Source organism: Xiphophorus maculatus, chromosome 4, assembly GCF_002775205.1.
Source record: "Xiphophorus maculatus strain JP 163 A chromosome 4, X_maculatus-5.0-male, whole genome shotgun sequence".
In the NCBI taxonomy this organism is placed as follows: domain Eukaryota; kingdom Metazoa; phylum Chordata; class Actinopteri; order Cyprinodontiformes; family Poeciliidae; genus Xiphophorus; species Xiphophorus maculatus.
In genome coordinates, this window is record NC_036446.1 from 13,421,759 (window position 1) to 13,524,952 (window position 103,194).

The window sequence follows — 103,194 nt, forward strand, 5'->3', positions numbered from 1 at the left end:
AGCCAGCATCAATAAAGACCTTAGTTTGAGTCGAGGATTTGTTTAGGACATCACAGACCACCCACTGTATCCTATGGCTCAGAGCAGACTCAAAGATTTTAGGGTTCAACACTTAACTTTTGTGTTTCAAGCCTCTCATGGTTGTTACAAAATGTCAAAATGACTTTTTCAGGTACTCCGCTTGTGCTGCTCAACAATCAAGTGATCTTCCGAAACAGTTTTGCAATTTGAAGCTCTTCTTGCAGCCTGGTGATGATGCAAAAACATAAAATTCTGCTGGTAGATAGTTACAAAAGTCATGTAACTACTTTTTTTTTTTTTTTTTTTACAATAGGCTATGAGTAGATTTTAAAAAAATAATTTAAGTTGTCGGTAATCAAAGCGGGTTGGTAAGAATTGACTCGTGTGCAGTAATGAGCATCCCCTGACAGACGGGTATATTTTGTCACCTAAACCCAAAACTACAAAGACGCAAAATGAGCAGAACCTGAGTCCAGCTCCTGAGGTTTGAGCATCAGTTTCCACCATTTGGACGAACTTCTGCGTAGTTCTTAACCAACTGGGAAATCCTTACGACTTTAATGTCAGGCGATACTTTATCATAGTCAGACCACAGGTATTCTGGAGACAGCACCTTGGCCGGTTTGTTGGTCAACAGGTACCTGCAATGAAGAAGGACAGACAAATATGCAGTGTAAGTATTTTTCTGTTTAGATATTTTGGTTTTAGATAAGTTTAGCTTTAGTTTGTGTCATATTGCACCTGTTGAGATGACTCTCCTCCTGCCAAACAGCTTCGATCTTGTTTTTGGCATCCTCCTCTGACATTTCGTAACAGTACCTGGTAAAAGAGCAGAAATCAAAATACAAATCAAAAAGTTTAACACTTCCAGCAAACAAAAAAAACAAGACATTTAAGCTTACATCAAAACAATAAAAAACATTGTTAATACAGAAATGTAAAATGTCAAAGGTTGCTATGTTCAAAAGGTACTTTTAATCTGAATAATAAGACTCGCTCTAGTTATTAATAAAACTGTTCATTTTGTGTCGCTGGCATAAATAATAATTGTTTTCACACAATGAACCAGTTTTGAGCTTACTTTTTGTCAAGCCTATACTATAAACATATTTCCAGAATAAATGTGAGAGAATACCAAATTTATGAATGAAGATTACAAGAAATGTTTTTGTGTCATTTTTCAGAAGTATCTATACACTGTAAAACATTTAAGCCACATTTAGTTGTGTCAACTACCTTCTACTGTTTAGGTCAAATAAATTTAGCAAGTTTCTGATTTTGAACCTAAATGTGTGAATTTGTGAAAGATAAACTTACAGTAGTAGGTTGTGTTAACTTTTTATTAAGAGCTGAATAAACTAGAGATTTTAGGTTAACACTTAAAAAACTGAAAAAAGAAGAAGAAAGGAGTAGGAACTATTTCCCAGAATGCTTTGCGGCATTTTTTGGCAACCTGAGATGGAAATGCGTTACGTTGATCTGACTCTTGTGTTTTATTAAGGCAAATGTTGATTTTAAAGCTTGAGGATAATGTCCTGTTCACACCAAATGTTTTTAGCAGAATTCATTCTGATGTTTAATAAAATTCATTATCAGCAATTTTGCTCAGGCAATTTGGAACAAGAATTTAAATTATTTATATATTAACTTGATAAGGTGAGTGAAAATAATAGAGAAATGTGTGCTCTAACTAGGTGAGGGCAGTTTCTTTTCTTGCATATTGTAAAATAACAATTTGGTTTAAATTTCAGCATTAAGTTAAATCTCACAATTCAAGATGAATAAACTTAAAAACAATGTTTAGACAACTTGTCTCTTGATGTTAAATCAACTTAATGAACTTTAATTTCTGAGTCAAAACCAAAACAACTTTCTTCTTGACTTCAATTGTCAAAGCAGAAGTTAAAGCACCCTCAAATGTTTTACAGTGTTAGATTTAGGTACGTTATTTTTATTTTATTTCTGAAATTATCTAGTTTATCCAGCGTTTAGATGTGTAGGCATTTTTATGAAGGTACAGTTTACATGAGTTTGTTGTTATGAGCCATAAGTACTCCATGAATTGGTTAATATTTCAATCAGCCTTTCACAATAAAGCATAAACATGCTTTGCATTGGCTGTCAGAGCTGCAGTGTGTTTACATACCCTGCATATCCTGGTTCAAGTCCTGATTACTCCAGATAAAGTTTTCTTGATCTAAGTCAAGTCTCAAGTCTCAGCAGCTAAAAACCTGTCAACACCTCTGCCTGGATAGACATGATTTTAAAGGCGAAGGTTTTTTGTCGTAAAGATTTTGTAGTTTGATTACTTGACTAGCTTGTACATCTCCTCCAGGTATCCAGCCCACACCGCTGCAGTGTAGTAGTAGTCTCCTTCCCCAGCAGGAATATAGGCTTTTGACTGAGGTCGACGCTCATAAGGAAATGCGTCCCTTGGCGTCGTCTGTGTGGACAAAACAGGTCAACATGAGAGGCTTTGAATAATATATGTGATGAACTGAAAATGACTGGTAAAAGCAGTATATATGGCACAAAGAGACTGAATATCTCTCATCTTAATTTACATCCCTTGGAGCTAATATTATGTGAGGCTACCTTGTAGTAGCCCCGGTGAAGTACAGCTGAAAGACGACTGAGGGACTCGGCTCCAAACCGGTTATGGAAGACGCTGTCTATGTCCATCATGAACAGATAATCTGCCTCTTTACGGATCTGAAAGTAGATGTAATGGAGGTGTTAATAAAACATTATAATGCTAGAGCACTTAGTAACGGATGATGTTTGGAAAGCTGGCATTTATTTCTAGAATGTGAAGTAGCAATTTGAAAACTCAAATTGTCTGAAACATTAAGTTCAAACATCGCCACAGTCAATTTGAAATGGCTGCCGGAGGTTTGGGAGGAACCTGAATTATTTAGCTTGGAGGATTTAGTTTGTTTCGGTGGGGAAATTTCACACCTTCTTTAGGTTTAGTACTTTCATTCTGTCCTCTCAGAAAGGAACCAAACCACCAGGACAGTGTTATGTGGTTAGAACAGGTGTTTGGTTGGGACTCGGCCCAGCATGAGCAGCAGATGAGGCAGTGAAACGTAAAACAAACGCACCGCAGAGAGGAAAGTAAATTATGCTACTGAGCAAAGAATTAAAAACCTTACATTCAAATTATATGTATAAAGATTTTCACTCCCTTTCATCTAATCATTTTTCTGTGTTTAGTTTCTTGGACAGTTTTTTGTTTTTCACATTGTGTGAAGTACATCAGAGGCTGGATGAATTTTAAATGCTGCTTAAATGAAAGTGCTTTAAGCAAAGCCAACATGAGTGAAGCTTTTGCTGTTAGTGACTCTTAAGATGTTTTCCCCTTCGGGTGCAAAAAGCAAAAATTTCCTCCTTTTGACATCACAAAATAAATAGTGATATCAAACATGCAAGATACAGTATTTGCTTACATGCAAAACATGTAAGCAAATGTTTTGCTCACATCTATTTAGCATTGTGGCGTAGTCAGGGAGATATATATAATTATATATATAGTTCTAACTATTTTGATCTACGGAGTCATATTCAAAAGATTATAATATTATTCAAACAGTCCTTTATTTCAGCAACTCCGTCGCCAACTGAAACGCATCACAGATTATTTACTGGGATCTTTAAAAAGCCTGACCTGACGATTCTGTTTTGACTGATATTCTTTTACTTTTGTCTGACAAGTTGATAATTACAGAGAGAAAGTTATTAAGTCGGCCTATTGTTGACTGCAGACGTGTCAGCTCTCGCTCACCGCAGAGCAAAAGTAAACAGTGGCTGATTCTCAGACATTTAAGAACATTGATAAAACTGGTGAATAAGATCTTCCAAAATTAAGTAACTCACGGCTGGTTTATCCTTTCTCACTCCTAATTATTTACACAGAAACTGTTTGAAAGCTTTTATTTCTGCTAATTATGATGCTTTTTCACTTATATGAACAACAACAACAACAACAAAAACAACTGAAATGTGGGCTTAATGAAAAGTTTCTTTACCTGCTTAAAATCTGATAAATGAGCCTCATCAGAATGCATATTTTGAGTTATTGAATGTGAATGTATATGCAGGAAGGACTGATTGCAGGATAGGAATTTGACTGTGTATTGAAAAAAACGGAATAGTTATCATTAAGTACTTGACAGAAGGAAAACTAAAATTTATGAGGTGTCCTTGGATATTGGAACACCATGTATTCGCCAGACTTTGCCTAATATTTACTCCACTTTTTACAATAAATCTGTCCATCCATTTAGCTTCCATGGCTTCATTAAAAAAACAACTAGCTTTCTTTCTTGGACAATTCTTTGTGTTTCACTTTTTACCTGCTTTTCAATGGTGATGGTCGCCCATTTCATCCTTCCCAGCACAACATCCTGCCAGCGGTTTGCACTTGGGACGGACACAACTGTAACCTTCCTGTTTTTACCCAGAGGAACCTGAAAAATCAAACAAAAAAAACCCCAATTAATTGCAAACAACAACACCAAAACATTCAAACTGGGGTCAACCAATGGAACAAACTGAGTATGGAACTAAAACAATGCCCAAACATCAACCAGTTTAAAAATTAATACAAAGAAGCTTAGCTGTAAGCCATGTTATTATTTGCAAACGTTATTGCTAATATTAGTATTATCTGTACATTTTCTTGTCTCATGAGAGTTAGTTTGTAATCATCTTTTCTGTGTAATATAATTTATTGTTGGCTCTTTAGAATATTATCAATATTATGGCTTTAATTACCAATTTTCGATAATTATTGAGTCAGTAGGTAATATATTTAATTAAATTGAGATGAGGGGTAGGATTAAGTAAGTGTTCACTTCAAACAGAAAAGTGTAGTAAACAAATCATTTTGTTCTTGGGTATGTATGCACGTTTTTCTGTTTTTTAAAATCGGTTTGAAATAAATAAATATAAATATAAATACAAAAGCAGCATTGGTCGAATGATAAACACCTACAAAGCTGATTAAATATCTAATATCAAACATAAGTTTTGATATACTTGTTTTTTTAGAGCAGTGTTGTCGTGGCACATGGGTTTCTCCATATTGAAAGGCTGAAATGCTGCAACAGCACTTAAAAAAAGGAAACAAAACAAGCATAAAACATACAAAACAAAAAACAAACGATGATACTTTTGTTCCACTTTAACTATAGACGGTTTTTAATATGATTTTTTTTTTAATTGAACTCTCAAGTCCTGCAGCTCAGTTTGACAAAAAGGATCTGGGCCTGCCTCCCACGTTCTTCATTTTGTACCTCCTTCAACCACAAATGTATAATTTAAATCAACAAACTCAGTGTTAATGTAAGCATTGTATCAATAAATAGTCCGGTTTGTTAGTCGACCTTTTGTTTTTTTGTATTTTTAGCTTGTGCTCAGTGTGTTTCATCATTAGTAAGTCTTGAGTGAGGGGGTTCCTCTTGTGACTTCACTTTACTTCCTGTTCAAAAGTCAGGAAGTTGCAGGTTCTGGTCAACCAGAAACTTACTTTCAGTTCTCTGACTATTTTTATGCACTCACCTGTGTCGTTTCTTGTTGGTATCATTATTTATTAATCTGAGTTAACTGTCTGTTAATGGTTTATTTTGTAAGCTTCTGGATCTGTCTACACAATGCCTACTTCTCTTGTTGATTGATTTGCTTTCTACACTTATGAAGCGTGCATCATTACAATAATTAATTTCATGAATCCATTATGACTGCTGATTCCCCCTGCCAAATAAAACAGTCTCTCAGAAAATGTCAGCATTTCATAAACCCAGTTCTTATCCTGCAGAAAATCTAAAGAAGAGTAAAACATAAAACCTCATTACTAAAGAATCTAGCTGTTCAAGAAGTACGTTCACCAACTTGAAGTGGTGAATAAGCCACAAGTCTAAATTTCACAGTTTAGAGTTTCACAGGGCGTGAGCTGCAGCTGGAGTCAGAACATAGAGGTGAACGGATGTGTCCACAACATGAGCTACAACTGTAACATCCGACATTTTGTTTAACTGAAATGCACCTGCAGCGCAGTACTGCCTGAGAAAACAGTCTGCTAAGGAGCTAGTGCACTAGTTTTAATAAAAAAAATTTAAAAACTATTGCTACTACTGATTTTAAAAATAAAACTAGGCCTGACTAGGAGACAGCCGCAGCACAAATCAACTCTTGCCAAAGGCTAGATAGGTTTTGATATCAGTCAAGCCCTCAACTCTTAGCCTTGTGCTACTAAAATGTTAGCAGAGTTACTTCAATAAGTACTCACAACTACGTCACCCTGCATGCAGGGTTACGGTGAGTCTTTTTGAGATCTGGCTTTCGGCGCAAAGCTGTTCTTTAGAGTTTCACAGGGTGTGAGCTGCACACACCCTGTGCATCTCACATTGCTTCTCTGAACTGAAAAGCAGTTCAGAAAAAATGCTTTTCAAATTAAAGATAAAGATTTTTATCCAGTTTTGTAAATTGTATTAAAAAAAACAATATTATCTATAAAGTTCCGAATTTTAGACCTGAGTAATAGGTATGAGTCTCTTTTCTTAATTATGTCAATTCAGTGCAAAAATAAAATGGGAACCCTCAGGTTAAGCTGCTCTGAGAAAAACGGCATCATCTACCACCATAAGATAGATAAGATTAGATTTATTGTCATTGTCATCAACAGATTACAACGAGATTGAGATTTGCTCGACTCGAGTTAAGATGCAGGTTATGTGTATATACGTAATATACAAAGATAAAGAAACGAATAGTACAAAATGAGAAATAAATAGACATCAGAAGATGGTTGCAGCGCCTGGAGGTGTCGCAACAGAGTTTACATTTATAACAAAGTGGTGTCAAGAGCAGAAGTTCTTATGCCTTTGAATTTAGTGCCATGATTGCCATCGGGTAAAAACTGTTTTTTAGGTGATTTGTCCTGTCCATAAAGGAGTCCAGTGATTTATTTCAGTTTAAACACAATCCTCTACATTTAAATACATTTTATTAACACTGGATTTATTTTACTGGTTCAGTGTATTTGCCTTGAATATTTAACTTAATTTTCCAGCTTTTTTCCCCCCACACAGCATCTGACAAAGACCTTAAATCTATCTTCTCTGCCTATTTGTGTCACTCCCTCTTTCTTTGATCTTTGAGTTCCTGGCACAAATACCAGATGAAATCTGATCACCGCTTTAAACGTTTGTTCTCCGTTTCATCTGTTTTCCTTGAAAGACCAAGGTTATTTCCAGCTTTGTTTGAATTCTTTAACAAGAAAAACCAGTCTGCTGAATTTTTCCTTTACCTTTGATTGTATGGTTCTGTAACCCTATCTGGGTGAGATGACACCTTAGACTCTGGGTTGTATTTTCTTTAATGGTGGTTGTCAGAAGGAAACTTGAGGCAGGAATCGGACCCACACGGCAGTTGAGATCGTGGTTCAGACCGTTTATTTGGACCAACTGACAGCGCAGCCGCTTCGAAATTCACAGCAAATACTGCGTGTCAACATAAGTCTCATTAACGCAGTTATTTTTTTGTTTTTGTTTACAGATACAGCATATATTTAAAAAGAAGTAAAAGACAAAACGATACAAAACCAACTACTTGGACATTAAAAGTAACATTTGGCTACATTGAGGAGCTGCGTGACGGTTGTTCTGCCAGCGCACCATAACAGACGCCAAGTACGGTGTTCTTCAGTGGACACACTTTACCAACCTCCACAACTCAAAGAACAAATGTAACATTTTGGTGACATCCGCTGACATATTTAAGCCACTGCCCTACAGTTCCATAAAAACATCATGGAAGCACTTCAGGCCTTTTTTTTATTGTACTGCTTTATCTTACTATAAGGTGCTTTTTCTACTTAATATGGCTACCAAACTAAAATAGCTTGCACTGAGATATGCACTTCTAACTTGCTTTATGAATAAAATTAAGAAGGTTTCCATGGACCTTACCACAGGGGCCGCTTTTCATTGCCTGATGCCCACTCTACGTGGTCACGTGCGTGGCCGTCTCACAAACACACCTTCCCGTTAGCTTAGTACAGCATAATGGCAGAACTGATACAACTTCTACATCTTGAAGCCTGTCTGCTACACAGTCTTACATTAGCTAAACAGATCAATATGCAATGTGTCTGTATCTGACATACACTAAAGATTTTATTTTAGCAGAAAAGGCTTTGGACTAAACTGTTACTCGTGTTAGCCACGTTAGCACCAAGTACAGCTAGTCAATCAACCATCGCTGTGTTCAGGGAAGCGCTGATTAATAATAGAGAAATAAATATCAAGCCTGGAAACTTGATATCGTAACGGACTGAATGTTATGTTTTTAAGGTAATCTTTGCTCGTCTTGTGGGGCAGGCGGTTGCCACGGTAACAGGTGTGCTTAAACTACAAAGAGAGAGAGAGAGTAAAAAGGTAGGACTGGTTTTGAGTTGATCACCTGTTCGGGTTATTTTACCTTTGTTTCCCTTTGCTGTGGCGCATTACAGCCGCTGTAGTTTCTAAACGTTGGACTAATTACCTTGTTCATTTGTGAGTTTACGTCATTCACAACAAACATCAAATAGAACAAATATATTTCATAAAATTTTAACAAACAAATGGCTTCTATCGCGATAATTATGTGAAATTAAATTAATTATATCCCAACTTCAGAAGATTTGCCTTTACCTTTACAGAGCTCTTTGGTTCCTCCTATTAGGCTGTAGCTTCTCATATTGAGGTCAAAGTTCAGATCTACCATAACTGACTGACACCTGCTGGCCTCAGGTTTGCAACCAGCTTGTGACTGAGAAACCAGTAACCTGCTCCCAGTGACAGAGTCTCACTGAGGAAGAAACTGCATTAGGTTTTCTATCACTTTAATATTTCTGCTATAACTGATGTATATTCGCATATAAAATAAGTCAATAGAGTTTAATTTACAATTTTTATGTCTTCGTGTCATGAGGTAGATCTCAGCCGGCTGGTGAGAGAAAAAGTAGATCTTGGTCTCAAAAAGTTTGGGTACCCCTGATGTAGAGGGTGTGTGGATCTGAGCGAAAGGATTTTGCTGTGACGCACAATGTTTAAGGCATCGCAAACACCTTGATCTCATCCAAAAAGGATGACATGAACTTGTTAGTTCCTCTGTTCATTGTTGTAGCTGATATATTGTGAAACTCCGGTAGAAATGATGCACTAATGGAGTCGTGTTTACATAGAAACAACATGCCGGGAGGCTTTGCTTGTGAGACTTGGAGTCATGTGGGTCAGTTGCGGGCGGAGCTTGGTAAGGTATATTACTGTAAACCATGCCACCAGATATGTTTTTGTTTAATTTCTCAGGAAGGAGCAATTATAACAAGAAGTTACAGTTGTGTCATAATCTATCCTGTTTATTTTTGTGAATCTGTTGCGTCAAATACCTACATGGAAATTATCTTGTATTTTTAATCTCAACACATTCATTTTCTGCATTCAAACTTTAAGTACAGAATCTTAATTTTGTTGCAACACATTTTTTGCTGAGAAAAACCCCTCTTTTATTTAATAAATCTGAGATGTTATATATAGCAAGTCACAGTTCCTGGATGTACAGTAAATGACTCATAATTAGTAGGATTTTTCTAATTTTTTCATGGTCTAGAATTTTCCATGCCAACATATTAAATGGCAAGTTTTATTTCTTCAAGCAATTTTCTTGTTATTAGATGATAACAATAGTCCTCAAATCCTTAAGACAGAGTCTAGCTAGGTGGTTTTTATGGGGTTTTTTGTTTTTAAAGAAACAGTTGTAAAAATTGAACATGCAAATTGGTAACATACAGATTGGAACACTCTAACTTGCATGAAGAAAAGATTGAGAAATGCCAGATTTATGCATTTTATAAGTGTTAGGCAAAAATATAACCAAACTAGAATAATATTTCTTTTTAGAAAAACAATATTGAAAGCAAAACAATTAATTCCTTTGTCAGAGTTCAAGGGGGGCATCTTCCTATTAGAACAAAAATTTCAGATTTCAGAAACGGAAATTTCTTTCCTGGAATTTTTTTTAGCATTCAGGTGATTTTCAGGTATTGTCACGCAGGATTTGGCTTGCAGCTCTTCCTGTTGCCAAACTATCCATTTTCTTGGAACAGATTTTGCTTGTGAAAATGAGCCTAAGGTATTATTTCAGCATTTAGTGAGTAGTGACTGCGTTTTCGTTCTTGGTAATTCAGAGACAAATATCATCAGCAGTTTCATTAGCAAACTACACAGGACGTGGCAAAGGTTTTTATGACTCTTGAACTTTCTAATCCAAAACATGAACCAACACAATCTAGCATATATAATATTTTAGACAACTTTTTTTTTCATAGCTGCTGTCTCTTCCTTTTCTGAACCTGTATCCATCCCCATGGCCTCTCTTTTGTTTTTTAGCAATATCGTTTTTACAAACAGTAATCTGAGGAGAGCCAAGTCTGCACAAAGAGTCACGACATGAAAACATATTCACCACGTCTCAATTTTAAAATGTCTACTTTGTTGCAATTTTATGTTTCAGATAATCAAAGAATCTCTAAAATTAGACAAAGAGAGCATAAATAATTATAAAAAAGCTGTTTTGGTTCTTTTAAAAAATTCAACCAGCATTGGTTCAAAGAAGAATTCAACTTTTAAAAGTGGAGTAAAATAAATTGATTATATTTTCTGTAGTCAGTAAAAGTTTTTTGAAAAAAGAAATTTGGCTGATCAAATCTGTATTTAAAGAGGTATTAAAGTGCTTTTCACAATCACAGTGTTGCAGGGCTAAGAACAAAAATACAAGCAACTCACCTTGGGGACTTCATTTTCTCTGTCTGTGTGAACGTAGTAAGTGACACTGAAGCCAACAAGGAAATACTTTTCTCCTGTCTCAATAAATTTCTGTAGAAAACGAGTGTATCTGGGTGGTGAAAGCAAACAACAAAGGCCTTCAATTAGTGAGGAAAAAAACAAGCAATACAGAAAAGAAACAGCAACCTAGTAAAGCGTCTTTTCCCACAACATATTCTGTTTACATACTTGCCAACAGCAAAAACCACCACAGCTATTCTTGGGTCCATTTTCTTATAGATGCCATCAATAAGCACAGGATCAAAGGTCCCTTCCCAGACGAGAGGAGCGTTCCAGTTTGTTACGGCATTTACATCTGTCCGTCTTGGGAACAAAGGGAAATGCATTTATAAACAAAAATGATCACAGGACAGTTCCACATTGGAGCAAATTCTGAGTCACGGTGATCTAAAAGGCTTAAAAAGCTTAAAAAGCCTTTCAACTTATCTTCCTTTTGTGGTTTCTAATGACTGATGAAGAGTTTAATGCTAATAAGCTTCAGAAAGTAGCATCACATAGTTGTTCTGTCCATTATTCTTCTAAAACATGTGGGTTGTCATCCTTATACTGTTTTTTAACCCGAAACTACTCAACAGGTATTAGAAAAAAACACCAACTGCATTGCTTTTTAGTTATGTATACATACACTGCATAATCCACAGCTACAGTAGGTATAAAGAGACGAAGTTAAGTCATTTTTCAACTCTTTTCATCTTTAATGCAACATGTATTCTGCAGTATTTAAGAAAGTAGTAAAAGTAGTAAAAAAATCTCTATTGTTTTTGTGTTTTATTAGTTTAATTGTACAAATGTCACAATTAAAGGTAGAAATGTTTTGAAACAATGTTTCATAGCTTCATGTTTTACCACCTCAAAAAAGATCAAATTTTAATCATGGTACATACATTTTTTATTTCCACTGTATAATAAGTTGTCCAGAATATATTTAATATTAAAAAATTGTGGTGACTTCAAGAAACGTTTCAATTTACTGATCTAATGAACCTAAATGCTCATATTTTTGTTCCTGTACTTACTTAAAGAACATTAGAGCAATACAAATGCATAATAAAAACAAACAAAACCCTCTTTCAACTGCAAGATTTTACGTACTGAGCCAGAAAAATGATCTGAGGCAAGAACAAAGTTGCACAGTAGAATCAAATATGTTGTGATGGCTTACCCAGTCAGCGTGCTTGGCTGAGCATATTTTAGTCTGGAGAAGAAAAAGAGAAATCAGCTTCAACATTTTATTTTGAAGGACAGAAGTTGTACATGCAGGACATTTTATAAATCATAAAAGATGAACTTAGAGAGTAAATCTTTACTATTTATTCAATTATAAGTAATTTAAGGTCAGGTAATTGTCAGCTTTCTTAAAATGCCACATTCCCTAAAACTGCTAAATGAGACGCCTGGTGTTTTTAGATTTCTATGGTTTTTTTTTGTTCATTACAGTGGAGAAATATAATGTTGCATTTATTTGTTATTATGTTTCTTTAGCCAGTACACTTTTAATTTATAATTAGACTTCAAAATTTGCTAGAAAATTGTGTGGGCATGTAAAGAAAATTTATTTTTGAATTGTTTGATTGTAGTTAAACAAAAGTTTATTATAAAAACAAAGCATAATACATTTTTGAACAATTTTGCCATAGACTGTCTTTTAAAGTAATGAATAAATTCTATTTATTAAAATATAAACACCTTTTAATTACCCTTACATTTTATATAAATGACCAGTAATAATTTTGACAACCTAGTGTCACTACAAACTACTTTAAAGTGACCGGGCAGAAACACTTTTGTTCCTATAATTTTTAAATTAAACATGGCTACAACTCTGTGCTAAAACACTACAGGGTTACTAAAAGGTTGCTAAACTTAAACCTGTCAATTTAAAAAAGAAATCACTGCTCAAATATAACTAGATGAGACAAAATATGATAAGTGAACTCCACTGACTAAAACTCTTGATAAGATGTCAGTAAAACCAGTGAACACAGGAAAACGGATTCAGCCAACATTTATTTCACAGAGGGTTAAGTCACTGAAAGATGGCTTATAAGATGTTTGTAATTGTTCTGCTGGTTCAAAGGTCTCACATCCTTCCTTTGTAAAGTTTATTTTGACATCTTACATGTTAATTTAGGACAACTCAACCAGAGCACTTCAGACTGGGAGCATTTCCTCCTCCTCCAGGATCCCAGGCTTTGCTGGAATCATTGGATCATAAACTTGATAAAATTCCTGGCCACATACCAAGGATTGCTCTCACTCCAGGAAGCTCACTTGCCTTGTGTTATTCCTTTAAGAACACTGCTTTCTATTTGACTAGCTGAAGGGGACAAGATCTAATGTTTGAAGCTGAAAAAATAAACTAATAACGCAATTAGAGATAGCAAAGTTCTCAGAAAGAACCTCAGTTGCATTCAATATCTGGTGTGATCTTACCACAATAGGGTCTCTCTTAAAAACATTATCTCCACAGGAAGAAGCCATGATACAGGGAGACATAACACCTAACATTATGTTGCAGATCTGCTAACTGTTGAACAAACTCAATTAAGCTAAAAAAACATGTCAAAATATGTTATCAAAAGTGCTGCTGGTGCAGATTTCCACAGGCTGAATATTACTTATTCACCCAGTGTGTTTTTATTCTTCATTTCTGCATCTTAAACTGTGAACTGACTTCCAGAAACTACAATTATGACCCACATTATCAAGTGGGGGGTTAGTTTAGTTGTTTTTCCATCTGCGTCTGGGCAGCTGTTCTGAGAACAAAGAAACAAAGGTTTTATCTCGGCGGATATGTTTTCTAAGAGGAAAGAGGCTTTCATATCAGAGGCATTGTTCCTGTCCATGCAGTTCTGCAGCTTCTACCAGTTTTGGATCTGACTGTTCTGGTGAATTACAGACCTATCTCCAAACTGCCTTTTATTTCAAAAATTCTTGAGAAGGTTATCTATAATCAGCTAATGGCTTGTCTTAATGAACATAATATATTAGAGGTTTTTCAGTCTGGTTTTAAACCTTTTCACAGCACAGAGTCAGCTCTTTTAAAAGTTTTTAATGATATACGTTTAGCAACTGGTTCTGGTGACTGTTGTTTTGGTGCTGTTGGATTTATCAGCTGCTTTTGATACAGTTGATCATGGCATTTTACTTTCCCGTTTGGAACAGTGGGTGGGCATCAGTCACATAGCTCTGGATTGGTTTAAATCTTATTTGGCCAAGCGTACTTTCTGTGTCTGTCTTGATGCCCAGAGGTCCCCCTCTGCTCCACTGTCGTGTGGTGTCCCACAGGGCTCAGTTCTAAACCCACTTCTTTTCTTGTTGTACCTCCTTCCTCTATTTTTTTTTTTTTAAATATGGGATTGCTTTTCATTGTTATGCAGATGACACAGATATATTTACCACTAAAGAACACAGACTCCACCTCTCTTCGGTCTCTATTTTTATGTCTGGAAGATTTGAAGGCCTGGGTGGCCCTAAATTTCTTGAAACTTAATGAAGATAAGACAGAGGTAGTGATTTTTTGGCAGATCCACTGTAGATTCCCTAACCAATCTTGGCTCTTTGGCCCAGTATGTCAAACCGGTTATTACAAATTTAGGAGTTAATCCCAGCATTAAGAGGGATGCTGGTTTTAAGCTGGAAGCACACAGAGCCGTTGTAAAATCCAGCTTTTTCCACTTAAGGCAGCTAGCCAAAGTAAAACCTATTCTCTCCAGACAGCACTTCGAAACAGTGATCCATGCATTTGTGACCACACGGCTGGATTACTGTAATGCACTTTATATAGGAGTCAATGATTTATATATTTCCCAGCTTCAGAGGGTACAAAATGCTGCTGCACGTCTTTTAACAGGTACACGAAAATGTTACCATATTTCCCCTATTTCAGCTTCCTTACACTGGTTGCCAGTACATTTTAGGATTCATTTTAAAATCCTTTTATTTGTTTTTAAAGCTCTTAATGGCCGTGCCCCTCCCTGTCTGTCTGAGATGTTACATTCTTACACACCTAGGTCAGCTGATCAGCGGCTTCTGAAGGTACCAAAGACAAAGTGCAGCTCAGAGGGAACCGGGCTTTTCTGTGGCAGCTCCCAAGGTATGGAATGATCTTCCTTTGGGCATAAGACAGGCCTCTTCACTTGTTGTTTTTAAGTCCCTTCTTAAGACCCATCTTTTTTCTGTGGCTTTTCTCACAATCTGAGAGGTTTCACCTTGTTTTATTGTGTCTTATATTAATATGTATTTTATATTCGATCTTTTCTATTTTATAATTGCGTTGTATTTTTTGATTGTGCATAGCACTTTGATCCTGTCGGTATATAAAGTGCTTCATAAGTAAAGTTGGTATGGTATGGTATGTCCACACAATAAAATCGAATACCTACAAAAATTCAAATTAAGCTCTCAGTCTTGATGATATGCACTAAATCAAATTTATTTTTACATTTTGGTATGTTGTGTCTTCCAGATTATATTTTGTTGGATAAATTGTATTTTTAGTAATTATCAAATATTCGTTGTATCATGTAGCCTTGTAGTAACATTTAGATAAAGTTTAAATATATGCTTTTTCTCTTTTTCCTCTATTCTAAGTAATGTCTCTGTGTGTTGAATAATTATGATTCCTTCCTGTGACTTCCTTGAAGATGCCATCAGCAAAGCCTGGGAGATAGCGGAGACAACAGAGTTTATTGCCCAGCAATAAACTCTGCTTTCCTGTGTGATATACAACTTGTTTTACTCAACGTCGGCCTGTGTCTGGTACCCGACTGAAGCAAGAAGGATTTAGATTGTAGATAACATATGTCTAAATAGTAAAGGTCATTAGCGCTGCAGCCATGTGATAAATTGTTTTGTCCCTCCCTTTTAGAAGCTGCAAGCGCCCAGTGTAAGAGGGTCCCCTAAAAAAGCAATAAAATAGAGGGAGCGGGAGATATGTTTCCAGAGTAGTTTGGAGATTTGTAACTGGAAACATCTCTCTGTCTGCTCTCCTCGCGAGTATAAAAGAATCTAACTCTCTTTGTCTTTCTTGTGTTTGTTTAAATTGTCTCTAATAGGTATTTAGACCTGACATTATTTTGGTCCTTCGATTGCCGGTCGCCAATACACCGGAGGGATTCCGGCGGGTCTGGTCGACTCCAGTGCAAGACCGTGCGCACGGCAAGTTTCCTAGTGGAAGCTTATGAGGTCCTGTTCAAGGGCTGGCTCTCGACCTGCCTGCTGGGATCTGACGGTTGACGGTGCTCCAGCGAAAGACAACGGGGGTGAGTGGATTCTTGTTTAAAAGTGTGGCGAATGACTGAGGGTCATTGCGCGAATTAGAAAACCCTGTAAATTCTAGACTCTAACAGGTAAAAATAGGACACTGAATCCGTGAAGGGCGTCCGAAGTCCTTACGTAAAAATTTCGTGGAAAAGGCGCACGGAGCCTAGTATAAACCTGCTGTAAAATTTCGTGGATTAGGAAATGTCAAATTAAAATAATAAAAATTTAATCAACAATAAAATTCTTTCAATCAGGCACTAAAATTGTAATTGGAACGGATGGCGGAGTCCGGTGAAGCAGGCGCTTAAATTCCGCAACAAAACGTGTGCTTGTGTGTGTGCTTGGAGATATAAATACCACTTGGTGTTTTATCTCATATAAAGCAGTAGGGTTGTAACCAGCAAACCTGTCTTGGATGCAGAGGTAAGAACCTCCCACTCGAACGAGTTGAAGCGGGGGTTACCACTACAGGTATTTTTAATTGCTGGCCTACTGGAAAGATCTCCAGTTATTAGGATTCCCTAGGAGTCGAAAAACTGGACCAAATTTTATAAAAACGCAGATTTTTTATAAAAAAAAAAAAAAAAAATGGGGAAGAGTATCAGTAAAACTAAGCCGACAGCCAGTTTAAAATCAAATGACTGGAAATATGTTGAAGATCGGGATCCGCATAAAATAAAACATTTAGATAAATGGATAACAAACTATAACTTTGACGGCCGTCTAAACTCACAAAAACTAACAGTACTGCAAGATAAAATAAAACAAAAAGCAAATTCAAACCAAAAGAAAATGCGTAAAGAAGGCTATGAGGATGTAAAATTTTGGTTAGAATTAGCACAAAACAGAGAAGCGGGGGAAAAGAGATCAAAAAACCTGCTGTTTTATAGACGGGAGGATGATGAGACGGGGCCTAGAGGTGTGAAAAGGCAGGCAGCGGAGCAGCACGCAGCAGGAGGGGGAGGGGAAGTAGCTGAAGTTAACAGATATCAAAATAACAAAACAGAAGGGGAGAAACAAATAGTACAAAATACAAAACTATACCCCGACTTGCCTTCACCACCACAATATGAAGAGAAAGGTAGTGAGGGACCTATCACTAGATCACAAAAAGTAAACTTTAAATGGTCTAAGAATTGGGGGGAAGCTTTAGTGCAGGGAGCTACAGCTCCCACTGAGCCTAATCGCCCTCCTCCTTGTTGCCCTTCAGAAGAGCCAAATAATCAGCCACACACAACTGGCCTTTATCCTATGATTCAAGTAGCAAATCCGAATGCAGGAGAAGATGGAGCAGCGCCCACGATTCTAGTATATAGAACGTGGACCCTGGAGGATATAAAAAAGGCGCTAGAAGGGATCACACCTCTTAAAGAGGATGTGAACCGCTTTGTTGAGGACATGAATAACATACGTGAATCTTATCATTTAAATGGAAATGAGGTTCAACAGGCTTGGATGACTGCTCTAGGCAGTGACTGGCATCATGTTCGAGGAGACTGGACCCCATTGTTAGCAGGGAACCCTCCTCAAGTTCTTGCACACAATAGTAATGAATTAACAAACAGAGTTAATGCTTTAGCAGCAAGGACAGTTCAAAGATATCAACGCAGAGCAAACTACACTGAGATAAGTAGAGTCAAACAGAAGGAGGAAGAATCGTTTGATGAATATAGCCTGAGAATGACAAAAGTATTTAAAACACACAGTGGGTTAGTGGAAAATAATGATGAAAATGGTCCATATAAGCAACAGCTAAAAAATGCATTACATGCAGGGTCAAAAGATGCGATTAGAGCGTGGGTAGCTAAACATTACATAGGATTGGGCACTGGTACTTTAGACGAATACATTAACCATGCTATACACGCAGAAAAGGTCTCAAAAGAAAAGAAAAAGGTTTCAGGAGCCTTTTTCCAAGATGAGGAGCAAATATTTTATCAAGAAAGGAGAGGCAGAGGAAGCTTCAGGGGTAGAAGTCAAAACCCCAGAGGACAGAGAGGGAGAATGGGAAGAGCAAACTACAGACAAAATAATTACAGACAAAATAATTTCAAACAAAATGATTTAGGATGTTGGTGTTGTGGGAAGGAAGGACACATAGCCAGACATTGCCCAGAAAAATACATAGATCAGTCAGCATGACTAGAATCAGAAAGTTTAAAGAGTGAAGAAGTCCAATTAAATCTACAGGATTTATTATCTATGGATAGTGTAAGACCAGAAATAACTCTTTTCATAAATGGTAAACCTGTAGTTTTCCTTTGTGACACTGGTGCATGTAGAACAACGTGCAGAGAAAACATTACTGGGGTAAAGATTAGTGGGGAAACTGTCGTCGTGAGGTCAGCTGGGGGAAAATTAACGCAAGTCAATGAATCAGAGCCAGTCTGGCTTAGAGATCCACAGGGACAAGCTTGCCAGTTGTCCATTTTGTTGCTCCCAGAATGCCCAGTAAACTTATTAGGCAGAGATGGCCTTATACAGCTAGGTTTAGCTTTGATTCCAACCACTGATGGGCACATAGCAGTTAAAAGGCAGTCAGAAATGAAAAAGGGAGATTTCTTTGTTGTTAAGGGCAATGGAAATCCACACTATTGTTATACACTAGAAGTGCCCTGTAGACCCCCACATAACTTTGCTCAGGCACTCCTGACAGAGGGAGATAAAGCCATCTCTGCCCTACAGGATCAAATGCCTCCTGACAATTTACACATAACTCTTTGGTTCAGGAATACGGCTGGGCCTGACAAGATTTATGAAGACAGGCTCAACAAGGTCACTCCAGCTAAAATTACAGTGACCTATCTGTATACAGATACAAAACACACAGCCGTTGCAGCTGTTGCTCTTCCTGATGATTTAAAATCTTTAGACAGAACGCAGACCTCCCCGCATGTCTCTCTGTTTAAACAAAGAAATGAGCAGTGGAATCAATTAGGTAATCTTGTTGAGGAAGGAGAAGCAGCTACCGATTGGGTAACTACTTCCTCAAACATAGAAACTAGTGCTTCCACTGGGTTAACTAGAAAAGCATTGTTCTGGACAACATGGGTGCAAAAGGGACAACATTTGTACTCCAAACAAAACTGACAAATGTTTCTTACAGAAGAAGAGGAAGTCCTTTTAAAAGACGTTCCTGATAAATTATGGTCAAAGGGGCCCACAGATGTGGGTCTTGTCAAGGAAGCTTTGCCAGTACAAATTAGACCCAAAACAGAGTTTAGACCAAAAGTTAAGCAATATCCTTTAAAAGCAGATGCACAGGAGGGTATAAAGCCAGTAATTAAAGATCTTATTGAGGCAGGAGTCATAGTGCAGTGTGAAAATTCTCCATGTAACACTCCTATTTTTCCTGTTAAAAAACAACCACCTTCTGTTGGATGGCGCATGGTTCAAGATTTACAAGCAGTAAACAATGCCGTCATTCAAAGGGCGCCGTGTGTACCTGATCCATATACATTGTTAAACTCTCTTAGATCAGATGCAAAAATATTTACTGTTGTAGATATCAGTAATGCCTTCTTCTCAATACCAGTTGATAAGGAGAGTCAATTTTGGTTTGCATTTACTTTTGAAGGGAACAGGTACACATATACCAGGTTGCCCCAGGGCTACTGTGAGAGCCCTACAATTTATTCTCAAGTGATGAGTGCCAGTATGTCAACATTTCAACCTCCAGGAGGGAGCCAAGTCTTGTTGTATGTAGATGATGTTTTATTAGCATCTCCAAACATGGAAATCTGTAAACAAGACACTTTAGCACTTCTAAAACATCTAGCTGAGGAAGGTCATAAGGTCAATAAAAATAAACTCCAACTGTGTAAAGAACAAGTAAAATATTTGGGTCATAATTTAAGTGCAGGAGGGCGGACCATAATGGAGGATAGAAAAATAACGATTCTCCAAGCACCTAAACCACAAACAAAAAAACAGATGATGTCTTTTCTAGGATTAACTAACTATTGTCGAAACTGGGTGCCTAACTATGCAGAAATTGTGGCCCCTTTAAGCAAATTAATGTATGAAAAAGATCTGAAAATGTCTTCCTCTTTGGAATGGACAGAGGCAGCAGAGACAGCACTAAGTGAAATAAAGCAGGCCCTAGTGTCAAGTGCTGCGCTCGCCTTACCAGACTATAAAAAACATTTTTTCCAGATGGTGGATTGCAAAGGTCAGTATATGACCTCGGTGCTAGTTCAGCAACATGGTGATAAAATGAGACCAATAGCATATTTTTCTTCCAAACTTGATAGTGTGGCGTGCGCCCAGCCTCCCTGTGTGAGAGCAGTGATTGCTGCTTCTATGGCAGTAGAAGTTAGTGCTCCTATAGTACTGTTTCATCCGTTAACATTAAGAGTACCACATGCAGTTTCAGCACTATTATTACAAACAAATATGATTTTTTTATCGCCTGCGAGGCATCTCTCTTGTATGAGTACATTATTATCACAACCTAATCTAACTATTGAAAGATGCACAATTTTAAATCCTGCAACTTTGTTACCTCTTCCAGATGATGGTACAAAGCATGATTGTCAGGAAATGGCAGAACAAAATGCAAAGAGTAGAAATGATTTAAAAGATCTACCATTAGGTCACGGTGAAATACTTTTTGTTGATGGTTCCTCAAAGAAAAATGTACAAGGGATAACTCAAACTGGTTATGCAGTAGTGACTGAAAAACTAGTGTTAAAAGCTGAAAAACTTCCCTCGCATTATTCAGCTCAGGCTGCAGAATTGATAGCGCTAACTACCGCTTGTAAACTAATGAAAGATAAGGAAGTGACGGTTTACACCGATAGTCAATATGCGTTTGCAACAGTACACACGTTTGCACAATACTGGAAAAATAGGGGTATGATAACTTCTACAGGAAAACCAGTAACTCATGCAGACTTATTAAAAGATTTGCTACAAGCTGTGCAGCTACCAAAACAACTAGCAATCTGTAAATGTGCTGCACACACCACAGGGAAAGATAAAGTGTCTCTAGGGAACGCCTTTGCTGATGAGATGGCAAAAAAAGCAGCGGAGGGGCAAATAAAGGTCTTACATATGGAAGAAAAATCAAACATATGACAAAAGATCCTAAAAGACATGCAACATTTAAGTCCTGACAAAGAAAAAGATCTTTGGATTAAAAATGGAGCAAAAATAGAAGATCAAATCTATAAGTGACCTGCAAATAAGCCTATCTTGCCAAAAAACTTGTATAGGTGGGCTGCAATATTGAGCCATGGCGTTTCGCATGTCTCAACTGGAGGGATGATAGGGCAGGTGCATCAATATTACAAAACTTATGGATTTATTTCTTTTTCAAAAACTTTTTGTAGAGCTTGTTTAATTTGTGCGAAACACAACTCTCAGGGAAATTTAAGACCGCGCAGAGGACGATTTCCTAATCCGCAATATCCATTTCAAACAATACATATGGATTTCATAGAATTAAATAAAAGTGAAGGGAAAAAGTACTGTTTAGTAATAATTGATGCTTTCTCTAAATGGATTGAACTCTTTCCCACGAAAAATCCAGATGCTTTAACAGTAGCAAAAGCACTTTGTAAAGATATCATTCCTAGATATGGGATTCCTGAAAAAATATATAGTGATAATGGAACTCATTTTGTAAACCAAATTATAAAAAAAATAGGAACCATGTTTCACATGGATTTAAAAAATCACTGTGCTTATCACCCTCAGAGTGCCGGATTGATTGAAAGGATGAATTCGACAATTAAAACTAGACTAAAAAAGTGCATTGAAGAAACTGGTAGGCCCTGGACGCAGTGTTTAGATTTGGTAAAATTATACATTAACATTACAAGCACATCAGGGCTTACACCGTTTGAAACTCTATTTGGAAGACCGTATAGACTGCCACAGTTTAAAAATCAATGGGAAATAGACGATGAAGCTAATTTAGCTGATTATATGAGAGCCATGTTAGAAAAACAAAAAGAAAAACAAACTGAAGATCACTCTTCTGTGTCTCAGCAGGAAAATCTCTTAGTGGAACCAGGAGATTGGGTGCTCATAAAAAGCATTAAGAAGAAGCACTGGTACTCTCCGAAGTGGGAAGGGCCGTACCAAGTTTTGTTGACAACGCCTACAGCTGTGAAAATAGCAGAGAGATCAACTTGGGTACATTTAGTACATTGCAAAAAGGTCATTTCATTTTAAAAAGTAGCTAAAAGAAGACAAGCTTGAGACGCTCACTGACCTGCAGCGGAAAAGCCCAGGTAAACAGGGGGCTAAACTGAATAGAGGTTTGGTCGTTTGAAACTGGTGAAGATTGTCCACAACCCTGCAGTGTTTTTAGGAGCTGAACAAGTTTGCAATCTTAGCAAAATGACAAATAAATGTATTGTTTTTGTTTTTATTGTTTTTGGTTTTTTGTTGTGTTTTCATGTGGAGAAACTTTATGCAAGAAAGAACTCTTGTAGCACTACTCATGGAATGAGAGTAGGGATTCAAGTGTGTATTCCACCTCGTTCTAATACTATTGTTTCAGTCTCCTGGGCAGGTTTAACATCAGCAAAAAAGAACAAAGGGATAAATTACAGGGACAATACTTGGTATATGACAAATGATATCTCTAATACCGGTTGGAAAACTTTAGTAGCTGACGAGGGTAATAGATGGACAAAGACTTGGGGTACTACAACTTATGCACAATATCACAAAAAACTACTGACTATTTCACGCACAGATGAAGGAGTACAGATAGTTATAAACACGATTAAACATCCTTTAATTCCTCCTAGTTTTCAAGAAAAAGCAGATACAACATGTTGGGGATTTTATTTATGGGCTCACACATCAGGGGCTGATCCAAAATTTTTAATAATCTTTTGTGAAGAATCTAAGGAAGAAGGGGGAAGTGATACTTCTCCATGGACAATAGGGGTAAAAGTGAAAGAGGTAAAAACTGTTGATGACTGGTTCAGGGTTGCCACAGGTGTGTCAGGTAATAATAATAACTGGTTGTTAATGGTAGAACAAGCTGCAAAAATGACTAAAAAAGATTGTGTAGTCTGTATGGAACCACGGCCTCTACTTCGTGTGACTCCAGCGATAATCACAAAACAATGTTTGTTAGAAGTAATGACTAAAACAAATCTAAAAGGCACCTGTGTGATTTATGATGCAATATTTCCCCTCGCTGCAGCAGATGAAAAGAAACCTTTATTTTCTAAGAAAATAGCTCCAGCTAACTTCACATGTGTAAATATAACGGGAACTGGGAAAAGAATAGGGAATCTTACTAAAACTATGTGTACTACTGTAATTACTGTAAACGATGACTTTAACCCTATTTCTCGTGCAGATGTCTGGTGGTGGTGCGGTGATGACAGACTCTTTGATAGATTACCTCGAAAAGTAACAGGTTTTTGTGCATTAATTTCTCTGTTATTACCTGTATCTGTATATCCTACATCTGTTGAAGATTTAATGCTCTCTTTGTCTAGTGTTTTATTTCAGAAGAGGCAACACTTACAGAAACGTGAAGTGACATGGAAAAATACAGATATTGATCCGACATACATCGATGCCATCGGAGTCCCTCGTGGAGTGCCTGATGAATATAAATTAGTTGATCAGGTCGGGGCTGGTTTTGAATCTACAATTTGTTGGTGGTGCACGATTAACAAAAACGTAGACAGAATAAATTACATCCATTACAATGTGCAAAGACTGGGAAATTGGACACAGGCTGGTTTCGAGGCAGTGCATGAACAGCTGGCTGCTACTTCACTGATGGCTTTCCAGAACCGTATAGCTCTTGACATGTTGCTGGCTGAGAAAGGAGGGGTGTGCATGATTTTTGGAGAAAAATGTTGCACATTTTTACCAAACAATACAGCAGCTGATGGAAGCTTAACGAAGGCCATTACAGGGCTTCGAACCCTTAACGGCAAAATGAAGGAACACTCTGGAGTGGATACTTCCATGTGGGATGCATGGATGGATGCCTTTGGGAAGTATAGAAACCTTGTGTCCTCTGTCTTAGTATCAATTGCAGTTTTTGCTGCTATTTTGACTTTGTGTGGATGTTGTTTTGTTCCGTGCCTGCGTTCTTTGTTTAACCGTCTCATTACCACAGCGATTTCACCCATGGAGGACCAGATGGCACAGATGTATCCTTTATTAGAGAAAAAATCTGATGTTGACAAAGAATACTCTGATGATGACTCTTCTGACAGGTATCCAGATCCTGACTTTTGGACTGGGTATAACCCCTGAGTGTAAAAATGTTTGCTTTCCAAAAAATGAACTCCCAGCTGAAAATCATTTGAAGTGGCTGCTCTTGGAGGGATAAGAGATGTGGAACAAATTTTTGATAAATAGGGGGAAACTGTTGGATAAATTGTATTTTTAGTAATTATCAAATATTCGTTGTATCATGTAGCCTTGTAGTAACATTTAGATAAAGTTTAAATATATGCTTTTTCTCTTTTTCCTCTATTCTAAGTAATGTCTCTGTGTGTTGAATAATTATGATTCCTTCCTGTGACTTCCTTGAAGATGCCATCAGCAAAGCCTGGGAGATAGCGGAGACAACAGAGTTTATTGCCCAGCAATAAACTCTGCTTTCCTGTGTGATATACAACTTGTTTTACTCAACGTCGGCCTGTGTCTGGTACCCGACTGAAGCAAGAAGGATTTAGATTGTAGATAACATATGTCTAAATAGTAAAGGTCATTAGCGCTGCAGCCATGTGATAAATTGTTTTGTCCCTCCCTTTTAGAAGCTGCAAGCGCCCAGTGTAAGAGGGTCCCCTAAAAAAGCAATAAAATAGAGGGAGCGGGAGATATGTTTCCAGAGTAGTTTGGAGATTTGTAACTGGAAACATCTCTCTGTCTGCTCTCCTCGCGAGTATAAAAGAATCTAACTCTCTTTGTCTTTCTTGTGTTTGTTTAAATTGTCTCTAATAGGTATTTAGACCTGACATATTTTATATCACATTAAGATCAATGTTAGTTGTTTTGTTTTAGTAACTTTGAATAATAACAAAGTCACCATTCACCTTTTGAACTTCACATGATTTGTTTTGTCCATGTGTGCTTTGTTTTTATACAGTATAATTCTTAATTATACGCATATGATCAAAAATGTTACTGAAATCATTTTAAAAACAGATTTAATAACAGCAACATTTGTAAATATCTGACAGTGAAATCAAAATCCCTAACATAAGCTGAGGTCCAGTCCAGGAGTTCATATGTAGAGTAGATGAGAAAAGTACAATACTTTTTTCCCCACTCAAAAAAAGAGAGAGAAAAAGAGGAAAAACAGGGAATAAAATTACATTTGGTCTGGATGCAAACATGGACAGATGATTATTTAATGTTTGAAAGAGAAAACATATACCAATGACTCTTTAGAAAATAATTATTTAGGCAGAAGATTAATTTTAGCTTACAATTAACAAAGGTTTTCTTTTTTTTTTTTTTTTTTTTACATTTTTACATGTTACATCTTATTTAAAATGCTCCTATACTATACAAGAATGAGTAGATATACTGTATATAATAGATTGGTGGGTGCTTAATATGGTGTTTAAAGCTCTAGCACATTTTTTAGCCATAATAAACCATAATAGTGTTGAACAACAATGTACAACAAAAAATGACTTCTTACCCTGATTCCATTATCCATGATTCGTACACCTTCGTGCTGCCTTTCTCGCACTGCCCATCCTTGTCCTTGTTATTTATCTCATCAGACTTATTTTCCAATTCAAATAAGTCCTTCTCAGAGGAAACACACGGCTTGCAAAAGCTTTAAAGGAAAACGAAAGCACATTTTCAAATTACGTGGCAAAATGAATTGGATGAAAGAGATACAAAATGGTCATGAGATTTGTTGAACAGTCAGGCATTGACAGACTCAGTGGAAATCTCTAACAGTGTTTAATTATATTTTTAAAAAGTGTAATGCTAGCTAATGTTTTTAGTACTCACTTGATAGATGAAAAGCTTTCTCTGAAGTAGCCATATGCCAATCTGTGAAGACATAATGAAACCAATATCATATTATTTTTTATAATCAACAAGTTGTTTCTTCAGACATTTATTGGTGCTTTAGGTTCTGTTAGGCTGCTCTTGGCAGTTGGTGGTTACCATAGCAACCGGTAACTGACAGCTCCTCCCCCCTTCTTCTGTTGCTATTTGTACCTGTGGTACGTATCAGGATCAGCTCTGTGTTTTCGTCACAAATATTATTTTTTTACATATATTTTAGACTAATTTAATAATACACAGTGTTTCAAGAGGAATTTTCCCATGTTTTGTATATGTTTTTAATTGTTTTCATTATTAATATTGTCCATTTTAGCTATGTTTAATTTTACAAACATTAACTGCTGCTAACTGCTCATTGGGAGATATTGCTCTGTAGTTTGTTTAAGGTTATTTATTGTATTTTATTTAATGTGTAGAGGCAGAAGCTGCTGGACTGATGTTAACCACCAACTTGATTTCCTCTTTTGTTAATGTAAATACACTAAACCTGAATGTTTCTGTTGTGAAGTCGACCTACTGAACCTGAGACAGACAGAAGGGCTACACATCCATATATCCATACAAAATGGATAGTAATAAAGGATTTTCATAACACAATTCCTGAGTTTATTTTTTAAAATCCAGTCAAGTAGTTTTTAGAAACTCAATGAATTTATGCCTGAATTGTGGTTCTCCTATAATGAGGAAGATTTTTTATATTTTTTAATACTTACATCCCTATGAATGTAAAACTTTTAAAACTCACAGGGAGTTTGGACAGCTGGCTCTTGCTCATTATTAGAACAAGAGTGTGACTACAAGAAAAGTTATCACATTTATATTACGTTAAGTCGAAGTTTATTTTTATAACCCCTCCAGAGGGACTTTTGTGGGCTCTAATGTCCCTTATATGACAGGAAACGGGGAAGGAAGACATGCAGCAAATATCGTCGGGTCCGGGAGTTGAACCCGCGACGAGGACTCAAGGCCTCCAAACATGGCTTGTGCTAACCCCTACACCACCACGGCACGCCCGAGTCAAAGTTTATTTTTATAGCACATTTCAGTAACAAGGTTAAAAGTGCTTTACATGATAAAATCATAACACAATAAACAAAGAACGTGGGAAAATAAAGTGAAGTGAAGAAAAGAGAAGTGAGATTTGAGAAGTTGATACAACAACAACAACAGATCCTTAAAGTATCATGGTGCTAAGCCATTCAGAAATGTATAAACTAGCAACAGTTTAAAGTATATTCTCTAAGCTACAGGGAGCCAATGTAAGGAAATTTATTATTAAACATTTTGGAGTAAAAGTGGTTTATATTTTGATCTTTATAGACATTAATGGTTAACTTGTAAATATTGTGCAATTTACATACAGATCATTTTACTGTTTCACTAACTATTCCTACTCATTGCTATTTTGTCCATTCCACCTTCTATTTTCTACCTGCAAAACAAACCAATGTACTGAAACTGGCATATAATTTGTTCATCCTAGAAAACCAAACAACTTTGCTTGTTTTACACTGTTTTTAGGTCGTCCACAGGACTGCATTTCTTTTTTTTTTACCCCTCCAGGGGGTCTTTTGTGGGCTCTAGTGTCCCTTATATGACAGTGGGCTGACAGGAAACAGGGAAGGAGAGGGGGGAAGACATGCGGGTCCGGGAGTCAAACCCGCGACGGCCGCGTCGAGGACTGAAGGCCTCCAAATACGGGTCACGCTAACCGCTACGCCACCACGGCACGCCCAGGACTGAATTTCTTATCTTAAAATCATCACTATGCCACTCAAATATGCAAATCCAGAGGAAAGAACCAGGGCTCAGCCTGTCAGGATTGGGTTTTCTCTGTGTTGATGTGAGTTTTTCTGTGTGTTTTATTTTGGGTTTCTGTGTCTTGAGTCTCCGTGTTGTCTTGTCTACCCCTTGATTGTTCCCAGGTGTGTCTCGTTCCGTGATTACCCTCTGTGTATTTAATGCCACCTGTGTTTCTGTGTCTTTGTCGGGTCCTTGTTGTACCTGTCTTGTCAAGCTGTCTATTCGACCAGTTGCTACCAGGTCTGAGCGTTAAGTGCCGGCTTATCTTCGCTGCCTGGATTTTGGATTTCATAATAGAATTTTACCATTAAATCATCTTCAATCTGGGTCTTCTGCGTCAGCCTCACCACCCCACAACTGCACCTTATGACACAGCCATGCTCTCTATTATCCCACTATCCATTCCCTCCACGCTTGAAACAACATTTCTGCAAACATTCTTCTGATTCCCAGAATGCCCAAAGTTTAAACCCACTGGATTTATGATTAGCCTTTTATAGAGGCCCACCCAGAGTCCTGACTTTGAGTCAAACATCTGCCATGCTGTTTTTAAAGCCAGAGGAAGCTACTGTGAGGAACACAGAATATCAGCAAGAAAAACCAGAGTACATAAATACAGTAAACTGTCTTTTCTCAAAAGGGATTTTTTGCTATAAGAATTATTTTGGGTGTAAAGCATATCAGTGAAGCTAAGACTGTTCTTTGTAAAAATGCCATCTTGCATTTAAACTTTTGGCCTTCAGTGTATATCCATAGATGCACATTTATTATATTTTTCTTTAAGACACTCACCAAAATGTTCAATGAACTGAAATGTTTTCTTATAAAAGAAAAAAAAATATTTAATTATCATCTGACACCATTTGCACATCTAAGAAACTGAAAGACAAAAGTTAGCACCCTGAAAAGATAAAGCATTGATTATCTGCTACAACAATGTTTTTGGGTAAGTTAATGTTTTTTTCTAATGATGACCACATAGGGCTAAGTTTGTAATGCTGATACCAGTGAAAGACAGGACAGGACATTTTTGCAGAACTGCCTTCTCTTGCTCATACATGTAATGAATATTGTTTAATTCACACTTTACATGCTGCCCAATGACTTTACTTCTGTTATTCTGAGTCACAAAACACAGGCTAGTTGTGAATATCTTGTAATATTTTCACAAACTGCCATTTAGCTGTGTGTGGTGGGAAATCACAAACTACCTTGAAATAGATGAGCAAAAACTTGCTCTGGTTAAACATTTGTTTTATAGCATTTCTTGTGTGATATAAAAAAAGTCCTCTCCAGTACTGTATGTGTTTATAGGAAGTGAACTTTGAAAGAAGCCATTTCACTAATGCCTCCCGGATTTTGCAATAACTGAAAAAGATAGTTAGGCAGCATGTGAAAACTCAACTTTGAATCACTGTGTTTTAGATTGGCTCTGCTTGTCTTTAAGCTGTCTACATGTTTATATTTTATTCTCATTGTCTCGATAATGTAGCAATGAGGCTGTTTTTGCTGCTTGGACCTTAGAAATACAGCATCCAAGTTACTGTTTTTTTATGTCATTTTTCATTAATTAAAATGGTATTCTTCCAGTAGCCTGTTTTTCTATGCTTACATATAGATAGCAACAAACCAATAAGTGCATCCAAGCTCCAAAATTTTCACCAAAACTCTTTAATTGTAGACTGGGAAAGCCAGAGATCAAAACAATGTCCAGTTGGAAACTACCAATTTAATCACTGGAGTAAATCTGTTTTGTGAAGTGGTTATCACAATTGTTAATCACTAAATAGACAATTCTCCTCCACCATGTTTTTGAGCTTTTATCCCTAATTTTGGACGATGAGTCGCTGAGTGTGGAGAAACTGGCATAAAGTTTAGGTATCCCTGTATTTTTCCTGACTTTTCCACATTACAGTGGACACTTATACCTGCCTATTTTAATCGTTAAAACACAAAATCTACCTTTTATATAGCCTACACTAATAAATACAGTGGAAACTGTCTTAGCATTACATGTACAGTTCTCCTTTTTTCCACTCTTGTTCAACAAACTTTGAGCAGAGGTATTTAAACTTAGCTACAGGCATTGTTTCCAGAAGTGCTACATAAAAAACCTCCCTTTCTGAAAAGCTATGAATCAGGAGATAAAGTTCCACAACATTATATGAATACGAGATTGCAAAAACTTGATAAAAAGACTACAATTATACTGGTGAGGGAGGCTGTAAACAGGCAAGTAGCTGCAGGAGCTTCAGGAATTTCTTACACTGAGTTTTATGTGCTACGTGTAACAACAACCTGCACTCTCTGGTAGTAGAGAAAACACAAAGGTCATTTTAAAATCTTCCACAACCTTGCAGTAGAATGTGTAGACAATAGAACAGCATTTCCACTGAATACTGATCTGGGGTTTCTTTTCTTTACAGTAGAAAAGACGTTTTATTTTTTTTATTTTTTGTTTTCAAGGTCAAGCAGGCCATTTTTTAAAAGTTGGTTGACCCTGATACACTCCTATCCAAAAGGAGTGAATGCTAAAATCAAAACAAAAGAATGGAGGAAAACTTGATGAGAGTTTAAGTTGCCTACATTTTCTACTTAAATGTAGTAAAAAGGTTTACAAAAAACGGAGCAAAAGGATCATATGATGTTTCTGTCATTTGCTACCTATTCTCAATCATTTTGAACACTGACATTTCCATAAGAAAGGATGATCTGTGAACACTGAACATGTGGCTTACTGCCAAAGAAGCACTTTTCACAAACCAATAACCAGCTTGCTCTCTGTAAGACTGGATTCTTTCCCAACTTCCTGTCCCAGCATGTTGTTCTCGGCTCGTAAAGTGGGATATCTCCCACTGGCTGAGCATACATTAATACCTGGTTTGACAGCTGATAATTTGAAATAATTTTTAACTTTCTACTTATTGTCCACTTTAAAATATATGACTATGCATCTCCACGAAATCATGTCTACCAGGAAAAGGTAGACAGTACGGCAGTTTAAATATAAATATTTAAACTAGGGCAGTTTAAATATAAATATTTAAACTGCTAGTTATAACTAGGGCAAATAACTATTGCCCTAGTTATTTTGGTTTCATTTGTATCATCTCACATATTTTAAGAGCCCTAAGAGCTAAACTAGGGCAATAAATGGCAATCGTGTGCAGGTAATGACATAATTAAATTACATGTAAGATTGAGCAATTTTTATTATCAGTAGTCTTAGGATGGCAATGCAAAGGTACAAAACAGAAGATATGAGCCGGTGAAAGATTGATACATAGTCAGAAGATGATTATATCGACACAAAAGCCTGGGCGGCTCAACTTTCCCAATTAGATATGGAAGAATTATGTTTCTATTTTTAAGTCAATTGCTGTAAATGTTCGTAATGTGCTGACCACCATTGATATGAACAGAATATTCTCCATGGAAGACTTATTTAAAATATTTGGAGATAATCTGTATCTAACAGCAACACTAACAACAGAGATCTGATAGTTACACCCACAGGTTCCTGAACATGATAATGCAAGAGGAACAACTTGCCTCACTTTCAAAAGAAAGGGGACAGAGGTGCAAACTTGTCTTTTACCTCTCCCATATTTTGATGGCAAAAATTTACATGAATACTGTAGAAAAAATCCCATGTTTTCAGACTGAGGCTGCAAGCCACTCACACCATTGTGCAGCAGGAACACACATACAAAGGTCAAGTAGTCTGTTTGTTGTAAGAAAGCTATTTTTCAACTAATAGTCTTTAAATAATTTTAACACTTAAGCTTATATAGCATTCCAAAATCTCATTGTTTCCCTGTGAACCACACAGGATGATCTGTATAATAATCTTTCATAGTCGAAGCTGTGAAGTATTGAACATTTGCCAAAGGAAGGAGTAGAATAACTATATTAGCATATAATGCTACTTATAAGTAAGTATCATTATATTTAAATAGTTATTCAAATGGAATTCAGCTGATGGATATTTGATCTAGCCACCACCCATTTCCGAGTAGGTACCACGAAATACTTTGCTAGTAAAACTACGGTAGGAATTACCCTCGGTCTGCTTTTTCTGGAAGAGAGTTTGATACAAAAGGTAATTTCTTCATCTGTGATGTTTTAAAAGGGCTTACTCCAAACAAAAACAAAACTAAAAGGCAGTGGTTGCTTAAATGTTTGCTTCCTTAGACAAAAGTAAATGCCAAATTTAGCATTTATGCTTGTTTTTACAAATTATAACATTCTAGGAGGACGTGTTGCTTTGTATCTGAATCCAGGGCTCCTGATATTTTGAGTACATCCAAGTTTCTAGTTGAATTATAGTTTTCTTGATGCATTCAAACTGTTCCTTAATCTTCATGACGCTGTTTTTTCACACATGAATAGGCTTTGTATCTCACCTCTGAGATGTTTATGTGTTTTAGTGAGGTCGCGCTTCACACAGGTGAATTCAGTTTATTAAGTGATTAATTGGATTGTATTTTATTTAAGAGTATCATAGTAAGTGGGGTCTGACCAAAATGCACACCACACTCTTCAGAACTATAGCAATAGGGGGGAAAAAATCAAACGTTGCATCACTTCACTTTTATTTCACAATAATGTACTTAGTTTATGTTGGTTCAGGAATGCCAGCAAAATACAATGTGAAAAAGTTAAGGGTGTGACTACTTTTGCAAGATCTTAATTATGTCAAATGAGCTGTGGCTGTTACCAGACAGTCTGATTGTCTGGTAACAGTCAGACTGAGCAAACCAAAACTGCTTAAGAAAAGCCATTTAAACTATCATTACTTCACTGGGATCACAGTTTCACGTCAGCTAAACTGCAAATAAGTAACTCATGGACATAAGTTACTTATGTGAGAGTTTTACAAGATACAAAAAAACAAACAAAAAAGAAACGGGAGAAAAAGCATACAGCACACCCATTTCTAAGGAACAGCTTCAGAGAATTGCTTTGACCCTACAGTACAATACACAAAACAATGGAGTCTGCTTTAGCCCACAAGGAAGCAATTTAAATATAATATTTATATTTAAACTGCCGTACACTTACAAGGAAAAACTTAACTCAGCATTTTTCCCTGATAGCAACACATTCGCTTGGATTTTCTACTTTTTTAGCTCTTTGCAAGTGATTATAATTTTTCGCAGTTTTTTTTTATCTCCAGAAATTCCGGTGTAGCGCTTCCGTTCTTAGTGGTGCTGACAATATATTTACAATTTTACAACTTGATAACACTTCACACTGAATTTCACTTTAAAAAAATTAAAAGCCTTTAAGCGACGCAATTCGAAGCGTAGCAGGTCTCTTTTAACCCCGGACATAACGGGATGCATTATATTTTCTCATGTGTTATTCCCGTAATACAAAGAGCAAAGGGTTGGATATATGTCTAAAAGTTAAAATGAATACAAACCAAGTTTAACTACTAAATGATTCGCTGTAACTAGATCCGAAAGTTCTTCAGAGAAGGAGGATATTTATGAGGCGGCCGCATGACGCGACGCACCGTCGTTCACACAAATAAATATTCTTATACTTTAACGTCCAGATTTAACGGATATGTGCAGCACATTTTCGCCTTCTTCGCATGATATTCTGAACTATGAAAAATAAGACACTTTTATATCAAATACGCAATGTTCTTATTCGTTAAAGCCTTTATGTCTTCCTTTTTTGTACTTTTCTTTCATCACTACGTCAAAAATAATCAAGAAAATGTCAAACACTTACACCAGGACGGTAATAAAACCGACCGCGATCAAGATGTGGGACTTGGTGATGTTCCGCTGCATTTTCAATCCGTTTGACGAGAATCGAAAGCGTCGAGCAGAAACTGAAGAGAGATGCGCAGGTTCTTGCAGGGACTTCCTATCCGACAAGGGGTGGGAGGTAAACAGTTTAACACATAGCAGTTTCCATAGGGCGGGACAAAAACACAAGGCCAGGGGAGGATGTTCTCATCATCGTCATCATTATCATCAGGAAGCTGCACAGAAATGACTGAAAAGGGAAAGAAACATGATCACTGTTGACAAAATCACCAAATGGAAAAAGCAAGAAGATTGTCTTTCAAACTAGTTTGTCGGGATTAAAACCTGTTTTATCTGACCTAATGTTTTTCAAAATATATTTTTAAATGCATTTAATGGTAAATAAGCATCACATGATAAATTGCAACATTTAAAAAAACAAGAAGTCAAACATGTTTTTATGGAGCTCCAAAATATAACGTGGCTTCAAAAATTATTATTTTACAAATTTCCAAGACTCTTCTTTTAATGCTTCGGGAAGTGCTGCAGCAGAAACAAAACATAAGTGTTCTGTAACCAGCAGGATGAAAAAGAAAAAAAGAAAAGCTATGAATGGATTTGCTTTTATGAAAATGAGTGATATTTCACAGTGGGAGTTAAATGCAGGGACCGGTGGTATCAGTGGGCTAGTAGGGCTAAGCCCTCCCTGACATTTACAATAATGTTGTTAAAATAAACAACTTAAAAATAACTATTTAAAAATAATTCACATTTTGTTACATTTTCAACAAACCTGGTGTCAAACCGCCAGGTGAAAATCCCTGCGTGTTTCCGAAGGACTGACTTCTGACTACCCCACTCAGTGTTACTGTCTGTCGCGGCTCAGAATGATTGACAGGCCTCTAGCCACGCCCCCTGGGATGGCGGCTCATTGGGGTCAGCCCGCGGCCACAGGATTCATCCAATCAGGATGGACTTGCCTCGAGCTCTAGCGTGTGTGGGCGTAGACTGAGGAGGAGCGATGGCGAGCAGTATTAGCATAAACCAGGTGGATTATTTAACCTTTTTGCGTCCCAGAAAAGTCGATGGAGTGAGTTTCTCTTTAAATAAAGTAGGGCTCATTTAAAAACATATTGTATCTTGTTTCATTTTATCAGTGTGATTGTGTTCAGTGTTGGGGAATTAATTTGGAGAACTGCGCAGGCTCTATGCAATTGGTCTTTGGGATGTTTCCATGGTTGTTTTTTTATGGTTGTCTATAGCAGGTTTTCTCCTTATTTTTCAAATTGGATGAGTCTCTCATTGGAATAAAACAAAGAAAAATATTTTTTATATACATATATATAAATATATATTCATTTTTTTTTAGCCCACTCTTGAAATATCACCACCAGCCACCACTGGTTAAATGTAATTGATGATGATGATGAATTCATGCTACGCTGGATGTGTTTGACTACAGTTTCCTCATCGCACAATTGGTAACTATATTGTTTAAATCGTTTGAGCTGAAGTTTCACATTTAAGGCCTTTCAAATATTTACATAATGTTTTCATATCTTTTCATTCTCCAACCACAAAGTTGAATGTATTCTGTTGCCATTTCATGTGATAAGCTAACATAAAGTAGTGCATATTTTTGAAGTGAAAGACAAATCATGCAGAGTTTGTAATGTTTTTTACAATAAAGCCCCCCAAATTGGATATTTGAACACTATTGCATACTCTGAAACAAGACCAAATTCAATTATTGTATCAGGAGTTCAGGACTTTTCCAGTTAGGGGTAGCCTTAAGGTGTTTTAGCTCGTTTGGTATGACATCAACTCGTTCTCTGTAGGGATCATAAAAAAATATTTGGATGCACCATTTTTAATTTTACTTGCTGACCACATTCTGATTTATAGAGAAGAAGTAAAGTCAATAATATATAAAGCAGTCCATGCTTAGTAGGGCTTTCGCTTTAGATATAAAGTCAACTTTAATGAAAATGAAAGTTGAAATATTTATCACAATTTAAGAAGCTCCAAAACCTCTGCTGCACTTAAAACAACTCAGTTATTACTTTAAAAATTCATTTTTGAGTTTAACTTCTTGATAGTTTTGTAAATTTCAGCAATTTTACTTATTTCTGTTTTTAAGATGTCCTGCTAGGTTTTACAGTGCAGATTAGTTGAGCACAGGATCTTAATGTTGCTTCTCTGTATTTGGATCTGATTCTGGGGGAGTAAACAGACTGAAGGTAATGATAAGAGAGGCAAAGATCTGAGAAGAAGATAAAGTTACTATCTATTGAAAGCAGAAGAAGGGGAAAAAAAAAGGGAGAAACGAACTTTCACTTACCAAAGCTCAATAAAGAGAAGAGAAACTCAGAAAAAGTGCTGGGAGGCATTTGTCAAATTATTTGACAGCAGCTCATTCATATCTGTATCATGAAGCAATTCCCACGTTTTGTATTTTAATTAACTTCTACAACATTATTTAACACTTGAGATGACGATTGCAAGTCGGCTGTGGTTTAACAGCAACACGCAGTACCAGAAAACAAGAACTCACAATGAAACATCACAATGATCAGCACTTTTTCACCCCTCGAACTCACATAAGGACAAGGCGGAAGTTGGCGACCGGATCGTAGCTTCACCAAAGGCTTTCTGCTTAAGTTGTCCTATCATTTCTGCTTACAAGATACAAAAATACATCCGAGTTATCTAAATTGCACTTGACCAAATCAAGGACGGTTGCTTGTGGAGCCAGTATTCTGTCTTTAAATAAACTATAATTTTTTTTTTTTAATTCCAATGTTATGAGATCACATATAGTATAAATGAATAATAATAATATTGTCCACTACAATAAAAGTTTGACACAACAACAAAAGTTTTATTCAAGAATAATCCTGTCTAGTTCTCATCAATATAAATGCCATGAATTAAAGAGGATGATTAACATTCTCTGGAAGCAAACGTGGTCTTTTGTTCCACCTACGAATAAGAAACTGACTTCAGTGTCCGCTCAACAGGCTTTTTGGCAAAAGGTGGCTGCGGGTAAAATGCGCACCGCGGTTGCTTGGGTTCAACCCCCGTGTAGCTCTGGAAAGATGTGGACATTTAACATTTAGTAATGTAGTTCTCTGCTGTTCTAGCTGCGGCGGAGTTGAGCTGCTTCTGTTGAACGGAGAAACCGGAGCGAGCGACCCGTTTCCTGTTTCCAGATGGCGCGGTTAAATGGTGCAGGAGCGCTGCTGTCTTTCAGTCTGGGGATGAGTATTTGGGGTGCCATTTACTCACCCATCCTATTGTAAGAAGCAGCAATATTAAGAAGCGTAATATTTAGTTTACAAACCAACTAAATGTGTAAGTTGGTAAATATTTAAAAGTGAAATATGTTTGCTTAAAACTAAATATTTAATTCACAAACTAAACATTTAGTTCACATGTCATATTTAGTTACAAAACGTGCATATTTTATTCAGAAGCTAAATATTTAACTTATAAACCGAATATTTAACTTACAAACTTATATGTTAGCTAAATATAGCTAACAGGGCCGCGCAGAGCCCTTTGGAGGAGCGGGGGCTCAAAGTTAAAAAGGGCACATAGAACAAAAACACCGCACAACAACATAGCAACAACCCATATTAATCAAGAAATGAATTGGATCCTACTATATCATTGCCATCATGGGGACAATGCAAAGCAAATGTAGTTTATTTTCCCCAACAGGTATAAAGTTGCTGTTTCTGCTGCTGACATGTCGACTGTCAGCAGACTGTAGCTGTTAAACAGACCAGAGGAGAGAAAGTCGCTGGTTATGAAGTTATGAAATAAGCAAATTTTCTGCCATTTTACTAATTAAGCCCTAATAATATCTATTTAACCTCTAGAACAACTTGGCTGCAGACTGATTTATAGATCAAAAAACTCAAAGGGGTTAACTTTATATAATAGTTTGATGTTAGCACCTCTGAGACCTAGAATTGTAAAACTGGGATATCAAGGCAAAGAAAACTCAGTAGCTGCTAATAGGGCCCTTCAGAAATTCAGAGAAATGGTTTAATTGTAACACAGACCATAGATCTAAACCTGTAGCATCATTTATAGAGAATGACAATGTTGTTAAATTTTATTTAATGCATTTAGCTGAGAATTTTTTTTTACATTTAGGATTTAATTAGGAAGTTTACTTTGTAAAAGTTTAAAGAATCATGTTGATAGTTTGATTGTTCTGTTACCATGGCTACAATATGGTGTAATCTTTATGCTTGAAGTGGGTTTGTTCACAAATACATCACATCAAATAACCAATAATCAGTGATTGATTTTAAACTCGGCCAATAATAAACATCGAGACTCAATTTTAAACTCCCTCTCACAGACGTCTCCTTATCTACATTTAAACACTGTTAGTGATGCTGAGGTTTGGCGGGGGGGGGGGGGGGGGGGGGGGGGGGGGGGGGGGATCTGTCTAAGGCCCCATATTACCTCTGGCCGGCCCTGCATGAACAGCTGCTGCGATGCGCTCTGGAATCTACCTGGAATCTACCTGGAATCCCCCGGTGGCCCCTATGCCAGTCCGCCGATGCTTTGGAGACATTTTGATTCATTTAATTGTGGCATGTTTGGCTTTATGCTGCGGTTCTAATTATTGCTACAGTATTTTCTCTGATGTTTATTTTATGAACTCTAAATGCTCTGGGCCGAATCTTCCTTTAACACTTGAGGTTCTGCAATAACTTCTAGTTACAGCCGCGAACCTCCAGCCCAGATCCCGTCAGCAGCGGCTTTAACCCGCCTGGTAGTAACGTTAAAGAGAAGCAGAGCGAACAGTGAGCAGGTGGTACCAGGTGGCACCAGGTGATACCGAGGCTTTGAGGTGCGTTGCGACTCGCAGTGACAGTCGGTACCGTGTCTTATATCAGGATGTCTGATATAAAGACAGACATTCTTCATATATGTCGGTGGGACGGACTCAGACTGCCTGTAGTGAACCGGGCCTTTAGCAGAATGATTAAGTTAAAGTCAGAAGTTTCTTTGCAGCCGAAGCATTTCTGTGTTTAGGGGCGAGGTGGGTTTCCCCCCCCCCCCCCCCCACTTATTGCAAGGACAATTACGAAAATAGAAACAGTTTTTCTAACGTCAACATCAGACCTACGTTTTTATTCACAAACCAGTGTATGAAAAAATATTCTTGCCCATAATTTGATAGTTAGAGGGCACAGATCCGCCCTCCTCCTCCGCATGGATCCGGTTCTGAACAACATGGAGGCAGAGAAACTGAGAGTCATTAGACTGAAGGCAGCCAGACTAGTTTATTTAGCTAAATTATTATATTTAGCTAAATATTATTGCTGAGGGACACAAGCAGGCCTTCTGACATACAGATAAACATTTTTTTAAAATTGCAAATATATGTATGTAACAGCTTCTCCACTACCCGTCCCGTCATGCACACACGGAGGACTGTTGGTTGGATTTTAAGTCGTTTAATTTTTTTTTTTATCTGTAATGAGTTGTTGACACAAACAGCGCAGTTAGCCTCCCCTACTGGTCCACCAGTCACTCACAGCAGAGCGCAAAACAGTCTGTTTTACAAATAATTATTACAATGAAGTTTAACAATATATTTTTCTCTGACATGTGATCGTATAGTGGTTTTGATTAATGATACATCTTTAAAATGAATTTTATACAATTTGGTCTTTTATATATGAAATAATTTAGAAAAATAAATACAGACAGCAATCAAAATGAATTATTAAATTACTAAATAGTACCCTCTGGTGCTTCACAGAAAACAAAGCTGGCCATGTCGTCGTCATGGAAACAGCTAATAAACCAACTGACAAACTGACAAACATAACTGACAAACTGGCTAATACAACTGACAAACTGACAAACATAACTGACACATTAAATTGCTGACATTTTTACCTGTAATGGGTAGTTGTTAGCCTCCCCTACTGGTCTACCAGTCACTCTGTGTACCGCAACAAAACTCCAATTTAGTCCCCGAACAAAACCACAAATACTAGTCAGAGGAGAACCGGATTTGATGACTTACCACAGCAGAGCGCCAAACAGTCTGTGTGGAATTTTCGGTTTCTCCTCGCATTTATAGGCAACCAGTAGGGGGCGCCAAACAACACTAATCACAAGGCAATTATGAAATACATACAAAGATATTTACAAAACATATTTTAGCAAGAATTTCACTCGTATATCTAATATCGGTTACATACACCCCCCTGAAATTTATTTTATATTATAAATTTTATAATATAAAAAAAAATTATATTTCTGCTAAATATAAAAAGCAATGCTTCGGTTCAAACAAAACAAACAAACAAATAAAAAAAATGGGTGTACTAAGGGAAAAACAAAAAGAAAGTGTGCAACACTAGGAACAAAACTGGGTATACTTATCAGTGAAAAAACTCTCCCAAAAAGGAGTATGTAAAGAAAGAAGGCGATCAAACTCCTAGCTAAACACAGACTGAAAGGTGCCCATTACGCCTCTGAAATGTAAACAATGTTCCTGTGATCCTAAAAGTAATACTCAAGCACTTCTATGCTTAACACTGTCCTAACTCTGTTACTTAAACTGAAAATGCATTTGAAAAAACTGAATCAGGGAACTAACAGATACGGCAGATAAAGAAGTCTCATCTACTGTTTGATTGTTCATCTCACAAATAAGACATCTGGGGGGCCTAATGGAACTACGGTCCCTAAGAATACGACTGTCCAGCTGTGTGGAAACAATCTGAGTTAAGGAGTCTGGAATGGCAGTGTCTGAACAGTCACCGTCTGGAGCAGCTGTCTGGCTTCAACGTCTATGAGGAGTTTGCCAGGAGAGGGCACGTCTGGATGGACAGAGCTGGTAGGGGTTGTTACCATGTGTGGCCAATGTTTTGGATCTTCTACATCATCGACTATTGAGTGGCCAATATTGTGGACAGGAATCGGGTGACTGGTTGGACTGGATGTAACTACTGAGAGAGAGTCAGACTGGGCAGCACAGGATCCCCGGTCAAGTGAGTCGTCATCATCTGAACGGGTTCCATCATCGCCGGACTGTATCAGCCAGTTGACTGTGTGGACATCACTGTCCTCCATTACATCAGGTACATCTGGACATAGACCACTTCCATGTGTAGCAGCAGGACTGTCAGATTCATGGTCCTCAGTACTCTCACATGGCAAGAAGTTAACAGAGAGTAGCAGGTTTCTGTGGACAACTCTCTCTCTGCCCGTTAGGACATCCTTAACTTTGTAGACATTGATATCAGGCTTGACTGATATGACCTAATAAGGAGTAGATTCTCACTTGTCTGCAGTCTTGCGTTTCCCCGGCACTCCTCTGTTGGCAATCAGTACTCTGTCTCCAATGACGAGAGGTGATCCCTTGAACTTGCGGTTGTATAGCTTGGCATGGCGAGTCTGTTCCTTGAAACTGTTTTTCTGCACAATCTGAGCAGCCTTGTGTAGATCTTTATTTAGGTGAGAAACAAAGTCTGAGTTGTTGACAAAAGTATCATAGGTGAGGGCATGTTGAAACATCACATCAACAGGTAGACGAGGGATCCTTCCAAACACCAGGTAGAATGGTGCGAACCCTGTTGTATAAATGCTCTGAGCAGTTATAGCAGAAAGTTAGTAGCTGCAGCATTTGTGGCCACTTTGCTTTTGGCTGAGGGGGAAGGGATCTGATCATGTCTCCCAGAGTCCTGTTGAATCTCTCTGCGACACCATTCCCCATGGGGAATGGTTGTATGGGATTTCTGTATCCCAGCCATCTCTAGAAGCTCTTTGATTAGCTTGGTCTCAAAGTTGGCCCCTTGGTCAGAATGTATACGGCGAGGAAACCCATAAATGAGAAAGAAGTTGTTCCAGAGACGACGAGCAACTTCCTTGGCAGTCTGATTCTTGCAGGGGAAGGCGTGTGCCATCTTGTAGAAATGATCAGTCACAACTAGAACATCCACAGACTTGTTCCCTTGCTCAGCAGTCCAAAAGTCTATGCAGACTAATTCCATAGGCTCAGTAGTGACTATGTTTTGAAGTGGCGCACGGCTGTGTGGTTCCGGTGTCTTCCCTACAATGCAGCGCTGACAGGACCGAACATAGTTCATTATATCACGGCCCATCCACTCCAGAAAAATCTTTGCCTCGCCAGGGACAAGGTACCGTGCTGGCCTTGGTGACCCGCTGCATCATGGAGACCATGGAGAACTTTCTGCTTCATTGAATCAGGTACTATGAACTGGAGGATTTTCTTATTCATGTGAGGATCTTTCCTTGCCTTGTACAGCATGCCATTCTGTATGGTGAGTCTGGTCCAGTGTTTCAGCAGCTTAATCATGCTCCATGATTCATTAACCCTTTCACATTTGGTAGGTCTTCTATGTCTCCATACATAGTACATGGCTCTGCTGATTGTGCCGTCAGCCTCCTGCCAATTGACAAGCTGGCTCTGTGGGAATGCAGATGACTGATTTTCATCCAGCAGAAAATTGGGGTCAATACCAGTTCCCATCATATGGCTCTCACCTCCGCTGGACTAAACATTGAGGATGGCAGCAACTTCCTCTGCTGATACTGAGCCTTTTGTGTTTGGTGGAACTGTATCTTGGACTGGCTCATTTGGCATCTCACTACCATCATCTACAACAGCTTGTCAGTTGTTGGACACTCTGAAGACATCCTGTACAAGTCTGTCATTCACACTGTTGACCTGGTCCGACAGAGAGGTTTAAGGCTCATTTATGAGGCGATGACCCACACATGACTGGACAAATAGCTCACGGCTCAAGGCATCTGCAACAATGTTCTTTGGCCCAGGGATATATTTCAGGTCAAAGTCATATGCAGCAAGCTTTGCCACCCACAGCTGTTCACACGTGTCAAGTCTGGGTTTGGTCAGAATATATGTCAATGGATTATTGTCAGTTCATATGGTGAAGTGTCTGCCCTTCAACCAATGGCGGAATTTGTCACATACTGCCCATTTCAAGGCAAGAAATTCAAGGTGGTGTGCAGAGTAGTTCAGTTGGGAGCATGAAAGAGTTCTACTTGCAAAGGCGACTGGCCTGGCTACTGTTCCACCAGACGGTAGTTGACGGTAGTTGACAGGACAGCTCCAATCCCATCAAAGGATGCATCAACAGCTGGAATGAATGGGGCCTTGAAATCTGGGTGGGCTAGAGTAACACTTGTCATGAGGTCATGTTTCAGTGTCTCCAAAGCAGTCTGGCATGCATCTGTCCAATCAGCAGGTGTCAGTTTCACATGACCTTTCTTTTTGACAGGTTTGCGACCTCTTTTGTGCTTGTTTTGAGCATTCACTCCAGCTGTGAGCTTAAACAGTGGTTTTGCCTTTGCAGAACATGCCTCAATGAAGCTTTGATAGTACATCACCATGCATAGATAAGATCTGATTTTGCTAGGACAAAGTGTTTTTCCATCAGACTGCATGATGTCAGTGTTTTGGATGTCATTTATGGCCTTCACTTTCTCAGGGTCTGTTCGGACACCATTATCACTGATGACATGCCCAAGAAACTTCACAGTCTGCCTTAGGAAGAAGCACTTCTTGGGTGCGAGTTTAAGATTGTGTTCTTTAAGGCGGGAGAAAACCATGTGTAAGCGATGGAGTGCGGTTTCCTCTGTAGGTGCAAAAACCATCAGATTATCGAGATAGCACAATAGGCTTGTGAAGTTCTCATCACCGAATTTGGACATCACCATCCTCATGAATGTAGCTGGTCTATTGCACAGGCCTTGAGGCAGGCGGTTGTATTCATGTAGTCCAAATGAGGATGAGAATGCTGTATATTTTTTGCATCAGGGTGAAGAGGAACATTATAAAATCCTGATGTCAGGTCCATCTTTGAGAAGAACGCATTACCACCAAGGGCAGTCAAAGCATCAGCTTGATGTGGAAGTGGGTAAGCATCCTTCACAGTTCTCGCATTCAGCCATCTGAAGTCAGTGCAGACTCTGAGGTCACCATTTCGTTTCCATTCCAGAACGAGTGCAGATGCATACTCACTGTTTGACTTCTGGATAATGCCTCTCTCTTCCATTTCATTCAGAGTCGTTCTCAGTTTCTCATACTGGCTTGGCGGTATGCATCTGTAGGGTAAACGGAATGGTTTTTTATCAACAAGATGGCTACGGTTCGTCTTCTTACATGTGACTGATCAGAGGCTCCATGCAGCAGAACCTTCTCTAACATGAACATTACATCTGTCAGGGAGACATACTGAGGGCTGTGTGTCTGGGAGTACTCCTGACTGTTGTGTGTAGGGACCAAGCCGTGGCCCATCTCTGCTTTGTGCACTTTAATGTCCACTGTCTTCTAGTGGTGCACTGGAGAAGTTTCTTTACAGCTCACCTCAGCATGGTACTCATTCAGCACCTCCAGGACTTCACACGCTGTCCACCTATCAATAGTTTTGGACCTGAAAGTGAGTCAGGTTTTTACAGGGACAATTTCTAAAAAACATAAGTGTCACCTCCATCTCAGGGTTTTCAAATGATTTGCCCTGTTCTCTCAGGCAGTCAGAGGCGAAGTCAGCTGCTCTGTTAAGTCTCAGCCAGTAGTCATATGGGTCTGGGTCAACTGTCACTAGTAGGATTCGGTGTTGGTGTGATATTAGGTATAGGTGTTCTGGTATGATAGTCAACAGGATTATGGACTCTAGCACTAGGAATTTCATCTAATGAGGCCATAAGACCACTAGGAGCAGGACTATCAACAGAAAAAGGAATGGGAGCAAGCACACCTCTTCCTCTACCAATACTAACGGGTATGCTAAACCAACAGTGGTTACTTTGATTGGACATTGTTCAGGAGTTTAACAAATGAAAAGATTTTCAGAATCCAAAACACAATAGCAAATAAAATCACCAACTTGGAATAAACGAATAATAAACAAAACAAATCAAAACAATTTGTGTAGTATATTACTCTAATGGCGCACAAAGGTTCTCAGTGTATAGAAATATCTTTACACTGCACTGTAATGCTACTGTGTCAGCTGTGAACATGAACCCATATACAATGTGAACTGATGTCTTCAAAAACCGATGTGGCAGACAGGACGGTCACAGGTTCGATGAGCTTAATTGAAGTCGAAGGTCACGGCACCAATGTAACAGCTTCTCCATTACCCGTCCCGTCATGCACACACGGAGGACTGTTGGTTGGATTTTAAGTCGTTTAATTTTTTTATCTGTAATGACTTGTTGACACAAACAGCGCAGTTAGCCTCCCCTACTGGTCCACCAGTCACTCACAGCAGAGCGCAAAACAGTCTGTGTTTTACAAATAATTATTACAATGAAGTTTAACAATATATTTTTCTCTGACATGTGATCGTATAGTGGTTTTGATTAATGATACATCTTTAAAATGAATTTTATACAATTTGGTCTTTCTTTTATAAATGAAATAATTTAGAAAAATAAATACAGACAGCAATCAAAATGAATTATTAAATTACTAAATAGTACCCTCTGGTGCTTCACAGAAAACAAAGTTGGCCATGTCGTCGTCATGGAAACAGCTAATAAACAAACTGACAAATTGGCAAACATAACTGACAAACTGGCTAATACAACTGACAAACTGACAAACATAACTGACACATTAAATTACTGACATTTTTACCTGTAATGGGTAGTTGTTAGCCTCCCCTACTGGTCTACCAGTCACTCTGTGTACCGCAACAAAACTCCAATTTAGTCCCCGAACAAAACCACAAATACTAGTCAGAGGAGAACCGGATTTGATGACTTACCACAGCAGAGCGCCAAACAGTCTGTGTGGAATTTCCAATTTCCCCTCGCATTTATAGGCAACCAGTAGGGGGCGCCAAACACCACTAATCACAAGGCAATTATGAAATACATACAAAGATATTTACAAAACATATTTTAGCAAGAATTTCACCCGTATATCTAATATCGGTTACATATATTTAAAAAAAACCCTAAAAAGGGCACTAGGGCATCAAAAATAAAAGGGGTAGGGGCTCAAGCCTTCTTCGCCCCTCTTCTGCACGTGTGCCTGGATGAGTTCATGTACTTGGTTGCAAGTGTGGCCTATGTGGATCTGGTGGCTTCTTGGTGCAGAAATGAATGACTAGGAGCTCAATCTGGCATCAGTTGTTTTCTTTATTTCTCCACCTGCATTTCACACATGGGCACCGAGGTAAAGTCAGTCTCTGGCATGAAAGAAACTCCTCGACAGTGATCCTCATGGCTCTGAGGATTACCCATAATACAGTAACCAAAATAAAATAATTGAAAATTACAGTGATCGTATAGTGGATTTGGTTTACGTCAACAGAACAACCAGTGAGTGTCCTTTTTAAAGAAAGTAACACAATTAATTAAAATGCTCTGAAAAATAAAATAAAATGCTGACATTTAATTCACTAGATGCCATTTTTATATTTTAGCTTATACGAACTTGCATCTTGGAACAATGCAAAAACATTAATTAACCATATCTATATAAAACTATTAATATAAAATTGCCTTCTATAAGCCATCTGCTACAGAGATTTAGTAAAACATACCTGCATTTCACACATGGGCACCGAGGTAAAGTCAGTCTCTGGCATGAAAGAAACTCCTGCAAGGAGGAGCCATAATGTTAATGTGCGGGAAATTCCCGCCACACTTTCTCACGAACTAAATATTTCTATAACGCAACAAAAACAATATAATAGCAAAGCTAACATAACATGGATTAAACATATTTCAATAATATGCAAAAACGAAAACCATAAACATATTTTATAAATAATATTTCTTCATCACATCGCAGAGACACGTTACCTCGACAGTGATCCTCATGGCTCTGAGGATTACCCATAATACCCCGCTCTTTCTAGGGTGAATGCAATACCCCGTTTTACCAGCAGATGGTGCATTTTAGCAGGATTTAACCTGAACCATTTTAACTATGTTACACAAGCTGTGCTGTTTAAAGGCCATATTTGCTTGTGTTTCACATTTTAAAGTTTTGGCACGGTTAGAGCTTTTACAAACAAAATGGGTCACTTTGACGATAAGTGCCGCTGTCTAGGGAAATAATTGAGTATGAGTTGACAACTACATTAAAGCAACCAATAAAAACTGTAATTTAGGGTTTCACCCCCCTCTAGTGGACAAAAATAAAATACCACTTAAGTTTTTTAAAAAAAAAAAAATCTGTCTACTGAGTGCAGTTTGTTTTAATAGGTGTCAAAAAATTCCCGATCACATTTTAGACTTATTGTCTAAATGTGCACACAATACTCTTGTCAGTTTTTACTTTACAGTTTAAAGTTTATTACAACAAATGATACAACGTAGAGGATAATAAACTCATGTCAAATGTGACTTACTATAAATGCACAATATTCAGTCTTTAACTATTTCATAGTACTTTATTTCACACAAACATTACCTTATTTCTACACAGGTATGCACCTCCCCAAGATGGCGGAATGTTTGTGACGCATTGGTACTCGGGAGTGAACGATCTGATGATGCATTCTCATTAGCTTCGAGGTTGGTACTTCCATGGTTCACACCGAAACACACTGTCTCCCAGTTGCAAGTCAGCGAACCAGTTGGATTCGCTGATTTGCTAACTCAGAGAGGTAGCTGACTGGCAGCAGCATACTTCTCAGAATTTGTACTTAAACGCTTTTGCTACATGTTCAGTAAACATGGCAGTCGCCATTAACGAACGTTCCATGAACGCTCCACTCGTCAGCTGTGATCGCGTTTCTTCGCCCCGCCTTTTCCGGTCCTTTCCATCCGCGTGCCCCTAGGTTAGCCTGTGTCCACGTCGAGGGTCTCCAACAGGAAAGAGAAATGCCGTCAAAAATCATCTTTGAAACTGAAGAAGAAACCACCGAGAAAGATATGGACACCGTCGCGGAAGCTGAAACCTTCAAGGTGAGTTTTGACGATACACGTCGAGTTAAAAGGCTGAAGCTTCTGCCTCGACACGGCTCCTCCATGTTTGACAACATGTGGCTGTGCTTGCTAGTAGCTAACATCAAACGGTGGCAACAGCAATAATAAATCTGTAAGAAAGGGGAACTCGAAACAAACACGTTACTGTTGAATTATTAACATTGAATTAGCGTTTACAGAACAATGCGGTATTAGCATGTATCCATTGTGTAAGCAGGAGATTGTCTTGCGTGCATTATCATATGTTAGCTTTCGTTATTAAATGGACTCTTAAAGTATCCAATACATGAATCCACGATCATTGTCCATATCAACAATGTGGAGGAATATGACCGTAATTCGCATTTTACCTGTTGACACAAACTCGTGATGTTTAATTTCTCTAGATTTGCCGATGAGACATGATTTACAAACACACCGTCACGTGTTTTTTTTTTTCATTTGATACTCACTTTTTCTTACACCCCTCATTTCTTACACAGCTTATTCTTAATGCAATTATCCTTAATGCAATTATCCCAGAAGTGGACAACTTTGATATTTTAACAAAGAAGGGACAACAGTCAAGTTGAAGTTTGGGAAAAAATGAATGCATTTGTAGTGACTTGTACACTACAAATGCAAGTCAGCTAGTAAAAGTGGTTTATTTCCTCAATTTACCTTATATCAACATGCATACTGGTATAAAAAGTGATAATGCACACCTGGCATTAAAAACTACTCTGAGTGATTGGATTGCATGCATTAAACAACACACAGACATACTTATCGTTCTTTTTCTTTCAGGCATAATCTTCTTGGTGGAGTGAAACTGTGGATTTGACTATATTTTTGAAAGTGTTATAAAAATATAGGAAATTTCAAACATCATCCAGTATAAAAAGGATTTAAAGACATTTTACTGAAACAATATTTAGCTTAGGAGAGCCTGGCTTTTTCATAAATCATGTATTTATATTTGTTGAAAAGAATGTTTACAATGTTTTGTTTTACTGTCTATGTGTTCGTATGTGAAAAAAATAATATATTCCACCCTGTAGCTTAATAGTGAACCTATTGACTTGTTAGAAAAACTGTTGAATGTACAAAAACAAGCACAAGGCCTAATGGCTACAAAGATCTATCAACAGTGAGATGAGGGCAGTTTTGATGGTCAGATACTGGAGTATAATTTAATTTTATACATTTTCCTTCCTCATTTTCAACATTCAATTGTTGCACTGTGAGTAGTGTCCCTCTGTTTACATTCTGCCCCGTGAAAAGCTTGACCAATGCAAGGTGAAATCTGCGCCTTGAAAAAAATGCTTTCTGCTTCATGTTATTTATTAGTGAATAATATTAGGGGCATGCATTATGCATCAAGTATTTCTTAAAAAAATCATGGAGTAACATTATTTACTAAATGATATACCTCATGCAAAATGTATTTGTTACTGTTTAAATTAGTTTAACAATGTTGCCAATTATTTCTTGGACTCAATATTTGGTTAGTGTAAATCATTTTCATTCCTTGAAGGTGAAGAACAAGTCAAAGGAAGGTAAGAAGCTGAAGAAGAAACAGCAGCAGGCTGAGGAGCAGGAGGAGGATCCAGACTGTGATCCTCCAGCACCGAAGAAGAAAAAGAAAAAGGACAAGCTGGCAGCGGACCAAGCGAACGGCCACATCAATGAGGCCGCTGACCTGAATGGTAACAGCGGGGATGTAGAGTCACCAAAAAAAACAAAGAAGAAGAAAAAGGAGGCATCAGAGGTTAGTACTATGATGTTGTGTATTTGTATATCTACCAGTTGAATGAGTTTTTGTGTATTACCTCATAGAAAACATAGTATAAATATTCTTTAGGGCATAAAATATTGCATGAATCATGCAAGGATTTTTTCAGAGTCTCTCTTCCACTTGTAACACTTTTAATGCTTTCTTTGGACAAATAGAAGAACCAGAAGCAAAAGAAAGCAACCACTGAGGCAGCAACCAATGGACATTCCACCCCAAACACACCAGTTCAAACTCCCAGTAAGACCCCATCCCAGTCAAGTGATGAGTTGGCCAGTGACAGTGAAAATGTAAGATTTGAAAAATCCTTAAATGTAAGAAGTTAAACATTTATGTAAAGGGTTGTTGAGATATAGTTTTGCAGCAAATGATTACGGTTACACCATGTTTGTTGTCTATGCTAGCTTGACGATGCTTAAAGTTAGCTGCAAAGAACAAAAGAAAACATTGGGACTGAATTTATGTACATTTTTAGGAACAGACACCCGAGCAGAGAGAAGGAGCTTTCTCCAACTTCAGAATCTCCAAAGTCACCATTGATAAACTGAAAGGTAAGAAATCTCTGTTTTTATAGTTTAGTGTTTTACATTTTAAAACGGGTAAAAAAAATAATTCCTTTTACATAGCTGACATGAAACTGCATCTATCTGGTGATAATATGATTTGTGTAGAGAACTCATGGGCTTAATGATGGACATTAACAGATTAATATGTGATCTTGATGACGTTCGTACACAACTGTAGCCTGCGTAAACACAAATGTATCTATTTTCAGCTGGATGTTACTCATAAGTTTGAAGCCTGAGGTTATCATTGTTTGTTTTTTGCCCCAAGTGAAGTCTCCTTATTCTCTCTCTTCTCCGTCGTCTTCTCAGCTCGGGGAGTCACCTACTTGTTTGACATTCAAGTGAAGTCATTTAATGCCGTATATGATGGAGAGGATGTTATCGCCCAAGCCCGTACTGGAACAGGAAAGACCTTCTCCTTCGCCTTACCGTTGGTAGAAAAGCTCCAGAACGATTCAGTGGAGATGATGAGAGGCCGGCCTCCCAAGGTACTCACCAGACACTTGCACATTTCTTCTTCAGTTTCTCTCAATATTTGTCTAAAACTTAATTTTTTATTTGTTAATAGGTGCTAGTCTTGACTCCTACTAGAGAATTGGCTATCCAGGTCTCCAAGGACTTCAAAGACATTGCCAAAAGACTATCCATCGCCTGTTTCTATGGAGGCAGCTCATATAACCCACAGAGTATGTCCATGTCTCAGTATTAATTGTTTACTGAAGGTTGTTTTAAAAAAAATTGAGCAAAAATAGAGAAAAAAGCAGCAACCTCTTGTTCAATATATAGTTTTTAAACGTGATTCAAGTTGAAGTAGACTGACTACTTTACAAATGTGGCCTGCCGCCCCTTAATTTCTGTATTTCTTATGAACACCCAAATTTTCTGTAGCATTAAAAGCTGTATTTATTTTCTCTTTCAACTGAAGTACCTCCATTCTTTAGCACAGTATTATAGGTGCTTTCATCTGAGTATGTTCAACAATAACCATTTAGTTTGCTTAATTTTGTTTCCAGCTTTATACTTTTGTCTGAGTTAATACTTACTCCTTTGTCTTTGTCCAGTTGATGCTATTCGTAACGGAATTGATATTTTGGTGGGAACGCCCGGTCGCATTAAAGATCACCTTGAGAACAACAAACTCAACCTCACCAAACTGAAACACGTCGTTCTGGACGAAGTGGACCAAATGTTGGACATGGGGTTTGCAGAACAAGTTGAAGAGATTTTGGGTACTTCGTATAAGAAAGGTAAATCAATATCAAAAGTTGTGTGACAGGAATTTTAAGTGTAGATTCAGTAAATGGATTTATCAGGGTAGTAGAGGTTTCCAATTTTCTTTAAACTCCTACATGCCTATTCCAACTTAGATCTATTGCATTTTTACATCCTAAGTACTTAAGTACTACAATATATATATAAAAGTGTTTAAGATGAACAGTTTGAGTCCAACATACAATAAAGCAATTACAAGACTATTATACATTGATGAAAATAAAATTAAAGTCTGTGCTGTTTGTTGATGTTTATGCAGTATGAAAAATATTGAGAGTGATTCGTTTAATGGATCAGAAAAGCTCAAATGCTGTTTTTGGGTAGCTGATTACACCTACCGATCTCTGGCCATACACCAATAAGCAAACATTTGGGTGTTATACTTATGAATATGATGTGTTGGATTTGTTTCACATTCATGTGCGAGTGGATCTAAAAATTAGGAGCAGCGTTTTTAAAATGATTGAAGCCCACTTGTGTGTGTGTTCCCCCTGCAGACAGCGACACCAACCCACAGACTCTTCTGTTTTCTGCAACCTGCCCTCCGTGGGTGTATGATGTGGCCAAGAAATACATGAGGCCAGGCTGCAAGCATATCGACTTGATCGGCAAGAAAACACAAAAAGCGGCAACAACTGTTGAGGTAAGTGTGAGGAAAACAAAAATGTTGCATTCTGAGAACAAAAATGACCCAATTGCTGGATTTTGTTCTCTTTTGTTCACTTGTTGCCTCATCCTGTCCATCCCTCTGTAGCACCTGGCCATCACGTGCCACTGGTCCCAGCGTGCTGCAGTGATTGGAGATGTAGTCCAGGTGTACAGTGGCAGCCATGGAAGAACAATCGTCTTCTGCGAAACTAAGAAGGAAGCAAATGAATTGGCCATGAATGCTTCTATCAAACAGGTAACCATAGCAATCTGCATCTCATGATAACCTTACACAAAAACAGTTCTTTAATATAAAGTTACATTTGCTGAGCTATTAAGTTGTTAAGTTTTTCCTGTCTTATTTGATGCTTTTAGAGTTCCCAGTCCCTCCATGGGGATATTCCACAGAAACAGAGAGAGACGACTCTGAAAGGTTTCAGGAATGGTGTCTTTGAGGTTCTTGTTGCCACAAACGTCGCCGCCCGTGGATTAGACATCCCAGAGGTCGACTTGGTGGTCCAGTGTTCTCCACCAAAGGTTGGCTGACACAGAAACTCACTCTGCTCCACAAAAATCGGCTCTGATGTGAACCAATCCATTGTTAGATTGCAAGAAAAAAAAAAACAGCACTGATAAAATCTATTATCATAACTAGGGCTGGACGAAATGGCCAAAAAACGTATCACAATTAATCAAGTGTTTCGTATCAGTAGATAAACAATATTGATAATTATTTAAATTCAAAAATACTTTATTAATTAAGTGAGTGAATTAGTTAATGCCACCAACCTGGCTTAGCTGGCTGTGAAAGCTAAGCCTTTCCACTGCCTACATCTCCCAGAATGCTGTGTGGTTTTGGATTGGAGTTCAGTGAATACTCTATATATTGAATATTCTATCACATATATTATCTATTGATATTGATCGTATGTATTGCGATGCATATATTGTCGTTGATTCATTGTCCAACTCTAATCAAAACAAAGGATAATTTTAGCAATTTGTTGCAACAATTTTATACTTCCTGCACCTGTAACTTACTATTTTATTCATAAGAATGTAACTTTCAAATGATTTTTTTATTTTTATTTAAAGGTGTATTTTTTTTACTTTGCTTCAATCACACAGCAGAAACACGCTTGAACTTTTCTAGAAGCTTTTTGCTCCAGGTGTCACCAACTCCAGGCCTGAGAGCCACTGACCTAAACTCTTTAAGATACTCTGCTCCAACAAACCTGAATGCAATTGATTCGTTACCTCTTCACCTTTTAGTTATGTTTGACACATTCCTAGTAATGAGTCAGGTGAGTCAGGTGTGTTGTAACGGAGATGCATCCAGGAGTTACTTTGGAGTTGGAGAGTCATAGTGATAAATTTTGAAAACAAAGTCATTTAGTTTTTAATTGAGAATAATTTAATATAAATCAATCACATCTCTGCATGATTCAGCAATTTTCTATGTTGTCAGGATGTCGAGTCCTACATCCATCGTTCAGGGCGAACAGGACGAGCGGGCAGGACTGGCGTCTGCATCTGCTTCTACCAGAGGAAGGAAGAGGACCAGTTACGCTACGTAGAGACCAAAGCCGTAGGCGTCTTTCACTTACTTGATTAGATTCTGGCTATTTTACTTGTTTAAGTTGATTCTAAATGCTTTTTGTTTGATTTTATTTTAGGGAATCACTTTCAGGCGGGTCGGTGTTCCAACTGCCAACGACATCATCAAGTCATCCAGCAAAGACGCCACCAGGTATATGGGAAACTCTGCTGCTGTCATTCATAAAACTATTGTAATATTATTAAAACTATTGAATGTTTATGAAGTCATTCAACTTGTTAGTTACAAGATTCTGTTGAGATTATAACAAATTTCATAAACTCCTTTTCCGTTTTTGTTTGCAGGTTTTTGGACTCCGTTCCAGCCGCAGCTGTTGAATATTTCAGGGAATCGGCAGAGAAGCTGATCAAAGAGAAGGGAGCGGTGGATGCACTCGCTGCTGCTCTGGCCCACATTTCTGGAGCCACGAGTCTAGAGCAGAGATCTCTGCTTAGCTCTGACGCTGTGAGTTTCGTTTGCCCTCAGAAACCCCTTTTCACACTTTGAAACAACAAACCTTTCAAAGTGGCTCCAGTTGGACAAACTGGATCAGATCCAAATCATGACCTTCGGTTTTCTGCATAACTCGGGGTGTTTTCATTGTTTCATTGGTGCTGCTCTTCTTGCTATTGTTGGGTGATGAGGCTTAAAAATGAAAGATTTTTGTTTTCATACCAGATTCAATTTCTGATTTAATCTTTTTTTCTAAAAAATAAATCACAAGAATTTTATTAAATTGTGAGAAAATAGTCATAAAGTTAGCAGAATAAAGATTCAATTTTATTCTTAAAATTAAAACGCTTCTACTGTTACTGAGATATGACTTTTGACATACTCAGTCGTTTTCTCAATTGTTTCAAAGTCCTGCTTTTGATCATTTGATGTTTATATGTTAAAAGATGAAGTATTTACTTCACGAGACGCTCAGCGTTTCTCCTTTATTTTTTTATGTACTGCTTTATTATCATATTACAACTTTATTCTTGCAATAAAAACCAAACCATAGCTTGGCCCTAATGTTCTGCTGAATTCAAAGTCCAAATAATGAGAAGCTGTAACACACGCTTGTCAAGCAAGAGGGCGTGCTGACACAACTCTATGGAAATATAAGGAGCTCGTTGGGGAGAGAGAAAATCCTGATGTTTCATAAATTAAATCTTCCAAATCTCAAAATTTGATTTATAAAATGGATTCATCGCCCAGCCCGACTTCTTCCTGATGCACAAAACTGGAGTCATTTTCTTCCATTTTGAGATGCATGTCGTAGTTATTGTGTGATATTTTATGTGTTTTTGCAGGGCTACACCACAATGCAGTTGCAGTGCTCCCAGGAGATGCATAATCTAGGTTATGCCTGGAGAACCATTAAAGAGCAGCTGGGAGAAGACTTTGAAAACCACATTCACAGAATGACCTTCCTCAAAGGCAAAATGGTAAATCCATTCAGACATCTCACTTTTGGAGTTGGTCGGTACCAGAAATGTAAAACATAGACATGATCTTTTATCACTGGACAAAACCGCTCACTATGTTGTTTTTTTTTTTTTTTTTGTAATAGGGAGTTTGTTTTGATGTCTCAGCTGATAAAGTCAAAGACATTCAGGTAAGAACACCAGCACCCTCTAGTGGTCAACGCCAGAATGCTTTTAGAAATAAATTCAGAAATTGATTTTTCTTTTAATTTAAGGTGAAACAAATGTTTTGACACTTTTAGACCAATTTCTGTAGTCGATATAAAACGTTAGTCACTAGTTTCACTTCATCAGGATAATTGGAAAGACTGTCGCCGCTGGCAGCTGACTGTAGCCACAGAGCTCCCAGAGCTGGAGGAGAAGCAGTTCACCAACCGCGGAGACAGAGGCGGGTTTAGAGGCGGGAGAGGGCGTGGCTTTGGTGGAAATGGAGGACGTAATGGCGGCTTCCGGAGCGGCGGTGGCGGCGGCGGAGGCTACAACAACCGAGGAGGACACAAACGGACCTTCGGCCAAGCGTTCGATTACTGAACCATCAACTGATTGATCAGCTTTGCTGTTGGTGGACTTTATTAACTGTCATTAAGAGACCGACAGAGCTGGTGAACATATTTCTGATATAAAATATTAGATTCGCATACCACATTAGCAAGAATTACTCCCCTTTGTTCAAAAGTGATACAAAAGTTGAATTTATCATCTAAAAATAATGGATTCTTAGACAGAAAATACAGATGGTCCTTTATGGCTTTATATAAAACAAATATTGCTATTTGGAAGAGTTGAGCAAAAGCACAGCTCAAACACCATTAGCAATGGATGTGTTGGTTTTCCAATATTTAAATTTATGAACAAAGTATTTAAAAATCGTTTCCTGTCCTGTAAAGGTAGGAATGTGTCACTCTTACTGGTAGTGTCTCCGTCTCATCCTGGATCTTTGAGGAAGAGCAGGAGGAGTAATCAGTCTTTGACCTTCGTCCGTGTAGAGATAATTCGGCCATCAGTAGGTAAACATGTTGCATAACGTTTGTATAACATATTTACTGTCAGATTGCTGCGTTACAATCAGCTGAAACCTCTCCTCGAATACATATGTTGAATGATTGCTTTGCAATTGCCTCTATTTAATAACTGTACTGCTTCCATTCATTTGAATGAAACAACTTATTAAAAAAAGGTCAACTTGGGGGTTGTTTGTTCTTTTTAAAGGTGTGGAAAATCAGATCTTTCACTCCTGATGAATATAAGACACATATGGTCAAAGTGCATGAATGAATCAGTTTTATTACGATGTTGCAATTTTATACGGTGGTGTGATGTATTAGGGTAATGTTGGTCAGAATAATCAACATAACCCAGATGCACTCTAAATTGATACAGGAATGTTATTCATACCAACATTACACATAATCTAAACCTGTTTAGTTCTGATCTCCAGTTATAATTCTTTGACCCGACACTTCATGGGATTATAATCTTATTCTTGGACTACAAACATAGGATTCAGGAAGAATTCACAGCGTGTCACTGTTTCCCATGTTACACCTTAATTCCAAATTATTAAATTAATCTCTTTCCCCTAATTTCCACAAAGAAGAATCCTGTTAGGATGATGTTAAGTTGTTTTTTTTTTTTTTTTGCAATTTTATTAAAAATAGAAATCACATTCACACAGGTATTCACAGCCTTTGCTATGAAGCTGAAAATGGTTTCCACTGACTCTTTGAGATTTTTCTACAACATCATTTTCCTCCTGTGGAAAATTGAGTTGGTTGGTCTGTCAAATTAAAATCAAGTTGTATTTGTGTAGCACATTTCAGCAACAAGGCATTTCAGAGTGCTTTACATGATAAAAACACAAAGTCATACAACACAGTCAAAAATGGAAACCTTTGCCGTCGTTACACTTCAAATTGTTGATTAATGATTCACTGATTATGTTTCTAAAGAAACTCTAAACTGGTGGGTTTTTAGTCTAGATTTAAAGAAAATCAGTGTTTTGGCTGTTTTGCAGCTTTCTGGAAGTTTGTTTCAGATTTGTGGTGCATAGAAACCGAATGCTGCTTCTCCACGTCTATGAGGTCAGAAATCAGACACCAAGCAGGGAATTGAATGAGATGTCAATAGACCTCAGAGACCGAGGATTGTCTCCAGGCACAAATCTGGAGAAGGATAAAAAATGAAGATCCCAACTAGATCTCTGGCCTCCAGGAATAGATTTATTGCTCTTGTTCTGACTAAACCTGTAAAAGTCCGGGATGGAAGGAAGGCCAGCTGGATGATCCTCTCTGCAGATCTGACTTTAAGCTTTCTATAGACATCAGCCAGACGACACAATGGTGGATGTGAACAGGACAAACTAGAAGACGACCAGCAGCTCCTGTGGAAGGTTTTACTTCTTGATTTGACGCACGAAGATCGGTTTTTCCATGGGGCGTCTTTGTGTGGCTGTCTGGGTGATTCCGAGGAGCTGGAAGTTATCTACAGCGTTACTGGAGGGTGATCGCACCAGTTTAGACCGAACCAGTGGACCAGGCAGTCTACCTCCTGTCTGTATGCAGACTCGTCCTGGATCAGGCCGATTACAGTGGTGTCATCTGCAAACTTCAGGAGTTCCACAAGTTGTAAGTTTTGGATTTAGTTTTTTAAAATTTTGGTTCTGAGAAGATCTTAGAACGTTTGTAGCTTCTTTGTGTCGCAAAAAATGACATTTTAATTGCAGAAAAGAATTTATTTCATAACAAACATTTGATTTTACAAATACATTTTGCTTGCACATTTTCACGATTAATAGAAATGTCTTTTTCTCAAAGTGCTTTGCGATGATTAACAGATAATTACAACATTTTAATGCAGTGCAGAAAAAGTAACACTGTCCAATACTTGCTTATTATGGTAAATAGTTCAGTATTTCTAACTCTATGTGCAAACGTTGAATGTGCTAAACTGTCAGCGATTCCAGGAAAATATCTAGATATTTACTTAAAATTATTTTAAATGTTTGAAGACAATATTTTTGAAATGGAAGGAAAAATGGAGTGCAATGTGTTTTTCATTATATATGACCCACATCTGCCAATCAGCCAACAAAAAGATGCTCAAAAATGGCAAAGAAACAACTATGCAGCCCTGATATTCTGTAAACCATGCCTGTGTATCTTTGTTTTCACTTCCACTAAATTATTCCAGAGTCATACGCACGCACTCTGCGACACCTTCTACAATTAGGCCCTGAAGGATGCTTTTATCCATACAAACAAAATAAATACAAATCTTAAGAGCAAACACATTTAGGTAAAACAGTCATTAAAAGCCCTCTCTCCAGTGATTTTGTAAAAACGTACTCTCTCGTTCTCATTTTGCATCGCCAAACAAAGCTTATTGAATTTGTAAAAACTGATTTCCCCTGTGCCATTTGTTCCTCCCCACATTGATTACAATCAGTTCTTTGGGAGGGGAAACAGCTGCTGCAGAACAGATGAAAAGTTTATTATTTCCTGCGCTGACCAATTTAGAATATGGCTTTGTTACTATATATGTGTCAAAAAAGAAACCCAGGCAATATAACTTCTCTGAAGTATGATGGAAGATATAAAGGAAGAATGGAAGGAATGCATGAGGAGAGATATTCGTCTCTTGTGCTACAGCTGGAAGTCCTCACTGTGAAGAGAAACGGCGTACTGGTTCTCGACGGTCTGGTCCTCCTCCTCTTCATCCTCCTGTGTTGCAAAACGAAAAATCACATGAGGAAATTTTATATTAACATACCAAATTTCTTTTAACACAATCATACAATAGTGAAAGTTAAAGGTTTTCCGATGATCATAGTTGCATTTTAGTTAATATACGGTAAAAGAAGCAATAACTAAGATGAGAGCACAAAGTATTGTGTTTAACTTGAACTTTTGCTCCTTATTATACTTTTTAAATATTCTTTTGATAGACATTGTTTCATGTTGAGTTCAAAGTTGTTGATCCATAATATTCTGAAATTTGGGTTTTGATGATCAGTAAGGCTTAAAGATTAAAATCAGACTAATGCCTAGAAATACATTGCTCATAATAAATATTAGATATGAATCTATATTATGTATGAGTTTGACTCTTTAAAATTTTTCACTAAAGTAACTTTTTGACAGTATTTGAATTCATTGGGTGCATTTGGATGGGTGTTGTTTCCTACCGGCTCTCTCTCTTTGTAGTCCTTCTCTGTGCCACGATAGGAAACAACGTGGATCAGAGTGTAGACCCTGCAAACCGAGAGACACAAAAGTAAAATAACGGTCGGCCACATGGAAAATATGATCAAAATAAGGGCAGATGTGATTATCTTAGTAATTTTATCTGTAGAATTAATTTAGCTAAATTAAAAAAACCTGTAGAATTTGAACAGGAATAGTGTTCTTTAAAAAGCAATGGTTTAGATAACAAAAATAAAAATAAACCAAAGCAAATGTCGAAGACAAATTAGTTTTTACTGTATATTTAAGCACATTGAATGCATTTGTTTGTGTACCTGTGATACAACATGGCCACAAACTGGACAAGCAGAAGAATCGCAAAGGAAAACAGGAACATCAAACTGAGAGGCTCCACCTGTCAGAGAAAAACGAAACCAGTGTTTATTTTAACGCCCCTTCGCTTTATCATCGTGTTGAACTCTATTTTCTGATGTTCCCACCTTTAGGTATTCCGTTATATTTTTCTCCTCTGAAAACTTGGGAATCTTGATGCTGATGATGTCGTTTCCAATGAGCTGCAGGAAGAAAGTTGCTACCACCCAGAGGACGTTGATGATGAAGTAGAGGAAGACCGCCTGTGGATACGAGACAGGTTTTAAGAATTTGGTTGCGTCTTTACAACAAATATAATGTTTTGGAAAAATGGATCATAAGCTTTTCATCACAGGACACTGAACATAAATTATTTACCTTGTTTCGCAGCGATTTCAGTTCTTTGCTCACTCTATTTTTGTGCTCCTGTGTATCACTTATCGGTGTCAGATATCGTTCGATCAGCTTATCCCAGAAGTCATTCTCACCCTAAACACAGATAAAGGCACACAGTTTTTTAGTCTTTAAAAAAACAAAAAAAACAAATAGAAATTGGAAATAAATTGATGCCGTTTTCAACTGTAGAGTTTTAGATTTGCATCAATCCGTCCCGACACCTGCTGACGATGTGAACCACAATCTCACTTTCTCACCTACAATCAACCCAACTCAGACATACACGCAGCAGTCACTAGCATCTTTTGTCTTCTAACCCCAATAACAAATCTGCTAATCACATCGGCAGTGAAGGTAACCTACTGAAGTTTAAACCAAACATCAGAATAGGGAAAACATAATAGCTAAATGACTTTGAATGCAGCATGGTTGAGAGGCTTGTGTGAGTGTTTCAACATCGACTCGTCGAATAAGATTTGCACATACAACCATTTCTAATACTTACAGAAATTAGTCGCAAAGGAAAAAATGTCAGAAGAGTAAATGCAATTTCTGAAAGCACCACATGTTGAACCCTGAATCATAACTACGTTGCGAGCTCAGACTAAAACCTGCACAGGCTCATCAGAACTGGACAATAATAAGCAACAAAATATTGTCAGGGTCAGTCTTGATTTGAGCCGACATTCAATTGTTGGGGTCAGAATTGAGAGATGAAAACATGGATTCACTCTGAAGGAGTCAGATTGATGTTGGTGTGAAAAATATTTTCTTTGTCTATCTGTTTATGTCCTATGATGGCTCCTTCTAACAGGATAATGCATCATGCCACAACGCGCAGATCATCTCCATCTATTCTTAACTACGATAATGAGTTCCCTGGACTCCACCGGCCTCCAGTCAGGATATTTACAATCCGGTGGAGCGTGTTTCAGATATGGGTGGAATGAGTGATTTGTGTCATTTACAAGCAACAAATCTGTGATGTTATCAAGTCAACATGGACCCAAATCTCTGGGGAATATTTCTGACATCTTATAGAGTCTACTATAAAAAACTGAAGCAGATCTGCAGGTCAAAGTGGATCCAACCTGTTACCACAAATGTGTATTTAATAAAGTAGCTGGTGTGTGTACATTTGAAATGTTATGTATTCTGGACTGTGAGCTGATTGGTTTTCTTACCTCATCCAGTCTTTGAACTTGTGGGGCACTGAGGGTTTTCTCTATGGCCCGTTTCACTCTCTTTTCTAACTTCATCATTTTATTATTCTTCAGGATGTGTCGAGCCTGAGGCATAAGCAAAGTAAATCATTCAGTGATTTTACAATATCCTTTTCAGTCTTATTCAAACAGAGAATATGAATCATGTTAATTATTGCAAACTGTTGTTATTAAGGCTGTTATTTTAGAAACAAATGATCCCTTTTTTTAATATTTTGAAAACATGACATCCACCTGATTGGTCAGTTCATGCTGCAACTCGTCAATTTCAGCTTGTGCCAAAATGTCCTCAGGTCCAGCCTTGCTGAGTCTTATATTAAGCGTGTCTGTCAACATTAGGATCAGGTCTTCCACCACATCATCTTGGTTTTTGTTGCGGAGTGTGTATCTGGGAGTAAAAACAATTCATATTTACACAATTGCTACTCAGTGACGTCAATATGCCACCGTGACTTTTTTGGACATACGAACATGAAGAAACACACAAACGCGTAACTGTTTTTAAACAAAACAGAGGCAATAAATGCACATTGGCTGTTTTAAAATCAGTAGTTTGTAGTTTCCTTTTGTCCAATCATCAAGGTTTAAGATTTGTTTGCTTTCCAACATTATCTCACAAGACAAAAATATAAAAACAAGAAAACTCATCACGATTTACCGTATTTGCGCTTGCAGATTTCTCTTCATGTTGAAATAAGTTAACTTCTTCAAAAACTCTTCCTTTACAGGCTCCACCCAGTCTGCACACATAGAAAAATACATATATAATTACCTACAGTTTAATACTCTGTGTGATATGAATATTGGACATAACTGTGTCTGATTGAATGTTTGGTTTATACGTTTATAACAACTGCTCACCGCTGACAGGGATGTCTTCCATTTCCTCTAAGTCTGCATTCATAAAGTAATCATCGTTTTCATCAGACGAGTCAGAGGAATCAGACCTTATGCTCTTTTTCCCACCGTCATCATCATCACTGTCATCACTGTCATCCAACAAAAATAGCAATAAATGTCAGTGTTTAGTCGTATGAAAATGATGATTCAACTGTGATTTTTTTTCTCCTTAAATACATACTGACAACATGAGGCAAAGCAGTGATAAAAATGACAAGAAGAAGAAAAATAATAACCTATCAGAGGATGAATCATCCTTGTCTTTCAATGGTGCCTCTTTGCTTTTGTGAGCTGGAGGATTTTTAGCTTCTGCGGTTTTTTCTGTGGCGAGTTCAGGTTTGTCTTGAGGCTCTGGATTTGCGGCAGCCTGCGGTTGCGTTTCATTTTTGGTGATTTGAAGGAGAGGCGCTTTCTGTGTGGCGAAACTTGTGATCTGCTGAAGCATGGCGTTTTCGGCTTCCTGGGTTATCTGCAAGACAGAAGGACAATTTAACTCGGCAGATGCACTCGCCCAAAGGCTTGTGTCTATTTTCTCTTAACCGTACCTGTATCTTCATGTCCCAGCAGCAGAGCCTACAGTCTTTGTTGCACAGAACGCTCTGAGTTTGCTTCTGTTCTCCTTCTTCCCTAATGACAGAAATGACATAAAGATAAAAATAAAGACATTAATGACAACTAAACCTGATTCTGTGTGATTCAGGTGGATTCTGTCGTCTTAAAAAGTTATACGTTTTTTCGTTTGAGTAGTTACCATTTTACAGTAATTCACTTTACTGTTACTCTATATCAGATTTTGTGCCTTTTAAATAACATTTGGTATGCAGGTTAAACACTACACTTTGTGGCAAGTCAAAAATCCTTTTCAGATTAATCCAATTTATATTTTAGCATAATTTTATTATGTCATTGATCTCAAAACAATTTAAAGAAAGCACTACAATATGTATAAAATCTTATTTTGGCATTACTTGGATTCTCTTGTGCCCCAAGACACATTGTTCATGTTCACCAGTGAGTAGATGGTCAGCAGGAGGTATCCACTGGGGATACAGATGAAATACATCAGACCATAGATAATCAGCCCTGGAAGAGTGCAGAGAAACATATTAGCATAAAATTAGCAGAACATAGCAAAGCTCCAGATCACAAGAGTTCATTCAAAACCACTTTAAAAATCAGGAATTAACTGAATAAAGCAAAAAACGCTCCTGAGAAAAAGCATGTGATGCACTTCGAATGGAGAATAATGTTTATGATTCTAATAAAAACCTACCAAACTCTTCTGGGTGCAATATGGCTGTCACCAGGTACATAATAGCCATTGAGACCAAAAACACACCAGTGGGGGTCAAAAATGTGCCCTGCACCACCATGTCACCTAAAAGAAGAACACTCCATGTTTGTATGCATTTGCTACTGATTATATGAAGAGCTGCACAAATGTAGCTGAGCATAAGAGTGTACCTACCAATGATGGAGAAGAATGATGCGGTCATAAGAAACGCATACAGAACACTCATGACGGCAGCGATGGTTATTTGGGTATTTGCTTTAGTTGCAAAGCAGATGATGATGTAGAAGACGGGTGGGACGCATGAGATGATGATGGCAATCGCGCCATTCATTTTGAAGATGAACTGAAAAGCTCCTGTTGGGAAAAACAACATGGAGAGTGAGGGACTTATGGACGCCTGCCAGAAATATTTTGCATGTTATTCATTAATAATGACCATAAAGGTCTGATTGGCCCAATTGTTGTCAATATTATTTGTGAATCTAAATGTTTGTGTTTCATTTCCAAACTATGTGGAATCTGCTTAAATATTGTTCAAGGTGTATTTGATTTGATAGTCATAAAAATATTCTTTTGATGGTTCCTACTTCTCATAGAAAAGATACTTTCTAAATGACCTCAAGAAAAATATAGTTTGAACTAACTTGATTTTATTAGCTTAGCAAAAGTTGGCAACTCACTTCTCTTTAGTTTATCTTTTTCTTTCCAATTGATTTGTTTTGACACACTTTAAAGAAACAATGTTCTACCTTTATAAAATAGAATATATACACACAGCTCTGGAACAAAATAAGAGTCCACTTAAAATTATGATTTTACTCTTTATAGGTTTATGTTTGAGTAAAATGAACATTGTTCTTTTATTCTATGAACTACTGACAACATGTCTCTGAAATTACAAGCAAAAATTTAGTTTTTATTTGCAGAAAATGAGAAATGGTCAAAATAAGGAAAACGTTGCAGTGCTTTCAGGCCTCAACTAATGCAAAGAAAACAAGCTCATGTTCATTTAGAAACAACAAAACTGGTGTTTTAACTCAGGAAGAGTTCAGAAATTACTCTTTGGTGGAATAACCAGGAGGTTTTCAATGGGCTTCAGTGGACTCTTAGTTTTTTCCAGAGCTTTACATCTATGTAGTGAAACGTGTAAAATCACCTTCCAGTTTCTAAGTCTCTCTGTGATCAGCTTTCAGTGACTGGTACACCAACTGAGGTTCCAAGTCAACACAACTAAACTTGTTCAGTTTCATCGTTGTGTAAAAACTAGAATGATTTAAGGCAACAGGTTTCCTCTAATGAAGTCAAATAATTCGGGTAAAGAGAGAACAGACATGTTGCAGTTTGCCTGGGTTCTTATATCTTGTCAGACTTCTGCGGTAAAGTTGAAAACTTGTGCTTTAACTCTAATTTGCTGTGCACGGACATGCAGTACGAAGGGTCTGTGGTTAACTTGTGGCCTTAGATGTGGTGGCCCGGTTCTGCTCACCTGCTACCATAAGTGTCACAGAGGCAGGTCCCAGAATAGAGGATCCAACAGTAAACATCTGGTAGAAGATATAAAGGCTTGAGATGGATTGATTTCTCTTCACCGTCTCTTTTCCACTGTATTTAAATGATGAAAAACACAGTAATTAGTACACTGTACATTTTAGTACATTAAAGATGTGATATTATCACATCTTTAACTGTTCATTGAATAATTAAATGCAGAATACGATCACAAGAAACCTAAAGAGATATAAAAAGATTAAAACAAGTATCAGACTTACTTGTGTATTTACAGTGCATTGGAAAAGGATGCCTTTTTTTTTTCTTCAATTTGTCACATAATAACCACATGTAAAAATGTACTTATCTGGCTTTTTATGTGTTTGACCAACACAAAATAAGGGATAATTGTGAAAAATGATTGATTGTTTTCACACAAGATCCAATAAAACATTTTAAAGTTTTGGGGGTGGTAACATAAGAACATGTGGAAACGTTAAAGGGGTATGAATAGCCTTCCAAGGCACTGTGCATACTTACATTTAAAATATGAATGAAAAAGTGTGTGTTATGATTGGGTTTTTATCATTAATCATGATTACTGACCTGTGCAAAAGATCCAGTGTGTTAGCCAGTGTAGAAGGCCCCCATCGTCTCCTCTGGTTGTAAAACTCTTTGAATTCCTGCGGTGAGTTGGTGTATGCATCTGATGCAGCGTTGTACTCCACACGCCATCCTTGTTGCAGCAGCAAAGTACACAACCAACGATCCTCCCCTGATGATACGCACAATTATTCCTGCTTCCTGTCACATTATGAAACCAAGTCAAACAGGAACCTACCTTGGTCATATTGCACATACTCAGCTCCTCTTGTTGCAGTTGTTGTGTACTTCTTCAGGACATTGTCATCCATCAGCGCAGACCCCCTAAACAGACTGAAACATCCTGGACTGCACAACACAGAGCCGAACACATGCTCTGCGGTCTTCTGCAGCCAATGGCCCACTGCGTATTCAAACTTCTGGTACCAAACCATGGGACCTATGACATGCAGGGTAAATAAGAAGATTTAGTTAGTTTGGGTGAGAATTTTACTTTATACACAAAAAAAGAAAGCCTGTCCTTTAAACAGGCAAAACTTACAGTAAATTGCATTCATAGCTAAATATATATTGGCTGGTTGGTAGCTTTCCATGCATCCTTCTGAGATATAAAGTTAAAATCTGTCCAAATGTTTTGAAGTAAAAACAAACAAAGTAGTGAAAAGTTATCAAGAGCATATGACGTACCCATGCCAGTCGGATGGATTCTGCCACATGCTGCACCGACGTTGTAATACATTCGCAGCCTGTTAAGACATTATTAGTATTTTTTTATTTCAAAGATAAGGAAGTAAATTCTTTATGGTATTTATGAAATAAGTAATTCGTCAAGCTTTGGTAATTTGAGAAAGTTTGAATTGTGTTTTTTGATGATGATACTGAATGACAAAACAGTTTTTTACACATCATAATCATGCTGTACTTAGCACATGCTATCTGAAGAAAGAAAAAAACGACCTTGATTATGTCAAGATAAGAGAACCGTAAAGATATGATCTCCAGCAAAATCGTACGGTGGTATAAAATGACTTCCTGTTTACTATTTATGCTTAGCAACATGAAAGTGAGATAAATCAATATGTTTAGTTTAAAAAAAAAAACGCATCGCTGACCTGTCCACAAGTAGAACCACGGCTTTAGGGTGGAAGTCCGTGTCTCCGTCCAGAGCCAGGATGTACGTGTTGTCGTCTGAAATGAATCTTCTCTTGTTGTCATTGTCGTACTGAGGCAAAAGGAAAATCTCACCGTCCATAGAGATCAGACTTTCTCTGCTGGTATCCATCCGCTGGAATCAGAAAGAAGGACAATTAACATTTTCAATGGAATGTAGAGATAAAATACAAATGATTGCAAGAAGTCACTTACTGGCATTTTCTGGGGGTTCTTGGTGATGTAACCTTTCCAGCCAAGCAGATAGTACATGTACATGATCTGGAAAAAAAGGGAAAATGTTTAATCAGATGTAGCATTTTAATCAGTCTGGCTCAATGAAAAAACATCAAGAAAATCAGTCTTATTTAAATTTACAAGATGGAACATTACATTTAAATTTAACGTTTAATTTAAATTTAATTTAAATTGTTTTCCACACAGTATTTTCTAGTGTGTACTTATATTATTGCAGACCAGAAAATAATAACATTCATAAGCAAGATGCATTTATGTCAGCACAACAAATACATGTCCAGTTTTAAATTGGTTGTTTAATATTAATTTGCAAAGGAAAAACGGATAACATGTTAGAGTCACATGTGTCAATAATATTACAAATAAATGTTCTTGCTAAACAAAGCAAAATTAATTGAAATGAAATGTGTGTTTGGTTGTAACTAATTTGTCTGGTAGCAGCATTTAATTAAACGAACTAAATTAAAGGCACTTTTCAGTAATTTTGTTTACTATAAATATTACAAACAAGCAGTTTCTAATATTTTAAATTAATATATGATATTTTACTCTTGTAGTTAACACAAGTAATCAATTTCATGTTATTAATGAGAATTTTTACATTAAATGTATTTTTCAAATCTTTTTATTTATTTTATTTTATTTATTTATTTCAAACAGACAAAAAGTAAAAACAAGAAAGAAAATTAAAACAAATTATCATGCCCATTTGACATGCATATTTACATTATCAGCTCGAAAAGGAGCATCTAGAAGGTAGAAGATACAAGGTCTTATGTTTTCATGCCTCTCATACTCATCAACTTATAAACATTTAAATCTCCAAACACCAGAGAAACTTAAATTGTTTTCACAATACATGATTCTTAGATGTCACATTCTCATCCTTTTATGTACAATTATTTATACGTTTTCAGTATCATCAATAGCATATTTCATCATCTTATACCACATATTTCCCAATAATCTCCTTTTTATACAGTTTTAAATCAGATTTTCACCAACAGGACCAGCAGGTTGTGAAAGAAACTGTCCTTAAAATATAGTTTGAAATGATCAGATGTCTAAATGAACTACGTCTGAAATGTGACAAAGTACATCACTGGTCACTTTATTCATTCATTTTTATTCATTTGGATGTTGAACCTGTGAAACTGTAGTGATATTTTGAGACTTTTGAGTTTCATAATACATAAAAAAAATAGAACGATGTTATTTACTAAAAACCACAAAAATGCTTCTCCTTACCTGAGACCACCGTTTTTTGTTGCGAATGCGACCTTTGTCCTTCAGGTGAACGTAGAGCATGTTACCCTCGGGCAGGACAAACATTAACCTCCCGCCGTAGGGAGTTTCAATGATCGACACGTCATCTGGCTCTTTGTTGGTGAACACTCTGAACGGGGGAATGGACACATCAATGGTCAGAGAGGTCAAAATGTTCATGTACGCGCTCATGTCTACATTGTAGTCTTATACCTGTAGACCTCAGTTACAACATGAATCAGGTCTTCCACATATTCATTGACCAGCCTTTTCCCTGTTTCCTTTTCAGTCATGAACGCATCGTCCACAAAGATGTGGCTTTCAAAGTCAAAACTGTCCTTGTGCTCCTCCTTCGGATCTCCTCGGTAACGATCCAGCCTGAAACGAAGCAAGAAACAAACGGTAATACAAGCGTTAAAATGAAATCTCCAGCTTCACTTACGTCACACGTTAAGCTCTTGAATGTCAGCAGGTATAAATGATTGATATTGATAATGTGCTACCTGAACATGGAAGTGAGAATCTTCAGCATTTCGTCGTAGGTCTCGTGCCACATGGTGGCGCAGAGATAGATCACAACGTTCTGCAGTTCGTCCTGGCTGTGGAGACGAGGATTTAAAAGATTAGAGGAAGGTTTTAGCACATTTTTATATATAACAGCACAGTATTGTTTATGTTATAACCATACTCAGTTTCTCTCTCTGTTATTCTGGTGAGGCTTCATTTTCATCTTCAGTTTCCCTCAACTATGGAGAACCAAAGGGTTCATTCTTGGATCACTTCTCTCCTCTCTGTTCGTGATTCCATTTGGCTTGATTTTCAAGAAATATAAGATTTCATTCCCCTGCTACATGGATAATTCAAAGCGGTATCTCTTCCTGCAGCACTTCTGAATCACTGGTCGTCTACCTGATTTTCAAATCATATATGGATCTTGAATTTTAAAAATAAAACCATCTGCTTGTGTCTTCAACAGTGATAATGTTGGGCCACTATAAACGTTCAGGAAAAGGACTTTTCTGTTCTTTTTGAAAACACTTCTATCAAAAATTGATAAATTCAGTTTTCGAAAACAGATTTTTCCAATTTGGTGTGATTGCTACAGTCAACCCATCTTCAGCCCATGTCTGCATGTGCTGTTTTACAATTTTAAAACAGGAAAATAAAGCAGGAAGACTTGGAGAATCCTCTTACTTCTCATTTGTTTGGGCTTTTGGTAGCTTCATCTTAGTGTTGAGCAGCAGAGACAGGTCGATGAAGGCGGATTCATAGAGTCGACGAACAAAGAGCTGAGACGTTCTTTCTATACGCTGGACCTGTGGATTGTAAAATTATTCAAACATTAAGGTCTGCAACTTTTCCTGTGGTTAAAGAAAATAAAATGGCTCAAACATGCAGTGTTTTAACTTTAACCTAGACAAACGTCTTGTCCGAAACATAATATCTTGGTTTATCTGGGCACATTTTTTCAGAATCGCGGTTTCAACCTTGTAATTTTAAACATTCGGTAAAGAGAGGAGTACGTAAGAGAGCATAAAAATACCTTGATCTTCCACACATAATATGTACATGTGACAAATCCACCCCACATGCACACTCCCTCCAGCACCAACATGGCAAAAGGCCATTGGAAGTAGTCGCTGTCAAACAAACAAAGCATCACTGTGAACAACTTTTGCACTTCTACAAAGACTTCTGTACTTCACATACAACCAAAATGTTCACAGAGCACAACATTTACGCAGGTTTGTGTAGAAATAAAACCGAATATTAGGCATGAGTGTCTGGGGTGTCATACTTGTTGAGTGACGTCCTGCAGATGCTCCGGAACATCTCCAACATAACAACATTAGTTGTGTTTTTGTCCTTAAGCAAATGCAAATTTCTACAGAAGTCTGCAAGAATGAAACCATCAATCAGACAGTTTCATGAATAGCATCAGTTTTTTATAACCTTTTGATAAAATATATATAAATATATATATTTTTTTCACCTGATTAACAAAATAATAATGACAATAACAGCAAATAACAATAGATAAGGTCAAAAGAAAATACATGTGGAAGTTGTATGTTTGTACTTGTTTTCCCAAGTAATCTTGCAATAATCATCTAATGTGGGTGTGTTTTATTTTTTATTACATCTGATATACGTCATAGAGAGAAGGCTCATACAGATATAGTGATGTGCATAAGGAAGAAGTTTGTCTCTGAGTAAATTGTGCCTCAGCAGTTTTTTTTTATTGAAGCTGGACAGGTAACATGTCAGGTAAATTATGTCAGGTGGGGAAATAAGGAAGAAAAAGTATTAATAAGAAAAGGTAACCTTACCATTGATCCCTATTGCGTCTGCTGAATTAAAACTTTCTGCCTGTGTCAGGAAGAGTACCAGGACCAGGCCCAGCACTGCCGGGCCAGTACAGCACATGGGCAGAGCAAAACTCATCCGGACAGCGTTGATCTTACAGGCAACTACGCCAAACCAGTGGCTGGCAGCTGAGCAGAAGGCCTGAGATAAAAAGAAGCAAGAAAACATTTTAAAGCTCACTGCATTTAGATATTGAAGGGATTAGTTTTATTTGACAGTTTACCAGTGTAAAGTTGATGGTTTCAACATTTTACTGGGAACTTTTACATCCCATACAGGCATTCACAAAACAAACTGCACTCGCTTCCAAGTCGAAGGTTGAATTATTCAAGGCACAATGCAAAACAGCTTGTCTTAATTACCACTGTCCTTTTTTTATGAAACAAAAAAATTGAAAAGCAATGTGAAAACCTCCAAACACTAATGGTAAATTTTAGATTAAGTTTAATACCAGATTCTTTACATGTCCAATCAGAGTGGAAATTGTCTTTTTCTCGTAACTATAGTTTTGCCAGGTTCAGGGTCTCAGTTTTATAAATAAGAACAAGAAAACTTTCTGAGGAGGTAAAAACAAACTCCATTACTGTTTTTCTGAGACAGTTAGAATAGATAGAGAGAAACACTAATGAGATATTCCACAAATATTGTACATTACGACATGTAAATGTTTATTTTCAGTCTTTCTTTGACTTACCTGTAAGAAAAAGAGCACAAGACCTATTTGCAGAATATCTCCTTCATGACCTGCCAGGTTAAAATTATTCCACTCGATAGATTTGTTCACAAGTTTATGGTAGATCAGGTACACAGCTCCTGCAAAACACCAAAATACATACCGCATGTTTACAAAACATGACAATGATAATATGATATTATGAAGTAGAAAAGAGGCATCGAACCCCAAAAGCCTCATTTGCATCTGCGTTGCTTATGGGGATGAGAAAATATGTTTATTGTTATTGTGACTATTTCTAAAATAGTGACCAATTTGGATTTTACTATGATAACAAAAGCTAACTGGTGATGTTCATAAAATCCTAAAACTAACAGCATTTTAGGATTTTTATTGTTTTCTCCAGTGTTGTGGGCTTCAATAGATATTTCAAAGTGTGATTATTGGTGGCCGTATAGCAATAAAACTGAACTTATTAAAGCCACTGGTGTAATTTACTAACAAATTTCTAACTTGTTAAGGACGGAGTTTGTGGCGTTTCTGTAGCAGAGACTTTTTTATTTACTCTCGTCATTATCACAACATATTTCCGTCGCAGTCTAAGTTCATATTCCCTCATCCCTACCACATGCTGCACAAAAACGTGTTTGTGTTTTCATGTTGACTCTTTTCCCTCCAAGCATATCAAACCACTGTGAAGCTGAGCGATAAGACATTTCCCCACCAGGTGGGATTCCTCTGCATCGTTTTGACTGCTGTACACCGACACAAGCATTGGCAGTAGATAATTACCTATCACCAGTATCCTCAAAATACTGCTGATGACAAAGACAAAGTCCCTGAAGCCTTCCAACTCTGCCAGTACTTTCTGTGAAGTAAGACATAAAGGAGTCTCACTGATCGTTATTCGTTGACATCTCGAGTGTAAATGTGAGTGTTTGTGGAATACCTGCATGCGGTTCTTAGCCTGCATTGTGTTTTCCCACCAGCAGAGGGAGACGAGGAACGAAGAGAAAATCCCTAAACCCACGTAGGAAAAGCAATCCTTTTTCTGTCGGTCCACATGCGATGCTTCACGGATGTAGTAGTCCATTCCCAAGAGGCAGTAACCTGCAATCAGGCAGTGATTCAGTTTCCCAAACAGTTAGTGTTTCTCGTGTGTTTCTGTCTATTCAGTCTAAACCAAGCAACAGGGGTTTTATTTCATACTTCAAGCAATAAATTAAATTTGTCTAAACTCTTTTGTCCACTGGAGCAATTAAATCCATGATTTGATCCTGAAAATCGGAGAGAAATGTTAGCTCTCCTTCCAAACATTCATGCTTTCTGGCATGAACTGACTGAAGATTCTTGAACATATGATTATAGAGTGGCTATCTGCTAAAAAAATGAGATTTTATTGAATCATAAAACTCTTTCTTGCAAATCGCTGTACATTACTTTTCCACTTCTAATATGGAGTTTGTCCAAGAGGCTCTAACTCAGCAGCACAGCAGGAAGATCTGTAGTTTTTTTCTGTTTCCATGATAAACAATGATGCCACAGTGAAGTCAGGAGTGTTACCAGCACTGGTGAGGAGGAGGGAGCAGATTGGGAAGAGGATTTTCCAGTTCTCCCTTTGTAATCTGTAAACTATCTGCAGGACTGCAGACATAATGCAGACTCCTCCACTGATGAAGAGATTCGTCAGGATGTCGAAGTGAGGCATAACTACCAGGACCAGGAGAGAAGTGCCAAGAGACACCAAACTCTCAATGACACAAATCTGGAAAAAACAGAAGAACATCATGGGACAAAAACACGTCAGAGCCTGAAATGACACCTCATAAGAAAAACTGTAGGTGGTGAAATGAGCCATATTTCACAACATAATACATAAGTTGTATCTTAATCGACTTACTCACTTGTTACACCTGATACATGTCAGTAAATAAGTGAAAGCTATTTGTCTTGTTAATAACTATCTAAAATGAACACTGCGTAGTTTTTGGGACCATGTGATGGATTCATTTGAAGTTTTAAAGCGCATACCAACGCCATGGTCTTCAGGTTGGGGGCCACAAACGTCTTGAAGGCACAACGCCACAGGGACTTCAAAAAAACTAAGAAGTTGGGGAAGACCAGGCAAAACACCAACATCAGCATGTAGAACTGCCGGTCCTTTTTTTCACGAAGTGAGTTTGGACTGGAGAGTGCTGACAAGACCAAGAGGGAGCCCTGGAAGTAGATGGCAGACAATTACTAAGAGATAGACTAACAAAGAAAAGAGCAAGGCGGATATAAATCTGCTTAAACCGAACTCTGTTAAAGATTAGTCAGCTGCAATAAGGATGTTATGTACACGGAAAAAAGACGCACAAAAAGATCTAACCAATATTAAACAATCAAAATAAAACGAAAGGCTTGTTTGCTGCCATTAAACACCTTGAACGAAGAATGTTGTTATGATGTTATTCTAGAGAATAAAGATTTTGCTTACTATTTTGTCTTATTCTTTAGGAAATAAATAAATGAACAAACCAAGCAATTGATAAATTACTAAACTGTCCATTCAAAATACTATTTTTATGTCGTCATCATTTTCATTTAAGTATCAAGCAAACTTACATTTGAGCAACACATGTTTCTTTTTATATTCTTTTTTTTTGCTTTCTGATCAGCTCTCCAAAAGTATTCATAATGCACCAATCAAGTCAGACTGCAGAGCCAATTAGATTTATGAAATTAAATGTAACTTTTTTGTCCTTGGAGCTTTAGGGCAGATGCTTGGGTTCCTTGACATTACTTAAAAGAAGAGACAAAAAGTATTTGAAAAATCATTTTACCTTGGCAACAACAGCGCTGACCAAAACTGCCACCCCAACAAAAACAGCCACGAAGTACTGCGCCACCAGGAGGCATCTTTTCTTCTGCTCCTTCTCTGCTCCCACAGGGTTCAGCTGAAATGGATCCCATGTGTCCCTGAGATGCAAGCACAGGTGTGTGGATCAATGACTTTTCAACGGCCAAAACAAAGAGTATCAACACATATTTTGCCATGACTAAAGAGAACTGTGTGCATTTCTAGAGACGTTAGTCACCATTTGCCACTGAGCTCATTGGGACTTTCAACGCAGCAGGATTTTTCTGTATCCTTCCCCAAATGTGTCCCTTTTGGAAATCAATTCCTTTGATTTCATGGTTGGTGTTTGACCTCTAACCTGCACTGTCAGCTGTGGGACCTTGTAGACAGATGCATATCCAAATCAATAAACTAGATTTACCATGAATGGACTCCATTTAAGATGTAGAAACATCTCAAAAATGATCAGTGGAAATGTCTTAACTTTGAGTTTTCATGGTAAAGGCTGTGAATACTTACTTATATGTGATTTCCTCTCTTTATACATTTTAAGAAACATTTTGAAAAACATTTTCTCCACATAGTCCTAATGGGGGTATTTTGTGTATAATTTAGAGGAAATATATTAATTCATTGGACTTTTGAATAAATTCTTTGTATGTTAATTTGTGTTTGTATGTATTTTGCTTTTCTATTTGTTTTTGTATCATGAATTAAGTGAGCAGAAAGGATTTGGCACTTAAGATAAATGTTGCAGAGTCAACCCCAAAACGTCATGCAGAAACAATATTTTCCCGCTAATCCAGCTGAATATCTCTGACGTTGACAGATGATAGGCAATCAGATCGTCTATGTCCAACATCGTCATATTCTGCTGCCAGTATGTTTCCTATATATAGAGAAATCATCAGGGCGTGGGCTCTCATTGAGCAGATAAGACATTTTTCTTTTTTATCTTTGTCTCTGGCATAGCAACCATCCAAACAGTTCAGATTGGAAATGAGGACAGCGACACATGCAGAGTTAGTTTATATTGTACGAAGCTAATAATCAGCTTCCTTAAGACTCTTTACAATCTTTATCAAACTTGACTTGGTACATAAACTTATGAAATGATATGAGTGTTATTTGTTGAGCAAAAGTATTTCTTAAGACAATCTCTGAGGTTTAAAAATGTGGCATAAAAAATGACATCTCTACAGATAATGGTTGAAAATGACCCCTTTTAACACAATTCAAAGTTCGCCTATTAAAGACCTGTCATCATAAGGAAGCAGTCTCTGTCTAAGGCTGCATATATAGTTACCAGATCTCCAGGCACTAAAATGACAAACGCGACTGTTGACCTTTCTGAAAAAATCCCTTTTGCTTTTTCCTTTCCTGTTGTGTGCATGTAGGTATCTGTAGTCACGCAGAACAAAGTTCACATTTAGAGGATTATTCTAGAAATCTCAGTTCCTTAAATGTAATAAATGCCTTAAGCTAACAAGGGTGTTCTTCTTCCTCTGAAGCCAGCCTGATAAAACCCTCTTGTGTAACATCTGCTCACTGGCTAATTGGCAACAACTCAAACAAAAAATGAGCAGCTGTCACACTCTCCGTCATTTTTACATAACTTCACGAACCAAAACTTGCTGCTGACAAAAGACAAAGTGGAGCATATTTAAATCTGTGGACGTGGCGTTAACGGTGAGGAACAAGAACATGACCTAAACCAATACAAGTAAAGATTATTTCCCCCTTTTCCTGCTTTTTCCAGCAGCAGGTCATCGAAAGCTGAATTAACTGAGGTTATGTAGTGCTTTTCTAATCATACTGACCACTCAAAGCACCGTCAGACCATGAGCCTCACTCACCCATCCACACTTACAAACCTCCCCCATTTGAGCAATCACAAGACCAGGAAGCAACTCTGGTTTCAGTTTGCCCAAGGATATGAGGCGATGTTGAGCCGTTTGATTGCAACCTGACCATTTTTCCCACTGACCCCCAGCCACTGCATTATTGTTACACAAGAGTGCAATAGTGAAAGGACAATTAGGGGACAAACTGCCCTCTTGAACTGCAATGGTTACAGTAAAGGGGAAGCAATTTCTGTGAAACCGAATCTAAGCAAAACAAAACATTTCTTCATAAGAAAGAAAAGATTGCGTTAGCTGCAATTTCTAAATGAGAAAAGGTAGAAAGATTGTAATAAGATATCTACTGGTGTCTTAATGAAGTTAGAATAAGTTAGAGTTGATCAAATGGACAAACCAAGGATGAGTTTAAACTCAATTCAGATAAACTTTTCCACAAAACTCTTTCTGGGCTTGAAAAAGAACCTGGCAACTGGAACAGCAATCAATCGTCCATCAACGTCCTGAGTTTGAGTGATTTGGTTCAGGATTTAGTCTATGTTGTTTTGCAGACAATTATATGCATAACATAATAAGAGAAACAAAATATTTTTGTAGGGAAATGTGAGAAGTAAGGATGGATGAACAATTTTATCAAGATATTTTGCTGCATTTGTTGTGAAAACCAGAAGCAGCAGCTGTAGTTTCTCTGATTTATTTAGATGTATATATGAGCCAATAGAGGAAGATATGAATCCAACACAAAATGTACCAACTCCAATTAATTGTTTGTCAGTTTTTTTGCTCACCAAATGTTATTAATTTGTATCATCACAATCACAATGTTTCTTATCAAGATTTTTCTTCCCCAGTTACAACAAACGTTTATATTTTCCTTTCATCGTCTGCACATTGGTGAACATATTACTGAAAAACTTGAACATTTTCTGACTTATAAGAATAGTATAAAAAACCTTAAAAGGATGATAGTTAATTTATAACAAATATAAAATATAAATGCCTTGTGTTCTATCAAGTTTCTAGTTGTTCTTTGATTTATTAACTTTCCTTAATGTTAGTTTTATTTGATAATATAGAACTAACACTTCCACATTTAAAGTTTTAATTACATAATCTCTGACATACTTTTCTCTTGTGAGGCATCTTTCAATATTTTAAATATTTCAAGTTTTTAATTTTCATAAAAACAATTCTAAAAAGATTAGTAAATAAATGTTACCAACTTTTCCAAACTAGATTTTGTACATTTTACATAAACAATATAGTTCACAATATTTCTGTTTTCTTGATATTCTGTTGTTAATTTTGCTGTAATTTGCTGTTTTCGAAGAAGAAAACTAAATATTGACTGAATATTTAGTTAGATTGAATACTAAATATTAAGTTAACACCTTTAAGGACAAGTTGAAGGTTCATCATATCAGTAATACGAATAAAACAACAATGTTGTGCATTTTTAGATGATAAATAATGAGGTAATATAAAAAAGAAAAACTCAGTTTGAACAGGGATTTAAACCTACAACCCTGTGGCTGTTATGCATTCACCTGTTGTGTTCACAAGATATACATTATTCAACTTTTACAAGCAAATACAATAAATCAATTTTAAAGGGACGTACTTTAAAGGGACCTGTTGGATTTAAAACATATTCTGGCATTGCACTTAAAAATTATATTATAATTCATGACCCTGAGATGATAGCAACATTAATCATCTATATGCTTTGGTCTTTTTCCAAAGTTCGGAGAGTTTAAAATCAGATTTTTTTAAAAATCTGGTAACCTGATTCCATATTTGCCTCACAGATACCAATATGGAGAATGTGATTAAAGCCGTGGTATGTATTTAAAATTTTTAATGGCCCGTCTAACAGCAGGCGGCATCAGCAGGGATGATATCCGGCGCAGCAATAAAGAGAAACGCAGCAGTGCTCAGGGGAAATTAAGTGTTCCCTCAAACTGTAAATTATATTTAATTGAAACCAGGTAAGACAAGCGAGCAGTTTTTAATTTTATCCAATACTAATATCTATCCCACTAACAATTAACCTCCTAACAATGATGAAGAGGTTAATAAAGCTCGATTGTGAGCCTGAGGACAAGGAAATTGAATAGTTTCCGTGATTCAACTTGTCTCTTGAATTTTTTTCTTTCCCTCTCTTAAGACAGTTTGCGAGATTTAAAACTTGACGTCCGGATGAAATGCCCTCCAGTTCTGTTTGTGGAAGGACGTGAGTTGTTCTGAAATAAGAAAAATACATTTGTTCTTCCTGTTTTTCACTTTCAGCTACTGTGGGTGAAAAACTAGAAATACTCTCTTGAACAGACAGAAAGTAATTAATCTATTTAAATAGTACAATAACTTATTTTGGATTAAGGACTCAATAGTGAAACAAATATTATAAAAGCATATATTCAGAGTTTTAATCACAATTTAAAGGACAGATATTTTTTTATTTGCTCGTTGTCAACTAAGACAAAACTTTTCCTGGTTTAGGTCAACTAGCATTACCAAAATTATTTCTATTTACTAAATGACACAATGGTGAGAATTTTACAGGCACAAATGTTGCTATAACTTTAAACAGTTTGTTACCGCACAGATCATAATTTCTGTCTTTGCATGATTTTATTAGATTCATTTGAATTTTCAACGCTCGAGTTAAAGGGATAAAACCTTGTGGAAACATTATAGCGCCGCCTCATTGCTTCCTTGTGTGACATCATGAGAAAGTTAAATAAACCAAAACCTCCTAGTTATTCTACCAAATATTGATCTCTGAACGTTTCCTGAGTTAAAACGTTAGTATTGTTGTTTCTAAATGAACATGGATGTGTTTGCGTTGCATTATTTGAGGTCTGAAAGCTCTGCTTCTTTTTCCATATTGTGACCATTTCTCATTTTCTACAAATAAAAACAAAATTTCTGCTTGGGATCTCAGAGAAACTGATAATTTTAAGTGGTCTCCTAAGGATACCACCATTTTTTGCCAAGTGACTTGAGGACAACAATGTCAGCGAGGTTTCGTAACAGGATTTAAGATATTCCAAAGAATTTGCCTAAGTTATATATACAGCTAAAAAGGAAACTACAATGAACTATGTTAATCTATGAAATTAATCAATCTTTTATTATTCTGACGTATATGAAATTTAAATAAAAGTTACATTAAACAGGAAAAACTAGTTTAAATCAAATACTGATTTTTTTTTCTTTTATACAAACATGTAAACATGAGTTTCCACACCATGTATATTATAAGCTAAGATATTAGACATTTCTGTATTTTAAAAATATATCATATGGTGTCCAAAGTATTTACATTTACTTTCCTGAACAAGATGAATAACCCAAAAAGTAGAAAATAAATCTCCACTAATCAGAGAGAAACGTGTCATGTCAGTAGTTGGGACTGTATTTAATCATGCATGCTAATTATAATCAAAGAGTGCTAATTGGGCCTTCATTAACCTGAATGTGATTCACCACTCTCCATTCACGGATTGTCACATATTGTCCTGAGCCTCTTTTCTTTAAAGGAGATTTCTTCCTTGAATAAACAGCAGATAGAGGAAGATAAACAGCCTGGTTACCTGTGCCTTCCTTCTCTTTTCCTCCCTCTGTATCTCAGCTCCTCTGACATGGTCTAATCCGCTGCCGCAGCGACGACCTGAAATCAGTAATGGTTCCTGTTTCATTACCAGCATTACAATATGGCCTTTAGGAAGGAAGAACATTAACTCTGTTCTACTGTATTAATCCAGACACAAAATGAGAAATAAGCAGACGAAATTTACCTCGACTCTTCGATTATTCTCCACGCAAACTACAGGAAACTGAAAGTACGGTAGAGACTCTTCTCAATGAACGTCTGCCTTTCAATGCTGCCTTTCTTCCAAAAGCAAATGTCAGCAAACTTTTAAAAAGCAAGACATCATCCGAATCGTATCCCACCAGTCTCTGCTGGTCTGTGAAGCAGCTTGTTCTTTGTTCAGCTGTTTTTCGCCCTGTTATCTCTAATGCTTATAAAAGAAACACCCATAAAGACAGTCATCTCCAGCCCTCTCAGGTGTGTTCACCTTAATCAGAGTTTATGAAAGATAAGCGTCCCAGGAAGTGCGTGTGTAGGGAAAGGTATTGGCAGTTCACCATGAGCAAGACTTACCATAAGTACCCAATCACGCCCATGATTTTGTGCGTGTGTATGCATGTGTCTCTGTGTGAGAAGCAGACAAATCAAAGTTTTTCAGTAATAAATAACTTCAGGCTATCTCAGCAGTTTTTATGAGGGCTGTAAGATGGTCCAAGGGTCATTTACACAGAAGCACGGAAAAAGACAAGCTTTAGATCCATAGCGAGTCCCAAATGTAGCTTTCGGTTTTATGAAACAGGCTGATATTTAATTTGTGAGGCTGGTCTTTCATGGCTATGCTACATAAAAACTTCATTAACCCTCCTGTTATGTTCGTTTCTAGGGTACAGCAATAATGTTCGTGGGTCAATTTGACCCGGGGAGTGTTTAATCATGCAATAGTGTCAGAAACCAAAACATTCCTCCAAAACAGTTTTGTATCTGATTATTAACTTCAATACTAACCATTTCAATCAATATTTGTGCAATTATGTTTTTTTATTTCTAAGAATGACGACAGCCTACTCATTTACTCATTTGGACACAAAATATGGAATTTATATTTTTAATGTCCACTGAAAAAAACCTAGACACAAAAAAACTATAATTTCCTTGAAATTGATCTTTGGTAAATTTTTTTATATAACATTTTGATTTTGTTTTTCAATGGGTGATCTTTATAATTGAACTTGAGACACACATACTGTTCAGGGTCAAATTGACCCGCTGATTAAAATCAAGACAAATGAATCCTACAGAGAGTATTTATGTTTTCCTCCACTTCTGCAGAATGTCACTCAGTGTGGGTGGAGTTTGTCCACGGGAACAGAAAAGATTCCAGTCAAAAGTTGCATGAACACCTGCTTTCTTGCAGTTTCCTAGTGAAGTAAAGAGAATAGTGAGAAAGTGGGCTTGTGTGTGTTGGGGTGTGCATGTACTGTATGTGTGTGGTGTGTTGTGTTTGTGTGTGTGTGGTGAAATATGGTTCATAGCTGCAAGGAAACATATAGAATTGGACATTTTAAAATATTTTTTGCACTTCAAATTGACTGCCGGGTCAAATTGACCCGTAAAAAGTAGACCTAGGGGTTGGTACAAATGTGTAAAATGAATAAATTTTAAATTTATATGTAGAGTGCACCTATTAAGAGAAATAGAAAAAGTTTCATACAAAAAAAAAATACTTCGAACTATTTAAAAAAATTTTAAACTTTAAAACGGGTCAATTTGACATCCAACATAACAGGAGGGTTAATTAAGATGTACAAGTAACACTGGATGTTATAACGGTATTACAGAGGTGTGAAGAAGTGTTTGGCCTCTTTCTGATTTCCAGTTTTTTGCATATTTGTCACACTTAACATCAAACTAATTTAAATGTTAGTTAAAGATTACCCAAGTGAACACAAAATAGATTTTTTAAATGAAGTTGTTAATTATTAGGGGAAACAAACCTACATGAAAAGTTGATTGCCCCACACGTCATTAAAACAGAACCTAACTCTGATTTTTCACACCTGAGTTCACCGTCTAGCCACACACACACAACACTTGTTCTCAATCCAGACGTCACTTAAAAACAAAATTGGTGGCGAGGCTTCCCAGGAACGGCTGGCGAACCAAAATTACTCCAAGAGCTCAGTAACGACTCAACCAAAACGTCACAGGAGACTCAAAAACAACATCCAAAGAACTGCAGACCTCACTTGCCTCAGTCAAGGTCAAAGTTCAAGCCTTCACCATCAGAAAGAAAAATGGCCTGCATGGCAGAATTCAAATACAAAAGGAGAACATTAAGGCTCATCTCAATTTTTCCAGCAGCATCTTGATGATCCACAAAACTTTGGGAAAAGATTCTGTGGGCTGATGAGACAACATTTTAACTCTTTGGAAGGAGTGTGTCCCATTACTTCTGGTGTAAAAGTACCACTGCATTTCAGAAAAACAACCTCAAACCTTCAGGTGTGGAATAATATGCTACAAAGATTTGGCAAAGGCGAAAGGGCCAAAATTCCTCCACTGAGCTATAAAAGATTGATTTCAAGTTATTGCCAACACTTGATTGCAGTTATTGCAGTGCAGGGTGACCTGGCTAACGATTAGGTTTAGTTGCGCACTAACTTTTCACACAGGGCCATGTTGGTTTGGATTTTTTTCACCTTTAATAATGAACATCTTTATGTAAAATTTAAACTGGTTTGATGTTCTGAAACACTTAAGTGTGACAAACATAAAAAAATAGGAAACCAGGAAGGATGGGACACTTTTTGACACCACTGTGTCAGTATTTGTAGCTGTTTTTTTATATATGTTTTTGATTTGATGGAGGCAGAATCTTTTAAAGTGACCAAGATAATGAAGTGCCTAAAAAAACTAGAACTGCAAGCAGTTATAATGGGTTCCTCAGCCGACCCAGCAGGTCCTCCTGCCCCCAGTATCGCCCCCATAACTGGTTTTCATTTTGTAAAGGCCACTGATAAAGTTGGTTTAAAACAGGTTGAGTTTGGTAAATCTACCAAGACCTGACTCTAGACCTGAAGTCAGGTGAATAATGCGTAGAGAGAGAATTATTCACAAAAGCTGCTGCAAGCTACAAGCATCTCTGGATGAGCTGCAGAAATCCACATCTCAGCTGAGAAAATGTGTCGAAAGGACAGCTATTAGTTGTTTACTTGAGCAATTTGGATCTTTATTTTAAGATTTACAAAACAGATGAGATTTATTTAAAAGATAGGGAAAAAAACCAGAGAAAAATGTTTAAGATAAGCAATGTAGGGGGTATGCAAACATGTGGAATAATGTGTTTTAGTGAGATGAGAGCCACATTATCTGGCCAACATACAACTGAGTACCACCCTCACCATGACACCATGTTTTGGTGCATCTTGCTGTTGGGGTGTTTTTCCTATCACTGTCCATCCCTGTCCGTAAACAATGCAGGACAATCTTAGAAGGACACCTGGAAGAGGAAGAAAAAGCACTGGAGGCTGGTCTGGAGGTTTGCCTTCCTGCATCCCAATGACACTTTAAAGACACTGCTGTAGCAGGAGGTTTGGATTAAAACTTTCATCAGCTAAAGTCAGGAGCTAAAACCTAATTGGGAACCTGAGGCAAGACAAGAAAAGGCAGGAAATTGAAGTCCACAGATGACATGACTCTGAAAATTGTCGCATTGGAGGGGTAGAAAGCACATGCAAGCTACATTTTTTCAGAATTTTATTTGTACAAACACAGTTGGGGAATCCTGACCACTTTCTTCCCACCTCCAAACTATGTGCTACTTTGTGTTATTCAACTCTGTCCGGGTGAAAAACATTGAACACTGAGGTTGTTTGTGGCAAAACGTGAAACTCTAACAAACTTTAAACACCTGGAAGTTTATAAATTGCTCCCCAAAAATGTATGAAAAATGTCAAAAACAAATATCAGAGACAGAAAATAGTATTTCTGCTCTAACAAAGTGGTTTGCAAAAGGATCTTTGCAGAAAACCTGGCACACTGCAGACGACCAATGATCAGAGATACTGAATGTACAGGAACATAACAAAGAAATATTAGACACATAAAAGAAGCATTTAGCTATTTGGCAGCAGAATATGTGGGAATTAAAGTCTTTTAAAACCACCAGGCCAACAGCAATCTGTCTGCCATTGTCGATCACCACTGGGTGTCACTATAAGGCTTCAACTTCAGCTTGTTTCTATGCTTGAATTATTATTTTTCATTTTGGTTGTGTGACTGCGCACAGAGATGGATTGAGCATAGGATTTTTTTTCTGTAATTACTGTTTGTCAATTTAATCTTCAAGAGTGTGTTTCACCATGAGTCTGCATGTTAATGTGTTTCTATAATGTGGAATCAAAAGAAAGTCACTGACAGTTTGCAGACCCTCATGAAGACGCTCGGCCAAATGCCAGCATACAACGATCTGGCCATGCGGTCATCGTAGCATTAGCTTCTCCCTCCTCCTTCAGGTGGCTGAGTTTGACACTCATCTCTGTGTTAAAACAACACAAGAAACTGCATTATACTGGATTACATCTCTGATTTTTGCAGCAGATAGTGAAACAATCACTGTAAGCACATAAAAAATGAGATGGAAAGAGATGTGTTTGTATATATATAGCTGTCATTTTGGCTCAACAGTTCTGCTGCATGATCTCTGATCTGAGTTGTGGCTCACATCACATTGGTGATGTTATTCAGGGCTTTGTTGCTGCTCTGCACAGCTGATGCCTCTCAGAGCTCCAGAGAAGGTCAGTAGTGGGGCACCCAACCTTGACTTTGATTTGGTCTCACAAATAACTCTGAGTGCCAAAGCATAATCAACAGCCATATGCTCTGAGTTGAGGTATCTCCCTGTTGTAGAGTCACATGGAGAAGCTTTGTTGACACTCAGTCTTTAACATAGTGCTTAGTAAAGTGGAGCAATAATCAACAATCTCGTCCAATCAGCCAGAAATGGCTACAGAACTGAGAACTGATTAGAGTTTCCCTTCATCAAAGCCCTGTTGGGCTGCATTTTTGCAAAACGTGGCGGCTTACGGTCTGAAACAGAACGTGGCTTCTTTCAGAAATGAAAGGACTTTGATGTCAGGTAACTTTGCTTGAGTTAAGTCAGTTTTTTGTACTGAAGAAGCATCAAAAGCTCAAATTCTCCCCTCAAATTTGGGGGAGAATGCAATGCAATTCACGATATTTAAATAACTGAGCAGCAATAAAAAGGTGTGAAATATTCATTACAGAAATCTGTTTTCTAATGTATTTGCTGTACAGTGTGTTACAGACTGATTGGTAAGTTTTCATAAAGTAGACTTAGGTAATGAGAAATGAATATGTGCAGATGGCATACTGTGCTGAACCAGAACAATGAGTGACAACTCTGTGAAATCTGTTGGTTGCATAATGTTATAGCCGGTTAATCAAGCGTTATAGTTCTCTATTATTGCAACATAATTATATTAAACTCTTCCTGGTCAAAGGTGTGAATGCTGCAGAACTGAGCATGTGTTCAAAAATCACAAAGAAAGTCAACATTCAATTCTCTAAAACACAATATTGTAAATTAATGCCAAAGGGAGTTTCAGTACTTTTTGTACTGCTGCATCACAGCTAGAAGGTTGCTGGTTCAAATCTTGGCTGGAGCCTCTCTCTGTGGAGTTTGCATTTCATATTTCAGGGACATAAATATTACATGTAGGTGACTCTAACCTGACCATAAATGTGTGAGTGTGTGTGTGTGTGTGTGTTGGCCTATTGATGGCCTCCATCTGCCCCTAACAGCTTATGGTAGTTACAGAATATGGAGAGAAAAGATTTATGTGTTGAGCTACATTGGACTGAATAAATTGTTCCACCAATTCCTAGTTTTCTGATACAGTGAATATTTTTGAAGTGTGAGTAAACTGAGCATGCAGAAAATAAAACTACATTAAGGTGCTCAAAGCTGAAGATCAGCTGGCATGAAGCAGCAGGTATTATTTTACCCTCTTCACCAAAATACATGTGGCTGAATCTCATGTCTGCAGTGGACAGATTTTTTAAAATATTTCTAAGAGGAATTCAACAGAAATAAAACTCATTTTTTATTGGATTATCCATCAGATTTTAGTTGTAACTTTAGTTATCAGTTATTCCCAATTCACAACAGACAATCCTGTGCAGTTCACTATTGCTTTACTACCAAGCAGAGATTTTGATGCACTAAAACACAGCTTGGACATTTTCAGTACAAAGCTTTTAAAATGATGCAAATCATTAACAACTTCCTATTTTCCTCAGATGTAATTTTCACATTGCAATTTGGAAAAAAAAAGGGAGACAAAAATCACCCAAATTCAAAATTAAAGTGAGAAAGTTGGTTGTTTCTCAATCCTCACAATTCAATATGGCGGCCATGGATTCTGAATGCTGCAATTTTCCACTGGAATTAGACAAGAGACTCTTCTTTCTTCAAAGTGAAAGGCAAACATTTGATTTTCGAGATGAAGGAATTCAGTCAGACGTGGCACAACGGGAGTAAGCATCCCAAACTAGAAGAGTTTATAGACCGATCCAGAATTAGGATGCACAACAATCACTGTTTATAAGATCACAGAGAGGCAAAGAAAACATTAAAAGCAAGCCTTGCTTTGACTGGATTAATAGAGAAAAATCCCCAGGCCTCAAGCAGAGGGACAATTTGTAAAGGAATGCATCATTGCTGCTGCAGACCACTTTTTCCGGACAAAGAGAAATTATTTGAAAGCATCAGTTTGTTTATTTATTCACTGACATAGCAAACAACTAAACCAAAGCACTGCCAACCATCATATCAGGGGAGTCTGACCAATGCATTAATTTAACAGCAGATGAAGTATTTTCAAATGAAAAATACTTTCTACTTGAGTCCTGAAAGTGGCATTAATCTGACATGATTGGTATTGTACTCTGTGAACAAGTCAGGTCTTTGATTTACATTATTTAGGGCACCGAGCCCACGGAGGAGAGCGAACGGCCAACGCAGTTTTGTAAAAAAAGTAGACATGAATTTTTATCGTGTTATAATTGTTGTGTCGTTTGGATTTGCAACCTGTAATTTCTGAAAATTTAAAAACAAGTTTGCTGTAATTATGATCGTTGCAGTCTTTTTAAAGTGGAAAGTCACATGTCAGATGTCTTTTTCTTTCAACTGGAAAGACACCCTTCAATTCAAGGAAACCGTATCAACTCTGACCAGAAAAAAAAACAAAAAAACGAAAGAAAATCTGTTGCACTAAATCCCACTACTGACAGGGTCTGGCGGAGCATCTGGTAATGAAAGTATTGGTGATTCAGTCCCTCACTCCTGGGCTGTAAGTCAGAGAGTCCTTGAGCCGGACACTGTGCCCTGTCTGCTTCACATGAGCAGGTCAATGATCGTTTTGTTAGGCAGAGATGGACTCTCAGGCTTGTGACCTACATCTGCACTGCCTCAGAGTTAATTCACGGCCCATCACTATTGACAAAAGACTCGCCAAGGATATTACTCAGGACTTGCTTGCAGATTAATAATCCAAGGTCCAGAGATGATCACTTAAAGTCACCTTCGGTAACACGGGTAAAAACAAACTAAAAAAACAAAAACCCAAACAAAAACACACTAATCTCTCATAGCAGGTCACAAATGCACAACCCCTGTCCTGGTGCACATTCATGCTCTTAGCTGTACGGGCTGCATCTGCTTGCTTCTGTTCTTCACTTTACCCTTCATATTTATTGCCCCATCTTCTGTAAAGATGTGTAAAAAGCTTTCAAATAAATACATATTGAATTCAGTTGCATAATCCCTCACTGAAGACTTCACTGCTTTGGGAATTTCTTTAATCTTCTCTCCCTTCTTCTTTCTCACTGGGCTTCAAGGCAAGATGAGATGTGTTCATAACAATACCAGTTGTTTTAAACGTTGAGTTTATTGTTCTACTTGCTTTAGATGGGGAAAGTAGTAATTTTTTGAGTCTGTTTCTTAAATTGTGAAGGTAAGAAAACTTATATGATGTATTCAATTCTGTTTATGAAGACCAGCGATCCTACCTACCTGTTTCAAACACGTCAAATTACTGCTTTGTATTAAGTCCTGCAGAGGCATTGTAGTGACCTATTTATTCAAATTAGATGTGCTGAACCAGAGAAATATCCAGTCAACCAGGACACCAACCTGGATGACAGGAAGTGGACGCTTCTGCATTAAACACGATCAGCTTAGAAACCGTAATCATTCAAAATTGCCTTCAGTTACATTTATTTTAAAGGAAATGTTTCTGGTACCACCTTTTTTTGTAAACAATTCAAGATTTTAACATATGAGGTTAAATTAAAGACAGGCCATTTAAAAAAAAATAAATTTAATGACATTATGCCACTGTAAGAAAAGATTAATCACTGTAATGGAGTCTTGCACACACAGCTCTGCCTGGGTGGTGCTATAGCTACGTTACCCAACCTCTGGAACTGGATAGTTGTAAACCAGTTTGCTGACCTCTTGTGTCAAGCTTGAAGCATGGAACAATGTTCTGGCTACTGAAATGTGAACAAAAGATAAGTTGTCCACATCTAAAAAAAAAAATCTTACTTACTTAAGAAAATGGAATTAAAGAGAGAGTTTTTGTTTTGTCGCTGAGAACGCTAAACATAATTCCAGTAGGAACAAAACTCAACAAAGTAGTTACTGGAAGTAAAAAAGATTTCTGAAAAGCAAAATATCCCTGCAGGCAGTCTGGTAGAAAACTGTAAGATTTGCTTCACACAGTGGATTTGATAAACACTTGCTCATTTTATTGCCACTTTTTATGTCCTTGTCTCTGGCAATGTGCGTGAAACAGCAAGTCAATGAGTGATCAGGATTACTAGTGGCAGGTGTAATTTAGTAGAGTGATATGTTTTCTTTTAACCAATCAAAAGGATAGTGGAGCTAAACAAATCTCAGCATTAGATAAATCTGAAACTTTTTTTCCTCCAGGCAAAACAATGAAATACCTCATGCCAGTAGTAAATTAACCAGATCTAAATAGATAGAAAAAAAATTCTGCTTGTAATTACCCAAAATAACACACCTTCCTTTTATTGCTTGGAAAAGGTAAAATGCTCAGCCGTTAGTTTCCTCTTTGCAGATCAGCTAAATATGTGGGGGATTTAAGTGAAAAGAATCTAATTATTACAAAAATCCAAAAATAGCCTAAAGACATTTTTCTGTGTCCTTGATTTGTTAACTTCTTGTTCCCTTGCAGTTTCCTTTCAGTGTTCAACTCTGCTGCCAATGATTAAACCTTCATGGCGATAGGGTCACAAAAACAATAGCAGTTGTTAAAAAAGAATAAATTGGCACCACTGTTAAGTGAAGTGTGCATAAAGAAGGCTGCTTTGTCATTCTCGTGTCACGTCAATATATCAAATGTATTTTTAGAAAATCTGCTTTTCTAAAATGACCTTGTCGTCATTTGCATGTTGACAAGGTAAAGTGCATAAGTTTGCTTTGTGTCAGGACAATATAGTTCCTCAAATAACATTTCGTGGCTTTAGTTAAAATGATAGCCAGTTCTTGTAGGTGAATCTGTTCTGAATTTTTATATGGAGTATAGGAAAAAACCGTTGTGGAGCTCTTCCAGGGATGATACAAATGGAAACAATTTGCAGTTGAGTTTCTGTCCTGCTTCTCAGAGCGAGCAGTAGCTGCTGAAACTCTGCAGTCCAATTACAGCTTTTTGTTTTCACTCCGCTCTTTTTTCATGTCACAGGTTTGTGTTAAAGCTCCTGTACTGCAGTGCAGAGGAAGAAGTCATTGTTGTGACAAACACGTGTTCCTCCTGCAGAAATGTGGTATGAAAATAATATGTTGTGTCTTATCAGAAGATTGTTGGAGGAGGTGACGGCAGCGTCTCAGACTGCTCTCTGACGAAAAATGGCAGCGTGTGGTTCATCATCAATTCCCATCTTTTTGTTACCACAGCTCTAGTGGAAAAGGGAGGAAAATGTAAGTCTTCTAACTTAGCAGAGTTTCTAGACCAGAGGAAACAGACTTTCCTAAAACCCTCTAAAAATGTCAATCTCTCCTTGGTAGGGACCTTGTGGCAGATTTTAAGAAAATCATTATTTTGTACCTTGGTGGTTTCAGTGCCAAACCACAGCTGGTCCTTAACTTTCATCCAGGCCTCTACCAGATCATTATATCACTTAATATATATTTATATTTTTTTAATAAATATTTGCTCCTTTCTCTGTTTCATTTTCAATTTTTGCATTCAGGATTTTCTATTCAAGATATCTATGCAGATTATGGTGTTTGATTTCTCTCTGATAAAAGAATACTTGGGGTTTCTACTGACAACGTGTCTCTGAAATTCCAAGGAAATTTTTTTTATTCATTTGCAGAAAATGAGAAATGGTCTAAATAAAAAAGATGCCGAGCTTTCAGATCTCAAATAATGAAAAGAAAACAAGTCCATATTAATTTAGAAACAATAACACTAATGTTTTAACTCAGGAAGAGTTCAGGAATCAATTGTTGGTGGAAAAACCAGGAGGTTTTCATTGGGGTTCAGTGCAGTGGACTCTTAATTTTTTCCAGATTTGTATGAGCACAACTGCAAATAGGAGCCCCACCTTGTTTTTAAATGGCTTTCTCCACCTGATTACTGGCAGAGATGCTTTAGGATTGATTGTCTTTTCAGACAGAAGTCAGACAGAAGCAGTTTACCCTAACCCAGTGAAGTGGTTTGTTTTGGTGAAACGCAACCGGTGGCATCAGCAATTGTGTGTTAATCATGCACTCAAAGTAAAATTGAATTGTTCCCGTGGTCAGTGGATGATTTTGAGTTACCAATTGAAAATGCAATCAAAACAAATGTGCCATGAAAATTTGAAGCATCTAATTGCTTAGCTGACTTCACTTACATTAATGAAAGGGGTTTTCCTCCCATTCAGATTGTGCTCAGAGATTTTAGAAGAGCCACAGGCAGTAATTAAGACGATGGGACGAAAAACTTCAACTCCAGTTTAATCCTGGACCTGGTTTTGGTGAAAAATTCCACAAGAGGGGGAAATTATGTGTCACCAATCTGAAGGCATATAATTACAGGCTCTTCCTGGACTCCTTGTTTTATAGCAATATTAGTTGATGATAAATGGGTGAGTGCTGCATGACAGTTTCTCCATTCTGGAAGCACATCTCACCCACCAGCGCAGTCTAAGGTGGGAAATGTATTCCTTATTTGTTTAACAAGGAGAAATAAAATGAGAGAAATGTGAGCAACAAATGTTGAGGCTATAAAAAGGGTCTGGAGGCTGCTCGTTCTGAAGTGAATTACATGTCATGTAGAATTGCCAAAGACTTCAGACTAGCTGTTTTGGGGGATTGCAATGTTTGCAGTGACTAATAAAACTACATTTATGAGGCAGGCGAGCTGTGTTGAGGAGGATGCTGGTTTTGCATTAAGATTTTCATTGGCATTCATGATGGGTCTGTTTTGTAAATGAAATAATTTAAGGTCTCCTCCTCTCTTAGGTTTTAGTTAATTTACAGCAGACTGGTTTATTTTTAAGCCGTGGCATTTTAGACCATAAACCGCTGCATTATTCATGTGATAAAGGTTTTATGTTACCTATCAAGTGGAACAAGGCTGAGCGTAAAATGGAGGAGCTTTACATGAAAAACAAAGTTCAACATAAGGGCAGCCAGTTGAATAATTGATCATAAAAAGCAGCGTAATCCAACAGGATTGTTGTCTGTAAGACACAGGTTGAAACGATACAGTATATAGGAAAGGCATCAACACATAAGGTCATATTCCAATAATATGAAGACAATGAGAAAGATTACTCAATCTGTAGCTATTTACATGTAGGATTGTTACCAACATTCCAGAGTCCAGGGATTAAAACAAATTATCTGAATCATATAAAGCAGGGATGTCCAACGTCAGTTTTCCATTTTAGTTCTCTGTCTGGTGATTGTTACGACCTCCAGCTTGATAATGTTCTGCAGAGGCTAGAGTGAGGCTTACTGTTCAGAGTTTGACTAATATTTAGAACACTGCACCACAAAATGCAAAACTTAATGATGAGACGGTTAGTTACTCTCAACCAAAACTGCTTCTTGGGATTAAACAAATAACCCTCACAATAAACCGATATCTAAGTTATCATATGCAACCACACATTGATACACACTCTCTAAACTGAATTAATAAGCTTACCTTGCACAGTAGTTGCATGATAAATTTAAAAAAACAGCAAGAGAGTAATAAAGATTTGGCAGACATGGAGTCAAGGCAGGTTCTTCCAAACCCAAGACCAAGAAGAAAAACAAAACACACAATATGTTGTGGAATGAAATATATCGACATGAAATGTCACCATGCACACTTAAAAAAAAAATCCAGTTTTTCTACCTTTTCTTTAGTTATGTAACCCTCTATCTGGTGACTCATGTTAAGAAAGACATATTTCATGTAGATGTTTCAAAGTCACATTTCCACTAAAGGCAGTGGCTTTAATGACTGTGCAAAGGTAAACGGCTCCCATACAAAGTTGTATATCAATATCTTTAACTGGTTTATGACCATGTTCATATTGTCATAGCTAACCAGCTGACTTTGGAGAAGAGAAAATGAAAAGACTTTAAAATCAAACCAATTATTGTTAGGTAGAGGAGAACAGAAAGGTATTGCTGTCTAAGAGGATTTCTGATGTGGAAAGTATAGGTGGAAGATTAATACGGAAATGGGTTGAACAGGAAACTCCGCATAAAAGAGACATTGTTCTGTAAAATATATAAATATGGATTTCCCCCCAACATAGTGGCACGATTAATCAGAGTATGATATCTAATGCTGCTGATGTGTAACTTATCTTGAAGTAAAACGTCGCATTCGAAACATTTTGACTGTAGCAGCATTTGAATCTGTATATTTGTATTTGACACATCATGAAAGAACAGCCACCTCATTTCATTCTATACTAAACATAAGGAGCAATTTCTGTACATCATCAAAATATAAACCTTGAATTTGTCATTTGTAAAATCTTTATCATGTCATTTACTGATACTTAATAAAAATGTGACTATTCCTGATTAATTTATTACCAAGCTTCTAATTGATTAGATTTTTTTTCTAATCACATCGGACCTTGAGTTAAATGTTGAACTTAATGTAAAAGTGGGAAAAAATGTTTGCAGGTGTGACTGTGTATTTATTGATACAATAAGTTATGAATTATCTGGATGTAACCCCCATAAACTATGCTGATCTGTCTGTATGTTTAATGTGTTTGTTAGTTCTTAGATTGTCCTGTAGGGGGCACTAGACCCACATTTCTCCTGTGTCGGTACGAGAAGAAGAGGGAAGAAGAAAAAAGAAATGGCAGACTATGCAGACTAAGCACCATTCAGCAGAAGTAGAGAAGTTACTACGCATAAGTGCTGCTGTGATATGAGAGAAATCTGTTTATTTTGAACTGGATAATGTACATTCTGTTCTGAGATTTCTCCGGTGAGTCTGTTGTTTTATTTTCAGCTGCTTACTTACGCAGAATGGCTACCTAGCTGGAGCTAACGTTGCTCAGTTTTTTCGAACTGGGAAAAAAAACCAACCGGAGTTTAAAGTGTCTCTCTGTAAGCAGCATAGCTCTGTGAAATGAGACCGTTTATGATGAAGTGATGCTTATTAAGTAAGTTCTTTACTACTGAGCCTTTTTGGTTTATTTTAAATGCTAATTTGATTTTCACTGAGAAGTAATTGTAAGATTTCTATGATTTCCGTAAACCTGCCTGATCGATTAACGCTCTGCATGCAGGTTGTTTTTTTTTTTTTTTGGACGACCGATACCTGAACGAGCCAGTGGTTCCAGGAGCAGGAGGGTTCCGCCGCCATCTTTGTGACTCAGACTGAAGCCTGGAAAGATGGAGGGCCAGGTGCTGCTGGAGCTGGATATTTTGCGTGGACAACAGATAAGCTTATTGAACATTTGGGCCCTCCAATTTTTTTTTTTTATTCCACAAACTATTTGTTCATGAACATTTTCATAACGGACAACTTATGTGCACACTGACTGAACTGACTGACCGAACTGTTATATTGAAGGACTAACTGGAATATGTAATTTCTTTTTTTGAAATAAGCTTTAAAGCTACTGTTAAAAAAAACTACCCTCAGTTTTCTATATATTAACTTGGTATTTTTATATAAGGGTGGACAATTTAAGTTTTATACCTTAATTTTATTAAGGTAAATTAGTGTTAACTGGATTATTATTTTTTTGTGGGGAAAGAAAAGTAAACTTGAGTTGTTAAAACTTGTATGCTTATCATCCTCCTGTGTGACCCTAGAACAAAAGTAACTTTCCTACTGAATTTATTGCTAATTAAATTAAGTAGTGGTTACATGAACATACTATATGTAATAAATATATTAGCCTTTGTGTGCCTTAAATTATCTCTTTTATACTCTGAGACAAAAATATTGACAGTTTCTTCACACAGGCCAGATATGGATGTGATCTAAGCATTTTATTGTCCAAAAAGTCCTGCAAATGACAAAAAATGGTGTTTGTTCTGTCACTGCACTCCACTGATCAAGTCATGAACAAACACTAAGTGCAGCCCAGCCGGTTTCCATCCACTCTCACTGTCATTTGCAATTCTATTAAGTCCCAAAGTGACACATTCCACTTTCTGCTCATCTTGGGACAGAATTGCATTAAAATAATGTTTGTGTCCCGCAGTGACAGATGCTGGAAGTGGCAGTGAGTCCAGAGGATGTGTTTGTGTGTGCGCACGTATGTGCAAAAGCTGCAAAGAAGAACAATACCAAAGCTCCTGTCATCTTCTTGGTTCTTTTTTCCCTGTTTGCTTACTCACCTGTTTTCTGTTCATGTCTTTGTTTTTAGAGTGAAGTTTTTCTTTTGTTCCTATCAAACTCCAAAATTAGGTTTTATTTGGGGTTTGAAGCTTTGGAGCAAGTGAGATCACAGTGTTTGTGATGTATTCAAATTGGATATTTGTGTTGCACATCACAGCTCGTCTTCTGTTTGGTTTCCAGTTGATGTTATTTTATCCAGAATGGTAGGGAAGATGGACGCAAGGAAGAATAGGTAAAAGAACACAGTTTGAGCAGGAATGATGGACAGAAGAGGGCAGGGGTAAAGAAAGGACTGCGGCTACCACATGTGAGGACTAAATGTCACAATAAGGAAAAATGCAGCTTTTAGTGATTGGGGGAAGAACAAAAGTTTGGAAATGCAAATGTTTTCATACTGTTTGGTTTATAATCTTTCAGATTTGGAAAATTAATCCATTTCATCCTGGAAGAAAAGTATCTCAGTGTTTATATAAAAAAAAACTGGGTTCACTTGGTTTCAAAAGTCACAAAACTTTTGAGATTATGCATAGTAAAAATGTAGAATGTGACTACAGGAAATGTGTGCGTTTCAGCAGATCATCATTCTTCCTTACTTTGGTCCCTTTCACAGTCTACATATCATTTTGGATAAATTCTTCTTTTCTGTGGCTTTCCTCTCCTCCCTCCTGGCAGTGCCGCAGTCAGCATGCATTTTATCCGCTACTCCTTCTCTGCAGATGTCCAAACCACCTCTGTCTTTCTTCTCTAACTTTGTTTCCAAACTGATCAACCTGAGCTGTCCCTCTGATGAAGTAATATCTGATCCTGTCCATGTTGGTCCCTCCCACTGTAAATCGAACCCAACTGAGACCGCCACCTCCAGCAACATCTCCTGTCTCTTCGCCACAACTGAAATCCCTAAGCCATAAATCATCGCCGGTCTTGCTAACATCTTGAAAACCTTCCTGCTCATGCTTGCAGCTAATTTCCTGTCGTAATTCACCCCGGACATTCTTCCACCTACCCACTCCATCCTGACTAAGCTCTCTTCCTTACCTCCCTTATGCACACCCTTACTACGTTTGATTGACCTGAGGTATTTAAACTCATCCATCTTTATTGCCTTTACTTGTTGCAGCTTCTTGTAGCACTTATAAAGACAAAAATGGAGTTGGAGTTGAAGTGAACCTTATTTTTTTGAGTTTCCTCTGCCTTACGTTTTTATCTGGAACTAGAAATATTTTGCTTTGATTATGCAGTGAACAATTTCAACAAGATTTAATTGCAAATTGTCTCTAATCCACACAGAGCCTTAGTTATACACAGAACCTGCAATATATACATACACTCTAACAAATAAGTGAATAACGCAAGCTGCAATAAACTCACTTTTTGTAAGCAAAGTTATGACATTCTTTGGTAAAAATATTCAATCACTGTTTATTTTCAGAATTACTAAAGCTCATTTGAGCTTGTTGGTTTCCAGGAAATTGAACTAAATAAATAATATCATAGATGCTTTTATGGATAAATTATTCTGTGTTTTACCTTTAGCTATTTGCTTGCTCAAATACACACACATCTACACACACGTAAGGTTAAGGAAATGACATCATAAGGGAACGCCCTCTTTTGGGTGGAGCTTAGATAGAGGCATAGAAAAGGAACCAGAAACTCCAATTTCTGTGTTTCCCATAAGGAAGCATAGTGATGGACCAGAGCTGTAACTAAACGATTTCTCTGTTGTTCCTAAACAACGTTAACATTTATTCGGCCTTAAGAAATTGGATTGATGATCTTAACTTTGTCTTCGAGATGATCCATCCCCCCAAAAAAGTCTGGGGCCACAATGCTGAGCTTTGGCTGGCATCATTTTCATGTTCTGAATTGGAAAAATAAAGATAAAACCTAAAAAAAAACTTGTTTTCAGTGCTGCTGTTGTTCCTCATTCCAATGTACTTCCCAAAAGTTTTAAAGTATAATCTACCAAAATGGCTGGAGTGATTCCTGCATTGTCCCATTGGACAATCTGACCCAAATTGTTATGCCGTGTTAATTGTTATATAGAGGAAAGAACATTTACCAGAATGATCTGGAGCAACTCTGATCAAAAACCCAGACATACTGCAGTATCCTGTCACTGCCAATTGTGATCCAAGTTTAAGATCAACATAGAAAGTAGCCTTGAAAAAAAGCTCCTTAGGTTTGAGTAGACTGAAATTTGCAGCTACACACTTCAAAAGAATAGAGAAGTAAGAGAGGTAAAAAGAGAAAGTAAGGTCAAATTTACAGTATTAGAAAAACAATATGGTGTAGTTATTAAAAATACCTTATTCAGATTCAAAGATATGTGCAATTAAGTAGGATTAACATTTTTTATTACAAAGGCGGTGAAGACTGAGACTAGTGGTAAACTTTGAGACGATGGCCCTGGCTCTCTTCAGGATCCTTCAAATTTCTCATCATCATTGATACGTTACAGAATAGAGCTCCAGTCTGAAGCAGACTGACAGTCATCCTGAGTTTCTTTAATTTTCTAATAATTTACCAACAGTTGTTGCTTTCTCTCCACGCTGTTTGTCCCTTGACTTGTTATCCATTCTGGCCTTTTGCAGGTGTATAGTTTTGTCTCTGGGGTTCTTAGATCCAGGTCAGAGTCTGATTTAGTGTGTGAACAAGTGTGTTTTTTACAAGTAGCTCATTCAAACAAGTGCAACTAATGCCTTCACTATGCAATGAGTGAGGGATTGGATGCTTTCCTAAAGATGAACTAACAAATCTAAGAGAAAGAACTTGTAGGTAATTATATGCTTATTTAATACAGTAAAATGCAAATTAACTACAGTATATAAAAATCACAGTGTGTTATTTTAAGACTTTTTTCTCTCATTTGAAGTGTTTTTGCAATGAAAATTTATTTTTTTGTAAATTGCGAAACCTCAGCAGTCTGATTGCAAAGACATATTAAAGATCTACCGTTCATCAGTCACACAATCCAACATTGCATCATATTAAAGCCACAAACTGCTGTGTATTTTATTGTTCTTTAATGTGATGCACCAACACAAAGTACTCCATAATTGTTTGGTGAAAACAAAACCATGCATGTTTTTACTTTTAATGATCTACAAACCAAAATCTGAAAATGTCTGGTGTACATTTCTATTTAGACAGATATTTTCTTTTCACTTGTCCTTAGCAAAAAGCTGAAGTTGAGTCAGACTCATTACAAAGCATTAGCAGACATCAATTTTCAAGTCTTGCCATGGACACTTTCAAATTTAGGTCTTTTTGATGCTAGTGTCATTTTACAAATGGCTGAGGCCTCAACAGAAAGGCTGTATTCATACTGAGATTAAATGATGGACTTTATTTAGTAAGAGGGGAGTTTCTAAGGGGGTGGAATATAAATACACATTTTACTTCTTAAGAAATGTCAAAAGTCTTTTAACTTTCCTTGCATGTTATCTAATCACTTATACAGTGCAGCGTAATCCAAAGTGAAAGACTAGCCAAACATGGACTGATCAGGGGAGAGGTTATCTGGCTTGCTTCAGACGGGGAAGAAATCCATCAGGGATGCTGAAAAAGAAACAAGAAAGCTCCATCGGTTTTGTCTCAATAAAATGACAGTGAGATAATTACTGAACCACAGAATCCCATACTGTACTTTAGACAAAATACCCTCAACCGTATTTAAAATTCTTTGCAGGGTTTGCTTGATTTTCTAAAACCAAACTTCCTCAGCAGAGAATTAACAAAGAAAGGACTCAAGAAATGGATGACTGGATGACAGCACAATGATGTGCACATGGTAAATCTAGACAGGTGGGTGGACAGAGATGAATGGAGGGAGACAGACTGACACATAAGAAGAAGAGACAGATAATGAGGCAAAGGGAGGGAGATGAGAGACTGGAGCTGAGCAAGCAAACACAGAAAATCAACTGGGGAAAATTAAAAAGGGAACTTGGAGTTGAAAGGATAAAGGGAGAGAGAAGGAGGAATTAAGGCCAGGTGATAAGAAATGAACAAGAGAACTAATTGAAAGCAAGTGAGGGAGAAAAGTATGGACTGGGGTGAGTGGGAAAATGTTTGAGAGACAATGAGAAAGTGTGCGAGAGAGAGATAGGCTAGCAAAACAAATTAAGACAGGAGGACGGGAAGGGATGGGAGGCTAAAAGAGTGACGGAATGAAAAAGTGAAATCGGATGGAAAGGCCTTTTCTGTTCATTCAGGCTGAAAGTTGAATCACAGTTTACAAGCGTCTGGCTTACGACAAGCAGGATGGTGTGTTTTTCATTAGGCACGGATACAAGAATGAAGGCATCGCACCATATGTTCACGGCACTCCGTCTTGTACTTCAGTGGAGCGCAGACAAATTCACGTCTCGTCTCGTGTTGTGAAGAGGATGTTTACATATTCTTAAACAATCTTAGCTCCAGCAAACAGGTTTTGTAGAAAGTTTGGTTTAATTCTTATTTAGGGCAAGCCGAGTTTTCTGATGCAGACACTGATGCAACCGTGGCTCTGAGTAAGTTACTGACACTGAACTTGTGTCTTTATGTAGCCTAATTAGGTTTTCTTTTACCCACTGATAACTTGATTTGTGTGTAACGTCAAAGTATTTTTTTGGAATGCATTAACCGTCAGAGTTTTCTGAAACATCCCCATCCTGGTTGGTTATAAGACGACGGTATTAAAATGGCTTTTGTTGGTTTGATCTAATGTAGTGATTTTAAATGTTGCGTTTTCAAGAAAATCATCCTAATGGACAGAAATAAATGTTTTAAAACATCAGTCTGTGCGATATATGTGTCACTTAGTCAACTCAGTTTCTGAATAAATTAACTTTTTAATAATATTCTAATTTATTGAATAGATCTGTATGCCTTATTCTTCTATCCACCTGCCACATTTTTGTTAAAGATTTCCTTCCTGCTTACCTGTTACATGATTGAATTTTATTTTTTTTTTTACATAGAACTAAGAAGAATACATTATGGAACACAATTTTTCTGCAAAGTGTCTAAATTGCTTCTTTACTCAGATGTCATTTGTGTATGAATACCAACACTAGTTTATTGTTTGAATTTTAGGGGCCTTATTTATGCTTAAAAGATTTATACATCCACGTTAAGAGCACAAACAAACAAAACAAAAATAAAACCAATAACAACATTCCACTTTATTATATTGAACTGATAATATTTGCTTTCACCCAAAAATAAATGTTATTTATTCAACATATGTCTTATTTTCAGATGCAAGCTACCTGCTGCACAGATTTCCTACCCCTCCACACACACACACACACACACACACACACCTATACAGGTATATAAGGTATAGCCTGCCTTTTTCGCCAAACAGGCCCGACGGTGGTTTAGCTGGACTACCCTTTCCCAAGTAGCTAGAGCAATGGGAGGTGGCTTAAAACACTGCAAAAAATCTGAAAAAAATTTAGCTCCCTTTAGGTTTCAGATAGCAGCTACACAGCCTTTCTTTCAGCAGCCTGACAACATGGTGGCTTGTATGGACATCAGCAAATGTGGTTTATGAGAACAAAACAAAGTATTGTGAGAACTTTAAAGGGACAACTACGTCATATTTAAAAACCTGCTGATTAGCATAAATACACAACCTGACAGCACAAAGCATTAACAGAACATATTTTATTAGGTAAATATGACCAAATAATTCAATTATTTTTCTTTAAAAAATAAAAGTAAGCCTCAAATTGAAATTACCAAAAGAAAAACAATCTAATTTAAGTGCCTCAACAAAACATACACAAAAGTAAAATAAGGGTTTTAGGGTGCAGACTGTTGCCAAATATTCTGAATATAAATAAATAAGTAAAAGAATGTTAAATTAAAATTCTGCCACCTTTTCGAATAATTTTTATGCTGGACAACAGAAAAATGCCTCACCATTAGAAAAACGCTTTTCTGCCTATCAACACAAATACATTTAAACAGCCTCTAAGTCACGGGACTTTACAGATAATATTGTTTGATAGGCAACAAAAAAAAAATGTTTTAGTAGCATGAACAAAATGGAACACTTTTGAACAAATGATTACTTCACATAAAATCTAGAGCCTTTTCTTTTGTGCCTGCCTCATAGCAGTTATTCCACGGTTTCTCACAAAGTCCCTGATATTTTGTGCTGTTCTTTGAGCCAGCACAGGACCTTCCACCAACTTGCAGTGTTTGCACTCATTTTTAGTGGCAAGTTTTCCTTTACCTATGTGAGCTTTAAAATGCCTCATAACAGCAGAAACCTCAGCACTTGACCATGGTTTTTTTGGTTGTCTTCTGGGTGCAGTAGAGGAGGTCTCTGAAGGGAAAAAAGTAAAGAGAAAAATGATTAAAACAGTTTATTAAAACAAAAAATGAAAAACATTCAAGATGGCTGCTGGTGGAACCTCACTACAAAGAACAAATTAAACATATATTTAAAAACACACACACATATATATATATATATATATATATATATATATATATATATACATACATATATATACAGTCATATGAAAAAGTTTGGGCAGCCCTATTAAACTTAATTATTTTTATATCTAAATATTTGGGTGTATGCAACAGCTATTTCAGTTTGATATATCTGATGGACATAAGTAATATTTCAGTATTGCATTGAGGTTTATTGTACTAACAGAAAATGTGAAGTATGCATTAAAACAGAATTTGACAGGTGCAAAATATGGGCACTTCAACAGAAAAGTGGCATTAATATTTAGCAGATCCTCCTTTTGCAAAAATAACAGCCTCTAGTCACTTCCTGTAGCTTTTAATGAGTTCCTGGATCCTGGATGAAGGTATTTTTGACCATTCTTCTTTGCAAAACAATTCCAGTTCAGTTAAGTTTGATGGTCGCCGAGCATTTACAGCCTGCTTCAAATCATCCCACAGATGTTCAATGATATTCAGGTCTGGGGATTGGGATGGCCATTCCAGAACATTGTAATTGTTCCTCTGCATGAATGCCCGAGTAGATTTGGAGCGGTGTTTTGGATCATTGTCTTGCTGAAATATCCCAGCGCAACTTCAACTTCGTAACTGATTCTTGAACATTATTCTCAAGAATCTGTTGATATTGAGTGAAATCCATGCAACCCTCAACTTTAACAAGATCCCCATTGCTGACATTGGCCACTCAGCCCCAAAGCATGATGAAACCTCCACCACATTTTACAGTGGGTAGCAAGTGTTTTTCTTGAAACGTTGTATTTTTTTGCTGCCATGCATAACGCCATTTTTTATGACCAAACAACTTAATCTTTGTTTCTTTTTTTTATTTTATCTTTATTGATTCTCAAGAAAGCACCACTTACATAAACTTAGGTCTCTACATCACAGGATTAACTTCAACATTTGTAATAAGGTAGACATGCAGACCATTGCATAATAACAGTCAAAACAAAAATGCAACTTCACTTCCCTGAGAAAGATTATAAAGCAAGGAATAAAGAGTGTGAAAGAAGAAACCAAAAATAGAGAAAGGAATCGAGTTAGAAATGTAAAGAGCAAACCAGAAAAAAAAAGAAATACATAAACGAAAGACATAGTATAGAATAATTATGAAGTATGGCTGTCATAGGAGATTTAATCAAGTTTGGTCTCTAAAAATGAAATCAGATCTCTACCCAAATCTGCCACCACTGACAGAATTGTTCAGTCCTGTGACTGTTATTTCTTTTCCATTTTATACATGTTAAATATTATGTCGATCCAGTCGTCGAAAGTTGGTTTGTCTTGTGACAACCATTTTCTTGTAATGTTTTTCTTACTTGCTATTAATAAAATAGTCATTAAATATTTATTTCTTTTTGAAGAAATTATGTAAAATACATAAGCTTGATCTCAAAAGGAATGTTCTGCTTGAAAATATCTTGTAAGGCACTATTTATCTTTTTCCAGTAATCTTTTATGATTGGGTAGTCCCAGAACACATGATAATGGTTTGCGTTTTGACTCGGTCATCCGTCTCCTTAATTTTTTGGTGTATGTTGATGAGTTCTGACTTAATGTCATCAAGCTGTTGTTTCATATCTTTTCGGAAATCCCGTAACTCCCCCAGGATTTGCGCTAGTGCAGTCGAGTCAGTGGAAAGCTTATTAGCATTAGCTTCGCCGAGGTGCTGATGTGTTGGTGAGCTACCTGCCGTCTTTCTTTCTTTTGCCAATTCTTTATTCGTGGTTTTCTTATTCCCGTCCCTTTTCCCCATTCTAGACCCCCTTATAGATTCCATTTTACTCATTTTTTGTTATATTTGGCAATTAATGGCGGTCAAATTAAGATTTACTGGAGGTGCAGTCAGCTCAAGCTGCCATCTCGGAAGTTGACGTCACCGGAACCCCTCAATCTTTGTTTCATCAGTCCACAGGACCTTGTTCCAAAATGAAACCGGCTTGTCCAAATGTGCTTTTGCATACCTCAAGCGACTGTTTGTGCCATGCTTGCAGAAAAGGCTTCTGTCGCATCACTCTCCCATACAGCTTCTCCTTGTGCAAAGTGCGCTGAATTGTTGAACAATGCACAGAGACACCATCTGCAGCAAGATGATCCTGCAGGTCTTTGAGGTGGTCTGTGGGTTGTCTTTGATTGTTCTCGCCATTCTTCTTCTCTGCCTCTCTGATATTTTTCTTGGCCTGCCACTTCTGGGCTTAACAAGAACTGTCCCTGTGGTCTTCCATTTCCTTACTATGTTCCTCACAGTGGAAACTGACAGTTTAAAT

The 103,194-nt window shown here is 37.3% G+C and overlaps 3 protein-coding genes and 1 long non-coding RNA gene across 4 annotated transcripts; 1 reads left to right on the top strand and 3 right to left on the bottom strand.

The window, feature by feature from the left end:
• Positions 1–305: 305 nt before the first annotated feature.
• On the bottom strand, positions 306–33,884 carry LOC102220535 (globoside alpha-1,3-N-acetylgalactosaminyltransferase 1-like). Its single transcript, XM_005804198.3, has 11 exons — positions 33,747–33,884; positions 26,139–26,180; positions 25,816–25,956; positions 12,070–12,102; positions 11,076–11,210; positions 10,848–10,956; positions 4,377–4,490; positions 2,617–2,733; positions 2,331–2,464; positions 763–840; positions 306–662 (listed from the first exon to the last, which is right to left on the bottom strand). The coding sequence occupies exons 1-11, from the start codon at positions 33,806–33,808 to the stop codon at positions 515–517; spliced, it is 1,113 nt and encodes a 370-aa protein (XP_005804255.1). The 5' UTR covers positions 33,809–33,884; the 3' UTR covers positions 306–514.
• Positions 33,885–45,600: 11,716 nt separating this feature from the next.
• LOC111608366 lies at positions 45,601–46,839 on the bottom strand. The gene is made up of 3 exons (XR_002752627.1): positions 46,616–46,839; positions 46,354–46,409; positions 45,601–45,958 (listed from the first exon to the last, which is right to left on the bottom strand). It is a non-coding gene; the product is annotated as an uncharacterized LOC111608366 (long non-coding RNA).
• A 715-nt stretch (positions 46,840–47,554) lies between these two features.
• On the top strand, positions 47,555–56,262 carry ddx21 (DExD-box helicase 21). Its single transcript, XM_005815071.3, has 16 exons — positions 47,555–47,725; positions 49,263–49,496; positions 49,679–49,810; positions 49,996–50,071; positions 50,396–50,574; positions 50,655–50,772; positions 51,148–51,333; positions 51,856–52,001; positions 52,113–52,262; positions 52,382–52,543; positions 53,475–53,594; positions 53,683–53,756; positions 53,909–54,068; positions 54,902–55,036; positions 55,162–55,206; positions 55,370–56,262. The coding sequence occupies exons 1-16, from the start codon at positions 47,642–47,644 to the stop codon at positions 55,604–55,606; spliced, it is 2,238 nt and encodes a 745-aa protein (XP_005815128.1). The 5' UTR covers positions 47,555–47,641; the 3' UTR covers positions 55,607–56,262.
• Positions 56,263–57,795: 1,533 nt separating this feature from the next.
• On the bottom strand, positions 57,796–79,962 carry LOC102216714. The gene is made up of 35 exons (XM_023332159.1): positions 79,747–79,962; positions 79,543–79,619; positions 74,071–74,206; positions 73,277–73,462; positions 72,809–73,010; positions 72,195–72,355; positions 72,038–72,113; positions 71,267–71,385; positions 70,536–70,713; positions 70,004–70,100; positions 69,749–69,845; positions 69,400–69,521; positions 68,709–68,804; positions 68,419–68,583; positions 68,188–68,335; positions 66,898–66,963; positions 66,645–66,817; positions 66,220–66,278; positions 65,771–65,971; positions 65,536–65,704; positions 64,928–65,043; positions 63,616–63,795; positions 63,421–63,525; positions 63,116–63,230; positions 62,693–62,774; positions 62,384–62,616; positions 62,109–62,236; positions 61,906–61,987; positions 61,482–61,635; positions 61,209–61,313; positions 60,007–60,117; positions 59,757–59,891; positions 59,592–59,671; positions 59,259–59,325; positions 57,796–58,794 (listed from the first exon to the last, which is right to left on the bottom strand). Exons 2-35 carry the CDS (start codon positions 79,590–79,592, stop codon positions 58,717–58,719), a joined length of 4,272 nt encoding a protein of 1,423 aa, XP_023187927.1. The 5' UTR covers positions 79,593–79,619; positions 79,747–79,962; the 3' UTR covers positions 57,796–58,716.
• Between the last annotated feature and the right edge of the window lie 23,232 nt (positions 79,963–103,194).

What these genes read in the sequence shown, in the direction of transcription:
- LOC102220535 (XM_005804198.3), bottom strand. Translation starts at nt 33,808, where the DNA reads ATGCAGCGGAACATCACCAAGTCCCACATCTTGATCGCGGTCGGTTTT. An exon ending in TTCACCGGGGCTACTACAAG is followed by an intron (nt 2,465 to 2,616) that starts GTAGCCTCACAT and finishes TTGTCCACACAG; the next exon opens with ACGACGCCAAGGGACGCATT. An exon ending in GAGATGTACAAGCTAGTCAA is followed by an intron (nt 841 to 2,330) that starts GTAATCAAACTA and finishes CTCTTTTACCAG; the next exon opens with GTACTGTTACGAAATGTCAG.
- ddx21 (XM_005815071.3), top strand. Translation starts at nt 47,642, where the DNA reads ATGCCGTCAAAAATCATCTTTGAAACTGAAGAAGAAACCACCGAGAAA. An exon ending in AAGCGGCAACAACTGTTGAG is followed by an intron (nt 52,002 to 52,112) that starts GTAAGTGTGAGG and finishes ATCCCTCTGTAG; the next exon opens with CACCTGGCCATCACGTGCCA. An exon ending in GCTACGTAGAGACCAAAGCC is followed by an intron (nt 53,595 to 53,682) that starts GTAGGCGTCTTT and finishes ATTTTATTTTAG; the next exon opens with GGAATCACTTTCAGGCGGGT.
- LOC102216714 (XM_023332159.1), bottom strand. Translation starts at nt 79,592, where the DNA reads ATGTCAGAGGAGCTGAGATACAGAGGGAGGAAAAGAGAAGGAAGGCAC. An exon ending in TTGTGCTCTTTTTCTTACAG is followed by an intron (nt 70,714 to 71,266) that starts GTAAGTCAAAGA and finishes TTTTTATCTCAG; the next exon opens with GCCTTCTGCTCAGCTGCCAG. An exon ending in ACACTGGATCTTTTGCACAG is followed by an intron (nt 65,044 to 65,535) that starts GTCAGTAATCAT and finishes ATTTAAATACAG; the next exon opens with TGGAAAAGAGACGGTGAAGA.